A 116,536-nucleotide genomic window follows, 5' to 3' on the forward strand; every position below is an offset into this window, starting at 1 on the left:
TTGGAGTTTGCCTAAGAGTGGTGCTATTTCCGGAAGTCTAAGAAACATAAATGGTTTTCTTATTTCTCTACGAAATCTGAGTCTACTGCCTTCTCAAGTGTAGAAAAGGTAATATGAGAATATCCCCCTTGAGTCATTGAGAGGATGGAACATGTTTTAAACTAAAAAGGGGAATATCCCTCTCAATTCAATGAGAGGATGGTTACGTACTTTGTACTTTACAAGTGGAAAGAAATGATGGCCAATTTTAGCCCTCTTGAGCTAATAAGAGGATGATTGGATTTTTAGCCCTCTAAAGTTAATGAGATGATGATTGAATTCCTAGCTCTCTCGAGTTAACGGGAGAACGAATGAAATTATTACCTTCTCTTACAAAAAGATAGGGACGGGCAACTCATTTTGAAATTGGTAGACGTACCGATACGAGCTAGCAATACTAGCATTCACTTTATTGTGATATGAGAGTACATTATACAATGAGGATGATGTCAAGAAATTCATCTATATGATCATTATTTGTGGGGTCTAGTTACTTATGGTACTGAGGCTATAAAGTATTTGATAAATGTGGTAGACTCATTGCCCTAAGTATTTCTTGGATGGCAGATAATCTTAATCGAAGGGATTGCGAGTGATCCCGAAACTAAATTGTACTTGGGGATACCCATTTAGTGGGAAAAACGAACCAAGATGGTAGTTTTTGGTGGTGCACTACATTATGAAATTTGAGATTCCCTTCTCATATGGTGTAAGTAGTACAAAAAGTCTTTGGAGGATGAGATTTATCTCTTAATGGATCTATGGACATTTTTTTTGAGGGTGACTACAAGACACTCCTGATAGATTCACCTAGTTGAGACTGAAGGTTGGTCACCTGACTCACCTTCTATGAGACTTCAGGTTGTCTCTAGAGCTCTCAATGAAAAAACAGGATGAAACATGGATCTTAAAAGTGCTAGCAATACTAGCATTCACTTTAATGCGTGTGTGACAAGTCCGGTTTATCCATATAGGTTCGCAAGTTCAAGGTTCCGTCCACTAATTTTCTCGGGTAAGCTTTGATTTGTTTGCACTAAGTAAAGGCTCAAGTCCCCAAGACACCTTTATCTATGCACATAACTTTCCCGAATGCCCAAGTAATGAGATTTTATTTCAAAGTTTTGAGATTATTTTCAAACTATATTTTTAAACAAGTGAGGGATTGTTGGAAAATGTTTCAAAATATATTTATAATATTTTTGAAAATATATTTATATATAATTAGAAGTATAACTATTTTGATTCATTCCCCTCAAAGAATTAAGTTTTAAATGTGTTCATAAGCATTTATGCATGTTTTGGGTGATTCATGCATCAACAAGTGAAATATTTATATATGTATATACCGTTGACAGTTGGTATTGTCGATGAATCTATTCGATTCAATTCATTTTAAGGTGAACCATTTTAAGTTCATTATTAATATTTAGGGGATACATTTTGATTAATGTGATAGATGAATATATTTATCTAAATTCATTGTTTTGGAACTTGAATATTCTGAATGCATGTATCTTGAGATTTGAACACATTTATGGAGATCCATTTGAGAGGTTTATATAAGACTAACACTTCCCTTATTCAAAGATAAAAAAAAGGATGAATGAAATACAAATCAAGTTCAATCCCATCTCACGTTTCTTAACTCAAAGTGTAGAGTTCTCTCTTCTAATTTTTTATATTTGGGCACTCTGAAGAGAGATTAATTACACCCAATAGTGTGTTGTACATATACACTATAGTTGGATCGAGTCCAAACTTGGTTGAATTTCGGAGATGTAGCTGCTATGATCCCTTGTACTTTGTGGGAGGCTCTGACTATGGTCTAAATTTTCTTAAATAACGATTTCCATCATATATGCAAGTGCAAGTGATTGTCATGATTTATCTTAACCATTTTTTCAACGATGACCACATCTTTTTTTCTTATTAACTATGTTTAATTAATGTGTTTAATTCATGTTTAGTTTTCTAATTCAAATAAGTTTATATATATATATATATATATATAAAGTAGGTGTAGATCACGTTTTCAGCATCCTTCTTCACGAACATTCCATTAGAGAACTGCAGAGATTCACGAACAGTTCAGAGTGTGAGAAAACCCTAGATATATGGTCAATTAAGTGTGGATTATTGATCGAGCCTGGATTGTCCATCGTGAGCTTACAATCCGAGTATGTAGATTTGAGAGTTTGAGCTTAGCTTAGGAGTTTTTCAAAGAGCTTTATCTGCAAAAAATAAAATAAAAAAACAATCGAAGATTGTAGGCTTCTCTCTTCTACTTAGGAGCGAGACACTGAAGATATCACATATATGTATATATATGTGCACAAGTTCAGTTCAAAACTCTCAGATCAATCTAATTTATGATGATGATTTTGCCATGGAAAAATTGGCACAAACCCACTTTGAGAAGTAAAGAATATATGAATCAAGTGAAACCATAAAACTTTGAACTTCAAATAAATCTAAAAAACAAAATAAATCAATTAACCCAACTTAAGCATAATAAATCCTAAATAAATATAATTTACCTTATGACATGTGGTTTGTAGGAATAAGATTTAGCAATACCAGTGTTTTAAAAAATCAATTAGCCAACTTAAGCATCATAAATCCTAAATAAATATTCCAAAAAATAAAATTCTAAATAAATAAATATACCTTTAATGACTTGTGGTTTGTAGGAATAAAATTTAAAATAAGATCACCAACAACCAAAAATAAAAAAAGAATAAGATTTTGAGTTTTAAATTGACTTTTCAAATGGAATATAAATTTCAGCCAATAGAGTAATGATTGGGCGATCCAATTCGGACAACGTAGGTTCAAAATACTGGCATGACTCTATAAAACTTATTAGACGCCCACATATTTAAAATACCATACATACCAGGATTGATTTATTAAATATTACAATTGAATCCATATTTGGGTTCACTTGTGTTATCTCATACTGTTCTATTTATTTTTTTTGTATCATTCCTATAAAATATATACTCTGTACGTAATATATATATACATTTAAAATGACAAATTTTTATTTTTTTAAACATTTAAATGGACAAGTTGGATGGTGATACCTAGAGATAAGATTCTTGAGGACTAAATTACAAGTAAACATGGACAGTTTGTCAAGGCATTGGACATCCAATGTTATGTTAGTATAGAAATCCAAACACTTCTCTTTCAAAAGAAAACATTTTTAAAAAGATATAAAGAAAAAAAAAGGCATAAGAGAAATTGACGTAGGATTCGAAAATGTCACCTCACCCACCATTATCCTATAGTAACAGGTAGAAGGTAGACATTTACCTATTTATTCAAAAATTTAAATTATTAAGTAATGCTACATGCTTATCTATTTTATACCCCTCTTCTCTTTCCATCAAGATCCGCTATGGAACAAATAGCCTTTATAACAGTCTCCCTCGTCATAACTCGTTGCGGTTGAGCCATCCTACCTATTCGGGTGGCTTACTCGGACGCCTTCCTGACGGGGTGCTTAATGTGACATTGAATTAAAGACTGGGTCGGACTCTTATACCAACTGTACCGAATGGGAACTTCGCTGTAGAAATTAAAAACTTAAGTTGTCGGGTGATACTGTATAACCACTCATTTTATACTCTTTCACTTTCCATCCAAATCTTTGGAACAAATAGCCTTGTGACACCTATACTCTCCCATCATCTTTATACTTTAATTGGTCATCATCATTAACCCCAAAAGTCAACAAAACACACTATCACAACACAATTAAGTCAAAATATTTAACTAAATTAATGGTGAATGACCCACGAATAACTATCATTTGGTGGAACCACATAATATTCTTATAAGTCGTTGATGCCCATCAATTATGTACAAAGTGGGACCACCATTCAATCAATCGGATTATCAAATTTTCTTGATATATTTCTTCTTTCAAAAATAAATATCCAATTTCTATAATGATAATAATTGGGGTAATGATAATAGAGCATCATGGTTGGTGGTAATGTACAAAATTAAGGTAATAATGAGAGACAAAAAGAGGGTGGTGGTTGTGGATGAGGGTGGTGGTGCGCCGCTCCCGAATATCATTCCAAAGTCGTAGCCGTCATCGCCACTGGACCCCGCACCACCGCCTCCGTTGTTGTCGACGGTGCTGGTCCCACCAGCAGCACTGAATCCGGGATATGTGACGCCTGCACTAGTGTCCCTGTGCCATGGTAGATACACCAACATGATAAAAATAATATCAACAAATAATGATGACGGAAGAAACAAAATAATAGTTTGTCCGTTTAAAGAAGGCGTGACATATGTGGGGGCCTAATTAATTAAATTCTACAAGTAGTTTGTAAGTAGCTGAGTTTATAATTGATGAAGTTCAATTGTATAGTATAAATATATATGTATACCATTTATATATATATGTATAACATTTATTATTAGAGAATCTATACTCACACTCTTCTTTTAATCAAATGCAATTTATTCTTAAATATGAAATCATAAAGATGTAAACTCATGGACAGAAAAGCATGTATTAGAGTATGTAGGTCATTTATGTGAAAGTAGAGTACATTTGATTAACCCTATTATTATTATTAGGAAATATAAATATTAAAATTACAATTTTCTAACTGTGGAGTATGATTTGTAGTATCGTCTGATACACAATTGTTTTTCAAGTCCAATACACGATTTGTATTGGCCAGTTTACACTGAATTTGTCCGAATTCGTTACACCGCGACCGTGACCGATATTACGAACCATGTTGTAAAGTTAAAACAATCTCAAGTTTAAATTTAAATAATTGAAATTGAAGCGTGTTGAATAAAAAAAAATTAAAAAAAAAATGGAATTTATAAGAAGAGTGCTCTTACCATGACATTACATACATGGTCACTTACAATGGGAGATTTGTCTTATATCGGATTTGAATGTGAGAGTGATTGGGTGTTAGCCCTATCTAATAACTTAAATTTTTAGATGGAATCGCGAAACACCCACCTATTACACATAAGTCGCACAATTCTTCTCAACAGATGTCATTCTCACATTCAGAACGCGCTCCCGCTCTCACTCTCCACATGCGTTTTGTTCAAATTTTCTTTACCTATGACTTAATTGTATCGTTCTCGTGCTTTCGTTTTAAATTTGTTCTCGCTCGCACTCCTATTTTACGTGGCTCAGATTACAAAAAGTCTGTATGTTAAAGTCGCGAAAAAAATCAAGCGTGATCGCGAGTGGGCCTTAATTTGGTTGTCATGACAATTGGATTGGAAAGAATATGACACCTAAAGTCCATATTCCAAGTCCCAACACAAAAACACATAACATGGCGGGGGAACATCTGCCAAAAGGGAGAGGAGAGGGTTCTTTATGGTAATTCTGTTAACAAACCCATCAGATATTTCATAAAAAGACGAGAATGCCCTGATTTGGGACAGTTATTAAGTGACAGGTATTTCCGTTGTGAAGTACACAAAAGCTTGGGAACAAAGGGGTAGTAGTAACAGTTCGAAAAAAAACAAAGGGGTAGTAGTACCTGGGCTGATCACCGAGGACACCAGCGGTCATGGTGAGCTGGTCAATGAGCCCAGCGGACCTGGGCTCCACGCTTGAGGCCTTCGCGTACTGAGTGCTGAGTCCTTGGCCGGAGGGCACGAAGAATGCTCCGTTCACCAATACATCTCCGTCCGTCCTCCAATTCCAATTCGTCCACTCGTTCTCGTCCGTCTCCACGCGCTTGGTCACCTAAAAAGAAAAATAAAATTGAACCGTCACATTTTATTCCAATAATTGAATTTAATGATCCACATGCCTCGCTAAGATCATTCACTTTCAAAGTACATAGATCTCGCTATAAAATTCATGTGACCCCAATGCCCACATGGGATATGAAGTACACATTTTGTTCTTACCAAAAGTAATGACAACCTTGATGAATCTTCATCTCAAATAATATATACATTTATACTCCTATATAGTTATATTGAATTTTCGGCCAAATTAATCCCACCACTTCAAATTAGTGCACATTGTTAACGAGAAAACGACTTCGAATAATTTCATGAGATTTTTCTTTTTTTATTGGGCAAATAACGCACTTGCACGTTTTGCTTATGTGAAAATTTGAACCTTCGGAGGAAAAAAAAAAAAAAAATTCTAATTTAAAAAGTTGATGAAATATTATTGAACTAATTAAAATTTTTAGTTATAAATAATTGTATGAGACGTGAAATTCACAAAATCAACTTTAGGGGGCCGGTGCAAGTTGGGACCATTCCATCCACCACGTCATGTTCAAACAAAAGTCAAAAAGGTTCTCAAGCCTACGTGCAAGATATCATTAAAACTAACAATATTTTATTTTCATATTAAAAAAAGAATTAAATATAGTATAATTTAGTAAGAAAAATATATTATTTTCAAATTAATGCTATACGCAAGTCGACTTCGAATAAACCAGCTCGGGACAATCAGATTCGCACCACAAATTGTAAAAACTCACCATTCCGTGAAGACAATTCACATTATTAATTGATTAGTTAGAAAAAAAGTAATATGATGAGAAATGAGTGTTGTAGGACTCAAATCACCCATCCAATCTAGAGGAGCCTTTCGGCTTCTCATTCCGAAGAGACATTTGGATATCTTAATTATTTAATAAGTTGGTTGACAAGGCTTGACATGGGAATCCACCGCCTCTTTCCATACACATAATGCTTGTGATACCTAAAGCGAATGCGAGGAGTCTTAAATAGGGATGGTCACGGAGGTGGTACTCTCCCGTCTCCACTCTCGTCCCTATTTAAGTTAGCCCGCTTAAAATTGACTGAACGGAGCATTTTTTTATCTGTTCTCGTTCAGTTTAAATTTTCTTATCCCGCGGGGACCAATCTCGCCCGGTTTACTTCCAAACTCCAACCATTTGTTTTTCCAACTTCTGCACTCAAATCTAACAAAATCAAATGAAGACAACTATGGTCAAATTATAATTTAGGGTTGTTGAAATTGAGAATTGTTGAAATTAGGATTTATGATTCTTTTAACTTAAATGTACACACACACACACATATATAAATATAAATTAATAAATAAGAAATATAAACGGGATAGGGTGGGCCGACCTCCTCCCGCCCCGCTATTTTTTACTGATAAAACCATCTCCTCCTAGTTACTAACTTGCCATTTTAAGTTTTAAATATTCAAGTTTGAAATTTTAAACTCAAAGAACATATATGAAAAGACTAAAATATATTATTTAAAAAAAGAAAGTGAACTATTATTTTGAAATAGATAAAAAAGGAAAGCATGATACTTATTTTGAGACCGAGAGAGTACACTTTACCTCCTTGGCGTCTGGGTCAGACGGCGCCATATAGCGATTGCCCTGACTATTGATGGTCGGGCTAGCACTACCACCGATAGCATACATTTTCCATTCCGTAAAATCATTATTCACCACGTGTATATACCCGTGTCTACACCGAGGCATACGCTGCACCAGCGCCTCACCGAAGTGATTAAAAGCTATGGTAACCTGCATCACCGAATCGCCCAAGTACCGATCATCATGCCCCAATAGCATCACCTCATCATGATGCGAAAAATAGCTATTCGATATCGTGATCCCCGTGGACCCCATTATCGCATCAATCAGACCGTCCGTACAGTAACTCAACGAGCAATGATCGATCCAGATGTTCTTAGACGAATATATGGATATCCCATCACCGTCTGATTTGCCTCTAAACCCTACGTGGGTTGGACTCGACCGTATGTTAGTGTTGCCCGAGGGAACACAGTGGTGGATGTGGATGTTGTGGATTATGACATTGGTGATGTACTGGAGCGTAATGCACCCACCACCGGTGATGTACACATTAGCGCCACGGCCGTCGATAGTCTTGAAGCTGCTGACGATGAGCTCATGCTTGAGTTTGATAACCATGTTGGTGGAGAAAATGATCCAGAGGGGTTCGGTTTGAATCACAGCATGACGGAGTGTGCCTGTGATCAGGACGGAGTCAGGAATTTGTTTCAAGTATATGGTATATTAAGGCCCCGTTTGGCATGCGTTTTGTTTCTACTGTTTTTATTTTTGGGTTACTACAGTGTTGATTTTGGAAACAAAAGAATGTTTGGTGCGACTTTATTTTATTTTACACAGTGCTAAAACACTTCGTGAACAGTGGCCCAAAACCAAAACACCAAAAAGTTATTTTTTCTTATTTTTACAAATGTTCATTGCCCAAAACCATATTTTGCATGTTTTTGTTTTTGACATTTCCAAAGTAAAACATCGTTCCTAAACGTGCTTTTGATTTTTTTTCCAAAACACTCCTACAGTAAAAACTATTGTTTCTGTTTTAGCCAAAAATAAAACGCATGCCAAACGGACCCTAAATTTAAAAAAAAAAAAAAAAAAAAAAAAAAAAAAAACTGGAATGTCCTTAAAAAGAATAATAAATAAATTAATTTGAAGAAGGAAAATAAATAAAGAATGAGAGAATTGTTTTGAATGATCCAGATTGGTTCGGTTTGGATTTAACATAATGAAGTAGAAAATTTAAAAAATTAAAATATGAGAACTTTGAAAGAAAAAAAGAAAAAAAATCGAATTTTATTTTAAAAAGGAGGGAAATGCAAATGTCTGCAAAGAAAAAAAAAATGGAAAAGGAAAAATTGAGATTTTTTATTTATTTATATAAAACTAATTTTAAGGGGCATTTTTGGTAATTTCATAAACCATATGCAATGCCAAAAAATTGAATGGGGCCACCATGGCCTAACTGGTTCTGGTCTTGCCTGGGGTTGGGTTGGATGGGTCATGGTCGGAGGAGTCTGTGACAACGTAGATAGCGCCGCCCTTGCCGCCGAGCGCGGCCTGGCCGAAGCCGATGGCGCAGTCAGCTAGGTGGGGGCGGTTGGTGGCCCAATTAGGGTCGCATTTCCAGCAGTCGTCGATGGGGTTGCCGGTGAGGCATGAGAGCTGGTCCTTTGATTCGGTGGAGGATAGTGTTTGTCTTCTGGATATAGATACATTGAGTCTCCTGTATAAAAAACACACAGAATAACGAACAACTTTGTTAAAAATGTATCACATACAGAAAAACAGAGCAGCTATATGTGAAATGTGTGTGAGAAAAGGAGAACAACTATGTGTGAATTATATAGACACAGAGAGAAAACAGAGCAACCCGGATTATAAATCCTTATAATAAGCAAAATCCAGATAAAATTTTCTGTTAGTTTTGTTCAAATGGAAAGAGGGAAATATCTGATAAAATTCTTAGTGTTTTGTATACACACGTAAACAGACAAAAACAGAACAACTATTTGTGAAAAATATGTAAACACAGAAAAAACAGAGCAACCCGGATTGTAAATCCTTTTAAAGATCAAAACCCAGAAGTATTTCTGTTTGTTTTGATAGAAATTTAGGTGGAAAGACAGGGAAATGGCTAATAAAATGTTATAATGGATGAAACCCAGATTGGGAATTCTATTTTTATATTGTTTATTTCTTGATTGAGCCTCTAAACAATGTGAAAAAACAGAGTGAGCAAAACCCATGATTTTGTTTTTTCCATCAATGTTTTGTGAAAGCAACCAATAACAGGTGTGAAAGTGATAGAATGAGCAAAACCCAGATGGAGGTTTGTGTGTTATGGTCATCGATGGAGGTTTGTTACCTTTGGATTTCTTGAACAACGGCTTCAGGGTTGGGGTGTGGATGGTGGGGGAGGGTGAGATTGTGGGTGGCTCTGACAAGAGGAGAGAGAGTGGTTAAGAGAGAGAGTAAGAGAATGCAGGTGGTAGAAAGCATCATTGAAGGAGGAGCAATAATGGAAAAGGGTACTATAAATTGTTAGTTTGTGTAAAAGTAATCGAGAGATGTCTTGCTCTTGAATGCTCACTCTGGAGGCTGCAAATTTTGGGGAAAATATATGATGGTGTGTCTTTATATAAATAATAAGATTGCATGAGATCATATACTATAATGCGAATAGTAATCAAATGAAAAATGTTTAACTCTAGTTCATGGTATATTTGAAAAGGAAGTAAGGAAGAGATTTTTGACGGCGGCTGATGGGGCCAAGCAAGGAGTGAGAGAGAGGAGGAGGGAGGAAATGGAAGAGGAGAGAGAAATCTCTCACTCTCTCTCCGAGGGAGGGAGGAAATGGAAGAGGGGAGAGAAATCTCTCTCTCTCTCTACTTCTCCATTGCAATACTTTTGAGTCACCTACATTCTTACCTTGTTATCTAATCTTTCTAGGGATTGATGAGGGAAAAGGGAATAGAATTTAGAGGGAGAATACATCCAGAATGAAAAGAATCCTGCTTTCTTTGGGGCAAGGAAATAGTGTTGCATGTGTTTTGTTCTTATTTTGACAATTATGTTTGTGTTTTGGTATTATTTTGACAATATGTTTGAGGCTCTACAAATCCTGTGCATTTCACATTTGGTGAGAAAAAGATAAATGAAGTTAGACACATGTGTCTTTTAATAAATTCTTTTTCCTTTCACACGTGGTTTGAATTTTGTATTTGGGTATTCTCGTAATTCAGCGAGTCAAAAATTTAGTTCCAGGGGCAGCTATTACAATAATGTGATAAGAAATTTTGAACCAAAATAATATATAGCAAAGAAAAGTTATTTTCTGAATTTTGATTTTTAGAAAATTTGTGGGTTTTTTTTTTTTTTTTTGTTAAAAAAAAAAAATTTGGATACTTGTTGGTAAAAGGAGTTTAAAAATGAGGGGTTGTTTTGAATTTTGAAAGTTTTTCTCAAGTTCTTTTGTATTTGCTTTTGGAATTCAATGAGATCTTTTCATCAATTTACTTTTCCCCTAAATACATATTATAAACCGAATCATGTAAATCTTTGGTGTCATTTCTTACTAAATATTTATTTACCTTTTAAGTATGTGCCTCTAATATTTCTTAAAAGCCTAAAGTATCTATGGACAAATACATAATATTAGAAAATCAAAAGAAATTGTGGAATTTCAACACATTATGTAGAATTCCAACACATGATGTGGAATTCAACAATGTTCAACAACGGTCATAATGATTTTGTAAACAATTCAACTCAAATTAAAAAGTTGGCTAAATGCACGCATGTTTCTCAAATTGCATCAAAAAGTACTACTCTAATACCCAAACCTATATACACACACATATATATATAGTATATTAATTAATTTTTTATTAAAAAAAGTAAAAGCATGACCAAAAAAAAAAAAAATGACCCATATTAAAAAATCGCTGCTAAGTTTTAGGGAAATATAAAACAAGAAAAATAGTAGCTTTAATTTTGGTGGAATTTCTTTTTCTTTTTGGATAAAAAATTTTGGGCGAATTAAAAGAACTACTTTAAGGGTGTCTTTTTCCTTAACCACTAACTGCGGAAAAGTAAACAGACTTAGAGATACAATTGAAATAATTAAACCCGTTATTAATATTTGATTGGGAAGGTTTTTGAATTTTGAGAAGGTGCAAAGTTGCAAACCAAACTTTATTATGAATTTGAAGGGACATGTGCCTTTCTTGAGTTAGGAGAAATGGATAAATCTTTTGTGAAAAGAAAAAGAAAGCATGATTTTTCGCTGTACTTTCATGTTTTTATGAGCCAGTTTGAACCCTTTTTGTGTCACCTTCTTCTTCTATTGACCTTAAAAGTTGCTGGACCGAGTCACATCTCACACACACACGCACGCACCGCCACTTTGGTCACCAACAGTTACTTAAAGGATTCTCCATCAGCAGGAATGGGAAATTCTGCAATGAGTCTAGCTCCTCTCTCACAATAAATAACAGCCATAACTTAAAATAACAAATGTGATACAAATCAACCATTACTTCTTTAGGCCAATGGTATAACCTTCCACTACAGGGAGGGTGAGAATCTACCATACTTTATGATATATTTTTAGTTGTTGGATTTGGTGGTGGGATCCACCTCCAACGACCGAGATACTCCAAGAATACGGTACCCTAAAAGTATTATAAACTTTCTCCTAGGGAGGAGATTCAGAAATTTGTTTCAGTTGGGGCCATTTTAAATAATAATGAGGGCATGAGTGAGAGAAGAAAAATATCAGCAGGGGCAAAAGATAAAGTTATGGGAACAATTATATATTTACCCAATGTTTTTAGGTAAAAATAAGAATTTTTAAAATTCGAGTGGAAGCACTTGCCCCCATTGGCCCTCACGTGGGCCAGTCCCTGAGGAGGGGGAGTTGGCCGTGCATAAATGTGTGTGTAATTACTTATCTGATTCAAAAATGTATTTTGAATTTTAAAGTTATCCCCTTTCTACACCATTAAGGAGTATTCATATATATAAGAGTCCATTTGGGGTCTGGTATTGTTGGAATAAATAAAATAATAAAAAAAGCGCTTTTATCATAGCTATCAAAAAATTGTGGTCATCAAAAAAACATGGTTGGTATTTGATGACATATTATAATAGGGTAAATTACACATACTTTCCCTATGGTTTGTCATAATTATAGGGGCCTCTTTTGTAATTTGAAAAATTACTCGAATCTCCCCTAAAAATGAAACTAACTTGCACCGATCTCTCTTCTGTTACGGTCAACGCGAGTCAATGACAAATTTTGTTGATGTCATGTACTGAATAAATTGAAATTTCAATATTACCCTTTGTCATCTCCTTTTTCACACATACAGAAGGGTACTATAATCATTTACCATAACAAATTGAGGATATTTCAGTAAATTAGATAAATTTGTGAGTGCATTTGACAGCCAGTTACTAGGAAGGGAGGTCCGAGTAATTTTTCAAACCATAGGGGAGTCTCTATAAATATAACAAACCATAGGAGAGGTCAGTATAATTTATCCATTATAATAAGTACTTTTTACAATTAAATTAATTTTTAATTTATTTGTTTACACTTTACTTGCTAATTTTTGATAATATTCTTTAATAACATTTTATTATATTTGATAATAGTAACTTTATTAAGAAAAGAGTATAATTATTTAAAAAAAAAAAAAATTTTAATGAAAAAAAATTATCTAAAATATTCAACTTCCCGAACTATTATCAAATACATTTAAAAGTAATTTTTTTATATAATAAAAACACTTCTAAACAATACAGAAACAATCCTCAACAAAGAAACGCTGGTCCAAAGCAATCCGGTACGTCACATGACACACGACACAAGTTCTCCATTGGGGATGCATCTGATTCAAATCCTACCACACCACACCACACAGACACAGGTGCTAACGCCTACCCTTTAAAGGTTAAAAAAGTACATAATGGCGTCCATGATTTCTGAGTATATAGGGCTCAAACATTGATGTTTCCATAATAAAGTTCATTGATTCAATTTACAAATGATTTGTAATTATTACCGCAAAACCCGCACATGCATTGCGTAAACTGTAAGTTTTAATTTATATTTTTTTATTACCGCATAACCCGCACATGCATTGCGTAAACTGTAAGTTTTAATTTTTTTTTTATTTTTATAAATTAAAAGTATGCATATAGTAATTGGCATATCCAACCAATTTACGTGCACCATTTAAGTTGATTGGTCTCACATATTCGTAATAATTTATCCTTAACCAATTTGAATAGCCCATTTTGATTGATCGGGCACAACAAGTCCGCGCCCTAATCGATATAAATTATTTTTATTTTTGTTCTTTCAAATAGGAAGGGAAAGATCCAAATTCTATAGTAGGTATTTGTGATCGAGTTTATGTATATAAATTATCTAAGCGAAAAAAATAAAAAAATAAACTAAGATTTATTTCTAGCTTATAATTATTTATTTGGTGATGAAAAAAATTAGAAGGGAAGGTAAGAGGGATAAGAAAGTTTTATTTATTTATTTTATTTTCTTCTTTCATTTCTTTTCGTAGAAAGGAAATGAGGAGCCAATTCATTGTTAAGTCTATAAAATTAAGGTTTCTTGAAATATATATAAATAGAGTCGTGATCTCTTATTCCCATGGAGTAAGAAAATTTATTCGTATATTCTATTGAGACTATTAGATTTAATCTAACGGTCATTATAGAAACCTACCTATATTCTTTCTTCTTAATACAAAACCACCCTCACTATTTCTAGCTTCCAAATTTAATATTTATCAAACCACTAATTACAATAATAAAAGGTAATTACTCAAAATATATATATATATATAGAAATCTCTTCACCTTTGAAAATAATGTCTCTTTCAAACAAAGACTTACAAGAGTATTTTCTCTTTCTTTCTGCACGTCACTTCAGTCGCATAAAATTTAATGGATTAAAATATCTTTTTTTATTATTTTTTTTCTTGTCTCTTGTAATTTTTTATTTGAGAGAGACGAGATTTCCAGAGATGAAGAGGTTTCAATTTTTTTTTTTTTTTTGAGTAATTACCTTTTATTATTATAATTAGTAGTTTTGGTAAATATTAAATTTATAAACTATAAATAGTAACAATGGTTTTGTATTAAAATGAAATGATATAAGTAAGTTTTTATAATGACCGTTAGATTAGATCTAATGGTTACTATAGGAAGTGCGGATGAATTTTCTTGCTATTATTTCTCTCTATATATATATAATTAAGGTTTCCAATGTTTATCTATAAAAAATTAATTCAATTACTGAAACTTAAACTAACCAAAGAGCTCTTGCTTGGTTTGAAGTCTAAAGTCATTCTAATTCTATACATGTAATCAAGTTATTTTATGCACCTAAATTAATAAAATAAAATGTAACAAATTCGCATCCAATTGTATTGCATATGAATACGAATTGGGTTTTAGATAACGATTTAACACTTTATACTTTATATAAAGTGTATACACACACTATATACTTTATAGTGCTAATGTGTAGATAAGAAGCAAAGCGTTTATGCATTGCCTCGAGACAGAAAAAGAAGCAAAAGACGGCCGATGCTAAAGTACAATTCAAAAGTATATATGATACTTTCTTTGCTCAATTAAAAAAGGAATCAAATTTAAATCCAATGGATAAAATAAAGAAAACCCGTTTGGCTTCCAAGAAAATGGACTAAAAACAATAGAAATGAAAGAAAAATAAGTTCCTTATAAAGTACCAAATCGAATCCTTGAATTATTGAAATTGTTAAATTCTAAACATAGCATTAAGAAAATGGAGGATGGAAATGAAAGCGAATAGATTTAAGTATTTAACACTTTTAATACCGTGCATAGTAAAATATTGTGATTAATAAATAAAAAAATTATATGACCATTTCCTACTAGTCATGAGTTGAGATCCACTACAATAGCAACATGTATTTATATAATAAGGGCTGATTGCACGGTACTTATACAATAAAGGACGGTTGTAATCACTCGCAGGTGTAAAAGGATCACACATGTAAGTTACTAAATTAGTCTCCCTTATTGTACAACGTTGTGTTGTGGTCCAAAGGAGTGTCCTGAAATTCACTTTTGAGTTGCATACAATGCTGAATCTCTCCTTGAATGGCTTCCTTATCACCATAAGAATTAATAGCACTGTCATACGCAAGACATCTTGCCAATAAGAAAGTGGACATTTTGCCAAGAAGAAATTGAACTTAAGTTGTTTGTACTAATGTGCTTGATCTAACTCTTTCGTATGAGAATATATACAATGTGTTCGGTGCATCGATACATTATAGTCGTTTGTATCTACAGGCACATATAGAATACGAACGATTATGACATGTCCGACGCATAATATACCAAACATATCGAATACTTGCTCAAGATACTCTTGTATAGGACCATAAATCACTGCATCTAAGGAGTACTCAAAACGAATTAATGAAGTACATGGGGTTGATTAAGCTTCAATAATTACCAAAGCAACTTTTGCTCTCAAAAGCAAAATCAAAACTATAATTTAGGAAGGTTATCCACTTTTGAGAAAGATTAGGGACCTTTGTCATTCGATCCCAAAGTTATCTCAAGACACTCAAAACTTGTGTTCACAAGTTGAGTTTTTATCATTATACACAACATATTGCACATATACATGTACATATGTATGTCAAGATTTTCGATAGAGAATAAAATTTGATTCATTAAAGGAAAATGATAAAAGCTAGCCCAATTTCGTATTTTTACTGATTGATGAGTCATTCATTTATTAAAACACTTTGAAAGTTAAAATTTTTTATCTTTATTCATCACTTATTAACATTCTTTTATTCGATGGATCGGCGGATTTAGTAGTTCTCTCTATTAAAATATTAAAATATTATATCTTAAAGAAAGGGATAGTTTTTGTCATTTATTTCTTGGAAAGACTTTTCCAACTTTAGTAAAACGGTATTAATCAAAGTAATGGTTGTCGTAATGCAATTGGTTTAATGACAATTTTTCTTCAAGAAAAGGGAAGAAAAATGAAATTAAAATGAGATTTGATTTCTTAAAACTTGTAAACCAATCAAATTATACAAGGAATGAATGCCTTACGTGAATTTACAGAAATGTGGTAGCTTTCATAGAAAGAGAAAGCTTGTTTTTTATGTATCGATAATGTCAAGTTTAGTAGTTATAAAAATAGTAAATACAACCACAATTGGAGGCTTTCGATTTTCCTTCTCCCTGGTGGCTTCAAGCCATTGTCAAATTATTCCTCTCTCTCTCTCTCTCTCTCTCTCTCATTTTCAGTCTACAAAAACTTATTTCGTTAAAATACTTTTCGAAAGTTATTTTAAAAAAATTATTTTTTATAATTTTCTGAAAACAATTTTTTAGTTCTCAAAACTGTTTTTGAAATTTTCTCAATTCTTTTTAGAGCCACCTTATATTTTTAATATGTTGAATGCATGTTTGAACTTATTAAAAGTTTATAAGTTTACTACTTACAAAAAGAAAAGGAACTTGTAGTTTATTAAATCAAATGATTATTACTGGCCATTGAAACTGTTGCGAAATTAAACAAAAAAAATAAAAATAAAAAATAGATCAAATACATATAACAAGAACACACAATTTTTTATTTAGTTCACCTAAAATTAAGGTTAGGTCCATGGATTGCAAGAAGTTCAATATGATAATCAAAACAACACCAAATAATACATAGAGTTCATAATAAATAAATACGTTATACTAGGGTAACATAACAAGTGCAAAAATTATCAAAATACCCCTAAATTGGATCCGCTGAATTGAGCCTTGGTGTACAGGGTATCTTTTAGGCTCCACACTACCCATCAAAAATTTGTATAGTATATTGTGGGAAAATAAAATGAAAAACACCTTTAAAAAAAAAACAAAAACATAAACATAGTAGTAATATATATATATAACAATATTTGTTTATACCTTATATGATTGTATATCATGAAAAATACTTTAATGTTTGATATCATGGTATTACCAACTGATTAATTTTTGACACGTAATAATAGAACTCACTATAATAAATATATTTTTATTTATGTGACAAGAGATAATTAATTAGTGCAAGAAAATCTTTCTCAGGCTTCAATTAGACTGGGTAGTCCATCATCATCATGACTTCAATCTGAAGTCTAGCTAAAAGTCTAGTGTTACTCTGATGTTAGGTTTGTAACGTGGACCTCACTAAAAAGTACTCTAAAGAATCTTCTCAGGCCTGCAACAGGTTGGGTTGGGCTACAGTCCAATGGATTAGGTGTGGCTGTAAATTTAAAGGATCAAGACCCAATTCAGAAAGTTGATATAATAGTGACTGGGCCAAGGTCCAAAAGAAAATTGTAGTTTACTTAAAACAAAATTCTGAGGTTGGGTTAAAAAATATCGACTCAAAGTCCTTACTAAAAAGTACTACCATAAGGTATCTTCCGAAGCCTGTAACAGGTTGGGTTGGGCTAAGCCCAAACAATGGACTTTCCTTGAATCCAACCCTGGATAAGAGTTGAAAATAGAAAACAAAAAATGTTTCGCATATATGTTAGCTGTTTTTATTTTGATTAAACTGATTCCAAATAGGTTAACAAAATTTTATGCTATGAAATTATATTATGACAAAATCAGTTGTACCTTAAAAACAAAAAACAACTATTTGCTGAGTATGTTGCCCAATCAATTTTAAGCACAGACAATTTGGAGGAGAAATTTTTTGATAACCATTTTGTTTTGCGTTTCTGTTTTCATCTTAAACAAAAATAACATTTTTGTTGTGGAGTTTATTCAATGGTGATTGGAAGCATGTTTGGTAATGTAAATTTTATTATAAGATTTTTAGAAGCAAAAAAAATAAGAAAATATGTTTGGTAAAAAAAAAAAGGTTGCAACATTGAGAAACAAAATGCCTAGTTAAAAAAGGCCTTATTGATTAGTCTCACGGGCTGTCTCTATTTATATGGAAGCAGCAGGAGTCTGTCGAGACTCCTGATTAGAAAAGTTAAGAGTCTCCTCATCATACCGAATCAGAGCCTTGGTGAGATGGGCTATTGCCAAATCCATATATCGTGTTTTTGCAAACTCTAAGTCACATAATTCGTGTTTTTGCACTCCACGCGCGAATTTGCTAATCCAGAGCATCCATTCAATGGTTGTAACCTGTGCGTGCATTCCACTTCCCTGACTAGAGACATTCCCTATATTTGGTTACAAGTACATGAATACAAAAATAAATTCTATACAAGGTTAATCTAACTATTTGGCAACTTTTTGTTTAAGTATAAAAATTCGCTACATTATATATATAATTCTAAATATATTATCAAAAGGCAATTTCTATTAATTATAAGAATATAGAGAAAATAATTTTTAATAAATTGATATAATGAGAAAAGTATAAATGCATATGCAGACGTTCTCGAGACTCTCCCGCTTTCAAATATTTTAGATTTTGACACTCTCGTAACTCCTCTTCTGCCCTACGTAACTTAGCACAAACTTTGAAAAAATGAATGTTATCAAATAAGTGTCGTTTTAAAGAATTGGAGTCCCATGTGTGCACTCTTGCCTCCAAGTCAAAATAAAATAATTTTATGGGTCTGCCACAATCCATCCATCCAAAACTCCACAACAATCTATGCAGACAATTAGGACCCGTTTGGCATGCGTTACGGTATTATTTTTCTCACATTGATACTTAAATTTGGGCCCATATCATGTTTGGGATGGCTGATATTAGTTTGAAGTAGTTCATAACATATCTGATTTTTTTGCCAAAATTCATATCACCAAATTGGTGGTAACGTGTGTTTTGACATTGTAACAAAGAAACTAAAGCAAAATTTTGAATTTCTGAAAACAAATTTCCGTTACCACATATAGTTGTGATGTTTATCCAAAACAATCATACAACAAAACTAAGTGTTTTCATATTGACAAAAAACATAACGTCTAAAACACATCGCATGTTAAACGGACCCTAATGATTGAAGCGTAAAAATGATTGGGTCTCATTAGTTATATTAAATTATATATATATGTTAAATTATAGTGACACTTTAAGTTAGTTTTTATTTTTTTTATTTTAAGAATGATGAAATTTTCATTATCCTTATTTTACAATTTATGTTGGCATTAGCGGTTGCCAAGAAGAGACGGACAAGGATAACGAGAATTTGACTTTTGAAATTTGGGACCGGTTTTATGTCAATGACTACGAAATCGACCGAGAAGAAGAATTTAATATTATTGAATTCAGTTTATTTAAAAACATAATTGATTAAAGTCCTAGAGTTGATTCAATTGATCATAGTATAACGATTGTGGTGAAGTCAAAGCCGTAAGACTTTTACTGATCATTTAATTTAGTTTAGTTTGTTTTAGTTAATACCCTTATTAATTTTTGCACATAAAATAGTATAAAATGTCTAAATTACCCTTGCACTTTTAAATAGTTTTTTATAGGCTTTTTAACTTTTTAATAAATAGATCCGCGAACTTAAATTGACGTTCAGCACGTGAGAGTCATTGGGCTGTCTTTCTACGTGCCAAAGTTTAGGCTCGGATGGTCCCTAGATATTCAAAGTGGGTTCGGATTTAGCTTCGGGAAGCCGTTGGCCTCCTAAGCTCTCTATTCTTCTCCATTTCGACATTTTCCCTCGACTATCTCAAATTTGCTCCGCAGCGTCTTAATTCTAGAGAGAGAGTGAGAGTTAAGAGAGAGAGACAGAGCCCTAATCGGGAATTCTAGAGAGAGAGGGAGAGTGGTAAAGCTCAGAGAGAGAGAGAGAGAGAGAGAGTGTGTGTGTGTGTGGAAAGATTAGGGTTTTTCCTGATGTCGGCAACGGAAGGTTTCTTTGTTCTTGATTTAGAGAACAGAGTAGTCGGAGGTATTTTTTTCTTGCTGCCCTAATTCTCTGCATTTCTTCGTCTTGTCTTTATTTTATCTTCTCAATTTTCGCAAATTATTCTCTAAAACCACAAATACCCTAAAAACCACATTTTCTTTAGTTTTGACTATTTGTTTGTTTGTTATTGTAAATTTCATGTCTCTAGGTTAATTGAGACTTGCCCATACGATTAGCATTTAATATTGTGTTGGAATTTAATTTACCGACTACCTTTTTTTTTTTTCTTGTTTTATTTTTTGTTTTTTATTTTTGCAATTTTGGTAATTTCTGGTTAGCTGAGATTTTCCCTTATGGTTATATCTGTGAAATGTGCTATAGTCTATTTCTGGAGTACCCACTTGGGTTTTATGGCTTTATGTGAAATTAGGAAATATATATATTTACATAATAACGCCACAAGGTATAGCCACTTAAGGATAACCCAGATTGGAGTTCAAGGGAAATTACTTTGACTCATACTATTAACGTTTCATATTGTGTTAAAATTTAATTTCCCGACTACCTTTAGGGTTTGTAGTGCTTTTTTTCTTATTTGTTTTTTGCAATTTTGGTAGTTTCTGGTTTGCTGAGATTTGCCCAAATGGTTGTATCTGTGAAATATTACAAGCTCAAATGTGCTATAGTGTATTTCTCGAGTACCCACTTGGGTTTTATGGTTTTATTGGAAATTTTTAAAAAACACCAAAATTATTCATATTATAATGCCACAGGGTATAGCCACTTTAGTATAACCCAGATTGGAGTTCATGGGTTTGTCGTGCTTTGCTAGGGTTTGTATTGCTTTTTCTTGTTTGTTTCTTTGCACATTTGGTAATTTCTGGTCAGCTGAGACTTGCCCATATGGTTATACATGTGGAATATTACAAGCTTGAATGTGCTATAGTGTATTTCTCGAGTACCCATTTGGGATTTGTGGTTTGGTTTGAAATTTTAAAATAAAAATAAAAATAGAATTACTCATATTATAATGCTACAGGGTATAGCCATTTTAGGATAGCCCAGATTGGAGTTCAATGGAAATCACTTTGAGCATATAATACCAAAGATTAGGTATTTCCCAATCTGTCTCTCCCAGCAACCCCTCCGTTGACAGGAACCGGCACGAGATACTTTAATTGCAATTACTTTAGGTTAAACTGAGACTAGCCCATTTTATCAGCTTTGTATAATTGCATGATTGAATTTTCTAGTTTGTATGATTGCATCATTTCTCAAGTATCCATCAGAATTCAGTACCCTAAAAGCCTAACATGTTGAGTTGTGCAATTATTTATCTTTTAACTTTCCCTATCGTCGTTAGGTTAGTTGAGGGTTACTCATCATTGTCTTTGCAGAATCAGTTGATTAAATTTATATCCCGTGTTGTCAACTTTGTTTCTCAATTACCTGTCAATTGTTACAAGCTCTTGTTTGTTTAGTGAATGTAAGTTTGGTATTTATATCAGATAAGGGCAAAGTAGAGGGAACAACAAAGGGGTCTTCTGGAGGTGGAGCAAGACAAAAACTTGGCAACATCAGCAACTTGCCACAAAGACCTAAACCCTCGACCCAAGATGAGAAGTCACAGATTATTACAACTAGTAAAGAGTATGTTGACCAGCTCCAGAAGGTATGTTTGTATTAAATTGATATTTTTGTTGAAGGTTTTGTGGTGTTCATGTTTTAGCTTAGTGCGGTTACCTGAAACTGTGATGCAGGAAAATATGGCGCTGATGAAGCTTCTAGCAGATAGAAAGTATCCTTTTATGAATCAATTCATCCTCATTGGACATTGATTAATATGTTTTATCTGCAAATTGCTAGTTGCATTCTGGCCTTATGACATCTTCTGTTATGGGTTTCTTAATCTAGTTTGACAGCAAAATTATCGAATTGAGTGGATTTGAGTTACAGAAACTGAGAGTCAATTTGCAGAAAGTACAACAACAAAACTGGCAACTTGCTCAAGCAAACAGCCAGATGCTAGCGGTCTGTTCTCTTTATTTGAATATGAAAACTTCTCATTGTTGTCAAAATTTGTAGTAATTTTCTCTGAATATTGTATTCTTAGTAATGTTTATTATATTATTCCTTTAATCACGCAGGAACTCAATTCTGGGAAAGATAGGGTAAGCTTTAACAGGTTTCTAAATTGCTAAATGTTGTTTTCGTCTATTTTATATCCAAGTCACTAGATATGCTTTTCTTTTATGTCCTTGTAGTTCTTCTGTGTTTTATGGTTTCTGCTAATTTGCAATTGGGAATTGGTTGATTTCAGCTAAAAGTACTACATCATGAGCTTGGATGCAAAAACTCCTTGCTTAAAGCAAAAAAAATTGAATTGGAGGTCAGTTTGGTCTGTATCTTTTCTTTACCAGCATGCAGGTGAGATCCATCTGAGTATGTACTGTAGACTAACACTCCGTCATTTTCTCAGGAGAAAGCAAAAACGAGAACATGTCAAAAAATTGGTAGTGAGGTATTATTTAAGCAAGTCTTGTCTGCGTTTTCTCGTTTTTTTCTGTTCAAAAAGGTCTTTGTTTTAGCATTTTGTATATTTACTCTTTTCTGTCTTCGCTGTCTTAAGGTGGAAATGACGAGGTGTGAGGAAGAGTCTTCACAAGCAGTTGGTGAATACAATAAACCTTGCAATACTAACAGGAAGCAACGATCAAAAAGTCAGTGCAATCACCGGATTAAAAAAAAAAAAAAAATCCCTTTTGAAACTAAAGAAACTGATTCATTGTAGTAACGTTTAATTCTCTTAACACTTGCAGGTCTGGGCCCTTCAACTACTAAACAGGTTCAAGTCAATGAGAAATCTGAAAACAAAAGGTTTGTTGGTAAATGTTGCACAATATATGTTAATGTTTCCCTGTGTTTTTGGTGTCAGAAGTATTTTCAAAGAATTGAAAGAAATATATCAATGCTCTTTTTATTTTCTTCTCAGGCTCTGTTTGAGAAGGCAATCTGCCAGATTTAAATGTGAAGAACCAGAACGTACTGAAGACTTGTTTGAGCTAGACAATGCTGAATTTCCTATATGTTCTCTGGGTGATGATAAAATGCAGGAAGATGGTTCAGCTTCCATGAGTTCATCAGTCAAAAAAGAAGATACAGAAGGAAATACTGCCCCGAGAGATGAAGCTCGAGAATTTCGAAGATCATCTATAGGGAGGCCTTCACGCCTAGCAGTCAAGAAGGTTAATTCCTACAAGGAAGTTCCCCTTAATGTGAAAATGCGCAGACTTGAGTGAGTCAAATCTCTACTGCACAACTGATGCTGGGGTGTGTTTAGAAACCTGAAGGCCTTTAACTCCTACTTTGTTCTTTCCTCACTGTTAACATTTCAAACTGGAATATTTTCTTATTATCATCTGCGGATGATAAGTAAGAAATACAGAAATGAACATGTTTTTGTATCAATGAGCTGCATTTCTTTCTTAACTTCTTACTGTTTTCTTTCCCGTGAAACAACTTTTCTAGCTCTTCTTCATTTGGTATATTGTTTTGAGCTCCATGAATTTTGACTGCTAATGTAGTATATAGGATTTCGGACTGGAGCATCTTCTTTTCTTATATCTGCAGATGAGAATAAACAAGGACAAATTTGCTAGTTGCCTCATCCCTAGTCCTTTTGCCAATCGCCTCATCGGTTGTGAAGTTACTCTTGTGATATTCAAGCTTTGACACCCAGTGTATTAGGTGATCAATCCCTTGCTATCGCGCCCTATTGTCTCCCAAGCCCAGTTTCTGGGTGATAATAGGACACAACGGAAGCAAAAAAAAGAAACAAAACAGCAATTCAAACCACAACACAAGATATATACGTGGTTCACCCAAAATCAAGGTTACATCCACGGATGAAAAGAGATTCACTGTATATGTAGAGATATTACAATAGTAGAGAATTTCAACACCGGACTATGTACACAAACTCTTGACCGAGTTCTCCGTATACTCCACGAGACTCCCTCTCGCCATCAGTGTTCACTCTACCAAACCCGTAACTCACCTCTACGACTTCTTCATGAGGTTATATCTCTCTCAACTCATAACTCTCAATAATAGCCTAAGTGTCTATTTATAGAGTCACATACCCAATTCCTTTGTGGACAAGGATTACAATTTCTTAAAGCCCAATTCACGTCTCTATAAGAAATTACCATAAAATTACACTCTAAAATAGAAACTAATAATAATGGGAATTTGAGATATAATTCCTAACAATGTCTACCTTGGCTCAAATTCCATTACGTCAATCACGCTTCTTATGGCAATTGAATCTGGACAATTCTCTGCAACTTCAATCTTCGAGATCTTATTGCAGAACTCGGATTATCCCCTCACTATACGTTGCTCAATCAGTCAAACCCCAAGGCTTCACTTTGACTACTCAAGCTCCATGCCATGTAATCAAGCCGATTGACTCCACCTACAATTGAAGCCCGTTGTAGCACATGTTGAGACTTCTTGTGTTTTCTGGATCTCCTTCACCTTTGGCTTTGATACTAGTTGTTGGGGCACAGCGGAAGCAAAAGAAATAAAGAAAACAATAATTCAAACTACAACACAAGATATATTCGTGGTTCACCCAAAATCTCCACTATCAATAAACAAACACAGCGTAATAATTCTTCTCCCTATATGTAAGCAAATATAATATATCTCTACTTTTATATGTGCTAAAAATAATAGAGAACAAATCAATCACACCAAGCTACAAGAACACAAGCAATTTTTTCGTGGAAAACTTCCCCAGTGTGAGGAAGAAAAACCATGGGACCTAGTTCAGTTAAAATCTCCACTATCAACCAAATAATGGGTACACAAAGTCTTCTCTAATAGCAATTAGAGGCTACAAAACATCTCATCAAGATAGCAACAATCTTGACAAAAAACAAAAAGAATTGGAGAGAAAAATACCAAAACCCAGTTACTGTTTATGGGCACGAATCACTGGTCCCGAGCTCAAAATCCGATCTTCACCATTCAGATTTTAACTTATTGAGTCATGAATCTCTCTTCCAAATTTCAGCTCGATCGGACCACGGACGAAGCAGGATCAGACGTTTGATGAAATCTGGGCAGAATAGAAATAGAAAAACCTGCGTTTTTCTACCAAAACCCGGTTCCTGTTCACGGGCACGAATCACTGTTCCCGAGCTCAAAATCTGATCTTCACCGTTCAGATTGTGAATCACTGAGTCATGAACCTCTCCTCTAAATTTCAGCTTGATCGGACCATGGACGAAGCGGGTTCGGATGTTTGATCAAACTTGGGCAGAATGGAAAAACCTGCGTTTTTCTTCTCTTTTTTCTTTCACTTGCGGCTAACCTCTCTCTCTTTTTATACTAACTTTCTTAGGGTTTTCTTTTCCCTAAAAGCTGGGCTTTGGGCTTTAAATAAAACCCACTTAGGCTTTCCTCCATATAGAAGGAAATAAATCCAACAAATCTCTCCCTTTCCGACTATGTGGTGGGAATCGCCATCCCGGCGATCGAACAACAAACTTCAAGCTTCTCTCTTAGTAATGTCTTTGTCAACATATCAGAGCCATTATCATCAATGTGAACCATCTCAAGTTCATGTAACTTATTGTTCAAGGCATCTCTGACTGTGAAGAGGATCCCTGTGTTTTTCTTCACATCTCTTCATTTAGCAAATAACTTTTGGCTATATCCATTGTGATTACACCTTATGGAGCGGAGTTAGACAATGAAGTTCTAAGCGTCTCCCATGAGTTCGGTAATGAACCAAGTAACCATAATCCTTGTATCTCATCATCAAATTTAATACCCATTCCAGCCAGCTGATTAATAATTCCTTGGAATGTATTCAAGTGATCAGATAAAGGAGTCCCATCCTGGTATCTCAATGCCATCATCTGCTTAATCAGAAACAATTTATTATTTCCAGTCTTTCTAACATATAGCTGTTCAAGCTTATTTCATAGAGAAACGTGCATTCGTCTCTCCACTAATATGGTTCAAAACATTATCATCTACCCACTGCCTAATATACCCACACACCTGTCGATGTAACAAAGTCCATTCTACATTAGACTTGTTTTCTGGTTTTTCAGCACTAAACACCGGTTGGTAATAATCTTTCACATAAAGAAGATCCTCCATTTTTCCTTTCCATATGTGATAATTTGAACCATTGAGATTAATCATTCTACTCGTATTTGCTTCCATAACTCAAACTGCCAACCTGGCAATCTGTCAACCTGGGGCTCTGATACCAATTGTTGGGGCATAGCGGAAGCAAAAGAAAGAAACAAAACAACAATTCAAACCACAACACAAGATATATACGTGGTTCACCCAAAATCAGGGTTACATCCACAGATGAAAAGAGATTCACTATATATGTAGAGATATTACAATAGTAGATAATTTCAACACTGGACTATGTACACAAACTCTTGACCGAGTTCTCCGTGTACTCCATGAGATTCCCTCTCGCCATCAGTGTTCACTATACCAAACCCGTAACTCACCCTTACGACTCCCTCATGAGGCTGCATCTCTCTCTACTCATAACTCTCAACAATAGCCTAAGTGTCTATTTATAGAGTCACGTACCCAATTTCTTTGTGGACAAGGATTACAAATTTTTAGAGCCCAATTCACTTCTCTATAAAAATTTACCATAAAATCACATTCTAAAATAGAAACTAATAATAATGAGAATTTGAGACATAATCCCTAACATTAGTCTCAGAGAAAATACACACACACACATAGATGGAGCTTGTCCTTAGATGATGAAGTAGTAAGGTTACTAGAAGAGAGGTAAGGTAGGCATAGGAGAAATAGGAAGAACTAAAAGAAGATATCCAGGTGGGTGGACATAATATCTCCCAAATCGAAGAGATTTTAGTGTTGATGATGTGGTTTAAGGTATATTGATATCACACATCATATGTTTAATCTAAATTGAGCATTAGGTACAATTTGAGGTGAGTATGTTGGTGAAACATGTCTCAGAATGATTTGTTTGTCCCCACACTTTTTCAGGTTAAAGGGGGTTAAAATGATTATTACCATAGTAAACAAATATTATCCAATGTTGGTTATGCCGTAGCAGAATTCTGGAAAGGGAGAATTCGAAACTTTTATAAAGCTACTACTTTGAGACTAAACAATGTTAGACTGCTAAACCTAACAATCACCTATTATTATTAGAAAAATGATATTCAGGTAGACTAATTAAGTCTATTTTTGAAAGTAAAACTATTATGACATTTGATAAATAGGCTTAACTAGTCCGCGTAGTTCATGTCCTTGCTTGGGTTGGATCCATCATGGTAGGAAGCTAATGGACCCTGGGATTGCCCTGAAAACAGTTGGTTTGAACAGGTCAAATAGAAACCGTTATTCTTTTTTTTTCTCTTAAAAAGCAGTGTCTCCCAAAAGAGCTCATTCATGACCCTACCATTATCCTCCCTTCTCTGACTAACAAGAGAGAGAAACTTTTTCATAAGCCAAAGATTTTTCTTTCATTTACACAAGACATGGTTTAAATCTTGTGGTCCGTTTCAGACTGATCAAGTTATCACTAAATTAAGACAACAATCTAAAAATATATGAAAAATGACAAAAGTGAGGATGGGTGTCTCTGTGAACCACCATACCACAGAATTTTTGTGAACCACTCAGTTGAGAAAATATAATATATATATATATATATTAATTATTAGGTTATATGGATTATGGAATCCATCTTCCTCCCTTTTAATAATAGTCAAAAAGAAACATTAAGCATATACACTCAAAGCAAAAAAAGGTTTCAAGAATCAAATGGCTTTAATCATTACATTATAGTATTACCCTGACCTTTCCTTTATCTGTCTAATCTAATTATCCAACCAAATAGATTAATAATAACCAACATGGGTCTCACTTATCCCACTTCATATGAGTACTCAGTTCATGAGGCATCCCAACTAGTAAGTAACACAGGTTTCAATTTTTTAATTCCAAGTCAAGTGTGCTTTCTTGGGCAAATAACTATTGATTAGCCTAGATGCCCTAGATTTAATTAAGATCAGTAATTTGATTCCAGTGGTAGGATTGACATCCATTACACATTTTGGAGGATCAGAGCAAAATACGTTATTTAAAAATTAAGAAAAAATCATAAAAAAGTTCTATCAAAATTCAAGAATTGGTGTCTCAGAAAGCAACAGGTCTAAGGGTCAAATCCTCTTGGATGTAACAATTTCTTGAAAGGGGTCTGTACTTTTAAGAAGAAAAAAAAAAAAAAAAATTACATAAGCAAAATAAATAGATTTATGCTAAGAAAAAAAGAAAAAGGTAGTATACGTTATTGTCCCGTAATTCAAAATAATTGTAAATTTCACAGTCAAATAATTTAATTTATTTTATTTTATATATATATTTTTTTTACTTCAGAGAGCAAATTTGGTTTTTGACTCAATCAGTGTAGAAGCTAAAATAAAATTGGCAAATTTGATTGTATACAATAATACCTTCTGCATTTTTGGGGATTGAAACCATCAATCCCCAATTTCAACAACAGTTTGGATTGCTTTCACACACGTGCAAATGCACGTGCCTTCTTCAGTTTGTTTAATATGATCAAGAGGGTGCTTATATGAAGGGGGTTTCAGTCCTCAACTTTAGTCCACATTCCCTCCAAAAGCATAAAGATATGCACTAAGCATATAGAGAGGCCTTTTCATGCTTTTGGCCTTTTGTGTCTTTGTTCAACCCTAGTGTCCCATGTAAAAAAAAGCTAAAACACAAGTAGTTGAATCTTATAAGAAGTGAGAGAACCAAACATTCACATCTCTCTGTCTCTCCTCTGATTTTTGATTCAACCAAGTACAAGAAAATGGAGGATCAATGTAGTCCTCTTAGCTGGTCTTGCTACTACCAAGAAGAGGTAACACATCTCCTACCTGACACTATCATTTTATCAACTCTCGTGAGCCTAATTTGAGGCACTAATAGGCATTGTTTGTTTTTGTACTTTTTTTAACAGGGGATTGATGAATTGAGACACTCTCTCTTGTACACCACTTTGGAGCTAGAGAGAACAATTGTATCTGCTCATGAAGAAATCACAAGAAAAGAAGATGAAATCGTCCATCTCAAATGTCTCTTGACAAAGATAATCAAAGAGAAAGATGAAGCTCAAGAAAATTTCCAAAAGCTAGCTTTCGACAACAAATTGTTACTTCAACAACAACTTCAACAACAGAAAGAGCTAGAACAACAACAACTAGAAGCTGTTCCTTTGTCCGGGACTACTAGCAATGAAGACGAACCGGATTGCGATGAAAACATCATTGCATCTCCACCATTACCACCACCACAAGTGGCTGAAGAATTGTTGCCGGTGCCCAAAAAGCCATTGCCAGAAAAGGGTAAGTTTTTGCAGGCGGTGATGGAGGCCGGTCCACTTCTTCAAACCCTGCTGCTGGCTGGAGCTCTCCCTCAGTGGCAGCACCCACCACCTCAACTCAACTCCATTGAGATCCCACCGGTGTCCATTTCATCTCCGACACCACGGCTTCAGCATCAGGACTCTTGTTGTACTAGTACTAGTGCTGCTTGTTTCAGTAGGAAAAGGGGTTTGGTGTACCATTGTGAAGGCTCTGATTCTTCTCCCAACTCCAACTATCAAAAGGTTGCTCACACCAGTCTCCATTGACCATTGGCTAGTAGTGCTTCACATAATTTCTCACCATGTCCATCATTTTCATACTGTTAAAGATGAAAAGGCAATCAGTATGAAATGGACTTGTACAATAGTTTTCCTTCAAAACTAAGATTCCTAACCTCCAAGAGAAAGGGTTAAAGTGTATTCAAAGCCCTTTTTAGTCTTTCTTACGTTGGATTCAGACTTTTTTTATTTTTGTTTTTTAATTTTAGTATGACTACTCTAATTTCCATGTAGAATGTGAATTGGGGGAACTGAAATCTCCAAAAAATGGGGAATTTCATATGAATATATTATGTTTAATTAGAAAATATATATATATATATATATATATATATATATATATATGCAAGTGTATCTTGGTAGATTATGATGCTGTGGGCCTTTGATCATAATTAAGGTGGAATTAAAGTTGTGTTTGTTGTGTTATTACATCTTACTTTTGTGTCCCATTGGATTAAAGTTGAATGATGATGATGCTATGTATGACCTTAACCAGCAATCAAAGATCTTCCCATGGATCTTCCTTTTCTAGTGTACCTACCATGCATGGTGTGTGTCTGCCATTAAAATGGCTTATAATTAGAGCCATTTCAGTTTCAAGCAGCAAAATGAAAGTGAACAAGAATTCTACTCTTTGCCGTACATGTATTTATAGTAAAGAAAACCTAATAAGCTATACAAGCTAAAAATAAGGTTAAAATTCATTCGTCTCTAAAAATTACAGTGTCGTGTTGCCCGAGTGATTTGGTTGTTCCCCGTGTTTGAGCCTTATACCCTTCTCTTTAATAACTAATCACTATCCCTAAACATTCTTGTTCTGAAAAAAAAAAGTATATATATATATATATATATATATATATATATATATATATCTCTTTAAACTTTTAACAAAAACCTGAAATAAAATGCAATTTCTATAACAAAGTTACTTTACGAGTTGGTCCGTTTCCAATAAATAGATCAAAACAAGCTTATCAAAGTTGTCACAAAAAAGTGTTAATCCACCCCTATAGCCTTCTAACGGTCCAAACAGTTCCATATAGACTCCGACAACCAACTCTACATAAAAAAAAAAATCTATAGTAGGCTTTGGCTACAAAAGATCATCCAAATCTTTTTGTGGATCAAATTGGGTTGTTGAACTGAGTTTGAAAATCTAGAACCAATACCTCAAATTCTGACTTGATGAACACAGAGGTCGCATTCATGTTTTGCACTAAACAAAACCATATATAACAAGTCAATTATGTGTGACATAAAATGGAAAGAAGTTCAAAGAATGTTGCTTTCATTGAACCATGTAGTCGCTTTCATGTGGCGCACATGCGTACCGAGAAAGAAGGATCCATTAGCAGTAGCTCACGCGGTTGCAGTCCTTGCAGGTCAAATTATTGTGTTGGGACCCCTACATAATATGCCTATGCCCAAATGTGACATTATCATTTCTCTTTTGATCACACAAATAAAGAATTATACTTTAACAAGTTCTTTCCATTTTCCCCGGTAGGTGTCTGGGTCTCATCAGTGTTTTTGTGGTTTATCTTCTAGGGGTGGGTTCAAAGGGCCTTGTTTTAGGGGTTCCACGATTATCAAAAAAAAAAAAAAAAAGGTTTTTTCATTTAGCTGTGTGGAAGAAATTAAGGTGAGAGCGAGTCTTAACGCAATAACGTCGTCTCATTGTCAGATAGAGGAAATAATTTTTCTATAGGTCGTATGCATCTAACTCTTCTGAAATCCCGAACTGAAGAAAGTGCACTGAGGTAGCCTACGAAAGTGCACTGAGGTAGCCTAAGAAAGTGCACTGAGCTAGCCTTTGTGTGAAGAACCTTAGATCATGCTTTACTTGGAGATCACCAATGCATGCTGCCCACCGTATGTTGTTGATGAACATGACATGTCAGATGTGAATGTTTTAGTAATGGATGAAATATGATCATGTTGGACTATTTGTTACAATTTTTGTTTTTTTAAATCATTTGCACCTAAAAGCAACAGTAGCAGTAGAGTAGATTAATCCGAAGTTTTTGGCGCGTAGAAGCAAAATCTGATTGCTGCCCTTAAAAGGGGCTTTGAATCTGAACTTCAATGGAAGTTATTAAGAACAAAATTTTACTTCTATTTAGCAGGGTAAATAGGGGTTCTTTTCGTTACACAATAATAAATGTAAAAATGATGATATCTATGAACACAAATGTGAGGGATCCGAATAAAGAGTTGGAAGGAGGATAAACATCATAAACTAACTGGTCAGCGAGCTTACGAGTGGAGGGATGAGCATTACTCTAGTGACATAGATACTCTTCTACGTTGCCTTTAATGCTTGTGCTAAGGTTTTTAGGGCTCTAAGAGGTCATGATGACGCTAGGGCTCTAAGAGGTCACTTCCTCTCATCCAGTTGTGAAATCTAGGTAACCTTATTCTTTGCATTAAATACGTTTTGTCATTATATTAATTATGACTTCGTCAAAGCATTAAATGTGATGTCAAGTAATACTGGATGACAAATTAATTTGAAGTTTTTGGGGAAGAGAAGCAAATGTGATTGTTGCCTGGCTTTGAATCTGAACAATGGAAATTCTTAAGAACAAAATTTTACTTCTATTTTTAGTGGGGTATAAATAGAGGATTTAGAACTACAATGATTTTATTTTATTTTATTTTTTTTAATCAAAAGTAAAACTTATTTGATCCTGAAAAAAAAAAAAAAAATCAACTAGTGGAGTGTCCGCATTTGTATCATTTTTTTGTAAATATACAAAGGATTCTTCTTAGAAAAAAAAAAAAAAATTATAAAATGAGTCTCATTTCATTGTGACTTAAACTTTAAGTTTCTAATACTAAAGTTGTGTATATCTTTTTCCCTCTAACCCTACAATGTCGGTGCCCTCACTAGCCCTTTTTTAAAATCTTAAATTTTGGATGATTTTTTCCATGAAAATACAAAAAAGGGGATGGATGAACTGTATATAGTACAACAATCATTGAAATTTCCTTGGAGATTTTATATTGGTGAAGAATAGAATATAGCATTTTATAAAATGGGCTATCGGGTTCAGTTGAAACTTGAACCCGTATAAGATTCGGTTCTCTATGAAACTGGAAACACAGAGAGAGTAATTAATCAAAAGGCAAAAAGGCAGGTGCTGGAAAAGCAGTGAACGGAGCGTTCCATATTCAATCGAATGTCTCTTTTACTATTTCCCGCTCCTCTTTCTGCTATCTTCACACCTCCCGAGTCTCACCGTGTTCTCATTCCAACTCACCCCAAGAAGAAGAAGACGAGTTTTTTGACTCAGTACCGACTCGGTTCCAACCCCATTGTTCGGGCCAGAACCATCCCAGGACGAACCCTTCGCTGCTGCTCATCCATGCCTGTTGTAGGGCCCACTTCATCTTCTTCTCAGGTTTCTTTCTCTTCTTTACCCAAACTCGGTACATTTTATTCTGTTTGGTTGCCGAGAAAGACTGAGGAAAAAAGAACAGAAAATAAACATTTCCATGTCAATTAAACCAAAACAGTTGCCTTAGACTAGGTTATGTGGTATATTTTGTAGTTAATTAATGTCCAAAACAATGGGAAATTAATAAATTCAAAGCAATTAACTGGAGGATTACTTATTTTATTTTCTTGATGTTATATCTGTATTCATTTGCTTAATGTGAAATTAATGTTTCAGATTTCAAATTTAATGTACTTATCGATGGAAATTGTGTTTGAGTCACTGTTTTCTTGTTACAACCTCATGTTAGTATAAGTATATTTATGAATTGAGGAAAAATAATATGTGAGGTGATTCGTGTTTTTGGTATTTGGGAAATAGTTCAACACTATTTGGGTTATTAGGAAGAAATTTTGGGAGTAAAGTGTGGGTTCTTGATATAAGCGTAATATGAGGCATTATAGTAGAGATCTAAGTGGATGAGTGAGGTGGAAGTCCGAGCAAACTCAAGAGAAAGAGGCTGGCAGTGTGAAAGGTTGCCATTGACTCCCTTCGTGAAGGTTTTTAAAGAGTGAGGTGAGGGAGTATGAATGAGAGGGAGATTCCAATGTTGGTGGTCGTCCTCCCCTTTTGGTCCTTTTATAGGCAAAATGTGGGGCTGGATGATATTGTGGTAAGACAATATATACGTGAGTTTATTATAGTGATGGAAGGGGATAAATCTATAGTATTGAGAAGGCAAGGATATGGTGTGTAGTTGTCAAGATTGGATAGGTTGTGCAGAAGTCAAAGTAGTCTTGTTCTCTTTTCATGTTAGGTCGCAGGTCAGCTGAATCACTATGAAAGTGTGTGCTTGCTCGATAGGCCCTGGAGTTCAGTCACCAAACCAAGTACCTCCTTGGGTTCCAGAATACCTCCTCAAAGTTGCATTTTATGGAGGTTGACACCATGAATTCACCATATAAGTATGATGATTGCTGCTAGGTGTTTGTTAAACTTTTCTTTTTGGTGAGGAATCATATCATGTTTATCTTAATTGACTTATATTCCACTTGAAAGTGGCACTCTTAACATTAAAAGTTTATTAATTGCAGGATTGCCTGTTGTACTCGAGAGCGTACTGGGTTAGTAAATCTGTGATTGCTTGGAATGTGGATGCTGGAAATGGTTCCTGTTATTTGTATGCTAGTAAAACTGCCGCTTTATCATTTACAAATGACGGAATTCAAGGTTTGGACTCTAGTGCATATTCCCACAAATTCATTCTTATACTTTCATGAAAGTGATATTTTTACTTTCAATTTGTGGAAACAATTGTAATTATAGTATGACATTCCATCTAACCAGGCTATGATGCGAAAATCGAGCTTGAAGGAGACAACGCTGGTCTTTCAGAAAATGTAACACATCAATTCATTTGTGATGCTTACTATAATTATCAGATCTATTGCTCATTGTTGGCCTCTTACAGTGGTTTGCTCATGCATGGCTTCTTATTGGTAGTTTCACATGAAATAGCTTCTCCTTGAGTTTGAAGAACTGCTAACACATGCGCTGTTTCTTTACATACTTTATACTGTAACTCCAGGTAAAGGAAAAATTTCCTCACATTAGAGATTATAGAGCTTTCAAGGTACCACCTGCTTTGGATGTCAAAAGTCTACTCAAATGCCAGTTGGCTGTTGCTATACAAAATTGTACGCATTTCACTTTGTTTGTTTCTTTAAGAAGTGGACCAACCAGTAGAGATTAAAAATAAATGCCCGGCATCTCTCTAGAAGGTGCCATTTCAGAAAATATATTTTCCTCAGAAAACTCGTTACTGAGAGACCAATTTAATTTGTCACTTATATCTTAGTGTGACATTCTCAATTGATATTTCATTGCATGGTTGAGTCTGTTGAACAAATGTAGTGGTTTGGCCGTTTGGGCATGTTGCTAAATTTTGCTGTTTTTTATCATCTTCTTTCCACTTCTTTCGATTGTTTGCATGTATTGCGTTAAGAGTTCTATGGATTCACTTTTATTTGTTCTCTTGATACATCATTGCATATCCGTAGTAATCTGGATTTAAATGAAACATGTCATAGTCTCTGATACTTATCCCTGACAATTTATTTTCTTTCTTTCTTTATTTTTCTTTTTTCTAGCCGATGGGGTATGCAGCAATGCTACTGGTTTGCAGTTAGCTGGTGTTCTGGATGAATTATTTTCATATAATGGTCCTCTTGGCGCAGTTTTTTCAAAAGAAGCTGTCTCAGTTTACCTTTGGGCTCCTACTGCTCAAGTATATCCTATTGTCATGTCTGCGTCTCTACTTCCTGCTTTCTACTATACCTCCACCACACCCATTTCCATTCTCATATTGCTTTATTCACGGGTAATGTTTTTCTTTTATCTTCATTAAAACAGGCAGTGCGAGCTTGCATTTATAAGGACCCATCAGGGGGAGATCCTTTAGAAACCGTCCAGCTTGAGGAGTTCAATGGCGTTTGGAATGCTAGTGGGCCAATAAGTTGGGATGGCTGTTATTATGTGTATGAAGTCTCTGTGTACCATCCTAGCACCATGCGGATTGAAAAGTGCATTGCAATTGATCCGTATGCTAGAGGGTATGCTGGTTGTCTCTTTAACATGCGGTTCTCTGAAAATAGTTCAGTTTTTTTTCTAACACTGTCTGACATTGTTAACTACTGAATGTATCTGCTTATATATATGCTTGTCTGTACATTATGTTGATTCTGTTGCCTTGTGTAGGCTCTCGGCTGATGGCAGGCGAACATTGTTTGTCAACCTTGATTCTGATGCCTCAAAACCTGAAGGATGGAATAATTTGGCAGATGAGAAACCAGCTCTTCTTTCTTTCTCTGACGTCAGTATTTATGAACTGCATATAAGAGATTTTAGGTAAAGTCAGAATTCTAGCTTGTGATTGCTATCTTAAAGTTGCTGCATGGATCCTGCTTGCTAGTTGCTATACCCTTTTTATGCATTTGGTCCCACCCAATGTGCACTCGTACATCGTATGAGCCTCATCTAAAAGCATCTTTCAGTGTATCTGTCACGGTCTCACCTAAATATGGTTGTTGGGAGGACTTATTTCAAAGTGGTTAATTATCATTGTGACAACATAGCATTCTTATTAACTTTGTAGCCTTTTAATCCTTATAATGTTATGTGGTTTCATTACAGTGCTAGTGATCATACTGTGCATCCTGACTTTCGTGGTGGTTATCTTGCCTTCACTTTCCAGGTAGTCTTATTATTTTGATCCTGATTTTTGAATGTCCCCGAGAGAATAAGTTTCTCCCTTGCATATTTATATTTATACATTTCTTTGGGCAGAAATTAATTTATTTGGAACAAATATTGCTAAGTTGTAAAGAGGGCTAGCCCAATGCACGAGGCTCCTGCCATTGCGGGATATGGAGAGGGTCAAATGTACACAGCGTTACCTCTGCATGCAGAGAAGCTGTTTCCTTGATTTGAACCCGTGACCTCTAGGTCACAATGGAACAACCTTACCATTGCGCCAAGGCCCACCCTCAAATATTGCTAAGTTGCCTTTGCTTTTATTTTCTGATAAGCAATGTTGCTTGAACATTTTTTATTTATGCTTGCCCTCCTTTAGTAATCACTTATATAAAGTATTGGGGAAGCAAATTTTCAAATGAGTATAGAAGAGAAGAAGCAAAGCATGATTTTTGAAACACTTGTTGAAATTGGGGACACTAGATCAGAAACTCCAAGAATGTGTGCACCTCATTAAGAAAAATGGCAAGGTTTTTGATACAAGTATAAATCTAGATCAAATGAACTGTTGTACTCTTGATAGGTGCAAGCATCTGTTAGTAAACACAGGCTTTGAGTTTAGTTGGTGACTTGTTATGGGAATTTCAATTTTTTTTTTCTTGAATGTGAATGGGCTGCTACTTCAAAAAACAAAGTAAAATAAAAATGGTAGTTCAGTTCTGAGAAGAGGAATGAATAGCCCCCCCGTATAGAAGAAAATTTCCGAGCATGGCATAGGGAGTTAGGGAGACAGTTGTTCATTGGTCATTTTCTTGGAGAGAGAATTATGAATCAAGCTTTGACCTATGGATATTTAGGCCAATATATCAATAACCGAGGTGACACATATGTCCATGAGTTGAATGATACTACATTTAGGCCTTCATTTAAGCACCAATAGTGTTTCTTCTTCTTCTTCTTTGCTTTCCATTATTCTACTAATGCACTTTGTAACATCAGTGTCAAGTGAATTTATATTTCTCCTCAGATAAGAGGAAAGATAGGCAAGTTGTCTTTTGAGAACCACAAAAAATAAGAAATTTGATAAAACTGATTATTTCGAAGGACTTCTCATTTGAGAAACTCATATTACACTATCATAGATCTAAGATTGCGGTTAAACGCATGTAGGGCATTTCTTATGATATATAAACTAAATAAGAGTCTAATAAGTAATTAGTCATTTTGTCCTATACTCGCAAGCCACCAGTCAAGTAAGCATGTTATGACCTCCAAACAACTAGAAAATAATTTATTACAACCCAAGTATTGTTCAAAATGATTTTGAAGTCATTATTATATGATATAAATTTAACCAACTCACAAACTTTAGTAATATGTTAAGCATTTCATCACATGCAATAGAAGTGTGTTTAAACAGCCAAGGGACAACTATAAACTCAAAGAAGGTGAAAGAAAAACAAGCCTAGTTTCAAGTGAATTTAAGTGAATGGTTGGAGAGAAGAAAGGTGAAAACATGGGTAATATAGTAGTCCAATTAGAGTGAGAAAGGTAAAGAATATGAAGGAGAACAAGAAGAGAAAAATAAGACAACAGGAATAACAAGTGGAAGAAGGTGAGGAGAATCAAAAGAGAAAGGGGAGAGGTCTATGCAAAACTAAATAGGAGTAGAGAAAGTACAGCCACTGTAGGGTTCTTGTGAGTAACCAATGTATATAAGAGAACCCGAAGAACATAAGATCCTAGCCATTAGTTTTTTAGCTTATATGTCATCATCTAAGATAATCCTAAGTGCCAAAATTAACACTGACGCCTGAGTTATCATTTGCATTGCATATAGCAACTTAAGTGGAACTTGAGTGGCTGGGGACAAATGTTATAGGGAAACCTCTCATGCTATGTATGGCTGCTTTCTTCATCGTTACAGCAGCCTTGCATAAGATTTTAGAAGTGACTTTTCATTTTCAGGAACTTGGTGCACCCTGAATCCTGTGTCCTCTATCAATCAAATTAACTTCAGCTGTCTAGTTCAAGTGGTATTTCTTGCTCCTCCTTGGGGGTAGGTGCAAGGTCTAAATTCCCAAGGGTGGTCCAAGGTTTGATTCCATGTAAAAGTACATGTTGAAGGGGTTATGGGTAGTGGAGTGCTACATATCATTGTCTTGTGCACACCATTGGGATCAAAAGAGTCAAATTAGTAGTTTGATATGGATTGGAGGGATAATGGACAATGGGGTGCCACCCCGCATTGTATAGCGCACACCATTGGGACCCAAAAAAATCAACTTAGCAGTTTGACATAGTTTGGCCTTTGGGTGACTAGTTGCCCTCTAGTCTACAATTGATATCCCTAGACTTTGACCAAGAAGGGGCAATTTATGTGCAGATCTCCTTTGCTGCCTTTCTGTCTCTAAAAATATAGGATTTGATGGTTTTATTTTGATATACCAAGTGTCAATAGGCATTTTGTGAATGGTGGTAACAAAAGAAAAAAAAAAAAAAAAAGATTTGCTTTGGTTTTTGCTTTCTTCTAATGTTTTCTTATAGATGAATTTGAGGAGGATTTCTTGCATAGGGTAAGCAACTATACTGTTATAGTTCATTTTCTGACCTGTTGGGAATTTTTTTTTTTTTTTTCTGTCCTGTTGATCTATTTGAGGAGGCTTCTGTGTACTACTTGGATGTTTTCCAAGAAGGTTGAATTCGTATAATTGAGTTTGTCTACACATGACTTGAAAGTTGAGGAAAATACTGTTTTCTAATGTGAAATTCGTTAGCATAGTTATTATCTCAACCACATTAAGTAACTCATTGAAAATAATGATTTCTATCTGCAATTTTGGGAGTAAGAGAAAAACATACTTGTTTACCAGAAAAGGAAAAAGCAAAAAAGGAACATATATCTTTGATAATATTAAACACTTGAAGTGCCATAATGGGAGCACTAATAGCAGAGCTCAAGGAGGATGGAAACTTTACAACGGATATAGAATCACTCACATATACATATTTATTTTTGGTGGTAGAATTTCAATAATTCTTTGAAGTATTTTACTAAAGCAAACACAATCTGCTTGAAGGAATCAGCAGGTGTACTTCATCTGAAGAAATTGTCCAGTGTTGGTCTCACTCATGTGCATCTGCTGCCAACCTTCCAATTTGCTGGCGTTGCTGACGAGAAGGATAAGTGGAAATGTGCAGGTGAGTGTATTTTTTGTTCATCACTTCATCATATATAAGAGTTTTCTTAGTTCATTTTAGATTAGTACCCCTGCGGCCCTGCCCATCAAAAGTACTCCTATAGGTTTATTTTCTTCTGTTTTTGTTTTTATTTTTTTGTTTTGTTTTGTTTTTTGTATAAATCAAAATAGGCATTTTAAATAGAAAAAATGATTCATTTTTATTACAGGTGTATTAATGAGAATGCACACATATATTGGACATCAACAAATGTTGATAATTACAACCTTGCTTGGTATAGAATATTAGTTTTGTAGTAAAATTTTAGCACCAAGTTAGAATGTAATTTTGTTGAGATATTTAGTTTGTGTGCTGATTCTTCATTAAATTCTAACAATGTGGATCAAGCTTATTGAATAGAGAAAACCCAATTTCAAAGAAAAATCTAGTGATTTTAGACTCTGCTTTCCCACGATGCGTAAAATTCACTTTGTGCTGTTAAGCATGCAAACACAACTTGAGTCCGAGAACCTCTATTTCATATGAAAAAAACTGGAAACTAGATCTATACCAAGTCCACACCAAACTAACTGGCCCAGTATTGTAATGATCTCTCTTTTGGCCTTCATTATGTTTATTGCCCATGCTCATCGGTGATATACTCTAGGAACTGAGTTTAATATGTTTCTTCTATGTTGCATTTAATGGATACAGACATGAATGGTGCCGAATATCAGGGCAATCCCACCCCACCGCACCCCCCCCCCCCCCCCCCCCTCCCCCCCCCCCCCCCCCCCCCCGCGGCCAAAAAAGTTCAAAAGCCATAAGGCACTTCAGAAATTTGATCCATTTCTGAGTCTTTTAAAAAAAATGCATAGGGCGGTCCAAGAACTTCTGAAAATTTGTATTATAGCCCCCTAGCTTTTGGTTTTGGTTATTAGAAGCCTATGGACTTAGGGTTCTAAAAGATAAGAGAAACGTCATAAGGTTTGTGGATGAAAGAGGACTGGAACTAGCTTGGTGTAGAAAACGGTATGCTCCTGGTATTACTTAGAACTAGTGCTGGAAATTCTGTGCAGCAACTATTTTATGGTTTTGGGTGTAAAGGCCAAAAGCTAGAAGATAGGATTATGGATAAGGGTCTCATAATGAAGAACTAAAAGAAAATATCTGCTGGTTGTAAGTGGCATCTGAAATAATTTAGATTTGGCATTGGGTGGGGGCAATCCATGGAAATATGGGTGCTAAATATTGGTTTAAACTTTGTAAAATAACCTGAGCTTTGGGTTTTTCTTTCTTTATTTTTTTTCCGAAAAGAAAAGTTCAATAACATTTGTAATTTCTTTTCAAAAGACAAAGATGACATTGTTAATGGATCTCACTTTAGTTATGTATTGCATTAATTAAAGACAATCAGGTATTTCTTAACAGTTGGCATCATCCAAATCTGACATTTAATATACAATTCTGCAAAATTATCTGAATTTTCAATCCTAAATATTGTGATTTTTTTTTTCTTTTTAATTATTTCTTAGTAAAATTAAGAAAGTCAAAACAATTTGTAGTTGTCAAAGATTAAATATTTTGGTGTAAATGAATAAAAAATCTAGAACAAATTTGAATGATATATTGGCATTTTGGGTATTCTGGACTTTTGATGCAGCAGAAATTTTAGCAAAGTTGAACCTTGACTTTTTTCTGATTGCAATTATATTTTACATGAAATCTTTTTTATTTGATTTCTATAGTTGGTTACTCTTAGATTCTCACCATGAAGAGCTAAGTTCAAATTTGTAACTTTGACAAACTTGGACAACTATATTCCTTTCTTTCCTCTCTAATGACATTTTAGGCTGTGAAGCATGTGCAACATTTGGACTCTCTATGCGATTGCTTTATATGCAAAAATAGTTTTGCTTGAAGTGGCTGAGTGGTATCTTAAAGGGCTTAAAATCCATTGTCCCAAGTCTTGCCTAACGAAACACCTTAGTGGAAGAGCTTGGAAACTCTATTCACCAATGTGGCATGTCTCAGACTCTCACGCCTAGAGGCATGAGTTACGCCTGGGCGCCTTCCTCAAGTGCAAACAAAGAATATTTGCAATTATTTGATTTTTTTATTTTCTTATAGTGTTCATTATAATTTTGCTGTGTTTGAATTTCTTAGCTTTCTAAAATGTTTAGTCATTATACTGTAATAGCTGAAGCTTTGTTTTATGTCATTTTTAATTGTTTGTTGAAATGTGAATTTGCTTTACGAGCTGATGGCAGAATATTGCCTCATCTGTATACTCATGAACTTAATTTCGATATTCGTTTACTTCTGCTAAATTATTTTCAGAATGTGAATTTTGTATGATAAGCTGCTTCTATATACAAAAGTACAACAGTTCTATTTGTAGTTTCTTAATAAGCTGCTTCTATATACAAGGGTCCAACAGTTCTATTTGTAGTTTCTCAATTTATGGTTCATTCTTATTATCAATTGAGGGGGCTGTTTGCTGGGGGAAAAGAGTCCTTGCACTTAAGCCATATTGGATCTGGATCTCCATTTCTGTTGCTTCATCCATCTTTGTAGCTTTACATATATAAATGAGATAATACTAATGCTAGGTTAACATCCATTTGACCTCTTCCAACACCCCGCATATGAGGGATAGCCTTTACAGTATCAATTAAATCTTGAGTTAGTTAGTGTCCAGTTTGTTGATATATATAATTATAGATGTTCATGTTTGTGATGTTGTGGCCTGAAGTTTGTTCCGGAACGCAACCCGGGATTTTTTTTATTTAAAATTGACCCGTTTGTATTGCTTGCAGGTCGTGGACCCTGTTTAATACTGTCTTGTAATCCGGTATATAAGGCCGTTTAGGGTTTGGAGTGGGATAATGAGAGAACACTGAAAATCGCGGAAAGAGAGTGACAGCGAGAGTGTTTGGGAGCTGAAACTTGTAATCTCCTGTTTTTCACATAGGGAAATCTTTCGCTAGATCTTCACTGTGGACGTAGGCTTAGAATTAAGCACACAAATCATTGGGTTCTTTGTGTGCGGTGTGTTTATTTTTTTGTCACGATTCTTGTTTTTTTCTTGGTTCACTGCGTTTGTCATAACAATGTTGTTATGTGCTTCCAGCTCCGATATAGTTTCCCATGTTCTCTAGTCTCCTGATAGTATTGAATAGCATAAAGGCATAGTCATATTTAAGACCAACTTCTATTAGATATGTTCAATCCAACTTTTATGTTCTGACTTATTTTAGAGAGAATTGAAATGCACAACTTTTTCCTTTGTTAATTTTTGTAAGTAAGAAAAATATGTTCTGCTTCGGGCTTATCTTGAATTGCTTATTTTCTTTTTGCATTAGTAAGCTAAATGAGATAAAGGTATTAACAGATAACAAGATGCTGGAGTCACTACCACCAGATTCAGATGAACAACAGGCTCATATCACAGCCATCCAAGATGAGGATGGGTTCAATTGGGGGTAACACATAATGTTCCTGAGTGTCAATTTAGATAAACTTAATAGCTTCTTGTATGGTTAGTATGCTAATTATTGTTTTGCTTCCTCCTTTTCTTTTCTCTTTCTTTTGGGTGGGAAATCATCCTATTCTCTTGTACCTAACAAAGGTATAATCCTGTTCTCTGGGGAGTCCCTAAAGGAAGCTATGCCAGTAACCCTGATGGTCCATGCCGTACAATTGAGTTTAGAAAGATGGTGCAGGTTTAGATCTTGTGCTTTCTCTTGCATGACTGAACCACTGATAATGTATTCTGTGATTCAGACCGGAGATGCATTTGTTTAAGACATAATAGTTCTGACAAGCTCAAGAAATGCTTAATGTTGTTTCTTAAAAATGACATTCTAATTGCAGGCACTTAACCGCATCGGCCTTCGTGTTGTGTTGGATGTTGTTTATAATCATTTGCATGGAAGTGGTCCATTTGATGAGAACTCTGTTCTTGACAAGGTCATCATCGATTCCTTATTTCCATTTCCACACTTACCAGTACCTCTCAATCAGTATTTAACTTCTTGTTGTCATTATATGATTTATTTGTATTTATAATAACTATATTGCCTGATATTTCTTCTTTTCTTTTTTCTTATTCCATTTCCTTCATCCAGAAATGTTTTATACACTCTTCTTGTGACACAAAGATCTGTACAGATTGTTCCAGGTTACTATCTAAGAAGGAACACCGATGGTTTGATTGAACACAGCACATGTGTAAACAACACTGCGAGTGAGCATTTTATGGTTGAACGTTTGATACTTGATGATCTTTTATGTTGGGCGCTTCAATATAAGGTGATTGTTCACGGTAGTAAACTTCTTTTCTCAAGTAATTCAAATGAGGCCCTAAGAAATTTAAACATACTTATTGGTTAATTAACCTCTGTATTGATGTTTGTTCACCGCAAACCAAATCGGCAGCTGAAAGCATGCTCGGGATGGAGCCCGTGGACTTGTATATTGTTGTGAAAACCTATGACTGGACTGATTTCATTGAGTTACTATGGAGTTTAGTCATCAAACTAATTGTCAGATTACTTTTTACCTGTAAGCTAGGAGCCAGAACTTCATAGATTTAGTCTATTCTTGCATTTCTAAATTCTCACGTCTGTACATATTGCCAGAACACCCTTGGTTGTTTCACTTTCAGATTTTTTCGATTCACTCATATATACAATTTTGTAGCAAGTTCACTAATTTAATGAGTTAAAGATGGAGACATGGAGCCATTAAGAATTTATTTCAAACCCCTCTTCTGTGTCACTTTTAATTCTTGGGCCAGTTGGCTATAACTAATTATACTTTTGTAGAACAGTTTTGGTCACAGCACTTCTACAACTACAGTTAGTTTCAGCATCGTTTTATGCCTGATATGTTGTCTAATCGATTGCCATTTTTTATGTACAATTCCACGACTTTAGCTTGGTCACTAAGCCAACTCTAGATGATGCATGATCACAGCTCGTTATGTTACTGCAACTGCTTGTGGACACAAATGCTAGCACCTTAAGGAATACTAAAAATTACTAAGGTTTACTTTCAAAAGAAAATTCAAAACAATAGTAGATACATTTCTCAATTTTGTATTTTAGTATTAAGGACAATATATGTTTTGCTGATAAATAGTAGATATAGTAGATACGTTTCTAAATTTTGTATTCAGTGAACTATTGTGCATTGTATTTATCCTAGAGATAAATGCCATGTCATAAATTCTGTTTGATACTGCTTAAGGGTGAGGGTTATTTATTTATTTTTTGGCAAGGATGGTCTACAAGGTGTGGTTGTTCCTTGTATAAGTGGGTTTGCTAAGTCTAAGAATGGTTGTATATAATTATTCAGTTTTGTTCGTTGAAAATTTTCTTGCATTTCTAATGTTTTTATGTTGAAGAAACTGACATTGATGTTAATGAGCTAATATTTTTTGAATGGTAATGATCTTTGATACTTTGATACCATATCATAGAATTGTAAAGATGCGACATGATTCTGCCACCAGTAGGGGGCAAGAGCTTGTTCATACTTCAGAATAGGCACTTCTAGTAAGAGATATGAACTCCGGTGCCCTTATAATCTAAATTATCGTCCGAAATAGTTTGAATAAGAATCTTGTGATACTCATACATTGATATTGAACTCTCTCTCTCTCTCTCTCTCTCTCTCTCATTAGTGTCTTTTTGGTGCATTTAGTATATATTTTTTTCTTGGGGAAGGATTTATTCAATGTAATAATCACTGGACTGCTGACGCTATTCATGGATTAGATTTTTATAGGAGGTTGTTAAATTATTGCTATTTAACTAAATGGATCTTTTGCAGGTTGATGGATTTCGGTTTGACCTTATGGGGCACATAATGAAACGTACCATGGTATGAGACTTTTCAACTCCTTTTATCAAGGGTTTTAATGTCAAAAGAAGATATTAGTTCTCCATTATGGAGATCAGGGAGATTGCTTAACTTTAATTGCTACTCACATTAATTCAGTCCGTGCTGTCAAATGTAGAGAATTATAATAATGCAGTGACATAACCTGTTGATATAATATAAGCACACTCTGTGACTGACTTGATAGTTGAAGTAATATTGTGTTTGTATTTGATATATGATAACAATTTTTCAAGTCAATGAAATATTGATTGATATAAGATATCTGAACAGCAATCTTAACTGACCAAATAAATAAAGAATTATGGAGATTCTGCTGAATATGAACAAAATCTTATCACTTGTTAGATGGTTTTATGACTAGATCATGAAAATACTTAGAATCAAGTATCATACTTGTAATCAAGTATCACTTGTTAGATGGTTTTATGACGAGATCATGAAAATACTTAGTATCAAGGATCTATTGGTAAATATTGTCGTTTTTTAAAACCATTGGTTTGCCAGCAGGCCACGTTGAGTTGGCATTTTGCATCTTCCAATTCAAGTTCAGGTCTGATTGATGAAATTTAGTATGAGTTTGAGCCTTGCCCCAACCCTTCTATTGGCGACTTTGCCAATATGGAACACTTAAATAATACTTAGCTTGGCTATACTTCTGTTTGGTGCTGGCTGAGATCTTGAAGGTTTTTTTTCCCACTGGCTGTGGTTTAGATATGCCTTTGTTGAATCAGCCTTAGCCAAGCCAGGTCTATAGCATAGCCCACGCAACATTGAAGATCCATGGATTCATGGTAGTTCGAGTCCCTGGGACTAATTATCATATCAAAAACACTTGCTTGGATTCATCATAGTCCCACAGGACTAATTATTATACCAGAACCTCCACTTAGGTCACCATTTACATTGACTTCAACTGAGGTACTCATTGTTGGCCTACCAAAGTGTTCATGACTGCTCTATCACGTGAACAATCAAATTTCTTGTAGGTCCATGTTGTCAGCTCAACCTGTATTAGGTTGGCAAAGTTTGTATGTAATTTTCAATTTCAAGTTTGTGTTTTTAAAAGTTGGTTGAGTTAGTTAGGTGTTACCTCAATCCAAGTACTTAAAGGAGATTACAAGAATTCAACAAGGGTAAGAAGGTAATTTATTTCTAATTTTTTTGCAGTTAATAAATCTTAACTAAAAAAATTATGGTTTGTATATAAAATTCTGGATGTATGGGAATATAACCAAATATCACTGCTAGTTAATAGAAAAAGTGGATTAGATGATCTCAACCTTAAAATTTGGTTTAATGATACCCCCTGCAGAAAATCCATGCAATTAAAATATCGCTTTTTATACAGGTGAAGGCTAAGAATGTGCTCAATGGCCTATTGAAGGATAGAAATGGAGTAGATGGTTCTCGTATCTATATGTAAGGGTGGCATCAATATCTAGTTGTTTCTCTTCCACCAGATTTACTTGTCTCGCTACCTTCTGTGATTTGGGGTTTGCCTTTACATTATGATGCATTTTCCTTTTGTCTCCCATTATATCAATTCTTAATTTTGAATTAATAAAGTGTCTGGTTTTAGATATGGCGAAGGATGGGACTTTGGTGAAGTTGCGAAAAATGGACGTGGTGTAAATGCATCACAGTTCAACCTTTGTGGATCTGGAATTGGGAGGTACTATTTTGCAAGTTTTTATTCTCCTATTATATAGTCTAAACATCTTTTGTATACATTTTTGTGTTGGAAGGCTAGATTTTGTGCAATGAGCAATTTTAGGATATGTTAGATTCACTAGCCAAGATTGACATGCATATGAATGAAAGGATATTAATAAAAAATATTTAATATGATGATTATATTTAATAGTATGGTTTATTTAAATCCCATATAGTATGGTTTGCATCCATTGGGACCTAACACTCATTTGGATAGCCCCCGTCTCCTCGTCTACTCGTCTCATATATCAATATTGTTGGTTATATGCCACCACCTGTCTACTCATCTCGGATATCATGGGTGGCAAACCCGAAACCAAGGACTATTGGCCTAGCAGTATTGATCTCTTACTTCCCAAAGGGAGGTCAGGAGTTCAAGTCTCAGAAGAGACGTGTGTGTGATTCCCAACTAGGAAAAAAAAAATTGACACTTCGAATTTATTTTCAAGTTGGTACACTTGAGAAAATCTTCGTATACCAACTTGAGGGGGAGTATTAGAGAATATCATTATAGGAGTGATATAAGTCTTTGATAGAATATTGATTGGATTGAATTTAGGAATCCTCTGTCAATATATTTTTCATATTTATCACATGTTTCTATTTTATCACCTATAAATAAAGGCGATCGTTGTAAACAAAATTGAGAGAGAATATAATGAAAAAGATCTAGTCTTTTTGGCTTTGTGTGCCATGGATGTAGGCCATAGTGGCCGAACCACATTATATTCTTGTGTTGTTCGTGTTCAATTTCTCTCTTCAATTTTATATTTCATGACAGTATACTATAAAATTTCATATGCATTAAGCATTCAACTTATCATTGTTAAATTAATTATTCAGCTTTAATGATCGAATTCGAGATGCATTGCTTGGTGGATCTCCATTTGGCCACCCTCTTCAACAAGGTTTTGTGACAGGTTTGTTATTGCAGGTAATCAGTATATTTGTCTGAGGGAAGGCACTAAACTATAAACTATTTGTAGATTATTCTCATAAGTTAGGACAAAATCGCGTTTTAGTTTTATTGTCTAATGATGTCAGTCTTCTCTTAGAGCAAAAATCTGCTAATAATATGGAAATTCTTGTGATAGCCATTTGAATAATGACTTGCATTTATTTAGCCAATGGAACAAACTCTGCCTATGTTGCTGAAGACAAATTAGTTTTTACAAATTCAAACAGAACTTTCTGATAACTCCAGCCATGGGTCTGGCTATAAAGCGGGATTTCATAGTATCCACGAAATGATTTAAGTTGTCCTGTAGTCAATAAATTGGTTATGGATGCAGGTGCATCCATTCCTCCTCGTGTTATATACAAGCGCTGCCACATGTCCTTTTCCCGTTGGTGTGAAATACTTCCCTTGACAGTTAGTTTATTTTTTATTATGTTTATTAATTTTATATATGAACCTGATTGGATATGTTTGGTTCGAAAGATGATTATATTAATATTCAATGATGATATGGAGTTTCTTAGAAAAAGACTTTTTATTAATGTGTTAATTTCTTATATGAGTTTGATTGAATTTGTTAGTCTTTTTGAGGGATAAGGGGTTATCTGTGCCTTCTTCAATGGTTTCTTTAAATTTGTTAATTGTTAATTCCATATTTGTGAAGAATGGTTTTTTAATATCCTCTCTCCAATTTATTTTCATTACTCTGCGTTCATATTTTTGGTAATGTGAAATTTCTGTTATGTATCTCCTGCACAGACCCCATCGGTCTCAGAACAATGATAGATGTATTTGTCTGTCTGCATAAAATTTTGTTTGTTCAAGGTGTTACAGTGTCAAAGTCTGGAGTTCAATTTATTTATTGAAGAAAGGAATAAAAAAGGGGAAATTACAACAAATATATATATATATATATATATATATATATACTTTTCATTTTATAGGACCATCAAGTCGTATCAATTAAAAGCAATAGTCGGTTTGTTCACTGATAGGACTTGATTGTCCTAAAAAATGGAAAGTAGGACTTCTTTGTAATTCTCCCAATAAAAAACTATTGTTGTCTCTGTGAGGTTTTATATGATTATATCTAGTTAGTGAAATCGCTTCTGCTTCCATTGCAGCCCAATGATCATGACCATGGAACCAAAGCAAATGAAGAGCGTATGCTTGCAGCGTCAAAGGATCACATTCAGGTATACGGTTTTGGTACTTTCCTTTCCTGTTTCTAGTGTACTAAATATTTGGTATTCCAGCTCAGACACTGCTGTGGATAGGTGGCATTACATTTGCGTGATAGATGTGATTTAAATTGTCGAAGGATCATGATAGATGGTTTGGTAATGCAATCCATAAGAAGCTCAAGAAATATCTAAATTTTAAGAAGAGAGAAATCCTATAAGTCAGTTCTGTTTCAAAATGGGGTCATCTTTTGAATTGTGATGGATTTTCAAGTTTTACCTTAGTCAAGTCTTGTTTTATGTCAATTTTTGGATAGGATACCATCTTCTGAAAGTTTTTTCTTATATTTAAGGGTGAATTGTCCAACCTCCCCTGAGGTTTGTCCAAATTACTCACGGATAACACTAATTAAAAAGTGTGGTCAACCTCCCTTGAGGTTTTCCGTAATTACCCTGATCACCCCTCCCGTCAGTCAACAGTTAGATCTGTCATATGGATAATTTTTAAATTCCAAAAATACCCTGCTATAAAGCAAAATGACTTTAATGTCCCTATTAACTATACCAAATGACCATTTGACCCAATTTTAATTGGACAAAAAACCCTTACTTAATCTACATATATACACACATCTCTACTTCATATAATCTACACCACACTCAGAAAATTAGAAGCTTAACATAATTTTAGATATTTATAATTTATAATTATATTTACATATATATAGATAAAAATCCTGTACAAACCCAAATTCTACCACTGTGCCATGCCATCCTTCACCACCTCGCTGTGAAATCTTTCTCCAACTCCAAATCCTACTTTTTTTTTTTTGCAAATATGTATGGATATATATTACCGCTCAAGGAAACTTAACTTGGCAGTTTTAATCTGGGAGAAGCCCATGTTGGTTGAACTGTCTGTCTAATACTGCATTGGTCCAATCGTGTTGGTGGCAAGAAATTGCAATTGAATTTGATTGCAATACTGTTGTGGGCCACGGCCAACTTATAGAGAGAGCTGTAATCATGAAGTCTGAGGATGAGTGGAAGCGCTCTCTAACAATTGCAATAATCTTGCCTCCTTCTTGATCGCTTTCAGTAACAATAATCTCGATCTTTGTGTTAGGGAAATTGCTACAGATTTCTTTGAAATAGAGGGATACATATTGCCCTCTAAGTGAGAAATACATGGAGAGAGAAAAAGGCACCAAACCATGCCAGAGGTATCTCTTTCATGCACATCAACGACCACTCTTCAAACAACAAAGGCAAAAACGCCGTTACATACCCGACATGAAAGCCACCAGAAATGGGTTTGATTCCCAACAAACAATTATACATACATACATATATACATACATATATGTATATATATATATATGACCTTTATATACAAATTGCAAATCCAACACCAACCCATCAGCACAAACGCACCACATCGTCAAATCACAAAAACAATCGGTAGATTAACGAAATCAACTGGGTCTCCTTTTTCAACCCAATATTTCAGTATGCTTCTCTTCCCCAACCTTAAGAAATGGGTCTCCTTGAGAGAGGAAGAGAGAACTGATGGGTTGATTTGTCTTTTTAGTGTTCTAAGGTTATCAAAGTAATCTTGTATTTCTTTGATTACATCACATGTGACATAAGCAATTTTATTTATAAAAAATTAGGGCAAAATGGTATTTTTGCAGCTGCCGTTAAAAGAGTTATTTGTTCCATGTTTGATAATTTTAGTTCATATATGATCTCTCAGATGTCATTGCTAGCATCAGATTAACTTTTTTTGGCTTCTATATTCTCATCTTGAAACTATGTTTTTCCATTTGATATTTACTGAAATGTTTTCATGTAATTCAGGTTGGAATGGCTGCAAACCTAAGAGACTTTGTGCTAACTAATTGTGATGGACAAGAGGTAAAGCATATATAGCATTGCACTAAAAAATAAACTTGTACCTTCTTCTTACAATCTATATTATAATGCTGCTTCCTATTATATTTGCATAAATAGAAACTTTTGCTCCATCCACTGGTAGATTTTGCCGAGATTTTTTTTTCTGCCTGTCTTTTATATCCTTGCTAATATCTATCTACCTTCTGTAATTTCTTTTTGGTTTTATGAAAAATCAGTATAATCTATATCCATGTCTAATTTTCTATTAGAATCCAAATCATTTTTGTGGTATAGTCAGCTTCTTGGTTATTATGGACCAGCTTATCATGTACACAGAGCAATCCTCATGCTTGCTTGAGTTTGAGGTCAAACATTTGTGGTGTAGCTCAATATGTTTATATTTTCTGTTGCTGACATAAACCTAGGCACTTTTCATCTATGGTAAACCTATCAATCTGTTTAAAGTTTCCTCAATCTTGAATTTGTGAATGGTCAAGCATCATATTTGATAGAACTGTCCCCTATTGCAAGATGAGTTTTTGTAACAACTTATTGTGATATTTTCTGGGAAGGGGGTAAAAAAAGGGTCTTGGCAAAACTGGTTTCATCTTTTCTCTGGTTTTTAATAAATTGACTTACGCATTAATAAATTGTGATTTTTAAAGTGTAAATAATTATAAGCAAGAAAATTATTTTTCAATGTGGGGCTAATATGGATGTCTCAGATCCATGCAAAGATTGAAGAGCATCAAACCTAATGTCAAGTTTGAAAAAGAAGAGCTTTAGAGTCTCGAGGATAAAGCTAGGTTGTTGAAAGAATTAAAGCATTGACAAATTGAAGGGAACGGGGGAACGTCAAGAATTATTTGGAGCATACCTTTTTATTTATTTATTTATTAAGAGGCTGCGAGTAGAAAATAATTCAAGGTTCAAATGGATCAAAAGGGTGATTTTTAACTCTAATGAGTATAAGCTTTTCCATATAGTTGCCATGGGGAAGCATAGAAAGAAGTTTATCAAATTGAAGCAAAATCAGGTGTCATTCAGGACAACTCTTAATCTTATTTGTCGGGGCAGGGGTATTGAGGTTTCCTTATGAACTTTATTTAGGACCCTTCCAAGACCATTGCAATAGGGTCTGGTAGCAATGATTTACCTATTTATTTCGGTACTTTTCTATCACTATTTATACTTTATTTTGATTAGTTCTATAATTTCTACGAAATTCCACCATGTCATGTACTCATTTTTCTATATATAAATCTGAAAACTAGGAGCTGACTGTGGCCTTTCATGACGATCCTTTTTTTTCGCTCAGGTCAAAGGATCTGAAGTTTCATCTTATGATAGGGTACCTGTTGCATATGCTTTATGCCCCACAGAAACAGTAAGGATTTTCCAGGTTTTCTTGATCTGATATATGATATCATTTTTTATAATATATATGTCATGATTGTGTCTACTCCTGCCTACCAGAAAGAAAAAATGATTGTGTCTCCTCACTAGTTTGATTGTGGATACCTCTCTGAGTATGATGAATGGGGCACATGCCAAATTTGCTTTAGTCCCTCCATATATTAGTGTGCTTGTTGGTGTTATATTTTCTTTGGATACTCTTATTCGTCATGGCCTGAATCTGATTCCTCTGTTGTGGACTCCAACATTAAAAAAAAATACATCTGATCACCATCTTTGATTTTGTGCCAGATTAATTATGTTTCTGCTCATGACAATGAGACCCTCTTTGACATTGTTAGTTTGAAGGTGTGATCTACTTACTCTTCCAATGTGTTTGTTTATCTGTAGCATAATATTTATTTTTCAATTCTAACTCAGCCTTGTCACTTGTATAGACTCCAATGGAAATGTCTGTAGATGAGAGGTGCAGGTTGAATCACTTGGCAACAAGCATAATAGCACTTTCACAGGTTGAACTCTATACGTTGTTTAATATTTTTCTTTTTACTATTTTGTATATAACCCTCGTTTCATGCATAAACACAAGTATCATAGGAATTATCTGTCATATATTGGATTATGGGTTGGTAGTAACTCTTACTTCATTGCAGGTCACTTTTTACCTTTTCGTTGAAGAATTTTTCTTCCGTCTCTAGTAAGAACTGCTCTTTTGTTAGCACTGCAAGAGTACCTCCTTGTGCTGCAAGGTCTTTGCCCACAAACAGTTGAACTGACAAGGGATTGGGTTCAAAAGAACCTGGTCCGAGCCTATCTTTTGAATGGGTAAACAGTGTCGATAAACTGATTTAGGCCATCAAACCAACATGCTAACCCAATTGTCTAAATAATTTAAATAACACGTGAAGTTTATCTTACAGTAAGCAAACCTGAAATTTTAGTAATTATGGATTATGATTTAGGTTGATCGGGTGTCAGACTAACTTAAACCCGGGTTGCTTAAACCAGTTACCTGAATCTAAGCTGCTTGTGTAATGGATCTACCAAAATCTTGTTATCAGGTTTCAGAATCTGGATTAGATTTTTCTAGCTCTAACAAAGAATAATGCAAATCACAGAGTTGTGAACTTGTGATCTCCAAAATCGACAACAATAATCTCAATCCATACTCAACTAGTTCAATTGAATAATGGAAATCAGTATGTTCTGTCAAATCAGTAGGTATAATATTAAGGGATATTTTTTCCTTGTTTGGTTTGGTGAATCCTTAATTATTCTTATTGACTTTGTAAATTACTAAATTTGAAATATGAACACCATGTTCTCATGTGTTGATGGGTGAATGTGAATGATATTCTGGATAATTGCCGAAGCTTGGAGCCTCTAGAATGCGTGCTTATCACTATGGGATGCAGTCAAAATGCTCTTGTACTTTTACATCTCATAGCATGTATGTGGAGATATATAACATGTTGTTGACATGTCCATTTTACATGTCATATTCTTCTATCAACTGACTCTTTGGAAGTTCTGCAGCCAGATACAAGTCTGGCCAGCTAAAAGTTGGGGATAAATGGTTTAGATAATTGCTATATGCATAATGTTGTGTATTATTTATTTATTTATTTATTTTAAGGTAATAGTTATGCATGTTGCTTTTCAATCTGAGATGTATTCAATACATCATTTTTCTATTGGATGACTTTGTTCTATCCTCATTGATGTTGTTGGATAACCTTTTTCTCTTTACACATATTTATGAATTCTATTAAGTTTTAAAGTCTAAACAGATTTTCTTCTTTGTTGTCGAAACTCTTGCACCTTATTTCTTTAGATGAGTTGGAGGTTTATCGAAATTTGATGTAGCCAAATTTACATAGTTAGTTAGCATTTAAGTCATTTGACCTTTTTTTTTCTCTTTTTTCTTATACAATGTTTCTGTTCAAGTTCTTGGTTTTATTGTGTAATCTAAGGAGGTTTGTTCCTACATATATTTACAGATGTTGGCTGCGCATGAACCAACCTTTATATCCTTTGTAGATAAATAGAAACATGTACTATTTTTTAATATTTGTCACAAATTATGAAAGAAGTCCATATCAATAAATATCCCTGAGATTAGCTTGGCATGGGCAACCCTTCAGCAGTGCAACTTACTATAACTGGAGGCTGTCTAATTCTTTAAGCTTATACATCTACCAAATGAATCAGCCATATAGTGTAATTCGTAATATTCAGTGATTTTTTTGCTAATGATATGTTTTATCTGATTTTTTTTTTTTCTTAATCTACACAAACTAAATGAGTTCATGATATGTAGGGAATACCCTTTTTCCATTGTGGTGATGAGATGCTACGCTCAAAGTCACTTGATCGTGATTCATATAATTCTGGTGATTGGTTTAACAGGTCCACTTTATTCTAATCGTATATTACATATAGACGTATTTGTTACACTTCTTTTTAATATAATTGATGTATTCTCTACTCTGCTGGATTTAAAATTTCAACTTCTCTGTGACAGTGCCATGACAGTCATTTTTTTATATAAAATAATGACCATATATGGAATTTCCATTTCTAATATTTAGTCTTAATTGCTAGACGTCTCTGTCACCTCAAATTTAGTGTTACATCACCTTTTTTTCAGGTTAGACTTCAGCTACAATTCCAACAATTGGGGTGTTGGCCTTCCTCCAAGGGGGAAAAATGAAAAGAGCTGGCCTCTGTAAGCTTTTAGTTACTTCCATTTCATAATTTGATGTGTTCTGTCTTGGTTAGGTTATATCTTGCAGTACTTCTTTTAAAGTTTAAATTGGTGTGCACACAACCCTTCCTGATGGTTCATCTATTAGTATCTTGTCTTTCAGAAAATCCAGTTTATTATTTCTGACAATAACCGTGGGGTCTTTTTTGTCTTCAGAATTAAGCCAAGATTGGCAGATCCATCCTTCAAGCCTCAGAATAGCCACATTCTTGCTGCTGTAGAAAACTTTTTGAACATATTAAGAATTAGGTACTCATCACCACTTTTCCGTTTGAGGACAGCAAACGCAATCCAGGTCAGAACAAATATTTTACACTTCTATTTTATAAGAAACATTTTCAGATAAGAAGTGCTCTAGAGGGAGCTGAAGTTCCATTTTGTGATGGAAGAATTTTTTTTTTTTTCCTGTTTTAGCAACGAATGTAGATGCTCCATTCATGTAAAATGGTGTTACATACATACATACATATATATATATATATATATATATATCCTTTTAAGACATTTCTGTCACTTCTGGTCACTAGACCTGCAAAATGTGGAAGGCGATCCAGTTCAAATTAGGTTCAGTTCAGATTACACTCATCTGTCAGGATTCGGCCATTATTGCGATAAGATTAATTATATTCTGAGACATATATATACACATCATTTAGTGTATTATATGCTTTTATCTTATGTCTCCAGACATAACTACAAGGGGTTATTTTCCTTTTGGATATGAAGTTACATGATATGGTTAAGAAGAAAAAGGGAAGCAGAATACAGGAAAGGAGAAGAATCATTCATAAAAGTGAAAAATTAAAGAGCCAAGGAAGATTCCAAGATCCTTTCAAGCCTGAATAAAAGGTCAACAAGAAACCTTCATCTTGGTAGTTTGGGTTTAAGTTGGCCTCATCTATTGTATTATTGATGTTGAAAGCTATAAAAATTGAAGTGAGAACTTAGACATGAACAACAAAAGGATATAACATGATTCGGCCACTATGGCCTACATCCACGGCACACAAAGCCCAAAGGACTACATCACTTTCATTATATTCTCTCTTAATTTTTGTATACAATGATCACCTCTATTAACAGGTGAAAGAATACAAACATGTGATAAATATGATATGGGAAAGATTCCTAAAATCACTCCCATGATTCACTCATATCAATATTCTGTCAAGGAGGGATTTAAGGGTTTTAATCTCTCCTATAATGATATTCTCCAATGGTTAAATTTGGGTGAGATTTCTCAATTTGACTTCTAAATACTGACAATAGAGTTTTTTTGGCTTTCACCATCACTCCTAGCCTGAATTCTTGCGAGTTTTAAGTGGAACTTCATCCCTTAGCTGCCTGACCCTTTGTCTTCTATATCATATGTTATTCTTTTCTGCCAAAGAGATTAATTTATTGTTTTTATAATATGTAAGAAAAGACGATGAACCCAGATGCCTATTGAAAACCAAAACTTTTTTGGTTGATGTTTTGACTCTTTTACCATTAAAAAGTCAAAAGTGCATTCTCTTCTGAATTTTCCAGCCTACGTAACTCACCAGTGACTGGATTGCTTGTTTGCAGTTTGTTTCCTGTGCATTTTTTTTTTCTTTTTTTCTTTTTTTTGTTACTCAAAACTCGAAATGAATTGTTTTTAAAATTAGAAGCTCAGTCATAGTAGCGCTCAATTAAAGTTATGAGGGAATCTTCTTTCCGGAAGTGAATCCCTCCACGTTTCCAAGTTCCGAAGGTTAGGAAAACCTCCTTGAAATTTTTTGGAGAAATCTATGTTTGAACTAATTTTAGTGAAGTGAAATGTTCAGGTTTTACTTCCAAACAATTTGTGTCTGCTTTGAAGTATTTTTTCATAAGATTTTGAAGAAATTGAAAATTTATTTGTGTTGTGCTTCCCTTTTTTTTTTTTTTTTTTTTTAAAGTTTGCATTGCTTGCTCATCTCCCATACTCCATTCTGAACTGCTAACCATGGCTAATCATTTTTCTTGGCACCAACAAATAAGACTCAGTTATTTAGATATGGAACCCGAAGTAACCGTTTGCTTCTTTTCTTGATCAATTTTTCCTTTTGTAACTTTGTAGAATATTATGATCTAGGGGTCAGAAATATTATAAGATAAAGTCAAATAGGACAAGGTGCATAAACCAATGAACTTTCAAGTTCTAAAGTCATGGAGTGGCAATTTTGTTCAGGAACGAGTTCGATTTCATAACACTGGTCCTTCTTGGGTACCTGGTGTCATTGTGATGAGCATTGAAGATGGTCATGAAGGCGTCCCTGGGCTATCACAACTGGATCCCATGTGAGTAAACATGAAGTATTCCATTTTTCTCTAGTACACCGATGCATGTGTCGAATTATATAACAACAGCGTTCCTGCTTTATTTCGAACAGCTACTCATATATATTAGTTATCGTCAACGTCTGCCCAACTGAAGTATCATTTGCTAACCCTGCACTACGGGCAAGAACTCTTGAATTGCATCCCATACAGGTTCGCTACTTCTTCTTTTTTTCCCCTAGTTGTTCGCTACTTTCTCAGTAGTATAAATTTACGGCGGTGGTTAGATGAAGATTTGATTAGACTGGTTTTAAATATGAAATAAATATTACATTTAATACCTAGTTTTATGACTCAAAAAAATCACTTCTGTTTTTTTGGGGAAAGCATGAATGGCTTACTTTTTCTGATACTACGACCATTTGGCATTCAGTTTACTCATTGACTGGAGCACTATAACTAATTTACTTTAGTAATGCACCAGTTCATTACTTAGAAAAACTGGGGAAGAATAAAACGTGAAAATTTTAAACAGGTTAAGGTTGGCTGTAATAGGACTGTATTCTCTCTCTCTCTCTCTCTCCACTTTTAGTTTATTCATTCATGTTTCTTCTCTCTTTCAAAACCTACTAACAAGCAGAGCATCTAATCCAGTTGAACTAAACCTGCGAAAAATAATAATTATAACTCTATTAGCCACTTTAAGTCATATTTCCACTAGTTGGTGCAAAGCACCCTGCATGGTTCCTCGTTTAGCTTTGGTTTTTAATTTCAAAAGTCTTTTTCACAAAATATCATTGATTTCTTAATCCTTGGCGCAGTTGATGTCCACCGATAAGGTTGTCAAAAACTCAACATACGAAGCATCAACTGGGTGCTTTACGGTGCCTCCAAGGACAACATCTGTATTTATCGAGCCTCGAGGCAAATAAGTTCCTTTTGCTGGCGAATGTGGTGATAATAGCGTAATTTGAGACGGGCGACAAACTGAGTTTGACCTCAACAGAGCCAGTATGGTGATTGATGCATACATACAGTACATATATATGTATATATTAAATTTTGGGTTGTTTGCAAGGAGAGAGAGAGAGCGAGCAAGCAAGCTAGGTAATTCTTTTTTGAGTAATGCTATGATGCCCGATTTGGTTTTTTGGAGACTCCAATAAAAAGTATACAATAAGGGACATGTACACAGTAATCAATAAGATAGAGTCTCTCTCTTTTTAAAGTGTATAGTAAGGATTCGTACATCAGTCGGTAATAAAAAAAACTGATCGGGAGTTCTATCCTCCTTTTTTCTTTTCTTTTCTTTTCTTTTTTAATTTTTTTAATTTCTTTTTTATGTGAGGGAATGGACTTTGAGTATAGTAAAGTTGATGAGCTTGCGAGAGATTTGAGTATAGCCATCATTGAAGACTCGTGAATGTTATCGGTCGTGTATACCTTCATTTCATTGTATATTCTGTATATATGTATATTTTTTGATAAGTAAAATATTAAAGTTATTTTCAATACAATGAAAATTTCACTTATTGATTTTTTGACCTCAAATTTTTTTATTTTTTATTTTTTTTATTTTGTGTTTATCCACTTTGAATTGATTGTGTAGATTCAATCTGTAATAATTGAATGACACTATTGATAAAATAAAGGTTACAGTGGAAAGTGCAGGTTGGCAGACCACTTTCTTTCCATAATCCAAATCCATTTTATTTAATCTTTCAACCAATCGATGAGATGTAAAATGAACTAAAAAGGTGATAATTTGGAATTATTTTAGTTTCATGAATAAAAGTTTGAGGTCATAGAATACTCTGTCGTTACTGTAATTATCATTTTTCCTTTTGCTATAAGAATTCTCATTATTAGTTTTCTATGCGGTATTCTCGGACATTCATGCTCAATTGTAATTTTTGTGGCCCCCACAAAGATTTATTATCCATGGGGCGGTATGCATTCAAAATGGAGTACACTTTTTTGTGACCTCCACGAAGACTTATCCATGGGCTTCTTTAGGAAAAGAGAATAGTTTGAACAATATATATTATTGGCGGCTCTGTCTTACACCCTTCCATAACTAACTTAGGGATTTATGCTCTATAGTAGATAGAGTTTATAAATTTGTATATAACCTCTCAACACATAGTACTAGTCACAGTTGTGCAGTCCTTGGAGAGAGTTAGGGTTATGGGTTTTTGGTGAAGTAGCTCTGATTGTCTTTTTGGTTAATATAATTTATAGTGATTTCGCTTTATATATCCTAAAGAGTATGATTGTGTTTAGGGGTATTTATTCATATCTTGATCTTTATATATATCCTAAAGAGTATGATTTAAGGGAGTGTATGGATTCACAATGAATCTGTGGCTACAAAAGTAAAAAAGAGATAGCAGCTTCAATGGCTCTTTTAAAACGGCTATATTATTTACTCTATAAATACTAATTCTCATCTTCAATAATCCTCTCTCTCAATATTTTTTTAAATATTCATCTCATAAAGATGAAGCCATTATTTTTTTGTATAAGAAAGATGAAGACTCAAAGAACATAGAATGGACTTGACTTGAGAATGCAAAGAAGTGGACTTGAGAATGCAAAGAAGATAGAATAAGTGGTTTGTATAAAAATGCAAAGAAGATAGAATGAGTGGTTTATATAAAAATTGAAATATAGCCATCGGAAATATAGCCGTTGGGAAAAAGACAAAAAGTTATAAAATTAAAATTAAATTTTTTTATTTAATTATTAAATTAATTAATAAAATAATAAATAGATAATGAGACCATATACCTTTTAAAAAGTATATAAATAACCTTTAGCCCCACAGCTCTTAGAGATTAAGGGTGCAAATCCTTCTAAACGACTCCCACGAAGTTTTACTGAAAATTACCTAATTCATGTGAGACGGAAACTGGATGTATCTGATGATAGACTATGCAATACTCTAAGAAGCATGAAGTTGAGGAAATCCTAGTGCCATGCTGTAGTCTAATTGAACTCTTCTTCCCTAAAAAGAAATGAGAAAGAGTACCAAAAAATAAAATCAATACAGCCCATGTTAAACATGTAAACCTGCAGAATTAAAGTGCAACACAAAATCTGTATAGCCAAAGCCATACATATAGTCTGCACGCGTGTATCATGTAAAAATGTTAGAACAATCAAGCCAAATTTCTTGTTTCCAGCATGAGCTATATACATCTCGTGTCTGAGCTATAAGATACAAAACAATTCCAGTACAGATTTATTTTTCACCATACTCTCTCGGTCTTCCCTTTTGGATGTCTCCATCCATCCCAAAAAAACCCTAATTCTAACACTAATTCGGTAAAGATTCAATGAATGAAAGAACATTAAAATTGATACTGACCGGTATAACATGAACACCATTCTTTGTAAAAATACAATTAGACAGCACAGCTCCAATAGGTTTCTCGAAAGAGCATATGGCCATCCATCTACGCCGTCAGCTATCGTGAAGGATCTGAAAGTCCAAACCATAGGCACCAATGTTGAGGAATTCAGTTTTGATCTTTTGAGCTGCAGATATTGTACTTCTGTTCAGAACATTTCAACTAAGAGCAACATCTACTGTTATTCGGTGGCTGGCACAGTTGCTTCTCTTTCAAAATTTGTTTCTTCACAGCTATAGATCCTTTTTCCAGTAGACTAGGTGTCTCTAGTATCTGTTAAAGTAATCTAGATTAGTCGGAACACATGTTAAGCAACAGAAAAGTATCAGCACTATGAAGCATCCACTTAACGAGAAAAAGAAGCATGCTGCATGCACCAGAGAAAAGTTCCGACAGCTGAACAATATGGAGACATATTTGTATAAAGGTTGAATTTCTGGAACACGATGCTCCCCTGCCAATGTGGGGTACAATGGAACAATCTTACCGTTGCACCAAGGCTCATCCTCAATACTAATTGCTTCAACTCAAATATTAGAACATTATATTATGAATATATACTATAAAATAATAAATAAATAAATAAATCAGAACATAATATGATGACTTGTGAACTTTATGGTGTACTCTTAGATCATTGTGATTGTCTTTTACTACCATGTCATAGGAGGTAAGATCAAACCTAAATTGCCGTCTACTTCCCTGTATCTGAATATGTTGATATGACCAAGGTACATAATTGCACTAAAATGATTCAAGACTTAAGAGGTTCAAGATCATTGAAGAAGCAAACAGGTGAGAAACTTTTGTGCCAGTTTACTGAAACAAGAACATAGGATCTCTGGGGAATTATACCCTTTACTGGCCAATAGAGTGCCGGTGTGCAAGATGCCAAGCAATCGGGAGACTAATTTGTAGTGTTATTTTTGTGGCAGCCATTTGTTAAGTAAGTCATAGAAGAAACAGGAACTAAACGGTATTGAAGTAGCAATCTCTCCCTCTAATTAAATTCCTAAGCAAATGTATCTTCTCCTTGCTGGAAAAAATTCCCAAAAACGGATTGTTCATTCTAGGGAAAAGAACTTTCCATGTCTTCGATTCTCTGTGGTAATTAACACAATCAAAGATGTTCTTGGACACACTTGACTTTCGTTTTTTCTTTTCACAGAATTAAAAAGTGATATTGCATTCAATAATTGATTGTTTTCAAAAAAAAAATCATATGATCCGATAATATGCAATCCAAACAGTGCAATAGATATCAAATAGTGACAACTAGAGAAGTTAGGTTTCTCTTTAAGTTGATTTCAAATGCAGCCCAAACTCTTTTTCATATTATCAAGATGATAGATCGAACATTATCAAAATTTAAAGCTTGCTTTAACATTTTCAGGTTTGAAATAACAGTCAAGGAAAAAACATGCAATTTAGAAAGTGTACCTCTGCCAAACAGGGGGGGAAAAACAATAAGGAGAAGAAAAAGGAGAGTATACCTTTATAATGACCTCTTTGAAGCATCGCAGCACATTTTCTCTCGTTTTAGCACTGCATTCTAGAAACAAACATTTATGCTCCCGCGCTAGAGCCATCCCCTCTTCTATAGTTACAGCCCTTTCGCTATCCTGAAGAAAGTATGTCATTAAATGAGGTACCTCATCTTCTCTACAACAGAATCAGAGAACATAAATTAACAACAAACATAATCGTATATATCTATTTTACAAATTTGCTACAGATCAACACCAGAACAGATAGTAGTATAGATTTCTTCCACGCGAAAATATTTTTTAGAAAAAATAATTTTAATCATTTATAATATTTATTCTACAAATTTAGTAGATCAACACCAGAACATTAATTAGTACAGAATGTCGTTGTCAAAAATAATTTTTTATATACATTAAATTCCGTGTGCAAAGTAGTGTGCATTTCATGCAGACATACATGAATGCATGCGTGTTTTTGTGAGCGCGCAAGGAATACTTTTCTATGGTAATATACAGAAAAAGATATGATACAACTTACCCTATCAACTTTGTTCCCAACTAGTATCTTGATGCACTCTGGGTTTGTGGAGTAGAGCTCTACTTCCTTGGCCCATATTTCTGACAAGTTCGTAAATGTTTCTCGCCGTGTTACATCATAGACTAAAATTAGAAGTAAATCAGAAACCAGTTACTTAACTTCACCACATGTTAGTCAGGAAATTTTGTGCAAAAATTACAATTACATGGCTAGTGGAAGCATGAGCTAGAGAAGAACCCAATACGATTATATTTCAGGTGGCAGGTATTTATGAAGTTTAATGCAAAGTAAAATCACTATTGCCGATTGAAGAAAAACAGAACAAAGACTACTACCATGCGTAACTTCAAAGTGGAGTATGAAGATTACAATAAATCAAGTATGAAACCTCCTAACACTACAAAGACGAATTAACCATGAAATGTAGTAAAAAACAAGCACATGTCAGGAAATTACAAGAAAGCTAGACAGGAAAATAGTTCAAATTAAGTGTTATCCTTGCATTGACTTGTTCGAAGGATGTTTGACGTCTTAATCTTCTTATAGAGAGGCCAGACAACAAGAAGAGCGCATATAGATCATTAAAGAGGAAATTCAAATGTCCCTAGGCAACTAAATTATACCAGAGTGTTTGACATAGCAGTAAAAAGCAACATCTTATACCACGAATGGAAAACATCATTCCGTACACCTTAATAAATGAAATTAAGTTTGAAGTCTTAATAATAGAATGTCTTGTTGTATATTACTCTAGAGATGCAATCGAAAAAATTCGGACTGTCAAATGTGAACAGAAGTTCAAGTCTAAAGGCAGCCAAGTCATGCAATTAATGATGTAGGTAAGCTCTACACCACATCCATCCCTCCCAATACCCCACATTAGTGGGGTCAATTCTGAGTAATGGCTTTTAAAATGCAAGAAATTTGGCTCATTTAATCCGTTGTGAAAGACCATGGACAACCTATAGACAACTAAATCATGCAATTAATGATATAGGTTAGCCCTAGACCCATCCTGGATTTCAGTAAGATTGCAAAAAGAGACCATAATAAATTACTGACCATCAATAGTTGGAACTTTAATTCTAATTATTTAAGAATTTTACAAAAACTACCTACTAATAGCAAATCACTAAAAGATTGAACAATGAATAAAGACACAAAAAAAAAGTAGTCGAAAGATTATCCCAGAAATGAAGTTGAGAAATGAAAACTATCAGTACTTTGAATGCCATACCGAGGATAATTCCATGGGCACCTCTATAGTAAGAGTTTGTTAATGTTCCAAACCTCTCTTGTCCAGCTGCAATAAAATGTAAGTATTAATTAACCCATTGCATTCAAATTGGTTTCGAAATTGAATGCACTCTTAGAAAATTATACGTTAAGATCGATGTGGTAGTGCAAAGGGATAAGACAGATCACACCTCTATTTCCGAATTCAAAGTTGCAAAGAGGTGTGACTACCCTTTGCACTTTCCAATCATGTTTTATCAATCTATCAAGAATAGTTAAGTTGTCAAGGTTGATCATTCATGTTCTTAGCTGCAGCATACAGCTATTGAACCGACAACATGTAACTTAAAAAAAAAAGCGTATGCATGGGTAGGGATTCCATTGGGATGCAGAAAAAAAAAAACATATATATACATATATGGTGGCAAGCCATTAACATCTATATTAATTACCTGTGTCCCAAATAGTGAGTTTCAGTCTTTTCCCACCAACTGTGAGATGCTTGATCTTGAAATCTACTCCTGGACATGGTCAATATAACAAACAAAGCTCAATATACAGATTCAAATTATTTGAAACATGAAGCCCGTAACTACAAACACAAAGTGTGCATCGGTAGTTCAGTTATATTACATAAAAGGCCATTCACAAGATTCTTCACCTACATTTCTCCTGTAAGAACTGCACAAATTAAACAGCCAAGGAAAAAATTGCAGCTCTAGAACCTAGATTCTGTCTTGAAGTTTAACATAGGAAAAAACACTGTCAAACAGTAAAAGTAAATTTCAGCTTCTGTTAAAAAATATATATATATCAGAAACAAACCTACATTGTCTGCTTTATTGGTACCCTATTCCATCCATATGATGGAACAGAACATATTACAATTTATCTAAAAAATATAAAAGATTAATAATTTATTGGCACATATATGCAGCTCATTTGACCAACAAATCCAAGATCAAGAATAAACAAATAATGGTGGTGAAAAGACCCAAGTTCTCTTTGGAAGGGAAGTCCAGGGCAGAAGTCGGTATAGTAGAGAACAAAAAGATAAAAACTTAAAAATTGCAAATCTAAAATTATATTTGCTAGAGAAAGCCAAATAAGAAGAGAATCCAATATAGGAATAACAGTAACATTAGTCATTAGCATTAGAACAGCATAGCCTACTATATCAGTAAAATAAGCATAGAAAAGGATATTTTTATGGATATCAATGGTACAACCCCTAAAAAGTAATATCCTACTGTCATTCACAATTTTTATTGCTATTTTTGAGAGTTTAAGGTGAGGACGGCCTTTGCATTGATGAACATATAGATCAGAAAAACAGAACACCAAAATAGTTCCTGCCAATTGTAATGAGACACTAACTCAATTGACGACACTACGTACCATATGCTATAGCAATCAATTCTAATGCTTAAATTTGCAACGTGGGGTACAATTGTGTCTGTGATCAATTTGAATGGCTAAATTGCTCTCGTGGTGAGCCTAGAAAAATTCTCGAAAACAAATTTCAGAACACAGTATTCTAACAATTTATCTGTATAACACACCTAAACATGCATGCAACTTTACATTCCTAAATAGGCAGTCCCATAATTTGAAGTAATTCTGACAACATGTTCAAAGCAGGGATATGAATGTTAATTATGTTACACCCATTTTGTTGGCTTGATAATTAATTAGCACTCAAAACAAGGAAATGGAGTCAAAGACACAAAATAAAATTAAACGAAAAACAAGAAAAGTATTAAATGATACTTTTAAAAATTTATGAAAGTCCTCTCCAAAGGGATGAACCATTAAACTTAAATATTACACACACGCATATACATATATGTGTGTGTGAGAGTGTGTTTGCATATGTATACATGGATGCAATAATGGTCCCTAATTAGCCAAGAATCAATGATGAACAAAACGCCCAAGAACCACACACGGCCATGAGATTTTTTCACATGGACAAAATCCCAAACATAGGAACTACATATTTTAGCTTCCTGATTAAAACCCTCAAAATAATACTCTGTTAACACAATCTGATCAGAATATAAAAAACAGAATCAGAAACATTTATTATAATCAATGCATGCAACCTTTAGCTAGCTCAATTTTCTTTTTTCTGGGTAAATTTTAGCTATCTCAATTGAACACATTAAAATATGAATCAACTCTTTCCAAGTGTAATAACCAACAAGGCAAGCATGAACCAGAAAATTAAAGAAAACCCATCAACATTTGAGGCCTATATATATATATATATATATGTATGTATAGAGAGAGAGAGAAAGTGGGTACCAATTGTTGGAGAGAGATCTTGAAGAGGGTGGTTCATGTTGGAGATGAAACTAAGGAGAAGACTACTCTTGCCCACCCCTGAATCACCAATCAACAATATCTTGAATGAGTAATCATAACTGTTGTTGTTGTTGTTGTTCGTTACTTTTCCCCAAGCTGATGATGAACCCATCATCATTCATTCATATACTATCAAATACCACACACACACACACACACATATATATATATGATCAGCCTTTTTCGTGAGAAACAAGAACGAAGGAAGGAAGGAAGAAGAAGAGAGAGAAGGTAGAGAGAGAAAGAAATGGGGAAGTAAAACTGAAGTGTGGGACTCTGGTGGGGGTGTTGGGTTGGCGGGGATTGCATAGTTTTAGAGAGAGAGAGAGAGAGAGATGCAAATGGAGAAGGGGTTGGGACAAACGTCCTCTTTTCATTGAGACGGTTGTAATCTGTTGTTCCACGCGCCTGCAATGGGGCTCTTCGTGGGACCCACGTGACGACGAGGGTCATTTATTTATTTGACCATTGAATTATTGAAACATTTTCGTTTTTTAAATTTCTATTTTTGGCCATCAAAAACTGGTTCTTTACGCATTTGTTTTTTGTTATTGTTTGTATGTCAGTTGTCACCTTCTTATTCAAATATTATCCTAACTTCACTTTTTACATCACTCTGTGCTAGTTTCTCACTAATGACTAATAATGAGTGATGTGACAATTAGACCACTATTATAAAATTGTTAATTTCTTCAAAAAAAAATAATAATAATAATAATTTTTACATACAAATTTTTTTCTTATTTGTTAAAAACGGTAGTATCGGGTCTCTAAAAATATTTTATAATTCTAATTTTTTTTAGAATACTTTATAAAACATAGCCGGATATAATTAATTTAAAATTTTATTCTACGCTAATTTGCACACCTATTGAACAAAATACCATTCGAAAATCATATAAAACATAGCAAGATATAATTAATTTAAAATTTTATTCAACGCTAATTTGTCTACCATTGAACAAAATATCATTCGAAAATCATATAAATCTAAACCAAAATGATAATTCATATTTTTTTTCATTGTTAAATTATCAGACATTTGGATTGTTGATTGATTTGTTTTCCGAGTAAGCAAGTTTTGAAATAAAAAATTATATTTAAATTATTGAAAATAAGGGCAGATTGGAGTGGTTTCAGCATTCTTTTCCAAATCATATTTTTCCGGTTGACGAGTCACAATTATATATTACCATCTATTTTTTATTTTATTTTTCTTCTTACCATATCTGTTCATGTTTATACATACACAAATAAAAGAATAATTCGTTTGCATATTAATGGGTCAATCGCATAAAATACACTTTAAGTATGTATATAGTGCATATTGCACATTTTTCGTACAAAAAATACTCATAAATTATGACATTTGTGCAAATAGGTCCTCCTTGTACATTTAAGATAAAATTAGACTAAAATATTCTTAATAACACATTTTATAAAATATATAAAAAATAATATAATGTAAAATGACAAGTACCCAAAACCCATCTTCTTCATTACAGTGAGGAGAAAACAAAAAAATTCCCATCACCCACTGAGCACTTTCGGACGGATTGGCTTCGCAACCACCCATAATCATATAGATTCCAGTTTATATCCCATTCCTTTAGAAATATTATTTTAAAAAAATATAAAATAAAATAAAAAAGTATTTTGTTTCTATTAAAACATAAACAAAACCCAATGTATGTGGAGCTGTACGGGAGTCCAAATCTAAGATTCAAAACGAGTTTGTCCTAGAGTTGAGTTAGACAATAGAGGTTTTTTCTGTTTTATTATGCAATAAAATATATACAAAATTTATTCAGAGTGACATGAACTAGAGGATCGATGAGCAAGGATTCAAGCACGGACTGATTATATCGGCGGCGACGAACAGCAATCAAATTCATTACTTGATGGAACGAACGCCGAGCAAGAAGCTCACCGGCGAGTACACGCAACGGCGACGGCGGTGCGATACTCCACTGCTCGATACGGTGGCGACGGCGGCGGTCACTTCACAGCGATCTGCAAACATGACCGTTGGTTTGTAGAAAGAGATAAAATATGGTGTTGGTGGCTATGGTGGTTCAACACCCCATCTTTGCAACCTTAATATGGTGTTCAACACTCCATCTTTGCGACCTTAATCCATCTTTTTCCCCAAATTCATCTTCTTCCCCATATATGTATATATGTACATGACTGTATCCATATGTATGTCTCTGAAAATTAGGGCTTATGGTTTATAGAAACAAAGAAAATATGGGGCATCCTATCATCACCCGAGCCACCGCCTTCGGGAATTGTGCCGCCATGCTGTACACCCCTAACTAGCCACCGCCTGAGGTGCAGGAGAAAAAGGATGTTTGGTTACAGGTATTTCCTCATCCTACATTAGTTTGAGATTGAACCAGTTCAAAGTTTAGTACGAATATTTTTTTAAGAGTAAAAAGGTAAAATTGATATTATAGTATAAATTTTTGATTGACAAATATTTTTACTTTTATACACTTTTTAAATAAAAATAAAAGTGTTACAAAAATGTATATTTCAATTTGATGTTTTGCACTTACCCCGATATTAATAAATAAATTATGAGTTATTCCATGCAAAGGCACTCGAGTGTTTGTAAGTTCTGTGACACGTAGAAACCAACCTAAACGGGCAATTAATATACCGTTCAAAGTTAGAGAGAGAAAGAGCAGGGCACGTGTGCTCACTTCCATGAGCGGATAGTGACAGCAATTTCCAAAATCAATATGATCGTGTTCATAATTTCATATATGCTGCAATGATAAAACATTCCTTTTGAAGAAAGAAAATTGTTTTTTGGGAAAATTGTTTTTTGGGCAGAACATGGCGGGTGGTTCGTTTTTTTTTTTATTTTTTCTTTTTGGGTAAATAATGGCGAGTGGTTTTTCAAGTTTGTTTGTATTTTTATTTTATTCTTTCTTTTGCACTTGTTAGATTTTATAGTAAATAAATGATGTTTTTGCTATGCAAGTTTGCAATGTAGGAATGAAATATAATGAAAGCGAAAATTAAATGCAATGATTATTTTCGTTATATTATTGGTTGCAAATATAAAACGTATAGGAATGTAATATAATAATAATAACTATTCTAATATTTGGTTGGACCAATTTAAATTTTAAAATAGAATGAATTTCAAATTGAATTCTTTAAAATATCCCTCTTAGTCACAAATAAATTAAATTAACAAAATAACATTCTTCTATATTTTTTGAAAAAAAAATTACAGCGGTAGTAGCAGTGATGGAAGGCAACGGTATTGGTGGAGAGTGGTGGCGGGGGTGGAAGGCGTCGATGGTATAGGTGATGATGGTGAAAGGCATTAATGTGGTGGTAGTGGAAAACAGCAGTGGTGTAGGTAGTGGTGGAAAGCAGTGGAGGTGACGATGGTGCCGGTGTTGGAAGGCAGTGGAGGTGGTGATTGTTGAAGTCGGTGGTGGTGGCGGTAGTGGTGGAGGCAGCAACGGCAATGTGAGGGTGTTGGAAGGCGACGACAATGGTGGCGGTGGCAGTAACTATGGTGGAAGGCGGTAGTACTGGTGTAAGCGGAAGGTGACGGTGATGGAATGCAGCAGCGGTGGTGGTAATGGTGACAATGGTGGTGGCAATAGCAGTGGTGGAAGGTAATAGAGGTGGCAGTAATCGAAGGCAGTAGTGGTGGTGACGACGGTGGTAGTGGACGTGGAGGTGAAGGTGGCGGAAAGCAGTAGAGGTGGCGTCGGTGTGGTGGTTAAAGGCAATAACAATGATGGTGATGACAGTAACGGTGGTGGAAGGCAATGAAGGAGGCAACGGTGGTTGTAATTTTTGGACTTGAAATGTGAGAGTTTTTTAGGGAATTAACTTGGTTTTATTATAAAAAATAATTAAAAAAAAGTTATTTGAAAATGGAATGGTTATTCCATAGGTTTAATTGAAAAAATGAATTTTTTTTTCTAAAATTAATTTTTATTCCACTGAAATGTTATTTCATCTTTAAATTGCATATCAAACCAATTGTTGAAATGGGTAATCCAAATTCAAATGGCGGATTTGGACCAGGATCACCTCCAGTTGCATAGTGCAACCATTTCCACCATTTGAAATAAGTGGTTGAGAATGTGCCACATCAATTAAAAAAATTGAGTAATTAATTTTTTACCACCCCTTTAAATATTATATTTCATATATATATAAACTTTAAATATTATTTCTAAAATACGTTACGCACGGTTGTATCCCTTTCTCTCTCTAAAAGCTACGCACGATTGTCTCCCTTTCTGTCTCTAAATGCTACGAAGGAAATAGTATGAACGGTGATATGAGGCGAAAAAGAAGAAGTGAAGAACGGCGGTGAGGCGAAGAAGAAAAAGTGAAGAATGGCAGTCTGAGGCGAAGAAGAAAAAGTGAAGAATGGCAGTCTGAGGCGAAGAAGAAGAAGTGAAGATCGAAGGTCTAGGGCATCGAAGAAGAAAGTCAGAATGAAGGCCTGAGGGTTAGGGTTTGAATTTTGAATAAACGAAGATGAAGAAGAAGGGAAAGGAAAACGAAGAAAAAGGGAAAAAGGTCTGAGGCTAGGTTTGAAAAGTTGGTGTGGAGGAAAAAAAACTCCCTCCAATAAGAAGCGTACACATCATCACTACACATATCTACATTCCAAGGACATATGAGACCCGTCCGGATCAAGCCCAAATTATATTATCTTTCAGCCCAATACCACTTACGTTAGACCTTCAACACTGGATGAAAGCCTTAACCTGCCCAATATCACCTCATTGGAAGTACCGGCCCCTTCATGAAGTCATCCAACCCATATTACATCCGGCCCAAGTACACCATCTATGGTCCAGTCCTAATAAGAAAAGGACTCAACACAAAGGAAGTTTCCGTGTGAGAGATATTTTACATAGGAAGAGTTATACAAAGAAAAGAACTCCATTTAAGGAGAATATTGTACATGGAAGGATTGGAGGACAAGCAATGCGAGTCCTACCATGATTCTACTATACTATTTGTGTATAAATAGAGGTCCAGACCTCCAATAAAGGAATCAAGCAATTCTACGCTTTTCTATACACTATTCTTATTTATTCTTATTGTTTTTGAGTGAGTTGTTTGATTTTTCTCAATCATTATTGGTTGAGCGGAATTTTGCACCTACACTTTGGCGCCGTCTGTGGGAATCGTATAAAAATATACTCCCACTTGTTCTTCAAATCAAATCCTTAGTCGTATCTGGAATGTCAAACGGAGAGTCAGCAATGAATCAACAGATAGAATTGATGCAAAAGATGCGAGAGGAGTTCTTGCACCAATTTGAGACACTCCGACAAGCAAACGATACGAGTGTCGCCCAGATAGCTGCGCTTCAGCAGTAAACTCATACGCTGCACACGGCAATGGCCAGGCTAACGCCACAAACACCACCAGGCGATGCTGCAGCACCACCCCCCACCCAGAATTTACCTCCAGTTCACGAGCCTCCGGCCAACGGGACACCACCCAACGGGGCTGGACCTAATGAGGTTCAGCAACAGCAAGGGACGAGGTCCGAGGCGGTTGCTTCGGATAATCTCCCGCGTCGCACACAGGACGAACAGGCCGAGTCCAGCCATAGGCTTACGGTATGGTCCAATGGCGTTCCAAATGGCGCACGCGTATAAGATGCCTTCGACGAAAAGAAGCTATTAAGAATTCAGACACCAGCCGAGATGGCTAGAGAGCACAAGAACTCCTTGGTCAAGACCCCCTTTACTGACGATGTGTACCTTGTGGAGAGACCAAGGAAGTTCACTATGCCATCCTTCACCCAGTTCGATGGGGCAGGAGACCCCTCTCGGCATCTCGATCATTATGCGCAAAAGATGGCACTGGACGATCATAACGATCCGTGGATGTGTAAGGTTTTTCCTACCAGTTTAACCGGAGCAGTGTTAGAATGGTTCAGGAATAGGCCACACAAGTCTATCCCTGATTATGAGACCTTGTGCACTATGTTCTTAGCCCAGTATTGCGGAAGTAAGAAGCAGAAGAAAAATATCGCCAGCCTTTTCACCATAAGGCAAAGGAAGGGAGAAACTCTACAAGATTTCTTATCCAGGTTTAACATGGAAACCTCGGAGATAGCAGATTGCCACCCTGCCACGGCAATCGAAACATTTAAGTTGGCAATGATCCAGGGAACCAAGTTTCACACATCCTTGATCAAATATTCCCCCCCGGATATGCAGACTTTGAACGCTAGGGCACAAATCTACATTCGGTTGGAGGAAAACGTAGCCCACCGTGCACAGCACGCTACCCTCGTCACAGTGGAAAACAAGTTTCGAGAGAAAGCTGCAAGCACAAGGATGCAGAAGATTCCTCATGCCGCCACACAAGTCACCCAAGCGCCTGAGAAGAGGCAAAGGACAGAGGACAGGCTTACCCCTCTCCGTACTACCTTAGCGCGCCTGTTCCAAGAGAATAAGACAAGGTTCGCAACTCCTCAGCCCATGAAACAACCCTTGGAGCAGAGGGACAAAAGCAAACATTGTGCCTACCATAGAGACTATGGGCATACCACCAATGACTGCAGGTCCCTTCAGCGACAGGTAGAAAGCATGATAGCGAGAGGAGAGTTGGTGGAGTATCTCGCCACGAAGGAGTACGTAAAACCTCGGGAGGTTAACCCTCGATGGGTATAGGGCGGTCAGGTAAAGGTTATCCATGCCATACACGGAAGGTCAGAGGATGATGAAAAGTCTGAAGAGTTGTACAGATCCAGGCTGAGAGAGGCTCATAAGTTACGAAGATTGTCTTCGGTAAACACGGTTGCGCCAGGCAGCATCAACATTGGATTCGGTAACAATGATCTGTCTAGAGTCCAGCGCCCGCATGAAGACCCCTTGGTCATCAGCCTTCTAGTGGCGAATTATATGATCAGGAGGGTGCTGATTGACCCGGGAAGTAGCGCCAACATCATTACAAAAGCAGCCTTCGATCAGTTGGGGGTTTCACCATCGTCCATCAGGCCAACTTCTAGCCCCCTAATGGGGTTTGATGGTACTAAGGTGAATCCGCTTGGGGTGATCGATCTATCCGTTACTGCAGCAAAGAAGACTCTGAAAGAGAACTTTGTCGTGACGGAGATTCATCCATCTTATAACCTCATTATGAGGAGAGGTTGGATCCATCGTATGAAAGGAGTCCCCTCTACCCTTCATCAAGTAATGAGATGTTTATCCCCAGATGGCAGGGAGGTCATCGACCTCTGGGGAGACCAGGTTGCTGCAAAAGAATGTTACATGCTAACGCTATATGAAGCAAAGAAGGCGTCGAAATCACCTCAGTCAGAGGCGAATTCCAAAGACGCAATCAAATAGCAGTTACAGTATCCTCTGCCCAAGTATCTCAAGGCAGAGGAAGAAGCCGAGGTTGAAGCACCTACCGAGGAGTCCCTCGAAGCTATAGAGGTAGTCCTCGGAGACCCTCAGAAGGTCACCTACATTGGCTCATCTTGCACAGCCGAAGAGAAGGAAGCATTGATCAGGGTCATTCGGTACAATTTGGATGTCTTTGCCTGGGATCACTCGGACATGGTAGGGATCGATCATATGGTCTCATGCCATAGTTTGAGGGTTAACCCAGAATTCAGGTCAGTCAAGCAGAGGCACCGACAGTTCGCACCTGAACGGAATCGCATAATAGCCGAGGAAGTAAATGAACTATTACAAGCAGGATTCATTCGAGAGGTGCAATACCCACAATAGCTCTCAAGTGTAGTAGTCGTTCAAAAGAAGAATGGGAAATGGAGGGTATGCGTACATTATACCAACCTTAACAAAGCTTGCCCAAAAAATAGCTTCCCTCTGCCCAAGATTGATCAAATGGTGGATGCTACGACAGGTTATGAGAGGCTCACATTCCTCGATGCATACTCCGGCTATAATCAGATTCCCATGAATCCTGAAGATGAGGAGAAAACCGCTTTCATCACAGAGACGGGCACTTACTGCTACAGAGTGATGCCCTTCGGTCTAAAGAATGCCGGAGCCACCTACCAGCGACTTGTCAATAAAATTTTCAATAATCTACTGGGGAATACAGTTGAAGCCTATATCGATGACATGGTGGTCAAAAGTATACGGAAAGAGGATCACCCGAAGCACCTCCAGGAGGTCTTAAATACTCTCAAGAGGTACAATATGAAGCTGAACCCCACCAAGTGCTCCTTCACCGTCTCTTCAGGACAGTTCCTCGGGCACATTGTAAGTAAAAGAGGAATAGAAGTAAGCCCAGCTCAGGCAAAGGCACTCATACAGAACCAAGAGCCAAAAACCTGCAGGGAAGTGTAAGTTCTAACTGGCCAAGTTGCGGCCCTCAGCCGATTCATATCCCGATTATCTGATAAGTATAAACCTTTCTTTGATGCTATTCGATCCAAAAACAAAGATATGTGGGGACCTCAGCAGCAGGAAGCTCTCAATCAATTGAAAAGCTACATGACAAAACCCCCAATCCTTTATGCTCCAACGCCCGGAGACACTCTCATCCTGTACTTGGCAGTATCAGCTGTAGCAACAAGCGCAATGTTGATCAAAGAAGGAGGCAAGATTCAGCACCCAATCTTTTACACAAGCAAAACGATGACGGATGCTGAGACACGGTACAGTAAGACGGAAAAGATAATCCTGGTGTTAATTTATGCCAAGAGGAAACTTCGACATTACTTCGAATCTCACAGCATAGTGGTACTTACAAATCACCCTATACGGGCTATCCTAGCTAAACCAGACTTGTCTGGTCGAATTACAAAATGGGCTATTGAACTTAGCTCTTTTGATATCACCTATGCACCAAAGGTATCTCACAAGGGGCAGTCAGTAGCGGATTTCCTACTGGAGTATGAAGATCAATCTGAGGAGCCGACAGTTCAAGAGCCGTACTGGGAGTTACGGGTTGATGGCTCTTCCAACCAGAAAAGGGCAGGGGCCGGGATTGACATCACAACACCCGAGGGTACCAAGCTGCAGCAGTCAATTTGGCTAGATTTCCCAGCTACTAATAACGAGGCCGAGTATGAGGCGTTGCTTGCCGGACTTCGACTAGCTAAACAGCTACAGGTACGGTGTTTAAAAGTTTTTAGTGACTCACAGCTTGTGATCAATCAAGTGACAGGGCACTATTATCCCAAGGAGGAACGTATGAAGTCATACAAAGATGCTGTAGAGAGTGCCATCCAGGAGTTCGATCAAATCGAATTCCATCAGGTACCACGAGATGAAAATGCCGAAGCAGATCGATTGGCCGCAGCCGTATCATCTTCAGACGAAGAGTTGATTCGGCTTGTTCCAATCGATGTCCTCGAAGAACCTAGCATTAATCCCCGGCAAGAGGTGATGGTGATCCCGGAAGTTCCACGCGAGCCATGCTGGATTGATCCAATCGAGGCCTACCTCAAGGAGGGAGTTTTCCCTAATCAAAAAGCTGAGGCAAGGAAGCTTAGGCTTACCGCGGCTAAATACTCAATCATCAATAACCAGTTATACCGAAGGTCATTCTCCGGTCCTTATCTCAAGTGTTTAACCCCTACTGAGGCTCTCACAATTCTAAAACAAATTCATGAAGGAGATTATGGAAATCACTCGGGAGGAAGATCCCTTGCACACAAAATTCTAACCCAAGGCTATTTTTGGCCATACTTGGCTCGAAATGCCGAAGAATACTCAAGAAGATGTGACAAGTGTCAGCGCCATGGTCCAATAAAACATCAACCTGCCAAAGGTTTGCACGTCATGGCTAATCCATGGCCGTTCGCCCAATGGGGGATTGATGTAGTAGGACCGTTACCCAAAACCGTGGAAAAAAAGGAGCATGTGCTTCTGGCTACGGATTACTTCACTAAGTGGGTGGAAGCTGAAGCCTTCTCTAGCGTCACCCACGAAGAAGTAAAGCATTTCATTTGGAGCAACATTATTTGCCGGTTTGGGGTACCAAAAGTCATCGTAATGGATAATGGTAAGAACCTCGATAATAGAAATACAAGAAAGTTCTTTAACGAACATGGAATCCTGCAAAAATTGGCTGCAGTTAGTCATCCACAAGGCAATGGGCAAGCTGAAATAACTAATCGCACGATATTTGGGTGCTTAAAGAAAAAATTGGAGAAATTGAAGACAAAATGGTACGAGAATCTCCCCCAAGTGCTCTGGGCCTATCGAACCACTCCAAGACGACCTACGGGAGAAAGCCCATTTGCTATGGCATATGGATCAGAAGCTGTCATTCCTACCGAGTCAATAATCCCAACCCTTCAGACATCCTTGGTACTGGAAGGGAACAATGAGCAACAACTCGAACATAGCCTTGATCTTGTGGACGAAAGGAGAGATGCCGCAGTAATTCGGCTCGCGGCATACCAACAACAGGTGTGTAATAGTTATAACAAGCGTGTCCGGTACCGTAGGTTCTTGGTTGGCGATTGGGTTATGAAGTAGGAGACAACGTATGTTAAAAAGTTGGAACCCAACTGGACAGGACCCTACAGGATTACCGAAGTAGTAAGGAAGGGAGCTTACCGGTTGGCTGAAGTTGATGGGCGTCCTATTGCACGTCCATGGAATGCCATCCACCTCAAAAGGTATTACCACTAGCCAACATTGTCAATATCGTATGTATGTTTCTCTTTTTATAACAAGGGGGATCCATACCTATATGCCGTGATGTTACCACAGTGGTACGGCTATTATAATTACAGTTGATTATTACAGTTACAGTTGGCAATTTTTAATAATTTCAATCACAAGTTTTTAATTTCAATTTATTTCGTTTAATGAAATTCAAGTTTCCCTCTTTGAGATTGTCAAAATTTCCCTTGATCAACTTCATTGTTGTTATGCAAAGAGTAAACACTGATTGGCGAAAGAAAGCAATCATGCCAAGTGGATCTTTATGGGCGGTTGGTTTATGTTTTGTATTACTATTGTCCCACATCGTTTAAAAATAGAACGAACACACAATTCGCCTCGGACCCTAAGTGTCCGAGTTCGCTTAGGATCCTAAGTATCCGAGACAGCTTCGAACCCTAAGTGTCCTATTCAGCAATATTCCTCCACGACTCAGTGCCGAGGAACAATTCGCCTCGGATCCTAAGTGTCCGAGACAGCTTCGGACCCTAAGTGTCCTATTCAGCAATATTCCTCCACGACTCAGTGCCGAGGAACAATTCGCCTCGGATCCTAAGTGTCTGAGACAGCTTCGGACCCTAAGTGTCCAATTCAGCAATATTCCTCCACGACTCAGTGCCGAGGAACAATTCGCCTCTGATCCTAAGTGTCCGAGACAGCTTCGGACCCTAAGTGTCCTATTCAGCAATATTCTTCCACGACTCAGTGCCGAGGAACAATTCGCCTCGGATCTAAGTGTTCGAGACAGCTTCGGACCCTAAGTGTCCTATTCAGCAATATTCCTCCACGACTCAGTGCCGAGGAACAATTCGCCTCGGATCCTAAGTGTCCGAGACAGCTTCAGACCCTAAGTGTCCTATTCAGCAATATTCCTCCACGACTCAGTGCCGAGGAACAATTCGCTTCAGACCTCTGGTGGCCGGATTAGAACTTTTTCCTCTGGACTCCAAGTGTTTAATACCCTGTGGATATATCATAAGTTCATCATGATCCACCCCACATCAGGAACACACGAGAAAGAAAGAGTATATATACGTCTACTGCAGGCAAGTCAAAGGCAAGAAGAGTTCACTTAACAGTTAGATCATTGTCCATATGAATCATCCTGAGATGTCAATTAAACTGTTAAAAGGATCTCCTTCTTCCCATCATCCTTACTTTTTCTCGGATAGCATAAATCCGAAGCATAAAGACAATGTGCTTTGTTTGTCATAAAAACATTACCAGTCAGAAAAGTATGAACAATATCAAAAGCATACAACAAAAACAAATCAGGTATTAAAAGCCTAAAACAAAAATTATATTTATTATCCCAAATATACTGTTAATAAAAACAAAATACATGGTTCTACTTCCTCTTTGGATCGAAGGGAGTAGATTCAAAAGCATCCGCTACAGTAGGACTTGGGGTAGGAAGAATTGAAGCCGCAGGGGCAGAAGAGCTAGGAGTACCCTTCAGGTGCGCCTTCACCATCTCGGCAAAGCGGATTTCAGCTTCCAAAGCCTGTGGCCCTTCATCATATGGGAAGTGCACCCCCACCTGCTTGTCAAAAGCGTCCGGATCCATTGTCTTAGGGCCTGAGCCTTGATTATAGCCAGACCGGAACGCTTTAGCACTAGCCAGGTGTGCCAGACAGGAGTAGCGCCCCCGCATTTGTTTCCCCGCCTTGAAGCAAGTAGTAAGAGCCTTGGTCAGGCGTTGAATTTCGGCCTGAAGAGAATCCACCTTAGCCTCGGAGGCAGCCAACTGCCTCTTATACACATCCTTGGCTTCAGTAGTTATCTTCAGATTGGTAGAGGCAGTGGTGGCTCTCTTCTCTGCATTGTCAAGATCCTTCTCCAGCTTCTTGATGGAGAGGGATTGGGCTTCAGCAGTGGCGCAGAGTGCCATGGTGTGGTATTGACTCTGTATAAAAAGATAACAGAGGAACAAATATGAGCATAAATGGAAACATAAGTAAGCAAGAGTAACATAATTCTGAAGGAGCAATACGAACCTCTATGGCCTGGACCGGGGCAGAGGGGAGTAGTTGTTCCAACCCCATTTGGCTGATGGCTTCCTCGTCTTTTGGGAGCCACATCCCTCGGGCCACAGCCAGTGCAACTGAAGCGTCTGTGATCACAGAATCCCTTGAATGCAGGACTGACTTGTCAGCCCTGGTGAAGGAAGGAGTCCAAGGAGCCCCAGTTTCAGCCATAACATATGCCCTGACTTCATCTTCAGGTTCGGCCTCTTCAGCCTTTTTCCCTTTGCTTTTAGAAGGGACCTTGCCCTTGCCAGAGGATGGGGGGTTGAGGCGAGATTTCTTCATTGGTGGTTCCTCAGCCTCCACCTCACCCTCAGTAGACCTAATAACGACCAAGGGTTGGGCATCTTCGGCTTTCTTTTTTAAAGCCTCAGCCCTCCGTATCTTCTCCTCAGTCATGGGGAAACTATCAAAGGATGGTAGAGACGGATCCATGAGGTCTGCAGCAACAGCACTGGAGGCAATATCCTTGAGGTTTGAAGAAGTTAGCAAGTCCTCGATAGGCGAGGGGTCACTCCAGACTCGTTCCTCAAGAAAAGAAAGTCTGTTCCTTACTGCGGAGGATGGGAATGTAGCTGAAAAAACACCAAGAAATTCATTAGTACGGCGAAACATTAAGACTTGGCAAGGAAAACAGCCAGAACACTTGGTATGAAGGGAGGTTAAGTATTCTATACCTAACTTCCCGAACTTGCGCGGGATGGGGAGCGTAATTGATTAGGGCACGAACCATTTTCCTTTAACTATAACCATCATTTCTTTCCACTTCTTCTCGGATGAAGGACGGTTCGTGCATATCCTCTGATGAAGGGTAGAGGTAAAAAAGAAGCGACCAGGCTCAATCCCATGCTTAGATATATTATAAGTAAGCAGAAGGTCGGCAAAGGTCAAATCCAGAGCCTCTAATTTCCGGCGCACCAACAGTGCCGAAAGGATGCGAAAGAAATTAGGATTTACCTGAAGGGGGGCAAGACCTAACTTGTTGAGAACTAAATGATAGAAGGGGTGAAGAGGGAACCGGAGGGCGCTAAGATGCCCGATCGAAAGAAGCAACTCACTCTCTTCAATTCCCTCGCCGGAGGTAAAATCGGCACCCTCGGGATATTCTATAATTTCTACTCCCTCAGGAATATCAAATTCTTCCATTACCGAAGCAACAGAGAACTTGATGCGGCGAATAGAGATGATTGCTTTCCTCTCTTCATGAGTAAGAACATTATCAGAGCCTGAGGTGGATGTCTCGGCTAGAAGGGGGGAAGTACCTAATTGATTCAACAAAAGACAATCTGTAGAAACCCTAGGAGGGGGAACCCTAATGCAAACGGGGGAAGATGAAGGTGTGGATTCAGAATCCCCAATATCTATACGTTTAGGAGTAGATGAAGTACTCATAATGAAAGATTGAAGAGAAAGATGCGAAAAAAAACTAACCTGACAAGGCGATGGAATGAAGAACGCAGGAGTGCAGCTAGGGCGAATGTAACTCTTGCAGAATCTTGTACGACGGAGTAATAATGAAAGTCCTCGAACCGTCTCTGAAGCAAAGTAAAAAACCGGTTTCAATTCCCTCTTTAATGGGAGCCGTCACTCAATTAAAAATGAAATTTGGGGCAAAGTGTGGAGGGAAAAAAACTCCCTCCAATAAGAAGCGTACACGTCATCACTACACATATTTATATTCCAAGGACATATGAGGCCCGTCCGGATTAAGCCCAAATTATATTATCTTTCAGCCCAATACCACTTACGTTGGACCTTCAACACTGGATGAAAGCCTTAACCTGCCCAATATCACCTCATTGGAAGTACCGGCCCCTTCATGAAGTCATCCAACCCATATTATATCCGGCCCAAGTACACCATCTATGGTCCAGTCCTAATAAAAAAAGGACTCAACACAAAGGAAGTTTCCGTGTGAGAGATATTTTACATAGGAAGAGTTATACAAAGAAAAGAACTCCATTTAAGGAGAATATTGTACATGGAAAAGGATTGGAGGACAAGTAATGCGAGTCCTACCATGATTCTACTATACTATTTGTGTATAAATAGAGGCCCAGACCTCCAATAAAGGGATTAAGCAATTCTACGATTTTCTATACACTATTCTTATTTATTCTTATTGTTTTTGAGTGAGTTGTTTGATTTTTCTCAATCATTATTGGTTGAGCGGAATTTTGCACCTACAGTTGGGATAAGTTTTGGGATGTACATTAGGAAAATATTGCGATTCACCGTAAGAAAATGTTGAGATGCACCAGAACGGCGGTGAGGCAAAGAAGAAGAAGTAAAGAATAGCAGTTTGAGACGAAGAAAAAGAAGAAAATATTACGATTTTAAATGGTACACCAGCAATTAAAATGTTGGGATGTACTTCAGGAAAATGTTGGGATTCATCTTAGGAAATGTTGGGATTCATCTTAGGAAATGTTAGGATTCATCTTAGGAAAATGTTGAGATGTTTGTACGAAAATGTTGGGATGTACCTTAGGAAAATGTTGTGATGCACCACTTTACAAATACGTTGGAATATATGTAACGAAAATGTTGGGAAATTGTTGTGATGTAGTTGAGAAATTGTTGTGATGTAGCAAATGAGAATAATTTGGGATACAACTATAATTTTCAAAATTTATTTTCAAGGAAATCCTCTTATTTCCATAAGAATGGCCGAAACAAAGAAATCGTACATCGTGCTTCGATTTGGATAATTTGGGATACAATTATATGGCAGAAACATAAAAATCGTACCTCTTGCTTCGATTTGTAGACGTTTGATCTGACCTTCAATTTGGAAATAGAATCGCTTATTCTATTTCAAAATAAAGCCTAATTCTTGCTTCTATTTGGAAAGAAATAAAAATCTATTTCGAAAGAAATCAAATTCTAAACTGGGTTGATTGATATTTTGGAAGAGAAGAAGGTAGTTGGGTGGCGGGATTTCAATTTTATTTCAAATGGATTGCTGAAATGAAAGAGGGAGAGAAGAAGAAATAAGAGAGAAAAGAAGAGTATATTTGAACAATGTATATATATATATATACACAAAAATTCTCTATAGCAAATATAATTTTTTACCCACCATAATAAGTAATGTTGATTTACAAAAAATGGAACAAATGGCTGCACTATTTTAGTGGATGTGATTTTCTCCCGATTTGATCAGTGTGGAAGGAGAAAATTATTTTGGATATAATTTGCAATAAATGGTGGATTATGGATCACTTCTCTGTCCACACAATGTTCTTCAAATTTAAACTCTTTTAAAATTATTCTACATAATCATATAAAATAATCAAGTTTCACACGTAGTTGTTCCTCCTATTGAATGGAAATATTAGTCTACAGGGAAGCATAATTACTACCATAATCAGTTATTTATATGGAAGGATAAGGTGATTTAATAAAATTTGAAACAGGTGAGTTTCCTCCTTATCAATAATAATGGACAAGTACTTAAATGTGCAAAGAGAATGTGGGTGACTGAAAAAAGTTTGTATTATTGTCCTTCTTTATAGCGGACAAGGATTAACAACCAACTGCTAAAATAATCTCAAGTGTCTTGAATCCAACTGTTGAAAAATCTATAATTAAATTATAGAATAATTCAAAACAATATCTGACATATTTACAACAACTATAGAAATTTAGAGTATTCCCCAAATATTTTGGTGGTTAAAAATTTGCCGTTAGTACAGTACTCTTACGTTTGCAAAATCTTTTTTAAAAGCATTAAATTTTTTTTTTTTTTTTTGAGAGGTTGATAATTGTACATTTGTAATATATACATTCACAAATTGTTAATGAATTTGATCAAAAACTAACCTCAAGATAATTAAAAACAGAAAAAGAAAAGTAAAAATATAGACAAGGTATTTATGGAATAGAAATATTTCTAAAAACTAAGTTAAAAATATATAAACTCAATTCCAAAAGAAAAATAATATAATTGATGGCTTTAATACCCCTACTGACATAAAAATATATGACCTGAAGGTGCAATGCTTTTTAATTTTTCTTCTTTAAATTCCTCTCCTTATTTTTGTTCATGAGAGTTAGATAAATCATTTGCATAACAATCTTATATATATATATATATATATATATATATATATATATATATTACTGTTTAAAGTTTCACGATGATTCAAACTTTAATTACCAACAAAGAATATTAAGATGAAATCATAAGGTTCCGTTCAGTAGGAAGGAAGAAATTGAATTGAAGGGAGAAAAAAAATGAAGAATGAGACATCAATAGGGAAGATATTATGTACTTTTTTCTTTTTGTTCGGTTGAATGGAAAAGAAGAAAATAACTTCATAACTTACTTTGTTTGTTAGGAGAGAGAGAAAGAAAATTTTCAATTATTTTTATCATTATATCCTCACTATTTTTTACCACTTATTTAAACTTTTATTATGTGATAAGTATTCTAATTGAAATGACAATTTTAACCTTAACTTTACAAATAAATGATTATTACTTTTAAAATGACATAACTCTCCTGTCACATACCCTATCCTTATCTCTAATCTTTAATATTTTAGGTCTCTTTTGAAAAAAAAAAAAAGTTAATAATGTTTTTTTTACGGGACCAAAAAAAATTATGTGGAATAAATTGCCTCTTTTGACTGAACCAAAAAAAAAAAAAAAAAAAAAATTAACCATTAAAAAAATAATCTCTTTTGACAGGAAAAAAAAAAAACCCAAAAAAAAATTTTATTGAATAAATTATCTCTATTGTCAAAGATCAAAAAAAAAAAAAAAAAAAGTACAAATAAAGAGGATTCAAAAAATATATATCTCTGTAAAATAAATTATCTCTTTTGATAAGACCAAAAAAAAATATATACTTACTTTTATTGAATAACTTATTTCTTTTGACGGGCTCATAAAAAATTACAAAAAAAAAGAAGTTACTATTGAATAAATTATTTCTTTCCACTACCAAAATTAGAATTATTAGTATGGAATAAATTATCTTCTTTGAGAGGACCTCCGAAAAGAAAAAGAAAAGAAAGTATAGCACATGGAACAAAAATATTAAAGGAACTAACGAAGGTAAGAAAAAATAAAAATAAAAATGTTAAACTTGTATAAAGGGGTAGTTATAACATTATAAAATAAGAAATATTGCGTTAATGAATTTAAGGATTTTTTTTGACATTTCCTTTACAAGAAAAAAGATAATTGTAGTGTAATTAGAAAAAAGTGGAATGCGAATATTGTATCCCTATATATATAAAATCATATTTCATCATGAAAAAAAATAAATAAAAAAAACAAAAAACAAAAAACCGAGTAGCCCACTATCACAATCCACGTGAATCAAATCAGTTTGTAAATAAACCATATTTATGCGTGGGTCTATGAATGTGCATAGAACGAGAGCAAGAGACCGGCCATATTTATATGTAGATCTATGTATGTGTATAAAGTGAGAGCAATAGAGAGTTTTCACTTATTTTTTCTCTTGTCTTCTTCTCAAATTTGGACGGATGAAAATTTGTAAAGGATGTTTCTCTCCGTGTGACAAAATGAATGAATTTTGCTCATTCCTTCCTATTTTCCCTCCACCCATTTTCTTTGCATCCGTGTATATTTTTTTTTTGTGTAAATCTGATGTGTCATGGTTGATTTACACAAAAAATTTGAATTATTTATTTTTAGCTCCTACGGTTGTTTTATACCTTTTGTGTACAAATATATCCCTCAATAATAACCAACCAAGTGTCATGCGACTCATGTCAGGACCCACATAACTTTTACAAACCTACTCAATATATAGTTAGGCTATGTTTGGTGTGGGTGAATGGAATCAAATAAAGATGGAATGGAATGCATTGGTTTCCATTATCTTGTTTGGTGTGTCACATTAAAAGGGAATGGCCATTCCATCAAAAAGGTAGAATGCCCATTCCACTTCTTGAGAATTGGAATGACCATGCCATTCCCACTAAGAATTAATAAAGTAATAAAATAATTTAAAGAGATAATTCACGCATACACACACTATATATGTATAATATGTATCTATATGCTGTTTGTTCCCCCTCTCTCTATCTCGTTTATTTTTCTCTCTCTATTATCTCTTTCCTTTTTATTTTTGCAAATTAATTTTTTTTACTAATAATAAAATGTAATTTAAAGAAATAATATAAATTCATTCTATTCTAATTTTCTTACCAAACATAGGAATGAGAATGAGATTCCATTTTTACGCATTCCATGTTTACAACCAAACGGTGGAATGAAAATCATTATTCTCATTCCATTCCCACCTCCATTCTCATTCCATTTCAATTCATTCCACCACACCAAACATGACCTTAATTCTTTAATGGAATGAAATAAAGGGAGGAGAAAAGAAATATGCTAATGTTACTGTGTAAAATACATAACAATTTTACACATTTATGTATCTTAACAGACTGCTGGAAATAAAAAAAAAAAATTACACATCATACGTGACAGTTGATAGGATTTTTGACTGTTGGAGATGCTTTAAGACGTTGATAGGATTTTTGACTTTTATTTGTAAAAAAAATGGAAAGATAGACAACTTTTCAAATAATTAATTACCTTCTATTTTAAATTAGGTCTATTATATTTGATACATGAACAACTACATAGACTTGGTAAAATAGTAAATTTTTATTTATCGAGTTAAATAACATGACTCATTTCAAAATCTTTCATTTATATCGCAAACAATTTTATTTTTTTATTTTTTTATTTTTTGAGTTCTTGAGAACTCTTTTGTGAGTAACAAAAAAATCAAGCAAACTGAATTTTTTATTTATTTTTTATTATTTTTTTCAACTTTTAACTCAAAACAAAAATAAATGGGAAGATTGCTGGCAATGTTTAAGCCAAATAAGCAAACTTTTATGTAATAATAAATAAAATAAAATAAAATAAAAAGGAATTCAAAATTCATGTGATTTTTGTAGACAACGGAGGGGCAAGTAAACTTGATTAGTGTAGAAATTCCAATGAACCATTTTAGTATTTAATTTGTTTATTTAAACTATTCTTACACATTTTAGTTTATTTAAAACATAATGATTCAATTAAAATACTTTAGAATTGAACGTGAATTATGATATAGATAAAAATAATTATGTTAAAATGTAGTATATAAATAAATATTTAATGAATATAGTAAATACTAACAAATATAGATAATGTTATAACTAAATTCCCTCCCCCGTTAATATATAATTTGACTGAGAAAACAAGTAAAGAATTATTTGTTCGTGTATGAATAAATAAATGATAGGAATTTGATGAGTCATTCCATGCAAATGCGTGTGCGTATGCAACGTAGAAATCAACCTAAATGGGGAATTGTGTTGCGGAATTACATATTTGCCCACTTTGTGGGTAAGCATTAAATTCCTTTTTTATGAAGTTAGAGAGGGAAAGAGGGGCACGTGTGCTCACTTCCATCAGCAGCAATTTCCAAAATCAATATGGATAGATAAACATTACTGGGACGACAAGTAATCTATATATATATATATATATATATATATATATATATATATATATCGTTGGATAAAAAAAGTTGCTTTTTTGGGCTTTATATGTTTAATCACACCATTCTTCTTAAACGGTGCTCTAATGTTTCAAGTGCATTGTCACTTAAATTTTGTCGCTTTTGTACCCGTGTTCATGCATTCGTGATTTAGATATTTGTTTGGTTTCAGGCCCAATAAAATCTAATGTAATGGACCTGTGGTGAGGGAAGTGGGCTTTCTAAAGATTTAAGTTGGGCAATGTTGGCTCCTGAGTCTTGTCGTTGAAGAAAAGTAATAAGGAAAATGTAGATTCAACGGAGGGTTATGACCGTACCCTCGGAATCATTATTGGTTTTATAGTCAATGGAGTATATAAGACCCTCATTTGATGCCATGCTTTATTCACAACCACAGCTGACAAATAAACCTCCTATCTATACATTATAAAATAAGGGGTAAACATGACATTTCACGTATTTTCTTTGAAAAACTTCGCGTAATTTATCTTTAAGGAAAAATGTTCATGGGTTAAGACTATATAGTAAAAAAAATATAAATAAAAATTATTATATTATCCCGAATCATTGGGTTAAGACTATACAGTGAAAAAATATAAGTAGAAATTATTATATAGTCCTGAATCAATGGTTTTGGCCAATCACAATTTAATAAATAAGTAAAAAATTGAATAAAATTTACACGTTTCTGACACAACTTATGTGTCAAATGATGATTGATTCGAGACCAATGATCCCAAGACTATATGATAATGTCTCGATAAGTTTATGAGCTGTACCTGGCTTTAAAATTTTCAAATAAACCTCTTATCTATATACATCAGGTTTATTGCACAAATCGCCAAACATATTGAAGAGCTCACAAATATTTGATCCTATATATAAATATATAGATAAATTAGTATATACTTAGTCATTTGATCTTAATTAATCAGTCCATAAAAGTATGATTCTTGAATCTTAATAATATATAGATTTTTTTTTTTTTTGAGAAAGATAAACATTGATCCCCCACACCTTATGCTATCTCTCAAATTCTAAATGATTTGTGTAGTTATATTCGGTGTTTCATTATCTTCTATTTTAGAATGTCTTATATTTTAAAGAAAAATGACACTATTTGAAATTTGAAGGTAAATGTTAATTTAAAATGACTTTTCAAATATACTTTTATCTTTTTTAATTTTAAATTAATTTTTGATAATATATATATATATATATTGATCACACGACCATTTTTCTTTGGGTTAATAATATATAGATTATGATTCTTGAATCTTAATAATATATAGATTTTTTTTTTTTTTTTTTGAGAAAGATAAACATTGATCCCCCACACTTATGCTATCACTCAAATTCTAAATGATTTGTGTAGTTATATTCGGTGTTTCATTATCTTCTATTTTAGAATGTCTTATTTTTTAAAGAAAAATGACACTATTGGAAATTTGAAGGTAAATGTTAATTTAAAATGACTTTTCAAATATACTTTTATCTTTTTTAATTTTAAATTAATTTTTGATAATATATATATATATATATATATATATATATATATATATATATAGTGATCACACGACCATTTTTCTTTGGGTTAGTTGTTTCCGTGTGTAGTTTTGGCTATCCAATCATTTTCTATGCATAAAAAAAAATAAAAATAAAAATAAAAAAATAAAAACCAAAAGTTTTAGCATACTAAAGAAGAAAAGAAAATAATGAGATCGTATAGATTACACATAATAATCATTTTACAGAACCGACTTATTTTTAATCAGTGAATATTTATTTATTGAAAAAAAAATTCAAAGAAATAGAATTAATAAATGCATAATTAATACTAATAAAACCAAAAAAAATTAAGAATCTTTCAAAGACATTCACGTGCGTCCCACATAATGCCATCTCATAAATATTATTAATAATAATTTAAGGACATAATTTAATTTTTGGCTAATCATAAATCCACTTTCCTTTTTACTTTTTAAAACATTTATCTCGAGATAAATTCATGCCCCAAACAAATTGATGTGACATAAATGTTGAATAATTTTTTCATTTTCCTAAAATGTATGCACTGAGTACTCATTAGCATGTTCGTGTTCTCGTACATTGTACTTGACAACTTGTATTCAACGTATCAAAACGAAGCCAGCAACGTTGATAGATAGGAAGATAAATGGCTGTCGTTTTTCAGAGACTACTTAAAAGATGGGTTTCTTAAAAAAAGTGACAACAATAAACACACACATATATATATATATGTATAAACACACACACACACACATATATATATATTAAAAAATAAAATAAAATTACAATCAACATAAAAACACATATAAAATGTAACATCAAATGAAATGAAAGAGCTTTTGATTTGTTGATTTCCGTGTCAAGCAAGCTTCAGGGTTTCTTAACCGATGGGCAATCGATTGCTTCACTTCTAATCCAAACACGCCTTTACCACCGTCACCATCATCACCGTCGTCGTCTTCAATCACCCCTCTCCTTAAAAACCCTAATTTTTGCAGACCCATTTGATCTCAATTGTGTATTTGTGGTTCTGTGTCGTCAATCGTCATGGGTCATGAATCTGTAGCAGTTACATCGCCGCCGGCGACGTCGCTCGCTCCCGGTTTCCGATTCCACCCCACCGATGAAGAGCTCGTGCAGTACTATCTCAAGCGTAAGGCTTGTGGGAAGCCTTTCAGATTCGAAGCCGTCTCGGAAATCGATGTCTACAAATCTGAGCCCTGGGAACTTTCAGGTCCCTCTCTCTCTCTACTCTATCCATCTATATATATATAGATATATCTACAAGTGTATATATTTATCTGTATATCTCCCTTGTATTTTGTTTTGGGTGGATGAATTAATTGTTTTATGTGTGTTTGATGTGTTCTGGGTACAAATTTTGCTGCTTGTATTGTCATTTAACTTATATGTGTACATAGCTCTATCTCTGTATCGCTCTTGAATATTATATTGGGTGGATTAATATTATATTGGGTGGATTAATTAATTGTTCTATATGTGTTTGATGTGTTCTGGGTACAAATTTTGCTTCTTTGTATTGTGATTTAACTTATCTGTATACATAGCTTTATACGTAGAAAAAACTATAAAATTGCTTGTTATTGATTTCTGAATTTCAGTCTCCTTTAAAGTTATTATTTTTTTTTTTTGAATTGTTGATTAGTTGCTTTGTTAATTTGTGTATTCAGGTGGTCCAGGTCCATTTATGTAGTCCTAGTAGTGTCGTTTAGCCCTGTCCTTTCATCTCTCTGTTCTTAGACCCGAATCCCTTTCTGTGTAGGGGATGATGTGCAATCATCCTGTATCGGTAGTGCTACACACTACATCAACAGCTACATCACGAAATGCAACACCATGAAACAACGATGTAACTTAGTTGTTGCATTAGCAATATATAGTAGTTGGATGAAAGAGTATCCGTGTTCCTGTTTTTGTATATGCATCTATAAATAAAATTTGTTTGAACTTTTTTCAGTTACATATCCATTGTAGCTCTTTGTGGTCCAACTTTCTCTTTTCTTCTTCTTCCTTTTATTTATTTATTTTTTTTGTTTTGGTTTTTGATGAATTTCTTGGTGATTTGTGGGTTTTAGGCTATTCAAGACTGAAGAGCAGAGACTTAGAATGGTATTTCTTCAGTCCCATAGATAGAAAATATGGTAATGGGTCTCGATTGAATCGTGCCACTGGCAAAGGGTACTGGAAGGCAACTGGGAAGGATCGGTCTGTACGCCATAAGGGTCAGACAATCGGGATGAAGAAAACACTAGTCTTTCATAGTGGACGGGCACCGGACGGTAAACGGACCAATTGGGTCATGCATGAATACAGACTTGCTGACGAAGAAATGGAGAAATCCAGAGTAGCGCAGGTATAAATTGTGATTATGTAACTCATGATTAAGGGCACATGTTGTGTCGGTTGTGCTTTCTTTGGCAATTTGAGTAGTATATGATATTGTTGTTACTCGTTCTTTTTTATTTTTTGGCAAGGCAAAGGATGCATTTGTGCTATGCCGAATTTTTCAGAAAGCGGGTTTAGGTCCACCAAATGGGAACCGATATGCACCATTTGTTGAGGAGGAATGGGATGATGATGCCTCACTCCTCATTCCGGGTGAAGAAGCTGCGGATGAAATGACAAATGGTGATGATACACATGTTGAAGGGAGTGACCTTGAGCAGGTTTGTGTTTCTTGTTTTTTTTTTTTTTCCTTTGAGCTTCATTGAACTTTGTTTTAGGTGTTTTGCCATATTCTCATTACTTGCAAGTTAAATATAAAACCAAGACTGATCACAGCACAAAACAATATAATAAAAAAGAACTGAAGCAATCAAGACAGTGAACCGACACTTGTTCAAAATTCTTCTTTTCTGTGGCATTATGTTTTTTTTCTTTCTTTCTTTCATAGATTACATAATGATATGAGTTGAGTAGATAGCCTCTCTTGCACTCAAATGTAGAGCAACAAAGATGTATTTCAAATGTACAATAATTTGTCAACATAATTGAGCAAATTGGATGGCAACCCCTAAATTTTTCTCTATTCATCTCCAAAAAAAAAAAAAAAATATTGAATTCTATGGAATTTACCCTTATTTTCTAGTATTCTCATATCTAGTAGAAATTATCGGTTCCTCGCAACTTTTATTTTCTGGCCTCCAAAATTTGCTGATATTAGGCCAAAATGTGCTCGGTTCATCAATGTTTAAAATATAGTTCTCTAGATAGCCTCTTCATTTTCAGGATCTCCATGCCAGCAATTATGGTTGTTCTTTACTGTGATGAAATTTTGAGTCAGGCTAAGGCCTCGTACACTTGGTGCAGAGCCCCTTACACGTGCCATCCTTCGTTGGGATGTAACTTCAGCAAAATTGTTTCAGTATTTTGTTGATCTGAAATTATCAAATCTTGTTGAAGTAGGTCTCTTATCACTAAAGTATCAGTTTATCAATTGCCTTATCAACATTTGCTGAGAAACACTAGTCGTCAACGTTGTATCATCTGTGCGTGTGTGAGAGAGAGGGGTCCCTCTTGAATCTAAAGTTCCATCATTATCATTTACACTCTGCCCCATTCTTCTCTTCTCCTGCTGTTTTTGTTGTTTTTTGCTGCATGTGAACTCATCTTTGCTCTTTCTTCTTTATACTAATATTTCTTTTTTTTGAATGTAAATTTTTGGCATTTTGAAAAAATGCACCCCAAATCTTACTCCATCTTAAATGTAGCCGTATATGTTTGAACTCTATGTTTTAACCCTAAGGGCTTAACTCTTGCAAACTATTTTAAAGGCCCTTGCATCAACTTCATTATATATATATTTTGGGTTTTGTCAATACCAGTAAATGGTTGATATAGAACTTTATGTTTGTGGGTTCCATATGAAACTGTATGTTTGTGGGTTCTATATGAAGAGTGGCTGAGTGGGTTGGAGGAGATATAACAAATAATATGATGGGTTCTCAGTTGGCAAAGTTGGTTCAGGAATAAGCAAATTTGAAGAAAAGGAAGGTTGGCAGTACGAAATTCACAACTCCCTTCTGGCTAATTTCTTGTGGAAGTTAATGGAGCTCTATTGTGTATTATTCTTGTCTGAGATTCTATGTTTGTGCCCCTTGACGGGATATTTTCTTGCAGCTAGTCATGATTCATTGGAGATTTTCTCACAGCTTAGGGGGTTTGATCTGTAGACATCAATACTCTCGTGTTCCTCAGATATAGAGTGGCTTATAGATGCATTATCTCGGCTATTAAAAGTGTTCAATCGGTACATAAATATGGTGCTTCCATATGAATGGGACAAGTCATGATAGTGAGCTAAGCCCCAAGTGTTTGCCAGAGGATTGCCTTCCCTTCCTTGAAGCTAGTCTAGACATTTATGGTTGTTGTGTTTGAGCCAGGGTCTCAAGGAGCCTTTTTCCTCTGCCACCAATCAAAACCTACTAATCTCTCATGTGGCTTCTCAATTGTTGGGTCTTGTTGAGTAAGCTATGAGGAACAAGAATCTTGCTCCCAACTCAATGACCTTCCGCCCTCTCCTGGTGGATTTGTCTCGGGTGATTTCCTGTCTTTTTGAGGTTTATTTATGAGTAAGAACTCCTTCATCATCATTCCTCCACAAGGTTTTATCTGTGGGTAAGAGCTACTCTTCGATCTTTGTGCCTCAAGGTTTAACTGAAGAATTCCTCAAGCTTTTCATTTCGAGGTTTATCTATGGTAAAGAACTCCTCCATCATCTTTGTGCCTTGGGATTTGTCTATGGGAAAGAACTCATCCATCATATTTGTGCCTACATGTGCACCACAAGTCACACCTTGATGTTGATTTTATCTCACGTGACTAGTAAGTAGCCTATAGCTACAATGTTAACTATGAAAATTTAAATTTCACCTCTTTTTAGCATAACACTGGTATATATGTTGGCATTCTTTAGTTCCTAAAAACGGTTCACCAGTTTCCCCTTTAAAAGATTAAAAAAAAATGGAAAAACCCATTTGTTGTTTGTCATTCACATCACTTGGCTCAACTTGAGCAGCACATGGAGACTGGAGAGTCGACACACTTTTTACAATCTAATTTAATTTTTTGTAGAAGATTTTTTTATATAATATCTTAAGTCTTTTTACTGAATTTTTTATGCATCAGGTGGAAGCAATTATAATCTGTTGAACGGATTATATATTAAGGCATTTGCGATTCCTCACTTCATTGCTATTTTTAATCCATTAATCAATTGAATCAAGTGTGAGTTCAAATATTCTTGTAAATGAGAGTAAAAAACAAGTTGATATCTCAGTAAAGACATAATTATCTAGCCCCTGGAGATTGATATGGGGGTAAATCTCTGTTTGATTTCCTTTGCTGAGAACTTGCATCATGAAGGAAATTGGTTCAGTATCTCATCGATTCTATATATTGAGGGTAGATGTTGAAGGCGCCGGTTAGGGAAAGGTGACATAGTCCACATTGAGGGTAATACTGGGGGAAGAGGAAAACCAAAGTTAATGTGGGTAGAGTTAGTAAAGAAAGATGTGATGGCATGTGGATTGACTGAGGCTATTGTATTAAATAGAGTGGAATGGAAACATGGGATTCATGTAGCCGATCTCAAATAATTGGGAAAAGGCTTGGTGGTGGTTGTTGTGCAGATGTTGAAGGCGTGCCTAGGCCCCAACCTGGTTAAGTTGCAGCCTAACCAAATTTATTAAAATTTACACAGTAGTCCATGGAATCCCTCTGCTTTTAAGTTGCTTATCCCTCTGTCATTCAAAGCATAGGGAATTTCAAAATTTATAAGATAAAGAGTAATGATTTCTAATAAATATTGTTAATTATTTATAAAGTAGTTTAATCACTTTGGTCACCTAGGTATGAAAAAAAACAACAGAGAGAATAATAGCATGATATGTTACTAGCTTTTGCTTGTTACACATTGCATACCTATTCATGCATTTTACTTGCAATATTCACACTCAAGTATTCATCATAGCTTCTTTATTTTTATTGGAGTTCTATTGTGAATTTCAATGTTTTACCGTTATTTTCCTGCGTCCTTCTCCAATAGTTTTCTCTGAGCCTTCTGTAAGATTCTAGAACCATACTGCATGGCCTATTAGGCATGAATGCATTATTGCTTCTTTAATGATATTTTACTTTTGACTGAAGGACAACTCTAGGAAACTCAAAATAATTCAGCTTACAATGTTTTTATGCATGCTAAGATTATGAATAGTTCATAGATTTAGGGTTTAAAAGGTGGGGGAAGTTCCTAGGATTGGTGCATGGTCAATAAAAAAGTGATTATACTTGGCTTAGTTTGAAAAGTGATATGCGATTGAAATGTAATTAGTTAGTTGTCAGAAATTCGGAAAAGCAACTAGTTGTGGATTTTGAGTCGTAAATTAAGGGCCAAGTGAAAAAGGAAAGGTTTGGGGTTCTGAAATTAAAGTTTGGAATGAAAAGCTTGAGAAAGTAAAAGGCTAGCTGTAACAAGAATAGCAAAATCTGTTAACAAAAAATGAAAGAGAATAAGGAGGAGAATAAAATGAATCTATTAGGGATTTAGTTTAGAATTCCTTTAGCGTTCTCGCCAGGGTAAATTGTTTTGCACATCACACAATTTTCAATACTCAAACTTAGCTCTGTTGAGTTTAATGAATATGCAGATATATCCCGGTTGCTTGGAATCTCCTAATTATATTAGGATTGAACCTTTTTTTTTTGCTAAAGTAAGTACAAGCATAGCCATCACCCATTTGGGACTTGAAGTGTTCACCTCCTCTCTCCCTCTCATGGGGTGGCAAGTGATACCATTCGATGAAGACAGATTTTGAGACCAAATATTCTAAACTTACTAAAGACCATATATAAAGACCCAATAACAAAACTTAACCCAAGATACAGCCTCGCCTATACTCAGTTAATTTTAGAAATTCAATAATGCCATTGGCTTCCAAAAAATAAGAGAGATTAAATAAACTAGTTCCATGTGGAATTCTGAATTCTATGGTCTCTTAGGTCCCTTGCCTTCTTTATATTGTGCGATTGATGAAGGTTGAAGCAAGATGTCGATGTGACCTTTCGGCTCAAATTTCAACTCACACCTTTCAATGTTGATGTGAATTTTTCACAAAGTGACTCGACATGTAATACATGATACAAGTTTGCTCATAGATTATGCCAACACATGACACATTTTCCTAATAATTAGCATTTTTTTAGAAAAACAGTATAATAAAAATGAGGACAAAGATTTAACGAAAGATTTAACTTTATGTTTGATTAAGATGTATCTGGAGGTTGGGGCTATGTATGTAGAAAGGGATTAGATTTTATCCATCAGGATACTCTCGTAGGCTACCAAGTAAATAGATTCAGGTAGTATTTAAATAACAATGAAGCAAGAGCAAGCCAACAAGCTCAAACATGAACAGTTTGTTGGCAAGCTAGCTGCATTTCTTGTGATTTGACCAGCGTACAGGCAGGCAGCAGAGGTAAGATTGATGCAAGGGCCACATAATGTATTTGAGATGGCAATTTTTTGTTTGTCATCATATTTTAAGTGTCTTTTGGAAGTAGTAAAATCTCACTACAACCGAACACACAAGTGTCTTTTACTTGTTTGTCAAACTCTATATTTGGCTTAACATCTTTTAATGCTAAAACGGACAATGTCACCATACCATGTTAGTCTGCATCGGTCAGTAGGCATTGTATTTGTCCTGATGTTGTCCCGTGATTTCTCCAAAATAGTCTATTACTTGTTTGTCGAACTACACATCTGGATCTGGTTTGTACGATTATGATGCCTATATATGTTCACACGTGTATTTGTTTGATGTTCTGGTAATATGAGCTGCTTACGCCACAGTTCAAACATCCCAATTTGTGAAATTTTAAATATATGCAATAACTCTCCCCTAATATTGGCTTATATTCATACAGGTTACTTGTTCCATGAACAAGGCTCCTCTTTGTGGAAATGAGATTCCAATTGATTCGCAAAATCCTCCATTTGTTTGCAAGAGAGAGAGGTCAGAGGATTGTCCCTCAGCGTGTATGCCGGACCCAGAGCCCATATCTTTTCTCCAATATAAAAGACCAAAGCCTAATGATCCGAACTCTAACCATGCAAATGGTTCGGAAGGTTCAACTACAACAAATCAGGAACTTTGTATATCCACAACACCAAAAAAAACGACACCAAATTTTTCATCTGCACTTTTGGAGTTCCCATTATTAGAATCTATCGAAAAAGAAAACCATCATGTTGCCCCGCCTACATTTGATGCTGCTACACTCGAGAAATCCGTCCCTCCCGGATATTTGAAGTTCATCAGCAATTTGGAAAATGAGATCCTTAATGTTTCTATGGAGAGGGAGACGTTGAAGATTGAAGTGATGAGAGCCCAAGCCATGATCAACATTCTTCAATCTCGCATTGATCTTCTGACCAAGGAAAATGATGAAATGAAAAGGATTGGTCGAGATGTTTAATAAAAACCGTGGTACTCTGTAATCTCTTTTTGTAGTTGTTGGCCCAATCGTCGATTGCTTATCAATCTTCTGAAGTAGGAAAATGAGGGGCTTGGAAAGGGCTGTTGAGACTAGGTATTATTTATGTAGTTCTTTTTAATTGTACTCTGCATTCTGAATGAATGTACTGTTGGCCATTGACGATGCCCTGTATGTCGGATCAGTTTATTTAAATAAAATGTTTGCTTTCCAAGATCACCATCTTTCTGGTTTAGAAATCGATTTCTAGGGCTGGAGTTTGGAGCCGAATCATATCGTGTGTGGAGTTTGAATTATTATTTGTTATACAAAATCCAAATAGTTTGAACAATTCGGTTGACGTTCAGTCTTCAGACTTCAAATCTTTTCAATGACTGGCTATATATATATATATATAAAATAATCTAAACCTAAAGCTATGGTGAATTTAGCGTCAATTGAGTGTAGAGCATGAACAAACTCTAAAATAGTACAATAGTCGTTCAGGTGAATGAGAAAAACTTGTATTGCTAGCTCTTATTTATAGTAGGGCTGCAACTCGGGCGGGTCCAACCTGAATAACCCGAGCTCAGTCCAAAATTTTGTGGGCTTGGGCAATGCTTTCCTAATTTTGGTTTGGGCCTAAGCTATATATTTTGAGCCCAAATTTAATTCGGGTTGGGCTTGGGTTGATATGGATGCAACCCGAAGCCCAACCCAAGCCCGAAAATATTATATATAGTTATAATTAAATTTAAATCACAAAAGTGTGGTAGCTAAATTGGTTGTGTGCTTATGATTTATGTTTAAGGTTTTATGTCCAAGTTATAAGTATAACATTAATTGATTTATTTTTTACACAAATTCTTCTAAGGTGGGCTCTGCGGGCTAGGGCTTTAACATATTTACAAACAATTTAGAGTATTTCCTAATTAATCTAGAGTAAGCAGGTATGAATCATAGTTAGTAAAATATGGTATTGGAAAAATACGGGTACGAAAACATACGAGTATAATTCGATATTTTTTAAAAATACGTTTAAAAAAAAAAGAGAAAAATCCGAATACGAATGCGTACATGTATAATACGTTATATGCGCTAAAAATTCGGTTATACACATCTTATTATTTTCTTATATATCATATAGTTGGAAGAATAATCAATAATAGGTAACAAATAAAAAATAATAATAATAATAGGTGTTTCATTACTTTAATTAAAGATCAAGCATTGGATTGACAATAATAAAATATTAAAAAAAAAAAAAAAAATAGAGTGATAATAGAACAACCGAGTGGTCACAACTTTTCCCAAAATTGCACAACAAATAGTATGATTTTGATGGTGTGACAGAAAAGGACTATACCAAACAAAAGACGGTAGTTTGTGTTAAGAATGTGTGTTTGAAAAAAATACACCATGATAAGAAAAAAAAACAATTACGTTACCCTAAAGTATAACCACGAATTAAACGGAGCAACCAAAATGAATAAATGAATAAACGCGTTACATATGGGATGATGAAAAAAAAAACACCGTATTTTATCGTATCTTTCAACTCTGATCGGCAAATGAAAGTATTTTTTCAAAATTCGTACGTACGCGTTTAATTCGTGTATCATATGAAAATAAACTAACTAGGGGTATGAATATGACAAGTAATATATATATATATATATATATTAATTTGAGAAATGTCTTTTCTAATATTTATATACATTTTAAAACACTTAATTTATTTTAAAAATTCATTACTTGACTTTTTAGTTTCCAATTTTTGCTGTTATACACCTTTTGATTCTTAAATGTTGTACCTTTTAGGATTTCAACATTTTTTTTTGATATTTTCATGCCAATACACTTTTCCACTTTCGATAGATTTTTAATATGAAAAATAAATTTTGTTTAATATTTTTTGCTTACCTTCATGGAGAGTTTTTGTCAGTTAAAACACATCACCTCTCTATTTATTATATTTTTCATTTTTTAAGAAAAAAGTACATGGGATTTTTCAATTCCCTAATGTTCACTCTTACTCTCTCCCTCTATCTTTCTATGCAAAAATTTCTCTGCAAAAATTTAGTAGAGATTTTATTCCAGTCATCTTGAACCCCTACACATTTTTTATTAGCATGCATTAAATTGGTTTTCAACAAAATAAAGTTTTTAAAAGTCTATTAATGAATCGTGTGAAAGAAAAATGAATGGTTATGAAAAAAGTTAACAATAAAAAAATCTTATAGTTGAACAGACATATCTTTCATGAATAGATGTGTAGTAGCCTATAAATAGAATAATAGTCTAATAAAAACAATATACATTTGACATCTTCCACTTTGTTTCTTTTCTAAACTTTCTTTATTCGTCCATCCAATATACTATCTATATATATATATATATATATATATCTTGAATTTATAGATAACATGGCAATGTAAGACTTGATCAATGTTCATTAACCTGACAATTTTGGAGCCTTTCATAGTCTTGACTCTCCAAGAGGCCAAAAGTAAGTTTCTTACTCTCTCTCTTATTTTAATATGCTGGAGAGGCCAAAAGTAAGTTTCTTACTCTCTTTCTTATTTTAATATGCTTTTATTATATTTTAATGGACTATTATTATTTTATAATACTTTATTTGTACTATTTATATTATGTTATAACAAATTGTTTTTGTCTAACTACATTGTGATCCCAACAATCTAAAGCCTCTATATATCTTCTTTTCATATATAATGTGTTCATTGTTCCATGTTGATTTTCTTTCTATTTTTTCCGCTTAATTCTCTAAGAAATATAGTTCTTTTCTACGTTCTCTACCTTGCCTAATTATCTTCAAATATTTATGATTCGGATATGTAATGTCTTTATATTTGGAAGAGATTTTTGAAAATATGTTCCATAAAGATTTAGGATAAGAATGTTGAGAAATTAAGAAACTCTTGCATTTAGAATAAAAATAATGGTATTTAATTCCATCACTTTAATATATAATTATATGTAATATGTGTATTAAATATATCTATATTTATATCCCTTATAAAAAGGGATTATTTCTTATTATTTATAAACACTAAAATTAGTTTTTTAATTTTAAAAGAAAACATGACTTTAAATTTTTGTTTTCACAGGAAACATGATTTTTCAAATAATAATAATAAAATAATTAAACTCTTGTAATAGCCTTCTAACCGTAAACACCTCCTCTATTCTAAAATAATAAATATTTTTGTAAAGTAAATATATACACACACACACACACACATATTTTTCAATTTACATTATACACCTTTTGAATTCCTTAATGTTACACATTTTAGCATTTTAATATTTTTAATATTTCTTGCCAATACACATTTACACCTTTGAATTTCAAATATAAAAATAAAACACTTCAAAAGTTACCTTCTTAACTACTAACACCTCGGAGTGAAACATATCCAATGAAGAGTTTCTCACTATATCCAATTATAAAATAAATAATTTATATATTTTGCTCACTAAGTAGCCTGCTTTTATGAAGAGTTTCTTTTAAATTTAAATACTTATTGTTGATGCGTAAATCCTCATGACTCGGAATGACGGCGTTTACCTGCATATTAAAGGGACGTCACCTCAAATGGCACCGGTGGGGTGCCAGCCAAGGACCCTCCGACGATCAAGTTAGTACCTGTAATCGTATCACATAATAATTATGTATATTATCTTTAGGGGTTTTTTTCTCCTACCTTCTTTAATGGCTTGGTGCCCTATTTATAGCTGTCGATCGTAATTAAATTGGTCCTACGGGAGATCTGCTTGTGCGAGATCAAAGGAGATCGTCTGTTGCCAAATTTGTCGGGGATATGATTTACTCCTTTGACTTTCTCAAATTATGTCAAGGTTATTCTCACCCTGTTGAACTACGTCGTCATTCATTATCCTAGATAAGGAATGTTATCATTCTTATCCGATGAAAATCTTTATCTCTGATAACGAAATATGTTGAAGAGGTCTGGTAGCTGGTCAAGGTAAGTTATTTTTCCCTATCAGTTGCCCCCCATTCCCAAACTTGCTCGTCTAGCTTTGGGAATGTAAATTTTTTTTTTTTTTTTTGGCCCTGGGAACAGTACCCCGCGGGTACTATTCCCGCAGGTATTGTTCATGTGAGCAGTAGAAGTGGTTTTTTTTTTTTTTTTTTCTTCTTCCTTGCCCTAGGAACAGTACCCCCGCAGGTACTGTTCATGTAAACAGTAGAAGAATTTTTTTATTTTTTTTCCCTCTTCCTTGCCCTAGGAATAGTACCCCGTGGGTACTGTTCATGTGAACAGTAAAGGATTTTTTTTTTTTTTTTTTTCCTTGCCCTGGGAACTCTTCCCTTGGGTACTCTTCCCTCGGGTACTATTTTTAGTACCTTTGGGTAATCTTTTCGCGGGTACTATTTTTAGTACCTTTGGGTACTTTGCCCCTATGTACTATTTTTAGTACCCTTGGGTATTCTGCCCCTGGGTACTATTTTTGGTACCCTTAAGTACTCTGCCCCTGGGTACTATTTTTGGTACCCTTAAGTACTCTGCCCCTGAGTACTATTTTTAGTATCTTTGGGTAATTTTTTCCTGGGTACTATTTTTAGTACCTTTGGGTAATCTTCCACTGGGTACTATTTTTAATACCCTTGGATACTCTGCCCCTGGGTATTCTTTTTGGTACCCTTGGGTACTCTTCCCTTGGTAAGGGAATAAATTGGACGAGCTTCACTCAGGTCGTCACTCCTTTAATAAGGAAATTAAATTTTACGAGTTTTACTCATCTCGTCCCCTTTAGTAAGGAATTTTTATTTACTATCCCTTATAGTACGGGGATATTCATTCAGCCCGGGTCCTTGTAGTACAGGACATTTATTTACTATCCCTTATAGTACGGGGATATTGATTACAGGATTCATTCAATCCGAGTCCTTTTAGTACAGGACATTTCTTTACTATCCCTTATAGTACGGGGATATTGATTACGGGATTCATTCAGCCCGTCCCTTTAGCAAGGGAATAAATTTTACGAGCTTCACTCAACTCGTCCCTTTAGTAAGGGAATTATGTTTTACGAGTTTCACTCAGCTCGTCCCTTTAGTAAGGGAATTAGGTTTTACAATCTTAACTCAGCTCGTCCCTTTAGTAAGTGAATTAATTACCACATAGATATAACACGTGAGGGGGAGGATCGTTTTTTGACCTGACCTTTGTGGGTTAAGTCCCGATCTTTGATGACCATACTTTTGTCAGTTAGGCCCTAGTCTTGGTCTTTGATGACCAGACTTGGGGTGACCGGGCACTGATCTTGGATGACCAAGCCTTTGTAGACTTTGGGTAATCAATTCTTTATCTTGGTTGACTAGGCCTTAGTTTTGGATAACCAAGCTTTGATTTATGATAACCAAGGGTTGTACCATTCTCGGTGTGTAGAGACTTACCTGGTTATGGTTTCGGAGGATCGAGCACCAATCTTGGACGACTAGTGCCCCTAAGGGGTCGCGAAAGGAAAGAGACTAAAAACCCGACTAGCTTGATGTACCAAGGTACGTCAATCTTCTAAACATTGTCATCATATGTAGATCGATGATTGATATCGTGTGATCCAATATTCTGCCCCCGATGTTGGGACTTGGGTGATGACCCATTCTATGGACGTTTATACAACGGACGGGATGTCTGGTGCTGCAACAATTCACAGTTGTCTAAAAATATTAAATTGTGTTAGAAAGAATTACTGAAAATTAACCTGCAATGGATTATCAATCCAAAATTCTGCATAATCTGAAGTCGATAAGCAATTCCTGCAAGAGAAGAGAGGTGACGACTATCGTCTGGTAGGTGGAGGCTTAGTGCCCAGCGACTAGCTTGATGCTTGGTGGATAGGGGCGTAGTACCCAATGGCTGACAGATGACGGTCTAGTGGCCAGTACCTCGTTGGATCCAATGATCGCCTTTAACTTAGGAACCTCCTTAGGAATACAGACCTCATTGGACATGGGATCTTGAGGGACATTGAACTCCTTGGACTTGAAGGCCTCAATACATTCTTGGGTGTAGCAGGCCACCCTGTTTGCACGAACGGACGGAGTAATGAGACTCCGTTGCTAGAGACATCCTCAATATTATAGGCTTTACTAGTAGGTAGAGACCCCCTTGTTGGTGGTGATCTTCTTGATGGGTGGAGACCTACCCATTTATGTAGGTGCAGAAGGACCAGGCCTTTAGTCTTCAACAATTAGGCCTTGGTAATTGGTTGTTGCCCGATATGAGATGGAGTCTGGTCTTAGACGATCAAACCTCAGTAGTGAGAGGACCAAGCATCGCTAGATAGAAAACACTATATTGGACTGCCTGGGTCGACGTGCCAAATTTTGATTATTGTCATTGTACACTGGGTGCATCACGCAACCCACTGTTTTGCCCCCAGTATGATGGACGGGTAATAAAGATGTAGAGTCCCGTCCTTATATAAGAACATGGAAACCCGTTGTCAACTAATGACTTTGGGATGGTTTCCATGATCGGAAACTTTCGTCTTGCCGTCCGAGCCAAATCGCGTCAGGATTATTATTTCTTCAGAGAACTAATCGTTCCCACAGACGGCGCCAGCTGTTGATGCGTAAATCCTCACGACTCGGAACGACGGCATTTACCTACAAAACAAAGGGACGTCACCTCGAATGGCACCTGTGGGGTGCCAGCCAAGGACCCTCCGACGATCAAGTTAGTACCTGTAATCGTATCACATAATAATTATGTATATTATCTTCAGGGGTTTTTTTCCCGTACCTTCTTTAATGGTTTGGTGCCCTATTTATCGTTGTCGATCGTAATCAAATTGGTCCCGCGGGAGATCTGCTTGTGCGAGATCAGCGGAGATCGTCTGTTGCTAGATTTATCGGGGATATGATTTACTCCTTTGACTTTCTCAAATTATGCCAAGGTTATCCTTACCCTGTTGAACCACGTCATCATTCATTATCCTAGATAAGGAATGTCATCATTCTTATCCGATGAAAATCTTTATCTCTGATAACGAAATATGTCGAAGAGTTCTAGTGGCTGGTCAAGGTAGGTTATTTTTCCTTATCACCTATAAAGAACACCTCTTCTTTTTTATATAAAACACATTTTCTTTAGATAATATTCGATTAAAATACATTGGTTTTCTATTTAAATTATTTTGTATATATTATATTTTTTAATAATTTTTTTTAACATTCTTTCCTTCTTCAAACCGCAAGACTCTTGGAAGTGTATGTCGATTCAATCTTGAAAGTATATGTCAATTCGATCATATAAAAAAGTAAACGGACATTCCAATAGCCTAAATTACCTTCAAACCCCTTTCATTGGAGACAAATCTTTTATTAGTGTGCAACAAATTACAAATCAAAACCCAATTTTTTCAAAGGTATGAAATCCAATTTCTTTTTTTTTTAAATTCAATTCACTTGCCCAAAGTTGACTTGAATTAGAAAGTAAGTATGCATTAAAAAGAAAATAAAGTAGAAGAATGGTTTTTTCTTGAAAGCACATGTGTTGGTTAAATTAAAACAAAGAAAATATATCCAATTGTTTCATGCTGACCTCGAATCTGTACTCTCTTTTGCATCACCGTTCATGAATTTCTGTGACGTCAATCTTAATATAATATCTTATTATTTTTATTGCTTTATTTTACTAAATTTAAAATATTCTTTTATTCTATTTTCAAGTTTGTTCAATTCTATTGAGTCATAGACATATTATGTTATGTCATGGATTAAGGACACTACAATGGTAAATTGGTTTTCAACCTCATGGTGCCAATAATTATACATTGTCTCCTATACTCATACTATTCATTTTTAAAATAAAATTTTGTTTTGTTGAGCTCTGTAAGTACTAATCATGTACCAAAATGTTGAATAGTGTTTTTATTTTAATATTTTCATTATTGAGTAATTTCAGGACACCTACACTCATACTTATTTTTTTTGTGGTTATGTTGAGTTTTGTAGATACTAATAATGTACCAAAATATCAAATAGTGTTTTTATTTATTTATTTATTTTGATAAGTAAATAGTGTTTTTATTTTTATCCTCAGTATTTTAGATTTTTGGATTTTTATTACTGATTAATTCCAGAAACCTTATGTGATACCCCTCATTTCTAGAGCCACGGGTAATCAAGTCCGAGCACAGATCCGAGGGATATCAGACAATTAATATATAAACAAGCAAGAATAAAACTGAATTAAGAATAAAATAATAATGCGCTGAAAGAAACTAAAATGAAAATCCTCGAACCTTAAATAATAAATTAATATAATTTAAATCTGTACAACTCGGGAATCCACCTAATAGACCCCTAATTCCAAAACTTTAAATAAATTTACAGAATTAAAATCCAAAACCAAAATAGAAAGGAAATCCTATGTAACCGGAAGAGTGAGTATCTGTATCTGCATCAACACGATCAAACTCTAAGCCTGGTATTGGCGAATACCTGAAAAATAGAAGTGGGTCAGGCCCACATGCAAGTTCCAATCTACTACAATCCGTACATAAACCCGATACGCAGATACATCCTTGATAGTTCGGCAATATCTACAATAGTCCATATATATATACACACACTATAGGATGCTCACCAGCCTATAACATAGTTCAGCCTAAGTAGAATGTGACATATAAAACACGCTTTTCAGCGGCCGAGTACCTAGACCTACCAGGGAACATTAGCTATATCTAGCTACCCAACCTTTGCAATATACGCACCCTAACCGTGATTAGGAGACTCAAGCTCGTATCACGGTACCATAAATATATATATAAATTCCTTCCTAATGCAGAAAGATAAAACAAATATCCGTTATGTCGTTCAACTGTTTTAGTTGACATGACATGTATCCATGTAGGAGTTAATCTATTCCGTATGTATGAAGGGGTAGGACTTAGCATTTTGATCTAATCCATCCCTGATATGTCACCGTCCCATACCGGTACATATAATGCATATGATTCATGTACAATGCTGAATCACTCAAACATCCAATCCATCCAAAACCAAATATAATAGAAATCAATTATAGACAAGATCCTATTATGCATCCAGTATATGATTAGAATCATAAATCTTCCAAATAAATTGTTAAAGTACTGATAAACAATTTATATTATTCACATCCATACAGTTGATAAACAGCAATTGAAATAGTTCATCAATTAACATCCATAGCACGGTATAATGATTGTCAGAAGTAAAACCTGAGCACACTATGCTAGCATTCCCTAACCATCCTTTTCCATACTAGTTTATTACTATAACAAAGGTTAGTAACTAACTTCTCCTTAATCCTTGACGGCGTGTAAATTAGTAACTACATCATATGACGTCTATTTAATCCTCCATTTTTAAACCTGTGCATGATCTTATGACACGCAGAAGTCCAATCCGCACCGTAAATAAAACCCTAATGGTGTTTCATATTACTCCAATTTAAATGGTAAAGCACAACCGGCACGTAACACCTCCTTAACTTCTGACAGCATATGACTTAGGATTTAAAGCTCAAGCTATCTATAACCAGATCCTAGACCAACCTTTCCAGCCTTCATTAAGTTATATATATAATTGATACACCATTCCACACATAATTCCTTAGCAGTCCGTTTAAGTTCGCTAACCTAAACTAGCAAATTGAACTCTCTTCCACAGCATGCCAAAACAAAGTTTATGTTTCATGAATCCTCCAAAGATTATTACACTATTATATATTAATTATTTTTAGAGGCTTATAGGTTAATTCTAATTATTTAGAACTCCCCTTCATTTTCCAGAAATTTCCTTTGGCCCCCTTAAGTCAGAAAGTCACTCGAAAACACCCGTAGGTGTTTTCCTTCAAGAGAGGCGGCTCCCCCATCATGGGAGCCGTCTCTAAAGCACCTAGAGCCGACTCCCCTACATGGAGAGCCGGCTCTCTCTCCATGGGAGCCGGCTCCCTTCATTAAGGAGCCGGCTCTCTCCTCGAGAGCCTTCTCCCTCCTCCTCTAATCTTCCTCTCGGCTACTGGTGAACTCTAACCTTTAGTTCTGAATTTTTTTTAAAGTTTCATGGTTCAATCAGAGTCTAAACAGCCCTAGGAACCCCTCATATTCAAGTGTAAACCAATTGACAAAAATCGAAACCAAACACAACATAGTTTATGCAAGAAACAGGTTTCAGTTTTTTTTTAGACACAACAAAATTTACAATCTGATAATCTGGTATCAAATTTCCGTTTTTAAGTTTCCAGTGTTCAATTATAGTCCAAACCATCCTAGAAACTCCTTGGATTCCTTACGAATTAATTTATAGAAGTTTAAAACCCTAATCAACATAGTTTTATGCAAGAACCAATTTCAGTGTTTTAAACCATAAACAGATTCTGATACGTTATGCGTCAACCATAAATTTTAAAAGTTGAATTAGTCCCTGGAGACTAAAAAGAATGCACAGAACACAAGTTTACAGGAAAGAGATAGACTGAAACTTGCCTCTAGGTTTCAGTTTGAAACCTTCAACCTTCGTCTGCAATTCTGGCAAACTTAACACATTCCCTTCCTCCTTTGGTCACTGCCCCTTTTCCCTCTGTTTTGCCTTCTCTAAACTAATACGTGCAGACGGTTTTCTAACCCTAGCAGACTTATTTTGTTCAATATATATAAGCCTTCATTCTATATTTAACCTACTTTTAATTAATTTACAAGTCGGCTAAATACTATCCATAAAAGAAAACCCTAACCCTAATCTATATTCACGACCATTTAAAATATAAACCAAATGAGTCACCCAAGCATAACTGTAAATAAAGCCAACAAAAAAATTAAATAAACAAGTGACAAATAAATTATATAAACTAACCAACAATACACATCAATTAAATCATACTAATAAAATAATTAAATTAAATCACACATAAACAATTCAACAATTAAATTAAATACACATAACTAATAATTAAGCAACTAAGCAAATACACATAAAATAAAATTCCTCAAATAAAACAATCAATTCAAACAACTAAGTCATATAATCAAATAAAAAGGAAATAAAAACCAAAATGCAAAATTAAATTCCCATTTTGTCCTTTTGAAAACTAGGGGTGTTACACCTTACATAGCTATGTTTGCAGAATTGATAGGTGTTCTCAATATAATTTCTATTTATCTATATCTTTAATTTTTTATTCTACTATTAATTCCAAAAAATGTGACTCATCCAAAAGTCACATCTTTTTCAATTGGATTTTTATTTATTATTTATTTTACTGATTAATTCCAAAAGACTCGGCTCACCCAATTTTCACATCATTTCTCTTTTTATATATAGGGGGAAAAAAATATTCAACACAATAGATGTTTCCATTTGAAGATAAGAAATAGATATTTTCTAATTAAAGTATATATTATAGATGAAAATTTAAAATTATAAAGATCATTGAAACAAAAAAGAATAATTAAAAAAATAATAATAAAAATTTACAAACATTTTTCATCATGCACGTTGATTCTTCTAGTACATATTATATATATATATATTATTTCTTTTGAAAAATGAAATTTGCTTTTTGGGTGGTACATATAGATGCGAATTTGGATTTATTTTTGCTTATTAGTAGATAAAGTTTCTTTTATTCTTTAACTGAAGTATTTTCATAATTCACCTATCTACCATACTTTGTAAACAAAATTAAAATAAAATATAATAAGAGATATAGTTTTTGGAATTTGTGTTGGGCTATATTGACTAGACCTTGTTTCCTAGGGGCATAGTGACGTTGGTAAGAATCCGGAGTCCTTGAGGTCTCGCTTTCAAATCGTACTCCTGACTTAATGGTGCGTGTGTTGTAGGGTCGATACACGTACTATATATATATATATATATATATATATATATATTGACTGGACCTTTATATTTTTGCTCATGTTTTTATTTTCTCTCTTCAATCTTATATCTTTTAACATTTTTTTTTTGGTAAAAGAGCAAAATACACCCCTAAACTATACCATTGTTGCATAATGCCCCCTGAATTATTTTTTTTAGCAACTCAGCCCTTCAACTATAGAAATGTTGCTTATTACCCCCTTGACAACATTTTTTGGCCACCGAAGGTTAATTTCTGACCAACAGAGGGACACAATTACTAATTTACCTCTTACTTATTAATTTATTATAAAAAATATAAAATATTATGGGTAAAATTTCAATAATGCCCTCAGATTTTTATGTTTTTCTTCATCATCTTTCTCTTGGCAGATCCTCTCCTGAGCCAAAAACCATTTGCTACCGAAAAGCGTCATCAATGGAGGCCAAATGGGTTCTCTCTCCTCTCTTGCTCTCTCTACAAGTTTCTCTTTCCTCTCTTTCTCTCTCTAATCTAAAGGTGTTGGATGTAAGCATACAGTTCTTGCAAGGAAGAGAGTAGTCCCAATTCGGGTACTAGGAAACCCTTTAAAGAGGACCAAAAAATGTTTCTGCAAAACAGAGTACCACAGATAGGAAACTTAAATAAGCCATAAAATTGTACATTGTGAATTCTAAATTTCTAACATCAAAACAAATATCAAATTGAACTAATTGTTAGAATAATTTTTAATGTCTTTGAAGTTCATGGGTATTTTTTATTTGATGTTCAATTTTATGTTTATATGAGTTTTTATTGGAGTTAGTGGGGGGCATGAGAGTTACAACTAGTAATGATCATGTTAGTGGGTTAGTAGAAGTTATGCCTATTAAATGTTATGTTAGTTGGGTGTTAATTTTCATTTACATATAGTTGTTATATATATGTTTTGAAGCCTATATAATCCCATGTATTTTACCCATTTTCAATAAAGTGAAATAAAAATGTTTTCCTCCATTTTTATTCTCTTCCAAATATTATAGTATTGTGTGTGTATCTAGGCCACTATTTCTAACAAAGTGGCATCAGAGCTAGTTTGTGTGAGAGAGAAGAAATAGTAAACAATTCGGTTTCATTTCAAATGTCTCAATTCACCAAAAATAACTATGAAAATTGGTGTATCCGTATGAAGGCAATTTTGGGAGCACAAGATGTATGGGATGTTGTGACCAAAGGTTATGATCAGCCACAAGATGAGGCAACTTTGTCTCAAATCAAAAAAGATGTTTTACGAGCATAAAAAAAAAGGACCAAAATGCAGTGATGACCATCCATCAATGTTTGGATGATGCAATGCTACAAAGAGTTGCTAGTGCAAAAAATGCAAAGCAACTATAGGAGATTCTTTAAAATTCTTTCCAAGGAGTTGATAAAATGAAGAAGGTTCACCTCCAAACGTTACGGCGTGAATTTGAAGCATTGCATATGAAGAAATCTGAATCAATTTCAGATTATTTTTCGAGGGTCCTTGCTATTGTAAATCAACTAAGGAGATATGGTGAAACCACCATGACTGATACATGGGTCGTTGAAAAGATCCTTTGATCGTTGGATTCCAAATTCAACTGCATTGTTGTAGCCATTGAAGAGTCAAAGGATTTGCATTCCATGATTGTTTATCAACTCATGGGTTCGTTGCAAGCTCATGAAGAAAAGGTGGTGAAGAAACAAGAGGCTTTGGAGCAAATGTTACAAACAAAGTTTTCGTTAAACAAAATAGACAAAAAGCATGAAGGAAATCAAAAGGGCCAAGGACATGGAAATGCACGTGGCCGAGGAAGAGGAAGAGGCCATGGAAGAGGAGAAAGAAGCGGTCAATACACAACCAACAATGAAGAAAAAATCTATGACTCATAACAAACAAGAGGCCATGGAAGAGGAGAAAGAAGCGGTCAACACACAACCAACAATGAAGAAAAAATCCATGACTCATAACAAACAAGAGGTCGTGGTAGAGGAAATTACTCATGGTCATATGGAATGAGGTATGATGAGTCTCAAATTCAATGTTACAATTGTCAAAAGTATGGTCATTATGCTTCGGAATGTAGAAATGTTGCTAACGATATTGAAGAAAAGACTAATTATGTTGATGAAAAAATGGAGCCTACTTTGTTGTTGGCATACAAAAGTGAAATGAGTGAAGAATATGTGTGGTATCTTGATACCGGTGCTAGCAACCATATGTGTGGTAACAAAGAGAAGTTCGTTGATCTTAATGAATCAATAAATGACAAGGTGACATTTGGAGACTTATCACAAATTCCGGTAAGATGGAAAGGTAAAATATTGATTCGTATGAGGAATAGGCATCATTAATTTATCTCTAATGTTTATTATGTGCCTAACATGAAGAACAATATTTTGAATGTAGGACAACTCTTAGGAAAAGGCTATAATATTTTCATGAAGGATTGTAGTCTTTCGATAAGAGACCCATTGGGTAATTTGATTACCAAGGTTCCAATGACAAATAACCAGATGTTTTTGCTAAATATTTAAGCTGATAAGGCTAAATGTTTAAAGGCTTGTTTTAATGATTTAACTTGGCTTTGGCACTTGAGACTTGTGCACTTGAATTTTGGAGGATTAAAGTTGTTGGCTAAAAAGAAGATGGTGAAGGGATTGCCTTCATTAGCAATGCAAATCAATTATGTGAAAGATGTCTCGTTAGAAAGCAATCAAGGAAAAGTTTTCCTAAAGAAACTATCACAAGAGCTACGACGCTATTACAACTTATCCATTCGGATGTTTGTGGTCCAATTTCTTCATCATCATTTGGTAAGAATAATTATTATTTTTTATTATTCATTGATGATTTTAGCTGAAAAACATGGGTGTATGAAATTTTTAAGAAATTTAAGGCACTTGTTGAAAAACAAAGTAGTTATAATGTAGAGGCTCTCCGATCCGATAGATGTGGTGAATTCACATCAAATAATTTCAAAAAATTTTGCGAAGAAAATAGAATTCACCATCCTTTAACGGTCCTGAGATCGCCCCAACAAAATGGAGTTGCAGAAAGAAAGAACGGAACCATTCTCAATATGGCTCGAAGCATGCTAAAAAGTAAAGAAATGCCTAAAGAATTTTGGGTCGAAGCTGTTGATTGTGCAGTGTACTTGTCCAACCAGTGTCCTATTAGAAGTGTACAAAACAAAACAACATAAGAAACATAGAGTGGAAGAAAGCCAAGTGTCTCTCATTTGCGGGTTTTTGGGAGCATTGCCCATGTGCACATGCCGGATGAAAGGAGGACCAAGTGAGACAACAAAAGTGAAAAAATGGTGTTCATTAGCTATGATGCAAGTTCCAAAGGTTACAAGTTATACAATCCAAGTAATGGGAAAATTGTCATTATTAGAGATGTTGAATTCGAAGAGGGAGCCACATGGGATTGGAACACTCCAAATGAAGATTATAATATTTTTCTAATTTCGGATGAGGAGCAAGAAAATGAAGGCATAGAGCAACCCAAATCTCCACCAACATCACCTCTACCACCATCAATTCAAGATCAATCAACTCCATCACCATCAAGTTCAAGTGACACACCACCGCTTTGCATGAGGAATGGTCGTGACATATATGACAAAACGGATGAGGTAACAAAAAGGTTAGGTGATCTAACACTTTTTTGTCTCTTTGCGGATTATGAACCCGTAGGATTTGAAGAGGTGGCACAAGACAAAAAATGGAGAAATACTATGGATGAAGAAATTAAATCCATAAAGAAGAATGACACATGGGAACTTGCTATACTTCCAAAATAGCAAAAGGCAATTAGTGTCAAATGGATGTATAAAGCAAAGAAAAATGCAAATAGTGAAATTGAAAAATATAAAGCAAGATTGGTCACCAAGGGGTACAACCAAAAGCCGAAATTCACTATGATAAGGTATTTACACCCGTATGTCACGGGCCTAGAGATTTGGCGCAGCGGCACGGCCCGTGCGGCACCATGGCGTTGCTTTAGCTCGCGCAAGCACCCTGATCAGCTACCACGACCTGCCTTCCCAAGGATACATGCTGACTGGTTTCAACCTGCCATGACCTCGTCAAGGGAACGGCTCCAACTCCCGACCAGTTTGTGCAGGGATGGCCAACTCCCTTCTTCAAAGTCAAGTCCACGACTAGCGACAAGCATCTCGAACTGAACCGAGTCAACCTGCCTGAACTCTAAAGAGGTACCATCTTGTGGTCCTGCACGCCCCTTCCCTAGAACCATTATCAATCAATGAATGTTCTTAGCCAACCAGCATACGTGTCTTCTATGCTCATGGTGTTGTTAGGAATCACAATGTGACACTCTCCCACCTGAATGCTGCGACGCCCTCGTTGCAATACAGCGCTGACTCCACTGCGTCCAACATTCCAAAGTCTCTCTCCTCTAAGTGGTATGTTCGCCTACCCACCATCGCTTCCTTGTACAACCCCTGGTTGCATTCACCCAATGATAGGGTTTCAGGCTAAAGGGACGCCCACTTCTTCGGGACGCAACTCCACGTTATGCCACCTCCGCAACACCCCGAGCAAGCAAGGGCCCTCTGGCTGACTTGATACCCGCCCTTCACAATGGTTTGCATGCCTCTTGAACTTACAAGAACTTTGGTACGCGCGACCCTCCGGCTATCCGATACGCGTGGCCCTCCGGCTTCAAAGGATATATCTTCTTAGGGAGATGAAGGCTCTCCTCCAACAGTATTGATTGCCCATCGACACTTTAGTGCACCCACTTCATTCTCAAGACCTCCGAATCGACAAGGGGGCACCCCACTGTGCTTTGCCCCCAAGTCCTGCTCTGATACCATTTGTCACGGGCCTAGAGATTTAGCGCAGCGGCACGGCCCGTACAGCACCATAGCGTTGCTTCAGCTCGCGCAAGCGCCCTGGTCAGCCACCACGACCTACTTTCCCAAGGATACATGCTGACTGGTTTCGGCCTGCCATGGCCTCGTCAGGGAAACGGCTCTGGCTCCCGACCAGTTTGTGCAAGGATGGCCAACTCCCTTCTTCATAGTCAAGTCCACGACTAGCGACAAGTACCTCGAACTTAACCGAGTTGACCTGCCTGAACTCTGAAGAGGTACCACCTTGTGGTCCTGCACGCCCCTTCCCTGGAACCAATCACAGTCAATGAATGTTCTTAGCCAACCAGCATGCGTGTCTTCTATGCTCATGGCGTCGTTAGGAATCACAACGTGACACGTAGCTCGTTTGGAAATAATTAGATTATTAATTTCTTTGGTAGCCCAAAACAATTGGAGAATCCACCAAATGGATATAAAATCGGCTTTCTTGAATGGGTTTCTTGAAGAAGAGGTGTATGTTCAACAACCCATAGGCTATGTTGTAAAGGGGCAAGAAAACAAAGTCTTGAAATTGAATAAGGTTTTATATGGTTTGAAGTAAGCACCAAGGGCATGGAATAAGCGGATTGACAAATATTTTCAAGATAACAATTTTTCAAAGTGCTTATATGAACATGCTCTTTACACCAAAATAAGTAAGAGTGGAGCTATATTTTTTGTTTGCTTGTATGTGGATGATTTAATCTTCATAGGTAGCAATCCAAAAATGTTTGAAGATTTCAAGAAGGTTATGACTCAAGAGTTCAAGATGATGAACATTGGCATCATGGCTTATTATCTTGGCATTGAGGTCAAGCAAATGAATGATGGAATTTTCATTCACCAAGAAGGCTATGCTAAAGAAATTCTCAAGATATTCAAGATGGAAGATTTTAAATTGGTGAACACACCCATGGAAGTTGGAATTAAATTGTCAAGAGATGAAGATGGAGAGACGGTGGATCCAACATTTTTCAAAAGTCTTGTTGGAAGTTTGAGATACTTAATATACACAAGGCTGGACATATTATTTCTTGTTGGGCTTGTTAGTCGGTTTATGGAAAGACCCACCATAACTCATTTCAAGGCGGCTAAAAGGATTCTTCGTCACATCAAAGGTACACTTGATTTTGGGTTATTCTATTTATTTTCTAATGATTTCAAGCTCGTGGGTTATTGTGATAGTGATTAGGCCGGAGATTTGGATGATATAAAAAGTACTTCTGGCTATTATTTTTTCATGGGAAATACTGTTTTTAAATGGTTTTCAAATAAGCAACCCATTGTTACCATTTTAACTTGTGAAACGGAATATGTTGCAGCCACTCATGTGTTTGTCAAGCAATTTGGTTAAAGAATTTGTTGAAGGAATTACACATGCTACAAGAAGAGTCAACGGAGATTTTTGTGGACAACAAATCAGCAATTGCTTTGGCCAAGGATCCGGTGTTTCGTGAAGAAACAAGCATATTGATACAAGATTTCATTTCATTAGAGAATGCATAACCAATAAAAAGGTGGAGCTCAAGTTCATCAAGTCACAAGATCAAGTTGCGTATATTTTCAGCAAGCCCCTCAAGTTTGCAAAATTTCACAAGTTAAGGAGTTTGCTTGGAGTTTAAAAAAAAAAAAAAAAATCAAGTTTAAGGAGGGGTGTTAGAAATTAAAGTTGATTATAATTATTAATGTCTTTGAAGGTCATAAGTGTTTTTTATTTTATATATAATTTTATGTTTATGTGAGTTTTTATTGGAGTTAGTGGGGGACATGAGAGTTACAACTAATAATGGTCATGTTAGTGGGTTAGTGGGAGTTCTGCCTACTAAATGTTATGTTAGTGGGGTGTTAATTTTCATTTACATATAGTTACATATATGTTTTGGAGCCTATATAATCCCATGTATTTTACCCATTTTCAATAAAGTAAAATAAAAGTATTTTCCTCCATTTTTATTCTTTTCAAATATTATAGTGTTGTGTGTATGTCTAAGCCACTATTTCCAACACTGATACTCAAACCCTATATCTTTATATATATATATATATATATATATATATATGTATATACATATATACACACACGACGAATTTGATAGGCAGATGAAATTTCTCACAGCTTTATGGCACGATCTCGAGCTATAGAACAGGAAATGCCAAACCAATCACAAGGATCTGAATCTAAGGTATTCCAATTTGACAAAACCAGAAGGGGGTCCTCGTATATAGCTTCCTAGAAGGTATTGAGAACATACACTGTGCAAAACCCATAAATCACAGTGAGAAAAATGTCATAAAAGCAAGAATGTTGGCAAGTAACCACTTTAATATAGTGCTTATATCAACAAAATCCAAGAGTTTACTAAAACTAAAGTCAATTACATTAATATGAGAACCAGAATCAAGATTTGTGAAATAAATAGA

At 35.2% G+C, this 116,536-nt stretch overlaps 6 protein-coding genes across 9 annotated transcripts; 4 read left to right on the plus strand and 2 right to left on the minus strand.

Annotated features, from left to right (window-relative positions):
- Positions 1 to 3,939: 3,939 nt before the first annotated feature.
- On the minus strand, positions 3,940 to 10,421 carry LOC132271108 (probable pectate lyase 12). The gene is made up of 5 exons (XM_059772382.1): positions 9,736 to 10,421; positions 8,849 to 9,093; positions 7,389 to 8,050; positions 5,583 to 5,791; positions 3,940 to 4,246 (listed from the first exon to the last, which is right to left on the minus strand). The coding sequence occupies exons 1-5, from the start codon at positions 9,870 to 9,872 to the stop codon at positions 3,991 to 3,993; spliced, it is 1,509 nt and encodes a 502-aa protein (XP_059628365.1). The 5' UTR covers positions 9,873 to 10,421; the 3' UTR covers positions 3,940 to 3,990.
- Positions 10,422 to 20,106: 9,685 nt separating this feature from the next.
- On the plus strand, positions 20,107 to 23,881 carry LOC132268564 (SHUGOSHIN 2-like). Its single transcript, XM_059769395.1, has 10 exons — positions 20,107 to 20,326; positions 21,793 to 21,956; positions 22,045 to 22,082; positions 22,207 to 22,315; positions 22,432 to 22,455; positions 22,605 to 22,673; positions 22,764 to 22,805; positions 22,914 to 23,004; positions 23,104 to 23,161; positions 23,277 to 23,881. Exons 1-10 carry the CDS (start codon positions 20,272 to 20,274, stop codon positions 23,581 to 23,583), a joined length of 957 nt encoding a protein of 318 aa, XP_059625378.1. The 5' UTR covers positions 20,107 to 20,271; the 3' UTR covers positions 23,584 to 23,881.
- Positions 23,882 to 28,984: 5,103 nt separating this feature from the next.
- On the plus strand, positions 28,985 to 30,338 carry LOC132268565 (uncharacterized). Its single transcript, XM_059769396.1, has 2 exons — positions 28,985 to 29,243; positions 29,343 to 30,338. The coding sequence occupies exons 1-2, from the start codon at positions 29,193 to 29,195 to the stop codon at positions 30,012 to 30,014; spliced, it is 723 nt and encodes a 240-aa protein (XP_059625379.1). The 5' UTR covers positions 28,985 to 29,192; the 3' UTR covers positions 30,015 to 30,338.
- Positions 30,339 to 33,128: 2,790 nt separating this feature from the next.
- Positions 33,129 to 59,326, plus strand: LOC132271109 (pullulanase 1, chloroplastic). Of its 2 annotated transcripts, XM_059772383.1 has the most exons (28): positions 33,131 to 33,430; positions 34,561 to 34,696; positions 34,814 to 34,866; positions 35,055 to 35,163; positions 35,617 to 35,753; positions 35,879 to 36,078; positions 36,224 to 36,373; positions 36,659 to 36,719; positions 39,799 to 39,919; positions 43,293 to 43,383; positions 43,530 to 43,623; positions 43,775 to 43,870; positions 44,072 to 44,212; positions 45,737 to 45,787; positions 47,157 to 47,227; positions 47,388 to 47,480; positions 48,365 to 48,455; positions 49,604 to 49,675; positions 51,521 to 51,577; positions 52,875 to 52,943; positions 53,264 to 53,320; positions 53,410 to 53,484; positions 55,293 to 55,381; positions 55,623 to 55,700; positions 55,896 to 56,034; positions 57,934 to 58,043; positions 58,136 to 58,235; positions 58,844 to 59,326. In XM_059772383.1, exons 1-28 carry the CDS (start codon positions 33,209 to 33,211, stop codon positions 58,952 to 58,954), a joined length of 2,874 nt encoding a protein of 957 aa, XP_059628366.1. In that variant the 5' UTR covers positions 33,131 to 33,208; the 3' UTR covers positions 58,955 to 59,326. The 2 variants fall into 2 exon arrangements, 1 of the variants encoding a protein (XP_059628366.1); XR_009469652.1 differs by lacking the exons at positions 58,136 to 58,235; positions 58,844 to 59,326 and adding an exon at positions 56,427 to 56,588 and having other exon boundaries at positions 33,129 to 33,430; positions 57,934 to 58,015.
- A 1,797-nt stretch (positions 59,327 to 61,123) lies between these two features.
- On the minus strand, positions 61,124 to 67,707 carry LOC132271110 (ras-related protein RABC2a-like). Its single transcript, XM_059772384.1, has 6 exons — positions 67,004 to 67,707; positions 65,149 to 65,217; positions 64,698 to 64,763; positions 63,461 to 63,582; positions 62,929 to 63,057; positions 61,124 to 61,708 (listed from the first exon to the last, which is right to left on the minus strand). Exons 1-6 carry the CDS (start codon positions 67,179 to 67,181, stop codon positions 61,598 to 61,600), a joined length of 675 nt encoding a protein of 224 aa, XP_059628367.1. The 5' UTR covers positions 67,182 to 67,707; the 3' UTR covers positions 61,124 to 61,597.
- Positions 67,708 to 89,586: 21,879 nt separating this feature from the next.
- On the plus strand, positions 89,587 to 97,566 carry LOC132271112 (NAC domain containing protein 50-like). 3 transcript variants are annotated; one of them, XM_059772386.1, is made up of 4 exons: positions 89,587 to 90,064; positions 90,927 to 91,204; positions 91,326 to 91,517; positions 92,971 to 93,963. In XM_059772386.1, exons 1-4 carry the CDS (start codon positions 89,878 to 89,880, stop codon positions 93,052 to 93,054), a joined length of 741 nt encoding a protein of 246 aa, XP_059628369.1. In that variant the 5' UTR covers positions 89,587 to 89,877; the 3' UTR covers positions 93,055 to 93,963. The 3 variants fall into 3 exon arrangements, with proteins under 3 accessions (XP_059628369.1, XP_059628370.1, XP_059628368.1); XM_059772387.1 differs by lacking the exon at positions 92,971 to 93,963 and adding an exon at positions 93,979 to 96,771 and having other exon boundaries at positions 89,589 to 90,064; XM_059772385.1 differs by lacking the exon at positions 92,971 to 93,963 and adding an exon at positions 96,778 to 97,566 and having other exon boundaries at positions 89,600 to 90,064.
- Positions 97,567 to 116,536: the final 18,970 nt, after the last annotated feature.

The sequence above is a fragment of the Cornus florida genome, unplaced genomic scaffold (genome assembly GCF_030987335.1).
Source record: "Cornus florida cultivar Cherokee Brave unplaced genomic scaffold, ASM3098733v1 CherokeeBrave_3.0.0_Hap2_Chr08, whole genome shotgun sequence".
NCBI classification, from domain to species: Eukaryota; Viridiplantae; Streptophyta; class Magnoliopsida; order Cornales; family Cornaceae; genus Cornus; species Cornus florida.

What these genes read in the sequence shown, in the direction of transcription:
- LOC132271112 (XM_059772385.1), top strand. Translation starts at nt 89,878, where the DNA reads ATGGGTCATGAATCTGTAGCAGTTACATCGCCGCCGGCGACGTCGCTC. An exon ending in AGAAATCCAGAGTAGCGCAG is followed by an intron (nt 91,205 to 91,325) that starts GTATAAATTGTG and finishes TTTTTTGGCAAG; the next exon opens with GCAAAGGATGCATTTGTGCT. An exon ending in AAGGGAGTGACCTTGAGCAG is followed by an intron (nt 91,518 to 96,777) that starts GTTTGTGTTTCT and finishes ATATTCATACAG; the next exon opens with GTTACTTGTTCCATGAACAA.
- LOC132271108 (XM_059772382.1), bottom strand. Translation starts at nt 9,872, where the DNA reads ATGATGCTTTCTACCACCTGCATTCTCTTACTCTCTCTCTTAACCACT. An exon ending in CCCATCCAACCCAACCCCAG is followed by an intron (nt 8,051 to 8,848) that starts GCAAGACCAGAA and finishes TCCTGATCACAG; the next exon opens with GCACACTCCGTCATGCTGTG. An exon ending in CTGACCCAGACGCCAAGGAG is followed by an intron (nt 5,792 to 7,388) that starts GTAAAGTGTACT and finishes TTTTCTTTTTAG; the next exon opens with GTGACCAAGCGCGTGGAGAC.
- LOC132268564 (XM_059769395.1), top strand. Translation starts at nt 20,272, where the DNA reads ATGTCGGCAACGGAAGGTTTCTTTGTTCTTGATTTAGAGAACAGAGTA. An exon ending in CAAACAGCCAGATGCTAGCG is followed by an intron (nt 22,316 to 22,431) that starts GTCTGTTCTCTT and finishes TTAATCACGCAG; the next exon opens with GAACTCAATTCTGGGAAAGA. An exon ending in GAGAAATCTGAAAACAAAAG is followed by an intron (nt 23,162 to 23,276) that starts GTTTGTTGGTAA and finishes TTTTCTTCTCAG; the next exon opens with GCTCTGTTTGAGAAGGCAAT.
- LOC132271109 (XM_059772383.1), top strand. Translation starts at nt 33,209, where the DNA reads ATGTCTCTTTTACTATTTCCCGCTCCTCTTTCTGCTATCTTCACACCT. An exon ending in ACGCTGGTCTTTCAGAAAAT is followed by an intron (nt 34,867 to 35,054) that starts GTAACACATCAA and finishes CTGTAACTCCAG; the next exon opens with GTAAAGGAAAAATTTCCTCA. An exon ending in CTGCATATAAGAGATTTTAG is followed by an intron (nt 36,374 to 36,658) that starts GTAAAGTCAGAA and finishes GTTTCATTACAG; the next exon opens with TGCTAGTGATCATACTGTGC.
- LOC132268565 (XM_059769396.1), top strand. Translation starts at nt 29,193, where the DNA reads ATGGAGGATCAATGTAGTCCTCTTAGCTGGTCTTGCTACTACCAAGAA. An exon ending in CTTGCTACTACCAAGAAGAG is followed by an intron (nt 29,244 to 29,342) that starts GTAACACATCTC and finishes TTTTTTTAACAG; the next exon opens with GGGATTGATGAATTGAGACA.
- LOC132271110 (XM_059772384.1), bottom strand. Translation starts at nt 67,181, where the DNA reads ATGATGATGGGTTCATCATCAGCTTGGGGAAAAGTAACGAACAACAAC. An exon ending in AGATCTCTCTCCAACAATTG is followed by an intron (nt 65,218 to 67,003) that starts GTACCCACTTTC and finishes GACCATGTCCAG; the next exon opens with GAGTAGATTTCAAGATCAAG. An exon ending in ACTCACTATTTGGGACACAG is followed by an intron (nt 64,764 to 65,148) that starts GTAATTAATATA and finishes ATTTTATTGCAG; the next exon opens with CTGGACAAGAGAGGTTTGGA.